General features: G+C 56.5%; 5 protein-coding genes across 7 annotated transcripts; 4 read left to right on the forward strand and 1 right to left on the reverse strand.

The window, feature by feature from the left end:
- The first annotated feature begins 10686 nt into the window (after positions 1-10686).
- Positions 10687-16866, forward strand: GSTK1 (glutathione S-transferase kappa 1). The gene is made up of 8 exons (XM_004608207.2): positions 10687-10919; positions 11568-11649; positions 11783-11911; positions 12362-12462; positions 12596-12631; positions 15656-15772; positions 16248-16341; positions 16558-16866. The coding sequence occupies exons 1-8, from the start codon at positions 10848-10850 to the stop codon at positions 16605-16607; spliced, it is 681 nt and encodes a 226-aa protein (XP_004608264.2). The 5' UTR covers positions 10687-10847; the 3' UTR covers positions 16608-16866.
- A 22487-nt stretch (positions 16867-39353) lies between these two features.
- Positions 39354-40189, forward strand: TMEM139 (transmembrane protein 139). The gene is made up of 2 exons (XM_004608206.2): positions 39354-39587; positions 39793-40189. The coding sequence occupies exons 1-2, from the start codon at positions 39355-39357 to the stop codon at positions 40187-40189; spliced, it is 630 nt and encodes a 209-aa protein (XP_004608263.1). The 5' UTR covers position 39354.
- A 1737-nt stretch (positions 40190-41926) lies between these two features.
- CASP2 (caspase 2) lies at positions 41927-58046 on the forward strand. 3 transcript variants are annotated; one of them, XM_055121339.1, is made up of 11 exons: positions 41927-42082; positions 45240-45390; positions 45577-45762; positions 45864-45945; positions 47108-47202; positions 47376-47552; positions 51682-51810; positions 51898-51988; positions 55818-55967; positions 56068-56177; positions 56271-58046. In XM_055121339.1, the coding sequence occupies exons 1-11, from the start codon at positions 42009-42011 to the stop codon at positions 56400-56402; spliced, it is 1377 nt and encodes a 458-aa protein (XP_054977314.1). In that variant the 5' UTR covers positions 41927-42008; the 3' UTR covers positions 56403-58046. The 3 variants fall into 3 exon arrangements, with proteins under 3 accessions (XP_054977314.1, XP_054977321.1, XP_054977323.1); XM_055121348.1 differs by having other exon boundaries at positions 41944-42082; positions 45158-45390; XM_055121346.1 differs by lacking the exons at positions 55818-55967; positions 56068-56177; positions 56271-58046 and adding an exon at positions 52069-52133.
- Positions 58047-63097: 5051 nt separating this feature from the next.
- CLCN1 (chloride voltage-gated channel 1) lies at positions 63098-102849 on the forward strand. Its single transcript, XM_055146498.1, has 23 exons — positions 63098-63277; positions 65244-65367; positions 67130-67261; positions 67742-67870; positions 69037-69170; positions 70603-70680; positions 72067-72145; positions 79743-79868; positions 80178-80262; positions 80472-80573; positions 80846-80930; positions 81181-81330; positions 89520-89589; positions 89790-89900; positions 92378-92591; positions 92838-92971; positions 95535-95761; positions 96283-96394; positions 96680-96759; positions 97262-97300; positions 101532-101636; positions 101719-101805; positions 102204-102849. The coding sequence occupies exons 1-23, from the start codon at positions 63098-63100 to the stop codon at positions 102570-102572; spliced, it is 2952 nt and encodes a 983-aa protein (XP_055002473.1). The 3' UTR covers positions 102573-102849.
- Positions 102850-103817: 968 nt separating this feature from the next.
- On the reverse strand, positions 103818-112839 carry FAM131B (family with sequence similarity 131 member B). Its single transcript, XM_055141816.1, has 7 exons — positions 112659-112839; positions 109930-110039; positions 109602-109637; positions 109193-109286; positions 108682-108879; positions 106624-106767; positions 103818-106431 (listed from the first exon to the last, which is right to left on the reverse strand). The coding sequence occupies exons 1-7, from the start codon at positions 112807-112809 to the stop codon at positions 105959-105961; spliced, it is 1206 nt and encodes a 401-aa protein (XP_054997791.1). The 5' UTR covers positions 112810-112839; the 3' UTR covers positions 103818-105958.
- Between the last annotated feature and the right edge of the window lie 4272 nt (positions 112840-117111).

The following is a 117111-nucleotide window of genomic DNA, read 5'->3' on the forward strand; positions in this document are numbered from 1 at the left end:
GGGGACAATGGTGGAGGGAAGGGGACAGAGGTGGGGGGATTGGAGTTAGAATGCCAAATGCCTGTGACAAATCATCATGAACAACTTTGAAGCCACAGTGCTCGAATCAAGTCAAAAAGGGGGTGCGGGGGGCTGTGCTGGCCTCTGAAACCAGGAGGAAGCAGCCAGACTGAGGCCACGGCCTTTGGACCAGCTCACCCAAGAGCCTGCAAATGGACCCACCCAAGACGCGCAGCCACCCACAGCTCCCTGGGGGAGGGGGGCATGGGACCGGGCCACCAGCCCTCCCGCAGACACGGCAGCCAGAGGCAACTGTGCTGAGAGGGTGGCACTTGGCCCAGGGGACAAGTCACTGGAGAGTCAACACACCCCGGTTGCGAAATGCTGGCTAGAGAGTATTTTTGTTCGTTTTTCTCACGGAAGGAACATGGAATAAAAAACACTAGAGTGGGCTGAAGGCCGCTCCAAGAAGGCCAGACGGGAAAGGACGGATTCCCTCAGGCCCAGTTCCCAGGGACGGGGGTGGTGCCCACAGCCCCCAGCACTTTCCGAACCCAAACTCAGGTAAAGGGAAGCAGAGCAAGTTTGTTCTTTGAAACAGAGCAACTATTTCCAACCCAGAAAAACCAAGTAGGGGGCTGGAGAGATAGAACAGCGGGTAGGGGGCACTTGCCTTGCACGCTGAGTTCAGGTGGCACTCCCTGTGGTCCCCCAAGCCTGCCGGAAGTGATCCCTGAGCACAGAGCCAGGAGTAAGCCCTGAGCATCACCGGGTGTGGCCTACAAATAAGATAAAAGGAAGATGAGAGGTCAGTGTGCGTGACCTGGGCTTGATGCTCACCGTCGATGCTAAAGAGTCTCTGAGCTAGAACGGAAGATCCAAAACCCTCTGCGTCGGTCCCCTGCCCTCCCCAAGACTGTCCCCATGAAGTGAGGACTCTGGTGATAACAGCCCGAGTCGCCACTGTGGAGATGCTTGTCAGCTCCTGACAGAAGTCTAACCTAAGCTGTCAATTGGATCCAGTAATTCCCTGCCCACGTGTCTGCCCGGGAGAAATAAAAGCATTTGTCTCTACCACAGCTTGAAGGTAACTGGTCACGGCAGCTTTGCTCGTAATAGCCAACAACTGAAATAACCCAAAACACCACCTGTGAAGTAATCCAGATAATTCAAATGTCAAGTGGGGGACACGAGGCTGCTGGCCGGGGAAGGCTTCGGCATGAAGAGCGCCGACACACCAAGGGACAGAAGCCAGGTGCGAAGAACAGCAAACCCTCTCTAGGAGCCGGGGCTATTTACAGGAGGTTTCCAGAAACGGCGCGTGAGAGAGACAGAAAGCAGCTCTGGAGAGTCCCAGGACAGCAGTGGACAGAAGGGTAGACGACAAGCTGCCCTGAGGGACGTTTCTGAGATGACAGAAATGTGCTCTGAGACCAATTGGTGGCAACAGTTGTAGCACTGCGCTGTTGCACTGTCGTCCCGTTGTTCATCGATTTGCTTGAGCGGGCACCAGTCACGTCCTCCATTATTGAGACTTGTTGCTACTGCTTTTGGCATATCGAATACCCCACGGGGAGCTTGCCAGGCTCTGCCATGTGGGCGGGATACTCTCAGTAGCTTGCCAGGCTCTCCGAGAGGGATGAAGGAATCGAACCCGGGTCGACCACGTGCAAGGCAAACGCCCTACCCGCTGTGCTATCGCTCCAGTCCAGTAGCTTGTACAAAGTCTATAAACATAATGACACTCATTTAATGGTGTACTCACAAGAAGTGGGCTTCATACACATAAATTATACCTCAATAAGACTGCAAAAACCAAAAATCACCACCTTTTTGGAGATGCTAGAGTGATTAAGTGAATTGATATTTATAAAGCACTTGGAAGAATGTCTGACGTGTGGCCAATTCAATGTGCATTTCCTTCTAGCGAAAATGCCTACGTAGGGCTTAGTGAGCTAGCGCATGAGGAAACTGCTAACAGCCCTCTCATGCTTCCCTCAACCACCAGAGAATGCCCGAGTGTTCAGAGAGTGGGAGTGTTTCTCTTCTGTAAAAATGTTTTTCAACGCATCTGAAGCATGAGGTCAGGGGGAGATGCTGGAACTTATCCAAGGGTCTGGCCTCTACCTTTCCCCTTCCAAATCTCCCGGCCCCAGAGAAGCTCCCAGTCCTCCATGCTTCAGACAGGAGCATCTGGGCGCATGGGCTGGTTCTGGGTGCAAATCCCCCTGCTCTCCCCTCCAGGGTCCAACTCCTCCTAGCCTGCAAGTTCTTGTTCAGTCAGAAGATGGTTCTGCATCTTTTATTTCTCACTGCTCCAAATGTTCATCCATGAGCCTCCCAGTTCTCTCTCTCTCTCTCTCTCTCTCTCTCACACACACACACACACACACACACACACACAGAGAGAGAGGAGAGAGAGAGAGAGAGAGAGAGAGAGAGAGAGTTAATAAACCAGCATTTTCCAGATTTCCCTGTGATGCGTCTCCAAGTATTCAGATTTGGACATGGGACATGACGGGCTCTCCAGAGACATGGCTCACTCACTGGTCCTCACCGTGGGAAATTCTGGGTGAATCTTTCTGTGTGTGTGTGTGTGTGTGTGTGTGTGTGTGTGTGTCTCCCTCCATCTCCCTCTCTCTTTGTCTCTCTGTCTCTATCTGTCTCTCTCTCCCTCTCCCTCTCTCTCTGTCTCTCTGTCTCTGTCTCTCTGTCTCTCTCTGTCTTTACTGCCGATTTTCCATTGACCCCCAATACTGGAGGCCGAGAAACCCCAAGCTCATCCAATGACCGTGTGAATCACTGAACAAATGACTGATTTTTTTAGTCCTAAATTTCAAGAATATTCCGGTAGCTCCTCCTTTTCCACGATTTGAACTTGCCTTCCGTGATGATAGGATATTCCAAAACTGCCTGGGATGGAAGGAATGCCAGAATCCCTCTCTGGGACACTGTCACCCGGCCCCAGGGCCTGTCACCTCCTTCAGCGGAGCATGCTGATCTGTGGCAGCCACCCGCTCCATGTCCTCAGGGCAACTCTGCCGCAGCCTGACCAGAACTCCTCCTCGGGTGCTCAAGGTCACCTTCTCCCATGTCCCCTCTGTTTCTTTCCTCATCCTTTATATAATCAGGGCCCCCAGAAGAGCCTCTTCCCGCATCTCCCAGCTGGGACCCCACCAAACTCAGGCTCTGGTTTCTAACCTTTATTTCGGGACACAGAGATGGTTAGTGGCCTAAGCAAGTCTGAGAGGACTCGTGCCTAGCGCCGGGAAGCAGACCGGTGGTTGCTTGGGGAGAGAGGGCAGCGGGGGTGGAAGGAGACCTCGCCACGGTGCAGAGGGAACACTCAGGGATGATGGATAGATATGTTCTCCATCTTGAGTGTGGCTCCAACAGGGTTCACGAGACAAAACACATTGAAAATGTACCGCTCAATAAAGTCATTTTCTAGTAAAAATAAGGGAGACGTAGTTGGAAGCCTGCCTCGTGGGCTAGGGGAGAAGGCAGCGGGGATAGAGAAGGGATCACCAAGTCAATGATGGTCGGAGGGATCGCTCGGGATGGGAGGTGTGTGCTGAAAGTAGATGAAGGACCAAACGTGATGACCTCTCAGTATCTGTATTGCAAACCATAATGCACAAAAGTAGAGAGAGAGTATGGGGGAAATTGTCTGCCACAGAGGCAGGGGGAGGGTGGTCCAGGGGGGGTTATACTGGGGACATTGATGGTGGGGAATGTGCACTGGTGCGGGATGGGTGTTTGATCATTGTGTGATTGTAACTCAAACATGAAAGCTTGTAACTGTATCTCACAGTGATTCTGTAAAAAAAAAACAAACAAACCAAATAAACAACAACAAAACGAGAGAGACATTATCAGGGCCAAGAGAAAAAAATAGCTCAGGTGATAGAGCACATGCCCAGCAGGTGTGGGGACCCGAGTTAGGTGCCGGGTGCCACAAGCTGATGCTGTCCTGGTAGCCCCCTGCCCCAGCAGGCTCACTCATCACACTACCAGGAATGGCCCCAGACATCCCCCTCGCCCCCCGGAAGATGGCTGGGTTGGGCCCCTATAGGAAAAGAAAAAGAAAAGAAAAGAAAAACACCAAAGCTTTAAAGCGTCGGGGCTGGAGAGATAGCACAGCGGGTAGGGCGTTTGCCTTGCACGCGGCCGACCCGGGTTCAAATCCCAGCATCCCATAGGGTCCCCTGAGCACGGCCAGGGGTAATTCCTGAGTGCAGAGCCAGGAGTAACCCCTGTGCATCGCCAGGTGTGACCCAAAAAGAAAAAAAAAAAAGCTTTAAAGAGTCTGGAAAAAAAGTATTTTCACTTGTTCATAACCCCAATACAGCCCGTTGTGTTTCTAACGCCTTTGGTTGGGGTCCCCGCGTGGGCATCACGTATAAGGCCTAGGAGCGGCAGGCACCCAAGGCCTTTGCTCTCCGTGTCGTCCCCTCGGTGTGGGACAAAGGGAGCCGGTCCCACCAGGCGGGCTCCGAGCCCCGTCTCCAGTAGTTCAGCGAGCGGCGCTGGATCTCTGGCAACAGCAGAGCCACCAAGAGCCGACGCGGACTAACACGAGGCGCGTCGGGTTGCGCAGCGCAAACGCCGATGCGCGGAACTGTAACGCCGCTCTGGGTAAACCTGTGGAAAGAAGGTCAGGCGCGGAGAAGCTGCGTCGGAAATGCTAAGTTATATCTCGGCAAACACTGATCTGCAAGCTGCAGCCTCCAGAGTTGGCATTTCCCTGAAGTCAAAGTCAAATATACAAATGGTAATAAATCATCCACTGTCTCCTGTGACCCCCACCCCCCTCGGCCAGGCCCAGCTCCCAGGGGCACTCTTTCCTCTTGGTACATTTTCGTCCCCCCTCCTCCCACCCCACCCTGTCTGCCTGTCTATCTTTCTGGGCAGGTTATACAACGCTCGTGAGTCAAAATTAAACTGTAGGCCTGGGGATAAGGTTCACATACAGAGCACTGCCTTTATAGGCAAGGAGCCATGAGTTCAGCCCTAGAGACCAACCCCCTGGGTTCAATACTGCCATTAAGATCCCGACACCCACCCACCATGTGCCTCGTGCCATCTTAGCGCACCAACAGCTCTGGTCCAGAGACACCCAGTGAGATCCCAAAATGGATTAGTGCCTTACAGAAATGTCTCTGGAACCCAAGCATCCGCAATCTAGAATGCCAGAAGCGTGTGGCCACGACACCCATGATATTCAAAATCAGCCAGGGACAATAAATGATCTAGCATCTGCCCCTGGCAGGCAGGCTTAAATGGTGGTTGGAAAATTCTAGCAAAACATAATGCCCCAAAGTAGTGAGAGAGTACTGGGGGAAATTTTCTGCCATGGAGGCAGGGTGAGGATTAGGAATGGGGGGGGGGGGGGTTGTGATATACTGGGGACACTGGTGGTGGAAAGTGTGCACTGGTGGAGGGATGGGTGTTTGATCATTGCATGGCTGAATCTCGAACATGAAGCTTTGTAACTGCATCTCAAGGTGATTCATTTAAAAAAAAAAGTAATGCGGAGTTCATGTCCAATTCAATCAGCTTAATCAATGGCTGAATAAATAGCAGTACTCCAGTAGCACTGCGGCAGTACTTAAAAAAAAAAAATCCCCGAGGGCATCACAATCAGATTGCAAACCCCAGTCATCACAACAAAAGAATGGAAGGGAAGGTTGGTTTTTTTTTTTTTTTAATGAAATGTTATAAACAACACAAATTGTCCCTCCTAAATTCCTTTCATTCATCTAGTCTCCCTCCTCAAAACTTACCAACTTTATGCATTTTTGTCTTTCTATCCAACAATATCTTGAGGGGAGAGGTGCCAGCACTCATACTTGTAGAGAGTGTTTCTACACTAAGAAAAGCTGCAAGAGGGGCTGGAGTGATAGCACAGGCAAACGCCCTTTTTTTTTTTTTTTTGCCAAAAGGGAAAAGAAGAAGAAAGAAAGAAAGAAAGAAAGAAAGAAAGAAAGAAAGAAAGAAAGAAAGAAAGAAAGAAAGAAAGAAAGAAAAAAAAGAAAGAAAGAGAAGGAAGAAAGAAAGAAAGAAAGAAAGAAAGAAGAAAGAAAGAAAGAAAGAAAGAAAGAAAGAAAGAAAGAAAGAAAGAAAGAAAGAAAGAAAGGGGGAAGGAAGGAAGAGAGAAAGAAAGAAAGAGAGAGAGAGAAAGAAAGAAAGAAAGAAAGAAAGGAAAGAAGGAAGGAAGGAAAGAAAGAAAGAAAGAAAGAAAGAAAGAAAGAAAGAAAAGAAAGAAAGAAAGAAAGAAAGAAAGAAAGAAAGAAAGAAAGAAAGAAAGAAAGAAAGAAAGAAAGAAGAAAGAAAAAGAAAAATTGCAAGAACTGAAGAGATAATACAGCAGGTGGTGCATTTGCCTTGGCTGCCGATGACCCAGGTTCAATCCCCAACACCACTTGTGGGCCCCCAAGTCTTGCCAAGAGTGATCCCTGAGTACAGAGCCAGGAGAAAGCCCTGGGCACAGCCACGTGTGCCCCCTACCCCCACCCTCCCCCAAACAGCAAACACCATGCCTGTTCTACACCTTGTCTTTCACTTTCTAACACAGAGGATGGGGCCTAGTATTAGTACCACTAGCGCTTTCCGAGTCTTCAAGGCTTCGTACAGAGCGCTGCACGGACTCAGTCCCACACGGGTGCCTGCTCCTTGGCCGGTGCAGACGCTGGAATCAACACCCTCTCATCACAACCGAGTGCAGGCGAGCCAGCGAGCAAGGGCACGGGCCAACCTCGCCAACCTCGTAAAAGTGGAACTGCTACTAGGCCAAAGGGCAGATGGTATCCAGACCAGGGTAACGTTTCTGCGGTGCCCTCTTTGGAGGTCCTTCCGGCCCGCACGCCCGTCCCTTACGTAAGACAAAGACTTCCCAAGAATCCCCGCCAAAGCTCTGAGTCATTCAAGTTCCTGATCTTGCCAAAAGGGCAGAGGAAACCATGTAGTGGGTTTCAGCCTGCAATTTGTGCAATTAAGAACACGCAGGGATTATTTTTTTGCCTGGGGGGTCTCCATGTCCACGTCTGTCAGTCTTCTGCCCTGCTCCTCCGTCTGTGTGTCCGTTCAGCTCACATGACGGAGCCTCTCTGCTTTTAGCTCAGGGCTGGCTCCTGAGTCGGACGTATGTGAAAAGAGATCACTGTGTTTCCCAGTTATTTCCTGACTTCCTAAACTTTGCCAAAAGATTGAAATGTTCGTGTTCTGAATCAGTCCTCGCTGTGGGTCCTTCTGCATTTGGTATTCCAGTCAGCAAGGCTGCTTCTCCTGTCGTACTTTACAAACAATTTTTTCCCCTCAAGCTCCTGAGGCACCTTCTTTTTATGTGTGTTTGTTTGTTTTAAGATTTGTTTTATATTGAATCCCTATGAGAGAGAGGACCCTTCCAAAGCTGTTCATGAGTAGGTTTTAGCCGCACAGTGTTCCAACACCCACCTTTCACCGCTGTATGTTTCCCTGCACAAGTGTCCCCACTCCCAGTCTGCTTCTATGGTAGGCATTTCTCTCTCTCTCTCTCTCTCTCTCTCTCTCTCTCTCTCTCTCTCTCTCTCTCTCTCTCTCTCTCTCTCTCTTTCTCTTCCTCTTCCTCTTCCTCCCTCTCCTCTTCTCTCTCCCTCTCCCTCCCCTCCCTCTCTCTCCCTCCCTCTCTTCTTCCCTCTCCCTCTCCTCTCCTCTCCTCTCCTCTCCTCTCCTCTCCTCTCCTCTCCTCTCTTTCTCTCTCTCCCCTCTCTCCTCTCTCTTCCTCTTCCTCCTTTTCCTCTTCTCTCTCCCTCTCCCTCCCCTCCCCTCCCCCTCCCCCTCCCCTCCCTTCTCCCCTCCCCTCCCCTCCCCTCCCCTCCCTTCTCCTCTCCTCTCCTCTCCTCTCCTCTCCTCTCCTCTCCTCTCCTCTCCTCTCCTCTCCTCTCCTCTCCTCTCCTCTCCTCTCCTCTCCTCTCTCTCTTCCTCTCTTTCTTTCTCTCTCTCCCTCTCTCTCTCCTCTCTCTTCCTCTTCCTCCCTCTCCTCTTCTCTCTCCCTCTCCCTCTCCTCTCTCCTCCCATCCCTCCCCTCCTCTCTTCTCCCTCTCTCCCTCTCTCCCTTTCCCTTTGGACACTGTGGTTTGTGATACAGATACTGAAAGTTTATCAGGAATATCCCTTTACCTAGGCACCTTCTTAACCTCTTTAACTTTCCACTATTGCTGTTTTGTTTTGTTTTGGGGCCGCACCTGGTTGTTCTCTCTGGGTTGGACCTACGCCAAGAGCACCTTATCTGGGTAGGCCAGATACATCTTCGGGGAGATGTTCTGAAGTGACACATCACCCGTTCCCCCCACACCATCACTCAGAGAGGCCAGCCCAGCCGTGGCTCTGAGTAGAGCTGCTGTAACTGTGGTACTGGAGAAGTTTCTCCTCCATGATGGACTGGAATTCTTCTCAAAGAGTTATCTCTTTTATAGGGGGTTAGGAGGGGTCTGGAGCGATGGTGTTGCAGGAAGGGTGTTTGCTCTGCACGTGGCTGAGCCGGGTTCAATCTTCAGCATCCCATAGGGGCCCCTGAGCACAGCCAGGAGCCACCCCTGATCATCATCCAGAGTGACCTAAAAAAGTGAAAACATATTTTTCTAAATTTAATTTTACTAAGTCTGGAGCGATAGCACGGTGGTAGGGCGTTTGCCTTGTACGTGGCCAACCCTGGTTCGATTCCTCCGTCCCTCTAGGAGAGCCCGGCAAGCTACCGAGAGTATCCCACCCTCATGGCTGAGCCTGGCAAGCTCCCTGTGGCATATTCGAGATGCCAAAAACAGTAACAAGTCTCACAATGGAGACATTACTGGCGCCCCGCTCGAGCAAAAGGATGAACAATGGGACGACAGTGCTACAGAGCTACTCATCGTCATATCAGTAGGAATTCAAGTGCATTTATTTCAAAGACCATAGAAGGGTTAAACAATGATCTAAGCCTCCACACCCTTCCTCAAGGCACCGTTATTACTATTAATGTTTGTCAATCACTTTAATGAATTATTATATACAACATATTATTAGAATCTACCATAATATATAATTATATCATTGCCTTCAGATTCCTGGAGGGCTGTCGAGGTATTAATCAGAGTGGTTGGAGCAGGGGGAAAAAAAAGCAATACTTGGGGCCGGAGCGATAGCACAGCGTGTAGGGCATTTGCCTTGCACGTGGCCGACCCAGGTTCGATCCCCGGCATCCCATATGGTCCCCCAAGCACCGCCAGGAGTGATTCCTGAATGCAAAGCCAGGAGTAACCCCTGAGCATCGCTGGGTGTGACCCAAAAAGCCACACAAAAAAAGCAATACTTAAAATGTGAATATTTCAAATGGCAGCAGGAACCCACGGAGAAGCTGAACTGGCTGGAAGTATCGGACCCTGGACGAAGGAGAGAGAGCCAATCCCGGTCTCTCACAGGTGAGCCCGTGATATTGGAGACATTCCAGTCAGCATTGCGGGTAGGGCTGACATCGCTGGGAGTGCAAAGCCAGATCTAGGGTGAGCAGGAAGACCACCAGGCCAGTTGCACGGGAACTTCCTGGGGTCCGGGTGCAAGTTCCCCCAATCCCCGTGTGTTTCTCAGAGCTTGGCACCGTGCCTGGCACCCGCTGAGTGTGGAGGCGCCTCAGCAGGAACTGCAGGGGCGTCCTGGCACTCAGGATGGTCGTCTGGCTGCAGGCGGGGATTTTGCTCGCTGCAGCGGAATAGCGTGGCTGCTGCTGTCTCGTGGCTGAGACCTTTTCATTGACATGATTCTTCCGGTTCTTGCCACACAGCCCGCGGTGCTCAGGGGTCACGCCTAGCGGTGGTGAGTGACCCCACCATGACCGAAACCTCAGTAGGGCTCTACATGTGCTGCTTATAATAAAATATTTGAAATCAGAAGCACTTTAAATAAGTTTCTTGGGGAGAGGCGCGGGGTGGGGAGGCGGGGGGAGTTTGCTTTGCAGGCAGCCCACCTGGGTTTGATGCCAATATCCCAAAAGGACCCCCCGAGCACCGCCAGGAGTGATTCCTGAGTGTCCAGCTAGGAATAACTCCCGAGTATCACCGAGTATGACCCCCCAAAACCAATAATAAATAAGTTGTTTTTTCAAACCAGCCATAGAGAATTTTTCATTCAACAGTATTGGGACAACCGGGAGGTTTAGACGGAGGCTTTTATTTATTTATTTACTTATTTATTTATTTATTTTGCTTTTTGGGTCACACCCGGCGATACACAAGGGTTACTCCTGGCTCATGCACTCAGGAATCACTCCTGGCGGTGCTTGGGGAACCCTATGGGATGCTGGGAATCAAACCCGGGTCGACCGCGCGCAAGGCAAACGCCCTGCCCGCTGTGCTATCGCGCCAGCCCCAGGACGAATGCTTTTAGATTCATACTTTATACAAGGAATTTTTCTAGATAGATCAAAACATTTAGCTGATAAAGAAGGAGCAGGTGACCTTCCTGCAGAAGCTGGGTCTGGATTCTCCCACCAACTCCCACCGATTTCAGGAAGGACGAGGAGGAAACTGAGGCTCGGAGAGGCTGGTCTCTCCGACGCCGGGCAAGGGAGAGGCGCGGCCAGCAAGCACCGCCCCGGCCCGGGCCCAACCCCCGCAGCCCCCGCCCCCGGCCCGGCCCCTGCAGCCCCCGCCCCCGGCCCGGCCCGGCCCCTGCAGCCCCCGCCCCCGGCGCGGGTCCTAGTCCGGGTTCCGACCCGGCCCCAGCCCCGGTCTCCGGGCCCGCGGAGGCGGAGCTCCGGGGCAGGCCGGGAACGGGGCGGCGTCGCCGGCTGCAGAAAAGGAAACGCGCCGCCGCTCTTCCGGAGCCCCAGCATGGGACCCCTGCCGCGGACCCTGGAGCTCTTCTACGACGTGCTGTCCCCCTACTCCTGGCTGGGCTTCGAGGTGACGCGGGGGGCCGCGGGCGAGCCCGGGCGCGCGGGGGACAGGGGGGTGCCGCGGGCAAGTGTCTCCAGACCTCCGGGGTGAAGGTCACTGCGCGTCGCTCCCGTATGTTAGGGGAAAGGTTAGCCCCGGGGCGCTTGGCGAGAAGAGAGACACACACACCCCCACACACATACACACCCCCATTCGGAGACCCCAGGGGACCCACCCCGGGTAGGGCGCCTGCTGGGCACGCAGCGCACCCACGTTCGATCCCCGACCCTGAATGTGGTCCCCACGCCTCGCCCGGAGTGATCCCGGGGCGCAGAGCCAGGGGTAAGCCCCGAGCACCCCGGGGCACCGCGGGGTGTGTCCCCCCAAATGATAAAAACGAATTCAGAAGAAACCCTTGGCCCCTTGGCACCTCGCCGTTGGCCGTCGGTTTGCAGAGGGCTGGAGTCGAGACCGATGGAAAGCGTTTCCAGAGCAAAGGCCCTGGGGTGTGGGCAGGGACCCTGGGTGAGCGTCCAAGAGTGCAGAATTCCCGAGGAGACCCGCGGTGGCCCTGCCGGCTCGCCTGTCACCCAGACGCGCACGCAGCCCTGCGTTTCTGCGGTCCCCCTCTCTCACTGCTGCCCTGCCCGGGGGCGCCCCCTCTGCTCCCGCTAGATCCTGTGTCGCTATAAGAACATCTGGAATGTCAACCTGCAGCTGCGCCCCACGCTCATCGCGGGCGTCATGAAGGACAGCGGTACGTGGGCTTCGGGGGAGAAGGGGAGCTGCCCACCACGGCGGGGCTTCTTGAGGGCAGCCCTGTCTGGGGAAGGGGGGCAGAGGGACGGTCCTCTCACCAGTGTGCCACCCCCCCCCCTTTTCTCTCGCAGGGAACAAGCCACCTGCCATGCTCCCCCGCAGAGGGAAATACTTGCTCAACGACGTGAGGCTCCAGAGCCAGCATTTCCAAGTGCCCCTCAATGTCCCCAAGGATTTCATGTCCGTGATGATAGTTAAGGGTAAGGAGAGCTTGGGGGGCTGAAGCGGTAGCACAGGGGGGGGGGGGGGGGGAGGGCATCTGCCTTGCACGCGGCCGACCCAGGTTCGATTCCCAGCATCCCATAGGGTCCCCCGAGCACCGCCAGGAATAATTCCTGAGTGCAGAGCCAGGAGTGACCCCTGTGCATCGCCAGGTGTGATTTAAAAAAAAAAAAAAAAAGAAAAAAAGGGTAAAGAGGGCTATATGGGGGCGTTTGAAGGCTGGAGCGGGGGAAACTGAGACGGAAACAGGCCTGGGGCACGGGGGACCACAGCTGAGCAGGACGCTGGGACACAGGGGAGAAGGCGCCTGGCGAGTCAGCAGGGAGGAAGGGGGGGAGGCAGAGGGTCCCTGGGGCGCGGGGGGTAGGGGGGAGCAGCGAGACCAGGGCAGCGAGGTCAAGGGCCCCTCTGAGCACTCTCGTCCGCAGGAAGCCTGTCCGCCATGCGCTTCCTCACGGCCGTGAACATGACGCACCCCGAGATGCTGGAGAAAGTGTCCAGGGAGCTCTGGATGCGCGTCTGGTCCCGGGTGAGGCGCTGGGACCCCGCCTGGGGGGGTGTCTGGGGGGTGTCGGGTGACTCTGCGGCCCTGCCCTTCCTCCCCTCCCCCCCCCCGTACCCTCCCCCGGGCACCCTGCCTGCTGAGACTGCTTCCTCCCCAGGATGAAGACATCACGGAGCCCCAGAGCATCACGGCCGTGAGTGTCCCCCGCGCCACCCCGCTCTGTGGAGGGACCCCTTGGCTTTGGGGGACGAAGGGGACAGAGCTCTCTGACTGGGCGGGTGGGAGGCGGGTTATTTGGGGGAAAGGATGTCTGTGTCAAAGGCAGCTTACCGAAAAATAAGAATTTGGAGGGGACTTGTGGGAGATGTAGAAGTCGAAAGGGGACATGCAGAGTCCCCCTGGGGAGAATGTGTATGAGGGGCGCTGCGAGTAGCCCCCCTGGTGGTAGGAGAGAGCGTCATCCTAAGCCCCGGCCCAGAGACTCCTGCACACGCCCCACCGGCACATCCTCCAGTGCCGGGAAGGAGGTCAGGAGACAAGAAGAGTTAACTGCCCGCCTCCAGGGTGGGTCCACGGGCTGGCGGGAGAGGAATGGAAAGAACCGGAAACACTGAGAGATGGGCATAGGAAAGGTCAGTCTGTCCTTAGGGGTAAATCCTAAATAAACCTCACAGCAGTACTGCCCCTTTGTTTCACAAACCTCGTTGAGACCTGTTCAGAAATACAAGTGGGCAACTCAGAAACGTCCAGTGTCAAAGGAGGGCTGGAGCCATAGCACAGCGGGGAGGGCGTCCGCCTTGCATGCGCCCGAACCCGGGTTCGATTCCCAGCATCCCATATGGTCCCCCGAGCACCGCCAGGAGTAATTCCTGAGTGCAAAAGCCAGGAATAAGGGGTGGAGTGATAGCACAGAGGGTAGGGTGTTTGCCTTGCACGCGGCCGACCTGGGTTCGATTCCCAGCATCCCATATGGTCCCCTGAGCACTGCCAGGAGTAACCCCTGTGCAACGCCGGGTGTGACCCAAAAAAGCAAAAAAAAAAAAAAGCCAGGAATAAGGCCTGTGCATTGCCAGGTGTGACCCAAAAAAGAAAAAAAAAATAGTAAAAGGAATGGCTGAGGCACCCTTCAGCGTTCTTACCCTGCAGCTTAGATACTGATGCCTGCATTTGGGGTTTCACAGGCTGGGTGCTGGGAGCCAGTAAAACAGTGCTCGAGGGGCTGGAGCGATAGCACAGCGGGGAGGGCGTTTGCCTTGCACACAGCCGACCCGGGTTCGATTCCCAGCATCCCATATGGCCCCCCTGAGCACTGCCGGGAGTAATTCTTGAGTTCAGAGCCAGGAGTAACCCCTGAGCATCTCCGGATGTGACCCAAAAAAGGAAAGAAAAAAAAAGTTGCTGGACCCTGAGCCTCATGCCCGCCTTGTAAGTGCCTTTTTAATCACGTTCGGTGCCGTCCAGGACTCTCTGGAAGCAGTATTCTTAGTGTCTCCACCGCCTTCCACCAGCAGTCCTGGTTCTGTTGGCTTGCCCGGCCCCCACTGATCGGGAATGCCAGTTCCTCCCCAAGCGAAGTCAAAGACAGCGTCTCTCCCAAAGGCACTGCCTGACTTGTTGCTTCCCCGATGGATGAGGTCCGGGTACCCGGGCCACGTATCAGAATAGTCACCAGGAGCATCGAGGCACCAGCCCTCATTCATTGTCTGGTGCAGCGTTAACTTTTGCCCGCCTGTGGGCCGGCGCCCACCCTGCACACTGGTCCACAGACCAGCAGTTCTAACGAGGGGGAAGACCCGCACTCACCACCCTCCTACCCTGGGGACCAGCGCAGGCTACCAAGAGTGCTTGCAGCACCCTGTCCCAAGGCGTGGCCTTGCTAGTGGGTTTGTTTTTTTGTTTTTTCCTAAGTTCCCCAGATAGCAAACAGGGGCCAGGAGGTCTGGTCAAGGTTAGATGTTATCCTACAGTTGGAAGCTTGCCACAAAAATGTCTGGGTGGGGGTGAGGGGGAAGGACAGGATAGAGAAGGGACCGGGGTATGACGATAATAAATGGAAAGGGGGGGCCGGAGCGATAGGACAGAGGGTAGGGCGTTTGCCTTGCACGCGGCCAACCTGGGTTCGATTCCCGGCATCCCATAGGGTCCCCCAAGCACTGCCAGGAGCAATTCCTGAGTGCAAAAGCCAGGAGTAACCCCTGAGCATCGCTGGGTGTGACCCAAAAAGCCAAAAATAAAATAAAATAAAATAAAAAAATAAATGGAAAGGGTCAGGATCATGATGGACAGGAACTGAGTGTTGAAGGTAGTTAAAGAGATAAACCTGATAACCTTTCGGTATCTGTCTTGCAAACCATAAGACCCAAAAGAAGAGAGAGAGAGAGAGAGAGAGAGAGAGAGAGAGAGAGAGAGAGAGAGAGAGAGAGGGAGGGAGGGAGGGAGGGAGGGAGGGAGGGAGGGGAAGAAGAGGAAGAGAGTGTCTGCCATAGAGGCAGGCGAGGGGCAGGGGCAGGAGGGAGATGGGTACCTTGGTGGTAGGAATGTACACCGGTGAAGGGACGGTGTTGGAACATGGTATAACTGAAACCCTAATCATGAACAGCTTTGTAACTGTATCTCACAGTCATTCAATTAAAGGGGGGAAAATGTTCCCCAGATACATTTGAACCGAGCAGGCCAAGTCGAGAGCCTCTGATCCCAAAGCACACCAACATCCAACCCCTAAACTAGCCCGTGTCACCCCTGGAAACCAGGAAGGTACCTGGTTTCGGTCCTCTGCCCTGTCAGAACCCCCTAGGAACTTCCAGGCGGATTCAGAACTCAGCCCCGGGTCCAAGGGAGCACAAGAGACTGGCAGATGCTGAGGAGTCGGAAGACATGAGCGCTTAAGTCTGAGGACAGAGCCTCTCGCCTCGACCCACTAGCTCTTAGCTACTGACCAGGCCTGGGCCGCCCCTGGCCTTGGGGTCCCTCGCAAGGAAGGCGCCAGGGAAGCCCCTCTCCGCTCTTCCTGTGGACGTTCATGTCTGTGCCTGTCACCCGCTCTCCGCCTGCTCTTCCCATCAGATCTCAAGGTTCTGAAGGAACACTGCCCCTCTCTGGCTGGTGGGGCGTGGGGGTTAGGCCTGGCCAGGAAACCCTGGGGTCAGGACACAGGAAGGAAGGCCCGGGTGGTGGCCGGCTGGGACAGACACAGAGGGGTCCCGCCCCCGCCCCCCAGGCTGCAGAGAAGGCCGGCATGTCTGCAGAACAGGCCCAGAAGCTGCTCGATATGATCACCACCGCGGAGGTGAGGAACAAGCTGCAGGAGACCACCAAGAAAGCCTGTGATTACGGGGTGAGTGACTCCCGCCCTTGGGCCCCCAACACGTGCTGACGGGGGTCTCCTGTCCAAATGCTGCTCCCCACCAGTGCTCCCCGTGTTCTGAGAAAGCTGAGCCCAAGGAAAGGGGCCAGGGTGAGGCTGAGGGTGGGGCTAGTGGGAACAGAGACCCTTCCTTAGAAACCTGGGCCTCGGGGCTGGAGCCATAGCACAGCGGGGAGGGCATTTGCCTTGCACGCGGCTGACCCGGGTTCGATCCCCAGCATCCTGTATGGTCCCCTGAGCATCACCAGGAGTGATTCCTGAGTGCAGAGCCAGGAGTAACCCCAGTACATTGCCGGGTGTGACCCAAAAAGAAAAAAAAACAAAAGAAACCCGGGCCTCAGTACCATCCGTTTGCCCTGCCTTACATCTGTGCCCTCACCCCAATCTAATAAACACCACCCCTCCCCGCCTCCCCGCCCCTGAACCAACCGACCACCGTCCCCAGGCCTTCGGGCTGCCCGTCACCGTGGCCCACGTGGATGGCAAGACCCACATGCTGTTTGGCTCGGACCGCATGGAGCTGCTGGCGTTCCTGCTGGGTGAGTCCCAGGGTCACCCTGCGCTGCCCTTGCCCCGTGCCCCACTCCATCAGGGAACCAGAAACCGATTCAGAGCAGAGTCGTGTTGTGGACCCTCCCTGCCGGGAAGCCACGCCCGGTCCCAGCCGTGCCGGGCCAAGTGGGGCACCCGGCTCTCTCCCCAGCACCCCGGGGACTCGAAGGCCAGGCTGTGACTTGGGCACCGTCTGTACCCAGGAGAGAAGTGGATGGGTCCCGTGCCTCAAGCCGTGAATGCCAGACTTTAAGGAAGCCCCGGAGCAAAGGAAGGACTGGGATGCGGAGCTGACATCTGTTTGTCCCTTCACCACCAGGGGACGCCGGGATGCTAGTCCCCCCCCCAACTCGGCCGTGCCATCCCCGGCGTGCTCAGGGAGGGGCTTGTGCGGGGCAGCATCATCCCCTGACTCACGGATGCTTCGGTTCCGTGCCTCTCCTCTCAAGGGCCTCAGAAGTGACGTTCCCACCAAATAAACCTCATGCCGTTCTTCGGCGTTACATGCCAGAGTCTGTGTCTTCCCTGGTCTGTGTTCCTGTATCCCGCGTCACATCTGTCCCGTCCGCTCGAGGGTGGGACCACGGCGGCCCTGGCCACTCTGAGCTGTGCCAGGAGCAGGAAGCAGCAAGACTCTGTCTCCTGCTGACGCTCCCAAGGTCTCTGCGAGGGAGGGGAAATGAAGCCAGGCAGATTTTGCAACTAACCGGTATGGCACTTCCTTGCCATGTCCTCTGTCGCAGGCAGGGGCCGGAGGCCAGGGCAGTGAGGGCTGGAGGGAGGCAGAGCATGACTAAACATGTGCCCAGTTAAACCAGGACCAGCGACACTGACCCACTGAGCTGGAGTCCAGGAGCACGGGAGACAACAGGAGTGGCCGTGACCTAGGAAACTGCTGTCACTCCGTCTCTTCTCTCCTCTGCAGGGCAGGCCCTCAGAGAACCCGCACGCCCCTCTTGCTGCCTCCCCCCACCCCCCAGCCCTGCCCCTTCCTACACAAACCTGTGACTTCTCCCTTGGGCCCGTTATTTATCCTGAGCCACTGTGTGCAGTAAGCATCTGTGTGCAGTAAGTGATCACCTGAACACCTTGTTGAAGTGGTTCCCGGCCCAGTTTTAGCCTACGTGGGTAGTGACTTCCCCACCACGGTCACTGTCATCCCATTGTTCATCGATTTGCTCAAGCGGGCACCAGTAACATCTCCATTGTGAGACTTGTTGTTCCTGTTTTTGGCATATTGAATACACCACGGGTAGCTTGCCAGGCTCTGCCATGGGGGCGGGATACTCTCGGTAGCTTGCCGGGCTCTCCGAGAGGGGCGGAGGAATCGAACAGGTAATTCCCAGAGCCCTGCAGAGGGCCCAGTAACTCAGCTCAGTGCTGTCCACCCAGGAGAAGCAGCTCCCCGGACGGCCGCCCCCTCCGGATGCGGGTGGCCAGCCCACAGCCCCTGTCCTGAGACTGAAAGTCAGTCACAGCCCCGGTTATTATCCGTGCTTCTCACCAGCAGGGTCAAAATCCGAGGTGCCCATAAGCCCCTCCTCAGGTTCAACAGAGCAAACCACAGAACTCAGAAAGTCTGTTTACGTGCCAGATTTTTTGCTTTTTGGGTCACAGCCAGGGATGCTCAGGGGTTACTCTTGGCTCTGCACTCAGGAATTACCCTGGCGGTGTTCAGGGGACCCTGTGGGATGCTGGGAATCGAACCCAGGTCAGCCGCATGCAAGGCAAATGCCCTACCTGCTGAAATATCACTCCAGCCCCTTAACATTTTTTTATTGAATCACCGTGAGTTAGTTACAAAGCTTTTATGATTGACTTTCAGTCATACAATGATCGAACACCCATCCCTCCACCAGTGCACATTTTCCATCACCAGTGTCCCTAGTATCCCTCCCGCCACCCCCACCCCATCCCATCCCCTGCCTCTGTGATAGGTGCCTTCCTTCTTACTCTCTCTCTACTTTTGGACAAGCCAGATTATTGACATACGACGAAAGGATGGAATTTGGGAGCAGTCCAGTGAGAGAGATGGACAGGGCAGGGATGAGAAGGGCACCGAGCTTCCATGCTGTTCCAGATGAGCTCTTCTCCCCAAGCCACTTGGATTTTATTTTTTTTTTTTTTTGGTCACACCTGGCAATGCACAGGGGTTACTCCTGGCTCTGCACTCAGGAATCACTCCTGGTGGTGCTCAGGGGACCATATGGGATGCGGGGAATCGAGCCCAGGTCAGCCGCGTGCAAGGCAAATGCCCTCCCCACTGTGCTATCACTCCAGCCCCAACTTGGATATTTATGGAGGCTTCATCAATAAATAGGCATCATCAATCACTGGCAAGTGACCTCTCAGAGGTCTGGGATGGACCAGACGGTCGAGCCTTTAATCACTGGGATGGTTTCCAGGCAACCAGCCCCTTCCTTAGGAGTTTCCAAACGTCACCTCATTCACCTAAGACACCCCTGTCACTCTTAACCTTGGGAAAGTAGATGCCCTGTGACCTAGGATCTCTGGATGAAGAAGAAACGCGTATGAGAACTACATCTTGGTCATCTAAATGACAAAATGATATTTTTCTTATCAATCACAGTATTGCATTTGGACTTTTTTTTTTCTTTTTGGGTCACACCCAGCGATGCTCAGGGGTTACTCCTGGCTCTGCACTCAGGAATCACTCCTGGTGGTGCTCTGGGGACCATATTGGGATGCTGGGATCGGACCCGGGTCGGCCGAGTGCAATGCAAACGCCCTCCCCGCTGTGCTATCGCTCCAGCCCCTGCATTTGGACTTCTTTGAGAAAACTCTTTATTTGGAAGCTGAGAGCACATGTGGACGCTGGTTGGGCACCAAGTATGGAGCCCCCAGTGGTGGCACAGGGCCCTTAGGAGAAGAGTGAGAATCTCATGGTCCTTCAAACTGGCTTCCTCCTCCCACAGCCCACCGTTTTCTGTCTTCCTCCTCGCTCCTCTTTTCCATCATCCCAACAAACTCCAGGGTTTCAGACGGCAGTGTCGCAAGGATGTCTCCAGGTGAGCACCGCCTCATTCGAAGAAGACGGCTGACACATGGCTAATCGCTGTCAGCCTGTTGCTCATCGATTTGCTGGAGCGGGCACCAGTAACGTCTCCATTGTGAGACTTGTTGCCATGGGTAGCTTGCCAGGCTCTGCCATGCGGGCAGGATACTCTGGGTGGCTTGCCAGGCTCTCCGAGAGGGACAGAGGAATCCAACCCAGATTAGCCGTGTGCAAGGCAAATGCCCTACCCGCTGTGCTGTCACTCTAGCCCCAACACATAGGCTGATACAGAATAAAAGTAAGAAATGGTGCAGTGGATCGAGCACATGCTTCCGGTCTCGGAGGTTATGTTTGAGCCCCAGGGCCCCGTAAGGTCCCCTTGGCACCACCAAGAGCAAATCCTGAGCCAGGAGAAGCACCTGAGCACTGCCGGGTACATCCCGCCTCCCTGGCTGCCCCCCCCTCCATACACACACACACACACACACACACACACACACACACACACACACACGCACACACGCACGGCAAAATGTCCAGTCTGAAGAACAATAAGAGCAAATTAAAATACACTGTACCCTGAATATAATGCAGTTAAATTCTGCATATGAATACATTCAAGATCTTGGATCTTGAGGGCATGGTGAGTGGAAACAACTTTGATGAGAAAACCATCTTTATTTAAAGATGTGATTTTTGTGTGTGTGATATCACACAATTCAAATAACAGTTGGATGATGCTTGCATAGATTATGCTATATCCTGGATGTAATGTTTCAGAATTTAAAAGAAACTGTATGGAGAATTTTTTTTAAAAAACTAAAAAATGTTGGCTTTTCCACTCTGTAGAAGCCCACGTACTCGCTTGAATATGTATCTTTCTCTCCCCTCACACTTCTCCAAATGAATTTCTTTCAGTGAAACTATTCTGCTTCACTGAAACAAATAAAAACTGGAAAGTTTGAGCATCTAATACTGACTGGAAGCAAAGATGAAATTGTGCCATATTACCTTCATAAGTCTTTCTTAGGGGAGAAGGTCTGGTCCTTTGGAGCTACCCTTGGCGTGGTGTCTGGTGCCCAAGGCCTCATGCAGTCCTGAGCTCAAACCCGGACTCCCTCTATGCAAAGCTTGTGATCTCACCCTCTGGGTTGTCTCTCCAGCTCCGCCATCACGTCTCAATATACAAAAACATATTGCAGGGGCTGGAGCAATAGCACAGCGGGTAAGGCATTTGCCTTGCACACGGCCGACCCAGGTTCGATCCCCGGCATCCCATAGGGTCCCCCAAGCACCGCCAGAAGTAATTCCTGAGTGCAAAGCCAGGAGTAACCCCTGAGCATCGCTGGGTGTGACCCAAAAAGCGGGAAAAAAAAACATATTGCAGAGGATATCTATGTACTAAGCCTGGGACACAGTATACCAAAACTATTTCTATTTTATTGTATAATTCCATTGTTTTGAGCAACACTCAGCAGTGCTCAGGGTTTTCTCCTGGCTCTTTGCTCAGGATCATTCCTGGCTGGGCTCGGGTGACCATATGGGATACTGGGGAGCAAATCCACATTGACCACAGGCAAGGCAAGTGTCCTAACTGTTGTACTATTGCTTCAGCCACTGTTTCTCTCATTATTAAATGATCGTTGGTGCTGGAAAATAAGTGGATATATTTATATACAATAAATTCAAGAATCTGTAGATTCCCATGAGGTACCATTGCATAGCCTTCCCAGAGTTTACTAAGTATATCATCTGTTGAAATTAATCCCAAGCCTCACCCAGCAAATGTGGGATAATCTCTTAGTGTAGAGACACATTTCCCAGTCTGCCAAGTCTTCTTCAGAGACTCCGGGATCCTATTATCCTAATCCACTGGCAGGATTTAATCTTCTCTAGAGGAATAAGGCAACACTTATACTCTTCCTTGCAGACATGATCTAGAGCATCATTTCCCAACCCCTTCTGACAACAGAATCCAGCTCCAGTGTATTAGTCAGGTTGTTTGTTTGTTTGTTTGTTTTTAATTTTATTGAATCACTGTGAGATAGTTACAAGCTTTCATGTTTGGGTTACAATCTCACAATGATCAAACACCCATCCCTCCACCAGTGCACATTCTCCACCATCAATATCCCGGATATATCCCCCCTTTCCCACCCTCCTCCTGCCTCCATGGCAGACAATATTCCCCATACTCTCTCTCTACTTTTGGGCATTATGGCTTGCAACACAGACACTGAGAGGTCATCATGTTTGGTCCATTATCTACTTTTGGCGCGCATCTCCCATCCCAACTGGTTCCTCCAGCCATCATTTTCTTAGTGATCCTTTCTCTATTCCATCTGCCTTCTCCCCTCCACTCATGAAGCAGTCTTCATTAGTCAGGGTTTAAGCAGCAGAAGAACCCACAGGACGCCCCTATGTACCCAGGAGGAACTCTCCTGTCAGGAATTGGCTCACATGATCGTGGACAGAGGCTGAGGAGCCCCACAACCTGCCATGTGGAAACGGGAGTGGAGAATTGTCCTTTCAACTCAAAGAGTGTCTGTGTGTGAGGTCAGGAGAACATGGATGGCAGTTTGGGCAGAGAGAGCAAAGTCCCTCTTCCCTGCCTTTTTGTTCTACTGAAACCCTCAGTAGCTTCAGGGATGCCCACCTTCCTGGCTAAGGACCATCATCCTTACTTAGTCCACCAAACCAAATTTAAGCTCTCCTGGAAACACACACATTCCCAGAAGTAATATTTCATCAGCTACCTGATAAATACCTTAACTCAGTGTTTCTCAATCATTTCCCGCCTCTGGCCCCCTTCCAACCTTTGTTCCTTCCTATCTATCCACTACCTAATCTCATGGCAGGGCCCTCCTTTTCAGCGATTTTCACTCCTGACATCTTTGGAATATCCTGGGGGTCCACAGGGGACCATATGGCCCCCAGATGAGTACTGATAAGCCCAGGATTCTGGGTTCCCAAGTGCCAAGAAAGACAGAGATATGAACACTATAATACAAAAAAAGTAGGAGTTTTATTCCAGTATAGCACTGTCATCCCGTTGTTCATCGATTTGCTCAAGCGGGCACCAGTAACGTCTCCATTGTGAGACTTCTTATTACTGTTTTTGGCATATTGAATATGCCATGGGTAGCTTGCTAGACTCTGCTATGCGGGCAGGATACTCTTGGTAGCTTGCTGAGCTCTCCGAGAGGAACGGAGGAATCAAACCTGGGTCGGCCGCATGCAAGGCAAATGCCCTCTATGCTATAGCTCCGCCAGTATTATTCCAGTATACTGGAGTCAACTATCTCACCTACAGAGTGGTCTCTTGACAGCGACCCCTACTTTAGGCAGCAAGCAGTTTATATAGGATTTGATTACATAAGCAGTACCTGCCTTATTGTTTCAAAAAGAATCTTAGTTACCAGACAGAGGCTTTTTGGCAAGTGTCTAGGGTAACCGTGGTTAGACAACAATTAAACAGCAATTTCCAGTATCAGTATACCAGTATATCGAAGACCTCCGGAGCCTAGCCACAGCCATGCTGAAGGGCCCTCTCCACACATTTGGACCAGCCTCACGCATGAAGGTACCGGTAGAGGAACCCAGGTATGCAGGACCCGGGGCTGAGACCTCCAAGCCTGCTCAGATCAGGACTGAGCCTCTTCCGCCCAGATTTCCCATTTTCCAGTAGCTAGGCGGTCACACCCAGGGACTGCCCCCGGCGCCATGTAATCCCACGAATGGCCAACATCCAGAGAATTAAAACCAAGCTCCCCAAAGCCACTCCCTCTGGGAGAATGTGGCAAGCTGCCGAGAGTTTCCTGCCCGAGTGGGAGAGCCTCGCAAACTCCCCATGGTGTATTCATATGCCAAAGCCAGTAACAATGCGGGGTCTCTGTCCCCTGACCCTGACGGAGCCTCCAATGCAGCATCGTTGGGAAGGACGAGTAAAGAGAGGCTTCTAGAACCTCAGGGCTTGGACGAATGGAGAGGTTACTGAGACCGCTCGAGAAATTTGACGATCAGCGGGATGATGATGATGATGATGATGATGATGATGATGATGATGATGATGATGATGATGATGATGATGATGATGATCAGTATACCAATTTCATGATTACATAGACTTCTCGTTCTTTTAGGGCTAACAAAAGGCAACTTCTGGGGCATTGTGAGAATTGACTGGTTGAGCCACTTGCTGGGCCCAGGAGCTTTCCCAGGTGGGTTCAGGTTGGCTGGTTACACATTGTTTTACTGCTGGGAAACTGAATCTGTTTCAGTTCCAGGAACTGCACCTGAGGCCTACCTGATTTTTCTCATTTCTGCCGCCTGTCATGGCATCAGTTTTGCTCTCACATTCCCCCCTTTTCTTTTGCCTCCAAGAGTAATCATACTCTCTTTTTTTAATTTTATAAATATCATTAAGATCCAACTTTGTTTAAATGAATTAATTGCATTCTTTAAAATTGTGACATTATTTTGCTTTGGCCGGTGAGATATGGGTACATTCTATTTTATACTTTATATGTATTTTATTTTAAACTTTTTATATTTTTAAACACAAGTATATATTATCACCACATATAAAATATTTTCAAATTAACACTATGCCATTTTGTAACTGCCCAAACCTGTGCTTTTAATTAGAGAATAATCTCACAAACAACAGAGCTGTTGGTTCATTGTAGTGGATTCCATCAGAAATTCGTCTGGACGAGTAATCATACTCTTGCTCTTGCATGCTTAACTGTTCTATGGACTGTGGATTTCTGGCCAACCCAGTGTATTGCTGCCTTAAGATGACCAGCTGTATTGTATTTATTCTGCCCTTCACAAAAAGCCACGAGCTAATTCAGGGTGCAGGGGCCCATGGGTGGCAGAATCTCGCAGGGCAGAGCCTGGTAAGCCACCCGTGGTGTATTTGGTATGCCAAAAACAGTAACAATAATGGGCCTCATTCCCCTGACCCTGAATGTGACAGGGACGAATGAGACGTTACTCGTGCCCACTCGAGCTAATCAATGAACAACAGGACAACAGTGATACAGAGGCCCATGGCAGCAAAAAAAATTGCAGCTGTATTTTTTCTAAATAGAGGAACACTCTTTTCTTCAGATCTAAAGAAAGTTTCATGGTTATTCTTCATTCTTCATTTCTCCTCTCCATTTCTGATCAATAGTTGTAGCATAATATAAAACTTGAAATTATAGTACTAGAAGACAGGACTAAACCACTTTTTAAAATTCCAAGATTGGGGGCCGGAGCGACAGCACAGCGGATAGGGTGTTTGCCTTGCACTCGGCCGACCCGGGTTCAATCCCCGGCATCCCATATGGTCCCCTGAGCACCGCCAGGAGTAATTCCTGAATGCAAAGCCAGGAGTAACCCCTGAGCATTGCTGGGTGTGACCCAAAAAGCAAAATAAATAAATAAATAAATAAATAAAATTCCAAGATTATCAAATAACACTGTGCTTCCAAAATACAGCCTCCTTAGGTAAAATTCCCTTAGAGCCAAAAATATGAGAAAATTAAAAACAACAAAGTATTTTACGCATGTGGTAAAAGAAAATGAAACAATAACCAAAAGCCAACAAGGTATCAAGTCAAAAAATAACCCAAACATGTGGCAAAAAGAGACCCTTTTCTGGGATGGGGTTAGTGGACTGCCCATTCAACTATCTTTTTGGTCTACTTCCAGAAATGGGCATGATTTAAACACACAGATGTTAGGCATAATATAAAATTTTTCACCATCTATTTTTCACCAGTTTCCTCAATGGTAAGATCCTCTATAACTGTGCTACAGTAGCACTGTAGCACTGTCGTCCCATTGTTCATCGATTTGCTTGAGCGGGCACCAGTAACGTCTCCATTGTGAGACTTGTTAATGTTTTTGGCATATCGAGTATGCCACAGGCAGCTTGCCAGGCTCTGTCATGCGGGTGGGATGCTCTCGGTAGCTTGCTGGGCTCTCCGAGAGGGATGGAGGAATCAAACCCGGGTCAGCCGCGTGTAAGGCAAACGCTCTACCTGCTGTGCTATCGCTTCAAACTGTTGGGATGATTATTTAGAGATCTCCATATCAGTTTTAATAATAGATTTTAAGGGGCTGGAGCGATAGCACAGTGGGTAGGGCGTTTGCCTTGCACGCGGCCGACCCGGGTTCGATTCCCAGCATCCCATATGGTCCCCTGAGCACCGCCAGGGGTGATTCCTGAGTGCAGAGCCAGGAGTGGCCCCTGTGCATTGCCAGGTGTGACCCAAAAAAGCCAAAAAAATAATAATAATAGATTTTAAAAGAAAGTACAAACTATAAGAACATACCAATTCAATTAGTTAAAATAGCAGGGACTTGGGATTCGGTGATGATAAGGAATAAATGCTGATGTAAAAGTGATGAAGGCAGGGTTACAATGTACAGAAGAAAAATACATTATCAATTGAAACTACATTCTGAAATTTTTGCATGGTTGATTTGCTGGGGGGGCGGGGCGGGGAACATACCCAGCAGTGCTCAGGGCTGAGTCCTGGCTTTGTGCTCAGAGATCACTCCGGGAAGGCTCAACGACCATTTGGGGTGCCAGGGATTGAACCCTAGTTGGCCATGTGCAAGGCAAATACCCTTCCTGCTGTACTATCTCTCCAACCCTACATTCTGGAATATTTAGGGTAGAAGCAGTCTTTAAAAAGGCAGGTGAGGTGGAAGGAACAAATGAAATAAGAGCTGTAAAATTGTGATCACTAAGGATGGGGTGTAGTTTCTCGGCAGAGACCCACTCCACACATACAAGGTGCTGGGCTTAGTCCCCTGTTTTAAATAAATAAACACCAATGGCATGCTGTGAAGCCGGAGAGAGAGTCCGGGGGTTATGCTACATGTCCTGTGTGTGGCCCACCCCAGTTCGATCCCTGACACCCCATGGTACCCCTGAGAATAGTGGGTGCAGCCTCAGAGGCCCCCAAGCACCTCCAGGGTGGTCCAGTTAACTGAGACACTGCACAATGTAAGCTTCACTGTGACCTTGGGTTCTGGCCCGGAGCCACTGGCCAGGAGGGGCTGAACATTGTCACTGAGGCACACGAGCCTCCTCAGAACCAGTTGGGAGACCCCAAAATAAAAATTAAATTAATGTTTTAAAAATAGGGCCAGACTGGGGCTGGAGCGATAGCAAAGCAGGTAAGGTGTTTGCCGGGTTCGAATCCCAGCATCCCATATGGTCCCCTGAGCACCGCCAGGGGTAATTCCTGAGTACATGAGCCAGGAGTGACCCCTGTGCATTGTCGGGTGTGACCCAAAAAGAAAAAAAAATAGGGCCAGACTCATGGTGGCAACAGAGATGGGCCGTCCCTCCCTGTCTCCCCACCCGCTTGGGGTCCTGGCTGTCACACCCAGGATCTGCATCTCAGCGCATCAACGGCCTTGATCCAGAGACTCCCAAATGAATCTCAGAATGGATTAGCTCCCTCCAGAGACGTCTCTGGACCCCAACCATTTACAATTTTAGAATTCCAGAAGCGCACGGCTGCTTTCGCCACCATGCGACCTCTCATAATATTCATAATAAGCCACAGAAACTAAATTATCTAGCATCTGCCCCTGGCAGGCAGGCTTGAATGGTGGTGGGAAAATTCGAGCAAACCATAATGCCCAAAAGGAGAGAGAGAGAGAGAGAGAGAGAGAGAGAGAGAGAGAGAGAGAGAGAGAGAGAGAGAGAGAGAGAGAGAGAGAGAGAGAGAGAGAGAGTGTATGGGGGAAATTGTCTGCCACAGAGGCAGGGGGAGGGGTGGGATGAGGGAGGGGGGTACTGGGGACATTATCACTATCACTGTCATCCCGTTGATCGTCGATTTGCTAGGGCAGGCCCAGTAACGTCTCCATTCGTCCTAGCCCTGAGATTTTAGCAGCCCCTCTTTACTCGTCTTTCCCAACAGTGCCACATTAGAGGCTCTTTCAGGGTCAGGAGAATGAGACCCATCACTGTTACTGTGTTTGGCATATGAATACGCCACAGGGAGCTTGCCAGGCTCTCCCATGCGTGCGGGCAGGAAGCTCCGGGTAGCTTGCCAGGTTCTCCGAGAGGGAGAACTAGGCTATAAGAAATCGCTTCCGGGAGCTTGGTTTTATAGTCTCTGGATGTTGGCCGTTGATGGGATTACACGGCGCCGGGGGCAGTTTGTGGGTGTGACTGCCTAGCTACTGGAAAATGGGGACACTGGTGGTGGAAAATGGGCATTGGCGGGGGGGATGGGTGATCGATTATTGTATGCCTGAAACTCAAACAGGAAAGCTTTGTAACTGTATTTCACAGTGATTCAATAAGTAAATAAATAAATAATGAAAGAGGGCCAGAGAGTTAGTACAAGCACTTAGGCACCTGGACTCTAATGTCCGGCACCAGCTGTGGTCACCAAGCACCACTAGGGGTCACTCTTGAGCACCAAATCCGGAACAGTCCCTTGAGCAAAACTCCCCCACGCCAATGCACAGAGATGTTGATGATGATCAGAGCTGAACACTGGGCCCAGGGCGAGTTCACTGCTCTTGCCCTTCTTTCCTCTTTCCGGTGAGCTGGGGCGTTTCCGTAACAGCAGAGAACTCTCCACACCAAAAAGAAAATGTGGTGGGCCTAAGTCTGTGATCTGAGGTTCTGCCTTGTGCCCAGGGGCTGTGCCCTTCCTTCACCTGCAGGTCACATTGGGCTCCTGTAAACTGTGTACTCGGATGGATGCAGCCTCGCTTTCTGCTAGCACTGTCTTGAAATTCTTCACTTTGAACCGGGCCCCCCTGCATTTTTATTGTGCTCTGGCCCTGGGGCTGACCCCCCCTCCCCCTGTAAGCACAGGATAGCGTGCTGAGCGAATGCTTATCAAGTAACCAGGACAGAGGAAAGAGAGTGAGTGAGAGAAGAAGAGAGAATGATGGTAGCAGAGAGGGGACGGAGATAAGAGGGTCAAAGGCGGGAGGATAAAAAAATTACAAAACAGAACAGCCAAGCTCAGATGCAGGAGACAGAGATGGGGGCCAGCTGGTCAACAAGCCCAAGGCCGCTCGCCTGTCCCACGCCCGTCATCCCAGCTGTAGAAGCCTTTCACCATCCCTTCAGGGGGCTGGACCCAGACCACCTTTCCCGCCAGACTCAAAGACAAAGGAGAGCGTGGGGGGATGAGGGTCGGCTCCGAGGGGCGTGCAGAGAGCCCAAGACGACATCCTTCAGTAAGTCTGCCTTCCCTGGTTGCCAGTAAGTGATCAAAACGAGAACTTACCGGCCACTCCACACCTCCCCGTGAGGTGGACGGAGCAGGAGCCAAAACAAAGCCCAAGCGCCCCATGATGCAATCCCAGGACCCACCCTTCTGGGCTCAGTCTCAGCCCGGAACTCCACCTGTAGCTCAGAGTTGACGCATGGCCTTTGTCTCTGTGCTCTGACTCACGGCAAGGTGTTCTTGTGCCTCTTGCCTCTTCCTGACCGACCGCCAGCTCGGAGAACAGTGAAATTCTGGTGAGTGCTTCTGTGCGTCCCTCCGAGTGTCCTGCGGTGCTTAGAAACACACTGACTCTAAGGCTGACGGCTCACTGCCACTCAAGGGTAAAGAAGCAGGTAGGGGCTGGAGCGATAGCACAGCGGGTAGGGCGTTTGCCTTGCACGCGGCCGACCCGGGTTCAAATCCCAGCATCCCATATGGTCCCCTGAGCACCACCAGGGGTAATTCCTGAGTGCAGAGCCAGGAGTAACCCCTGTGCATCGCCAGGTGTGACCCCCCCCCAAAAAAAAAGAAGCAGGTAGACCTGCATGGGGAAGGGGGGGGGGTGGAGGGTTGTGGGCAGGGAGACGCCTAATGGCACTTGGAGCTACTTCCTGTTTGGAGCACAAGGTGTTTGGGCTCAAACCCGGGCTTCCTCATGTGAAGCAAACACTTGGGCTCTCTGAGTCATCTCTCAGTCCCCTGGGATGGGGAAGCTTTTTACATCGCTGGAGGGATAGCACAGCAGGTAGGGCGTTTGCCTTGCATGCGGCTGACCCGGGTTCAATTCCTCCATCCCTCTCAGAGAGCCTGGCAAGCTACCGAGAGTATCCCGTCTACATGGCAGAGCCTGGCAAGCTACCCGTGGCTTATTTGATATGTCAAAAACAGTAACAACAATTGGTGAATCAATAAAAGAATAATAAATAAATAAAATAAACACTAAAAAAAAACAGTAACAACAAGTCTCACAATGGAGACGTTACTGGTGCCCGCCCAAGCAAATCAATGAACAATGGGAGGACAGTGCTACAGCGCGTTGAAAAACAATTGGGCAATATGGGTCACAAACTTCTCTTGTGGGAGTTTTTCTGACTTACACATGCAAGCCAAGTCATACACAGACACTGTCCCTTCCAAAGCCCTGGAAAGCATTTAAATAATTTCCCATTGGAAGCCATTGAACAATTGATGCTCCCTCAAAGAAGCCCTTTTATTTATGTGTTTTAGAAAGAATATAATAAACGCAAAGGAATCTAGCTAATAGTTGCCTATGGGCTTGACGGGGAAGGATGTAATGCAGTCTTCTAGGTGACCCAATTGATTGGGACTTGGGTTACACAGATAAACATCTTTATCAAAACTCCTGAAATGGGGCTGGAGCAATAGCACAGAGAGTCAAGCCTTTGCCTTGCATGCGGCCGACCTGGGTTCGATTCCCAGCATTGCCAGGGGTGATTCCTGAGTGCAGAGCCACGAGTAACCCCTGTGCATTGCCAGGTATGACCCAAAAAGAAAAAGAAGAAAACAACTCCTGAAATGGCTCGCTTAAAAACTCCAGTTCATGATAAGGGGGCTGGAGCGATAGCACAGCGGTCGGGTGTTTGCCTTTCACGTGGCCAACCCATGTTCGATTCTTCCGCCCCTCTCGGAGAGCCTGGCAAGCTACTGAGAGTATCGCACCCGCATGGCAGAGCCTGGCAAGCTACCTGTGGTGTATTCGATATGCCAAAAATAGTAACAATTGGGGCCGGAGCGATAGCACAGTGGGTGGGGCATTTGCCTTGCACACAGCAGACCCGGGTTCAATCCCCGGCATCCCATATGGTCCCCCAAGCACTGCCAGGAGTAATTCCTGAGTGCAAAGCCAGGAGTAACCCCTGAGCATCGCTGGGTGTGACCCAAAAAGCAAAAAAAAAAACAAAAAACAAAAAACCAGTAACAATAAGTCTCACAATGAGAGACGTTACTGGTGCCCGCTCGAGCAGATCGATGAACAACGGGATGACAGTGACATGATAAGTCTATTTTACTTTTAAGACGAGTGGGGGCAGGCGCCAGAGAGACAGTGCAGCAGGTAGGGTATTTGCCTTCCACCCGGCTGACCTGGATTCGATCCCCACCTCCCCAAGCCCCGCCAGGAGGGATGCCCGAGCACAGAGCACAGAGTGCGTCCTCAGCATTGCCAGGTGTGGCCCAAAAACAAAACCAGATTTTAAAAAGTGGGGCTGGAAAAATGGGGAGGCAGGTAAGATGCTTGCCTTGCACGGAGCTGAGTCCGAGCCTAGGATCACGAAAGGTCCCTTTAGCAGCGCCAGGAGTGATCCCGGGGCAGAGTCAGCAGGAAACCCCGAGCACTGCTGGCCGTGGCTCCAGAAGCAGCCAAAAATAAAGTCAACACAAACATATTAGCATCAGCGCTCTCTCGCTCTTCTCTCTCTCTCCCTCTCTCTCTCCCTCTCTCACTCTCCTCTCTCTCGCTCTCACTCTCTCCTCTCTGTCCTCTCTCCTCTCTCTCCTCTCTCTCTCCCTCTCTCTCCCTCTCTCACTCTCCTCTCTCTCGCTCTCACTCTCTCCTCTCTCTCCTCTCTCCCTCTCTCCCTTTCTCACTCTCCTCTCTCTCGCTCTCACTCTCTCCTCTCTCTCTCCTCTCTCTCCCTCTCTCTCTCTCCTCTCTCTCTCCCTCTCTCTCCTCTCTCTCTGTCCTCTCTCTCCTCTCTCTCCTCTCTCTCTCCTCTCTCTCTCTTGTCTCTCTCCTCTCTCTTCTCTCTCCTCTCTCTCCTCTCTCTCTCTCTCTCTCTCTCTCTCTCTCTCTCCCCCTTCTTTCCCTCCCTCCCCCATCTGAATCTCCTCCCATTCTTTTCTAAAGAAAAAAACCTATTCACCTCAAAAATAAATAAAGCAAAAGTTTCTCTTAAAAGTTTGAGGTCGGGCAACATAGAAAGAAAACTCTTCTTTTACTCTAATTCTTTTGATGATTAAACTTACATAGATTTATTTTTAACTTAGAAAATTATCTTTAACATCTATTGTTTAATTTTAGTCTTCAATTTGTAATGCCCAATACAACACTCTCTCTACCCTGTCTTTAATCATTACTTCATTCACATCTCAGAAAATTTATAAAATTTGGTTTGGGGCTGGAGAAATCACACAGCAGGTAAGGTACTTGGCCTTGCTTGCAGCTGCCCTGGGTTCAATGCCCAGCACCACACGTGGTCTCCTGAGCACTGCCAGTAAGCCCCGAGCAGAGTCAATGTGGCCCAAACATCCCCCCCAAGTGAAAGGTCATTTTATCTCATTATTGGGCCCTTCCTAAGGTCAAAAAAAAAATCCTGTAGACTGAACCCCAGAGCGTTACGTTGCTAGGTGGGTGGCCTCAGCAGGAAGGTACCTGCGCTGAGCTAGGCAGCATCTAAATCTCAACCCCCCACAGTGAAATCAAGTCCCAGAAGACGGTCCCCATCATACTCAGGCCTGCAGTCTGCCTTTGCCTGAAGCTTGTGCGAAGGGCGCGGGGGAGGGAAGCTTGGACTTCTCTTGCCAATTTGCGAATTCTGACACACAGGAAGGTTAAATAATTTGCCCAAGGTTACAGCGCTGGTAAGCGGCCGCGCCGACATCTGAAACCTGGTTTGGCCATTTCCGAAAGTCTGTTTACCCGCAGCCTCTGCGGCTCCCTGTTTTCTCCTATTCAGGGACCTGTCTCCACTATCTGGGGACATTTCTAAATAAACACAATGCTGTTTTGTCACTAGGCAACACCATGCTCAATTTCTCAAATTCCATGAATAGCTTTGTCGTGGCTCGGAGCCAACTATCTGATCCCGAGTGTCAGCCCGAATCTCTGTTCCCTCCGACCATTCCCGGTGAACTTTGGACGATATTAAAACTAGTGGATGAGGGTGATAGCACGTATTTATCTTTATGTACTTAAGGATTTATGATTCTTCGGAGGCATTTTCATCACATAAAATCGATGTTAATGACCCACTTAGTGTTAAATCATTCATCCAGCTCCCTACACATTTGGAGCTGTGACACAGAGGAGAGCATTCCCAACTGAGTCAAAAGGTCGAGTTGGCGTTGGAAACCTAACTAGCCGAATCGTGTACTTGCCCTGAGCTGGCCTCGTCCTCGAAGACAATGAAAATCAGACTCATGCTATATGACTGCTATAATTGAGAGAATAAAAATGGACCAGATTCTGGGCTGGAGAGATAGTATAACTGGTAGGGTGCCTGACCTGGGTTCGATCCCCGACATCCCATATGGTCCCCTGAGCACCACCAGGAACAATCCCTGAGTGCAGAGCCAGGAGTAGCCCCTGAACATTGCCAGGTGTGGCCCAAAAAGCAAACCAAAACAAAAGGACCCTATTGAATACACACACACACACACACACACACACACACACACATATACACACACACACACACACTTTCTAGAGCCTTAAAAAAAAAAAACAGTAGCTGTTATAATTAGTCTCAATTACTCAATTAGCTCATTAAAAAAACAAACAAAAGCATCCTGGTTTAGAACCTGAAATCGTGATTTCCCCATCAATCTTTTTTGAGTCACACCTGGCAATGCTCAGGGGTTACTCCTGGCTCATGCACTCAGGAATTACACCTGGCAGTGCTCAGGGGACCATATGGGATGCTGGGAATCGAACCCGGGTTGGCAGCGTGCAAGGCAAAAGCCCTACCCACTGTGCTATCACTCCAGCCCCTCCCCATCAATCTTATCTAATAGGTTGATTACCTTATTTATCTTCTGATACTCTCTTTTGCTGTCTTTGTTATCTGAAGATGAGCTTTTTTATTTAGGCACCGAACAACATGGAAAATAGCATCTAACACTCCTCTGGGGAGGGCCACATCAGGGCTTCAGAGTGTCCAGGCACTTTCTTACATTACTATCAGGGTGTCCAGAATGAGTGTTTTGACTCGAAAGACCTTGCGGTTGGGAACCAGGATTCGGAACTGGAAGGGCGGATTCAGCTCTTGGCCCCATGGTGGATTCGCTATATTATATATTTCCCTCGAGCATCCGACCTCATCTTCAAAATGAACATAATGATGGTAACTACTACTTATATTTTATTTTAAATTACTTAATTCGTGTAAAGCATTTAGCACAGCAAGCAGCATATACAAAACACCCACACAAGTTGGCTCCAAGTATAAAAATGACTCGATATCAGAAACACAAAATCACAGATATACAGAGGCTCAAGGAAGCATCCCATGAGGGAGAAGCAAGACCCTTCCCCTCTCTTCCTCCCCCTCTGCTCTCCCACTTTTGCCCACTGTCAGCCCCCAGAGGAGGTGGGGAAAGCGGGCACAAAGGGGTGATCCCACCTCCAGCAAGGAGCTTGAGAAAGGCAGGCAAAGAGAAAGTGGAGGGACATCTGAGTTAGACTGTCATTCATAGCACCGTAGCACTATCATCCTGTTGTTCATCGGTTTGCTCGAGTGAGCACCAGTAACGTCTCCATTGTGAGACTTGTTGTATTGTCATTCATATTTTGCTAAAACTATTAAGCTGATGAAGGAAGCAGAAAAGTTTGGGAAGCATTTTGGCCACCTATACTCAAGTTAATAAAAGCTTCCACATTGCTGTCTTGGTAATAATGCCATTTACACTTTGATGGTGGTGAATATGTCATAAATTTTGTCCATCAAAAGCAAAAACACTGAACTTTGTAATACTACTACAGTACACCAATAACAATGAGATTACAGTAGTGTTACCTCGATAACAATACAAATATTTTTTAAACAATCAACTTTTTGTTTTATTGGAAAAATAATATTATTTTTTATAATCCAATTGGAGAAAATAACCAAAATAACAAAGAAAACTGTGTATAAGATGTTCATTGTCATGAACATTTTGCAAGTTTCATGGAAGTATAATCCACCCTCTTAATGTTCAACCGAGTGGGGTGTTTTTAACTATATTTTTCCAAAGTTGCATAACTATCACTACTGCCTAGTTTTTAAGGGTTCAGTACTTCAAAAGGGAAATTTACTTGCCGATACTACCTACTCTCCCATTCCCTTAGAAACCAGCAACCTACTTTCTCTTTCTTAAGCATTATTTTTCATGGTCAATTTTTTTTTTCTTTTTGGGTCACACCTGGTGATGCACAAGGGTTACTCCTGGCTCTGCACTCAGAAATTACTCCTGGCAGTGCTCAGGGGACCATATGGGATGCTTGGAATCGAACTTGGGTCGGCCGCGTGCAACGCAAACGCCCTACCCGCTATGCTATTGCTCCAGCCCCATCATGGTCAATTTTTTAAATACTCAATGATATTGAATAACTAATATAAAAGAATGCTAATCAGATGATGGTATTGCAATCAGTGAATTATTATAGGTCTCATCAAAATTACAATAAAATTCTATGTCAACAGGTAAACTAGGTTAGATATTATGTTTTAAAATTTTTAGAGCTATATAGTGCTGGGCTAGAGCAATAATTCAGTGGCCAGAGAGTTTGCCTTGCACATAGCCACCCCTGGTTCAATCCCCGGTACCCCATATAGTTCCCTGAGCACTGTCAAGAATGTGATACCCAAGCCAGGAATAAACCCTGAGCATAGTCAGTTGTGGCCCCAAGCCCAAAGAACAACAACAACAACAAAAAGATACAAAATGTGTGAACCCAGCCGAGAGTCTCTTCTGGCTTCTTTGGAGCAAACTAAAGAAGTGTGTAGATAAAGGAATACTATGCAGCTGTTAGAAAAAATGAAGTCATGACCTTTGCATATAAGTGGATCAACATGGAAAATATCATGTTAAGTGAAATGAGTCAGAAAGAGAGAGACAGACATAGAAAGATTGCACTCATCTGTGGAATATAAAATAAGAGAGTGGGAGACTAACACCCAAGAGTAGTCGAGATAAGGACCAGAGGTCTGCCCCACAGCTTGGAAACTGGCCTCACATGCTGGGGGAAAAGGCAGCTCAGATAGAGAAGGGAATACCAAGTAGAGGATGTCGGGAAGACCCACTTGGGTTGGAAGATGTGAACTGAAAGTAGACTATAGACCGAACATGAAGGTCACTCAATACCTCTATATCTTCCAAATTCCAAGTCTAATACTTCCAAATCCCTGGTCTAGGGGAGTAGGACAATTAGAGAATTCCTGTAAGTACCTGAAGCTCTAAAATCAGCCCTTTCAGCTCAAATTGAGAAGGGAACACCAAGTAGAGGATGTTGGGAGAACCCATTCGGGTTGGAAGATGCAAACTGAAAGTAGACTATAGACCGAACATGAAGGCCACTCAATACCTCTATTGCAAACTACAACACCCAAAAGGAGAGAGAACAAAAGGGAATGCCCTGCCCCAGAGGCAGGGTCGGGTGGTGGGGGATGGGTTGGGGGTGGTGAGAGGGATACTGGGATCATTGGTGGAGGAGAATGGGCACTGGTGGAGGGATGGGTAAACGATCACTGTGTGAGTGAAATGCAAACACAAAAGTTCATAAGTCTGTAACTGTACATCACAGTGATTCTCTAATAAAAAATTAAAAAAAAAAACAAGAAATGTGTAGAAAGTTGAAACGGTCATGTTAAGATGTTGAGACTCTGTGTTTTTGTTGTTGTTGTTGTGTTCAGCTTCTAAATATTTTGTGACATTTCACCCTAAGAGATGGAATTTTTAGAAAATAAGTTTAAGGGATTGGAGCAATAGCACAGCAAGTAGAGCGTTTGCCTTTCACGTGGTTGACCCGGGTTCGATTCCCAACATCCCATATGTTTCCCCAAGCACCACCAGGAGTAATTCTTGAGTGTAGAGCGAGGAGTAACCTTTGTGCATTGCCAGGTGTGACACCCCCCCCCCAAAAAAAAAGAAAAGAAGTTTAAGAGGATCAGAGTAGAGAATGTATGGGAGGGCCCAGCCCCTTAGCAGTCTGGTTCTGGTTCTGATGTCAACACTCACACCTGTCTACAGTGACCCAAGCTACAGGGCCTAACACTCCAGGGGCCCTGCCTCTTCCAGAAGCTGGAGCTTTCTACACGGTGCACAGGAAGGACCCCTTCCTCAGCCTAACCCCAACCTCACGCCCACCACCTACGATCCACTTCTTTGAAATAGAAACCCCCGGCTCCTGCCTCGCACACCGACTCTCGGCCAGTTTCCTTCTCCCAGGACACTGACTGCGGAGAGAAACCCTCAGGCTCCCAGCCAGCCTTTCCCCGAGACAGGAGCCAGCGATTCCCAACTGCCGGGTGTGTCCATCCACAGAGATTTCCTGTCGGCCTGCCAAAAAGATACTAGTCCCGAACACCTGGTCCACCGGGGTCACTTAGTTAGAGTACTGAACAATTCCTATCAGGGTGGGGTTTTTAAGTTTCTGTCATCATGGTCTGCAAACCATTTCTCCTAATTCCTCAGAGAGTACAGAAGCATACCACACTCCTCTTCCTCTCTCTCTCTCTCTCTCTCTCTCTCCCCCTCCCTTCTTCCTCACTCTCTCCCTCCCTTTTTCTCTCCCATTCCCTTCTTCCCTCTCTCCCTTTTCCCTCACTCTCCCTCCCCCCCTCTCTCTCCTACACACACACACACACACACACACACACACACGCACACACAAGCTACAGCAGCAAACCCAGCGGTGCCCCCAGCTGTCCCCGGGTGTGACCCCACCCTCTGCTCTTCCTGAATCTGGTCCCCGTGCAGCTCTGAAGGGAGCAGCCCCCTCCAAGCGCGGCTCCAGCCATCGCGGATGCCCAGCTCTGCGCCGTCCACACTGGCTGCCTGACGCAGCCCCAAAGACCACGTCCTGCCTCTGTGGTGTGTGTGTGTGTGTGTGTGTGTGTGTGTGTGTGTGTGTGTGTGTGGTGAGCTGTGGCGAAAAGCTGTGGCTTTTGAATAAGAGCATGTCGCTGTGCTTGGTGAGCACTGTGAGAGTCCCAGGAATCCAGAGCCGACCCAGGAGAGCCGCCGCCGAGGTCTGTACACAGAAGAGCACGGTGGGAGGCAGCCGGGACGCACTGACTCCGAAGCGGCATCGCCTCCAAGAGGCCTGTAGAAGAATCGAGAGTCAACGTCTCCAAGCAGCCTCGTGCACCACCTGCCCGGCCCACCAGAAACCCCCAGTTCCCAGGGACAATACTTGGCAGGCCCCAAGCAGACCCGCCCGCCGTGCCCAGGGAGCAGGCCAGCGTGGGCCACGCACAGGTGTGACCTGCAGAAGCGAAATAAACCCAGGCGTCGGCTGCCACCACCCAGACTCCGGAAACCTGGGAGAGCTGCTCAGGAGACAAGACCGTGGGCGGGAGGAGGAAGGGAAGGAGGTTGAACTCGGGGCCGAAGAACAGAGATCATGGGGCTGGCCGCGCTCCTGAAGGCTGGGGGTAGGGGAGAGTGCAGCGAGCCGAAGCCAGAAAAATCAAGGTGGGACAGGCAGTGGACAGCCTGGAGGGGTGGGGGGAGGAGGAAGTCTGGGCAAGAGGGGAGGAGGGATTGGGGCAGAAGGGAGGTGGGGCCAGTGGACTCCACCTCTTCCCCCTCCCGGTCCCCTCAGGCTTCTCCCAGGGGACTCTGCCTGGACACCGGCGAGGGAGGGACGGCCTGGACAGGGCCGGGAGGATCACGGGATCAGAGGTGGGGTGCGAGGCTGCTGCGTCTGACCCCGCCCTGCAAAGCAGAACTCAAGGGACACCTGCCAGGCCGCTTGGGGGGGAGGGGAGGGGAGGGGAGGGGGGGGTGGTCCATACTGCTTGAGTGATGTCACTGAGTCGCAGAGGCAAGAAAAGGCTCCCCCCCCCCCCGCCGGCCTTCCAGGCGGCCCCTCCGTGCAGGAAACACGGAATGTGAGTTGGAGTCAGGGCCCAGGGAGGGCCGCGCCCGAGAGGGGTGGAGGGGAGTCAGGAGTTATCTCGCCTCTGTGGACTGCCCAGGCCTCTGTGACCTTCCCTTGCAGGTGCGTTTCTGGGACTTGGGTGAGCACAGGCTTTTTCTTTTTTTGTGGGGGGCCACACCCGGCTCTGCTCAGGGCTTATTTCTGGCCCTGGACTCAGGGCTCATTCCTGGCAGGGCTCGGGGTGCCAGGGATTGAACCCTGGACGGCCACAGGCAAGGCAAGTGCCCTCCCAGTGTAGTTCCCAGGCCCAATGGACATACATGGTCTTCCTCCAACTCTAATCTGGGCTCCTTGGAGAAAACGGGAGTCCAGGGGTGCGAGAGGGGGCGGGGGGTGCTTTCTCCCCGCTTTTCTCTCCCAACAGGGTCAGACGGAGGCCCCGTCTCTGGCTGGAGAGGTAGGGATGGAAAGCCAGAGGCAGCCATGTTAGAGAGAGAGCAGGGGATGTCCCCGCACCTGGATTCCAGAGAGGCAGGTGAGCGGAGGAGACAGGGCCGGGCCAGGACTGGGCCCCGGCAGGTGCAGAAACAGGGCTGGAAGGGAAGTAAATTCCAGGGAAGAGGGAAGCAGGCGGGCAGGCAGCGCCACACCCCGCGAGAGTCAGCAGCTTTCCCCGGCTCTTCTACCCTGACCCCAGCGAGGCCGCTGGGGACCCTGCCAGTAAAGTGTCCCTTTATTTGAGACGCCCGGGGACCCTGCCAGCAATGTGTCCCTTTATTTGAGACCGAAGAACCTGAAACCCCAACAAAGGAGCCTGGCGAGGTTCCTCTGCAATCTGACCCAGTTGGGATGCCGAATGCTAACTTGGGCACGAGAGCTGTAGGTCTTTTTTGCAGGCGCCCGGGGAGGGGCCATGGTGCCCAGCCAGTGGTGGGGGCGACTGCGGAAGCCGCTTCTGTACCTGAGCTGCGCCGCCTTCTCTCTGGGGCTGGCTGTGCTGGGCATCCGGCCTGACATGGCCCACACTGCCCACTTCTTTCTCGCCCTGGGCGGCTGCTTCATGTTGGCCGGCCTCCTGGCTTACTTCCTGGAACGGGGGCTCCGATCAACGCAGACCGAGAGTCCAGAGGACTCGGGCACTGCACGGTGAGTGAAGGGACGGCCAGGACGCAAGGGACAGACCAGGGACCCTCCAATCCCAGGAAGACGGTCTCAACTTTCCCGTCCGCAGGGTGTCCCTGGGAGAGGAGGGGAAGGGCCAGGGACCCCTGGAGGGGGCTTTTGCAGTAGAGAGGAACGAGGAAAAGGTTCTTCCAAGACACCCACCATCACCCGATTTCTCCTTCCGCAGGGACAACGAAGTCTTTGAGGTGCCGAGCTACGTGGAGGCCTCGGTGCTGGAATCTCAAACCCAGCCCCAGCGATTAGATCCACCACCCCCCTACTGCAGCGTTATTATCCCCCCGGCACCTGAGGAGGGAGGATCCCGCCCTCCAGAGGGCCCGAGGAGAGCCAGGCTGCCAAGGCAAGTGATGTCTGAGGGGTCTCTCACCCTGAAAGGGAGCACCCGGCAAGCTCTGGCCAGCGTCAGGCTCCGGGGACCGCGTGCTCTGTCCACGGCTTCGGACATGCAGAACTTGGGGGCAATTCCCAGAGTGGAGCCCCTGACCCCGCCTCCTGCCTACGATGTCAGCTTCGGGCACTCTGATGATGATGTTTTCTATGAAAACAACTGGACGCCCCCTTAAATGACTTCCCGGGACGTCATCTCTCCGCACCAGACCACTTGTCCATTTGGGCAACATTTCTCAGGACCGCCTATGTGTCAGGAAACACTTCGACCGGGATATAGCGAGAGATCGATTTCCAGAACTGTAATCTTAAAAAAAGGACACCCTCTCCGCAATAAACACTTCCCAGGAGGGCTGTGAATGGCAAAATTTTGAATGGACGGCGACATTCGGTGACCTGCCCCATATCTTGATATTTCCAGGATTAGATTGAAGAAGATGAGGTGGTACAGAGAAGCTGGACAAGAATAAAAAGAAATGATGCCCGAGGAACAGCTATGTTGCTTCTGTTCCAGGTACTCTGCCCCTTTGTACACCCAGCCTTGTGGGTACTATTAACCTCATTTCAAAGATGAGAAGTCGGTGACGTTTGATAGTCTGCAGAGGGCTACCCTGCTAATGAGCATGAAAAGGACTTGGACACAACTGTTCCGATTCTAAAACCCTTTAGTTTACAATGTCATGAGGAGCCAGGCTATCCACACATCTCTCAACACCTGTCTTGGTACATGTGATGTGCAGGTGGAAGATTTAGTGTAGACAGTGGTCTCAACCACAAGCCCACCTACCTGTCAGCAGGTTGATGGAGGGCTGGAAACCATAGGATTACTGCCTTGGTTATTATTGATGGCCCCTGAACCAGCGTATACACCCTCTGCAATAAACACTTTTTATTTTTAAAACCAGCCAGGACGGGTGCTGGTCCGTAAGGTGTGAAATGGTTGAAGATCGCTGGTGTGATGAAATGGGAGACCAGTAGGTCTGCAAATAGGGTGGTCAGAGGGTAGGAGAGGGGGGATGGGGGCACAGCCACTAGCAGGAGCAATGCTGAGTTGACCCTGCTGCATGTCAGGCAGTGCCCATGAGAGCAGTCCTCAGCCCCACACCCTCCATTTACTGGGACGCAGTGGAGGAAACTGCCCACAGGAAGGACTTCCAACTTTGTGAATAAAACGTGAGCTTCTGGGGGCTGGAGCAATAGCACAGCGGGTAGGGCGTTTGCCTTGCACGCGGCCGACCCGGGTTCAATTCCCAGCATCCCATATGGTCCCCTGAGCACCGCCAGGGGTGATTCCTGAGTGCAGAGCCAGGAGTAACCCCCGAGTATCGCCGGGTGTGACCCCAAAAGAAACAAAAACAAAACGTGAGCTTCTTAGCTTGGGGCAGTGGAGTATCCAGAAGACCGTCTACAATCCGTCTATTACAGAGAACCGGAGCCACTTGCACGCTCTCTATTCGCTCCAGGCCCACTCTGGGGGTCCATTCCTGGTCCCACTTCCCCAGACGCTGCTGCGTTTCAGCCACTGGGTGCTGGGGGGTGCGCGTCCCACTGCGGAGCCGCTCTCCTTCTAGCATTGCACGCCCCCTTCCCCTCCCCGGGTGCTCCGGTTCCACGTCAATAACACACAAACGCGCGGCCACGCCCTCCCGGGTCAAGCTCTTCCCATAGGCAGAGGCGGGGGCGAGTGGGTGGCGCCGGGCTTTCCGCGGGAAGCGACGACCAATCGAATTCCTCCGTCGGCGGGACCAATCGGATTTCTCCGTAGGTTCCCCCCCCGCGCCCCCCTCCTCGGCTCTCACCCCGCCTCTTCCCTTTCCGCTCCGCACGCTCTCTCACCCCATTGGACGGCGCGGCCGCCCGCGAGGGCTCTGCGCCTGCGCGCGCCCGGCGGGGGCGGGGCCGGCCTGCGCGGAGGCGGGGCGCAGGCGCGCTGAGCGCCGCGCTGGGTTGGGTGGGCCGGTGGGCGGTGCGCGCCGAGCCCGGGAAAAGCGGGCCATGGCGTCGCGGCGCGCGGCCTCCCGGCCCGCCCTCTCGCCCCAGGGGCTGGTGGCTGCTGACAGGGGGCGCAGGTGAGTGCGGGAGGGCCCCCGGGGGGGTGTGTCTGCAACCTCCCCGCGCCCCGGAAGCCCCCCGGGGCCCCTGCGGCGCGCGGCCCGCGGCGGGCCCCTCCTCGCCTTCCCTTTTCCGGGGCTCCCCGCCCCCGCCCCGAGCGTCGCCGAGCCCCGCGGACCTGGCGCTTCCGGCCGGCGTGCACGGGGGGCCGGTGGGAGTCCGCCGGTCGGGCCCGCGTGGCGGCGTCCGTGCGGGACGTGCGCGCGTTCCAAGCGATCGACGCTGCTGCTTTGGCGGGTCCCGGGGTGGGGGTAGGGGTGGGGGGGCTCCCCGGACTCCCCGCGTTGCCCACAGCCGCCCCCTCCCATTGCACCGCCCCGCAGAGCATTGGCCAGACCCCAGGGCCGGATGGAAGGTTCAGAGGCAGGGGCACGCCCCGACCCCTCCCAAGAACGCCCTCTGCGACTTTCCCTGCGCCCCCCGCGCCCCTTCCCGACCCGGCCCTGCGGGTCCGGGTGATGCTGGGGGCACCGAGGAGGGATGGCTTTGCGGGAGGTGCGCGCGCGAGCCTCGGTGCAGGCGTGTCGGGAGCGTGGGTGACGCTTTTTCGGCCGATGCGCACCTGGAGTGCGTTTCCCAAGCCGGGCGTCGGCGTGTGGCCGGGGGAGGGGGGGAGTGTGGAGGAGAGGGAGGCAGGGGCGAGGCTCTTTGGGAAGGGACTGGATGGAAGGACATCCTCGCCCCGGGCGGCCCAGAGACCGGGAGGAAGCCGCCGCGCGGCCGGCCGGCTGCTCTGCAGCCCGCGGGCGTCATGGCAACCGAGGGAGGAGAAAGTTTTAAGGAGAAACTCGGCCCGAAACCGGAGTAGACCTGCCCCGTCCTTGGCCCGGATCCTGCCACCGGGCATTGTGCTGGGTGTTGCCTCCCTTCCCGCCGCGCCTGTTGAGCCGAGGCCCTGCCGGGTGGGACCTGCCCACCCGCTCTGCAGGGGGAAACCACCAGCCCCCCTCGCGACCCCCGCCCCCCACTTTAGAAGAATTCCAAGTGGACACCCCGATGGGGGCTGCGTTTCTCTAGGTTTCTGTCCTGGCCCTTCTTGACCGGTTTGGGGTGAGGGGGCTGGAGCGATAGCACAGCGGGTAGGGCGCTTGCCTTGCATGCAGCCAACCCGGGTTCGATTCCCAGCATCCCATATGGTCCCCTGAGCACTTGCCAGGAGTCATTCCTGAGTGCATGAGCCAGGAGTAACCCCTGTGCATCGCCAGGTGTGTCCCAAAAAGGGAAAAAAAAAAGATTTAAAGTAGAACAGAAGCAAGAAGGTGGAATGGGATTTCTGTCTCTTAGACCCGAACCCCACGTCTAACCAGAGCTGGCTGCTGTCCTGCTGGGGGATGTTCTGCCGACCGCTGGCTCTGGCTTAAGTGTCCCTGTGTTTGTGTTTTCTCCTGAGCTCTTACAGGATCTTGCCTTTGCCGCTTTTCTGGGTTGTGGGGGCCACACCTAGGGAGACTTGGGGCTTACTCCGGCTCTGTGTTCAGGGATCCCTCCTTGCCAGGCTGAGGGGGCCAAGTGGGGTGCTGGGTACTGCACCTGAGTGAACCACGTGCCGGCTGTACTTTTCCCACCTACTGCAAATCTCTAACCTGCAGTTGAGCTGGCACATTTCTATAAATGTGGTATTTTGCCAAGTCTGATCCCTGCATGTGTCACTGATCTTTGAAATCAGGATGTGATTTTAAATATGCCCAACTAAAATTGACTTTCAGGGGCTGGAGTGATAGCACAGAGGGTAGGACATTTGCCTTGCACGCGGCCGACCCGGGTTCTATTCCCAGCAACCCATATGGTCCCCTGAGCACTGCCAGGAGTAATTCCTGAGTGCAGAGCCAGGAGGAACCCCTGTGCATCACTGGGTGTGACCCGAAAAGCAAAAAAGAGAATAAGATAAAATAAAATTGACTTTCAGATTATAAGCTGAAGCGGTTACCCCTCTCTGACTGCCATTATGACCTCAGTGTTGTCGGGTGTTAAGTGGGATGGGAATTCTGGATTCTTATAAACACAGACGATATGTATTAGGACTAGGATTCTTTCCCTTCATAAAAGTTGATCTCTGCCCGACTCATTGCAAAACTAAGGAATCCTTGAAATAAAGATTTCCCTCGTAAACTGAAATTTCAAGTTATTTTATGTTCATCACTGATAGTCATTTCCTGTGACATCCTGTCTTAGTACTGAGGTCTCATCAGTTTCTGGTGTCACAAGAACTTAAAATTTTTGAGCCACAGTTGTAGCACTGTAGCACTGTTGTCCCATTGTTCATCGATTTGCTCGAGCAGGCACCAGTAACGTCTCCATTGTGAGACTTATTGTTACTGTTTTTGGCATATTGAATACGCCCTTGGGAAGCTTGCCAGGCTCTGCCGTGCGGGCGAGATACTCTCAGCAGCTTCCCAGGCTCTCAGAGGGATGGAGGAATCAAACCCAGGTGCAAGGCAAACGCCCTACCCGCTGTGTTATCGTTCCAGTCCAGCCACAGTTAAAATTCACAAAAGATTAGGACGTTTCTATTTCATTTATTTCCTACTTAATCTGCCAGTTGACTTAAGTTTATACCATTTTTTAATTCTTATCCCTTACATGGGATTATTTTAAGTTTAGTGCATGTATAGCTGGGACTCTGTCCCGAGACCTCACACACAGGCGCTTTCGTGCTGAGCCCAGCGTCGTGCTGCTTTCAAAGCCTAGGTAAAGAGTGTGGGATGTTTTCTGGAATAATTCTTCACTACGGTAGGTTTGCCAGAGGACAGTTTCTAAACATGCAGCGACTTCTGTGTCTTAGAAGATAGTCTCAGTCCAACGTTCTTCCCAAAGAAGCATGTGTGATGGAGTGATCATCACCATGTAGGGTGATGGAGCGCACACAGGAAGCCCAGGCTCAGTCCCCAGCACCCCACAGTCACCCGGACACCAAACCCAGAGTGGCCACCGAGCACCACCGGGGGTTGGTCCCAAAACGGCAGCCACAGAAGTGACCCGTCATTCCCGCCCGCTCCGTGTGGCGCTGATGGGCACTCACTTGGTGTTTCCAGGAGTCGGTGCCGTCGGCCCGACCTTGGCTCTTTGGGCCGCCTCCCCTGCCACTCCCCATGACGGCCTTCCCCCCGCCCCCAGGACGCCGCGGCCCTGCGGCATGCACCCCGACCACCAGGAGGCCCTCAGGAAGAACCGCGTGGTGCTGGCCAAGCAGCTGCTGCTGAGCGAGCTGCTCGAGCACCTCCTGGAGAAGGACGTCGTCACCCTGGAGATGCGGGAGCTCATCCAGGTACCCGCGGGCGTCGCGGGTGATGAGGCGCGGCCGGGAGAACGGGCCCTGGCTGGAGACCTGGGAGGCCCCTCTCCCTGCCCGTGTTTTGCAGAGGAGAGACGCGTCTCGTTTCCCCGTCAGAGGCGGCCGGTGGCCGGGAGCGGCCGCGTGACCAGGGGCTCACACGCTCTTCTCGTCCCCCAGGCCAAAGCGGGCAGCTTCAGCCAGAACGTGGAGCTGCTCAACCTGCTGCCCAAGAGGGGGCCCCAGGCCTTCGAGGCCTTCCTCGGGGCCCTGCGGGAGACGAAGCAGAGCCACCTGGAGGAGCTGCTGCTCGCCACCCTGGCCGACCTGCCGCGCCTGCTGCCCCCGGTGCCCAGCCCCAGAAATGTACGTGGCGCGGGGTCGCGGTGGGGACCGCTCCGTTCCCCTTTCCTCGGGCCCGGGCCGCCTCCGGGAAGGCCGGCCTCATGGGTCCCTGTTCCTTGCAGCTAAGCTGTGACTACGACCAGAACTTCCCCTTCCCCGTGTGCGAGTCCTGCTCCCCTCACAAACAGCTCCGCCTCTCCCCAGGTGAGAAGGGGTGGGCTGGCCTCCTGCACGCTGAGTCCCTCCCTCCCTCCCCCCTCCCTTCCTCCCTCCCTTCCTTCCTACCTTCTTTCCTCTCTCCCTCCCTCCCTCCCTCCCTTCCTTCCTGTCATATAATCATCCCTCCACCAGTGCACATTCTCCACCACCAATGTCCCCAGTATCCCCCCACACACACATCCCACCCCTCCCCCTGCCTCTATGGCAGACAGTTTCCCCCATACTCTCTACTTCTGGGCATTATGGTTTGCAACATAGATACTGAGATTGCAAACTGCAAAAAAGATACTGAGTTTGGTCCTTTATCTACTTTCAACACACATCGCCCATCCCGAACGATCCCTCCAGCCATCACTGACTTAGTGATCCCTTCTCTCTCCCAGCCGCCTTCTCCCCCAGCTCATGAGGCAGGCTTCCAACTATGGGGCAATCTTCCTGGCCCTGGTGTCTACTGTCCTTGTGTGTCAGTCTCGTATTATTTTATATTCTACAAATGAGTGCAGTCCTATGTCTGTCTCTTTCTCTTTGACTTATTTCACTTAGCCTGATACTCTCCATGACCATCCGCTTATAAGCAAATTTCTGACTTAATCTCTCTTCATAGCTGCATAGTATTCCATTGTGTAGATGTACCGAAGTTTCTTTAACCAGACTGACTCCTTTCCAGGACTTGGTCCTAGAGCGAAGCCTAACAACTTCAGAAACATTTCCCTTGCCGCGTTAGGCAGGAGGCCGCACACTAGGTCGCTGGCATGTTAGTCGGGCCTGTTGACTGGCCTGATGGCAGTTAGACCTCGGAGCAACTTGCGCTCCCAGGCAATTCCTGCACGCCATTGGCCTGTCTCCTCTATGAATGAGGAAAGGCCGCGTTTGACTACCCGCCTGTGGCTTGATTCGCCTGGCGAGTGGATTAACGGGCCTTTAGTCAGTTGAGCGTCTGGGTTTTCCGTGCAGCTAAGTGCAGGGCATCCGTGGTCAGCAAGAACACAGAGGTCCTCTTCTCTCGTGGGCTGCTCGGGTCACGGGAGTTGGGAAGGCGAGTGTCCGTGAGAACCCCTGTGGCCCGCCAGCTCCCTTCGGGTCCCGTGCCTGGAGCGGCGGCGGCGTGACGCGGGCTGGTACTAGCGGTGGGCTCTCTGTGCCGCAGACGCCGTGGAGCACTCCCTGGACGACGGGGACGGCCCTCCCAGCCTGCGGGTGAGGCCTTGCACTCCCGAGTTCTACCAGACGCACTGCCAGCTGGTGAGTCGCGGCCGGGAATGAGACCGGCCCGTGTGCGGCTGCGTCCTCCTTGCCGCCCGGTTCCTCGGGACGTCCCGGCTGGCGGGCTGAAGCGTGCGATGTGTGTCCCGTGTCGGGGGGGGGGGGGGGGCGTGTGTCTCCGCCTCCGGCCCTGACCGGCCCCTCTCCCCCAGGCCTACAGGCTGCAGTCTCGGCCCCGGGGCCTGGCGCTGGTGCTGAGCAACGTGCACTTCACGGGGGAGAAAGATCTGGAATTCCGCTCCGGAGGGGACGTGGACCACAGCACCCTCGTCGCCCTCTTCAAGCTCTTGGGCTACAGTGTCCACGTGCTGCTCGACCAGACTGCACAGGTACCGAGGCGGGCGCCACCCTCTGCTCAGCCTCCTGGGCTCCTCCTGCCTCTCACCTTGTGGCCCGGGGCAGAAAACTAGGTCCAGTTCCTTGGCTCGGTCACTGATTCCTTAGGGTAGCCGCGTTTTCCCCGAGTACTGGTACTCCAGGGTTGAGTTCTCACATTTGCACGCTCCGAGACTTGGTGCTCATCACTCAGGGTGTGAGCTTGAGATGGAGCCAGAAGATGAAGGTGGGCAGGCCTCGTAAGGCGCTGCCTTGTCGGCGGGCACCGAGGGGCAGTTAGGGTTCTAAAGGTGACTTCGGCAGGCGAGATCCTAGAAGTGGGCTGGGTGCACCCAGTGCACTCTTCAGACCTGGGTTCAAACCCCTGTACGGCACTGCCCCTGAGCTCTGCCCCAGTGGCCCCCGGCACCACAGAGCCCAAGCACCTAGTGGCGTCCCCCGCCCTGGCGTTGAGCAACCCACCTAGTTGGCTGATTGTCACCGGGAGTGGTCCCCAGGCTCCCCTGAGCACTGGGAGCGCCCCTACCCTTCCCCCCAAAAAATATATCTGAAGTAAAGCTTTGCAGGAACTGTACATACCGGGGCTGGAGGGTAGCACAGCGGGTAGTGGGTTTACCTTGCACACAGCTGACCTGGGTTCGATTCCCAGCATCCCATATGGTCCCCTGGGCACGTCTGAATTCCTGAATGGATGAGCCAGGAGTGACTGGCTGTAGCCTGTGCATCACCGGGTGTGACCCAAAAACCTAAAAAAAAAAAAAAAAATTGTGCAAACATTTTGTGCCAGTTTAAGGAATCAGCATGTGGGAAAGTGGCTCGTTACTAACCGAGGAGACCGCGTGAGCTCTCTCCATGACGGGCTTTTCCTCATCAGCCGCAGCTACTCAGTTGCACTTGGCGTCACACTTGGGGTTTTGGTTGTTGTTTCTACTGGGGGGCCACACCCAGGGCTGTTGTCAGGGATCCCTCCTGCGGGGGAGCTGGGGCCCGGGCCGGGCTGGCTGCGGGCCAGGCAGTGCCTTCCCTGCTGCACCGTCTGCAGGCCGGCACTTGAGCGTCTCTGATAAGGAATTGATAACCGCCTGCTGGGAAATTCATCCTGACGCGGAGTTGCGATTCCAGAACGATAACTTAGCTTTCTTACACTTGCCTTTGGGGCTGGAGGTAAAACCAAGGTTCTAGGAGACAGACCTTGCTCTGTTGACATAGGGACTTGCTTTGTTCTGTCTCTGTTCTTCGCGTCTGCTTCCTGGTTGAGCTCCTAATTGCAACAGGAATTGGCACTGTCACTGTCCCTGTCACTGTTGTCCTGTTCATAGATTTGCTCGAGCCGGCACCAGTAACGTCTCCATTGTGAGACTTGTTGTTACTGCTTTTGTCATACCGAATACACCACGGGGAGCTTGCCAGGCTCTGGCCCACTGGTAAGGCCAGTTTCCTCAGTGTTTTCCTTCTCGGGCTTTTATTTATTTATTTATTGCCAGCTTCACGTGAGGAGAGCCCATGAGAAGAGATAAACATACCGTGCTTCAAAGTCGTGCTAAAGGAAAGGCAAATCCCATTTCCTCCGTTTTCAAACAAGACTCCCGCTAGGACTTCCCTGCTGAGGAAAGTGTATCCAGATGATATGTTCACTTCTTGGTTGACATTGCCGTGCAGTTCGCACTCCGGAGATGACTCCTGGGGTGCATAGAGCACAGGCCTCCAGACTTGAGTCCAAACCCCTGTCTCACTCTGCGCCGCCCCTGAGCACTGCTGGAGGTGACCCTAGTGGCCCCTGGCGCTGACACCTATGTAGAGAATACATTCTCCTCAGCGGGTGATTCCCACAGAGGGCGTCCGCCTTGCAAGCTCGGGGGGTGGGACTGGTCTCCTTCAGTTCTGGCCTCCTCCTTCTGATGAGGCGTTCGTCCCCGTCACGGTCGTGCCGTGAGTAGGCGAGGAGCCTGGTGGTTAAAGCTCAACCCAGCATCACCGGCTCAGCCCTACCCCACCGTGTCACAGGGCGCGGGCCGACGGGCGGGGCTGCATGCGCTTCCCCTGCACGCCGTGTTGACGCTGAACTCGCTGCGGGTTCAGAGCCTGTCGGCGTCTCACGTCTCACGCTTTGTTGCTCTGCGTTTGTCATCGCTGTAGTTTGATCCTGAGCGCCTGATAGTGAGGGAAGGGCGGGTGGCCTCTCCCTTAGCGGTCAGCCGGTGTGTCGAGCGTCCTCCCTCGAGCTCCGGGGCCTCACCTAGACGAGGGAGTCTTGGCCTCTGCCCAGAGAGGGAAGCTGCTCCTGGTCCCCTAAGGCCCACGCACAGTTGGAGACGGGCTTCCACGGTAGCTCAGAGACAGACGTCACCTGGGCGGGTGTGCGCAGGAGGGTCCCGGCGGCTGTGAACTGGAGCTGGCCCCCGAAAGGGTCACAGCCACTGAGGCGGAGGATCTACCTGCCCCCCGGGACCCCAAACAGGTCCCACGCTGGTGGTGCTCACTGTGTGGTGTTCACTATGTGGTGCTCACTGTGTGGTGTTCACTGTGTGATGTTCGGGATGCAGTGGACCGAGAGCTCCAGGAGTCGGGGACCCTGGTGTGGGGCAGGGACACGCGTAGTGGCCTGCTGGGGGCCTCGTCGCCCCGTGTGCGCCCACCTAGAGCAGGGCACGGGGTCATCACCACCAGGGGTTCTGGGCACAAAGGTCGCCCTGGGTGCCTGGGAATGATAGGATGTTGGTGTCTCGGGCGGGACACAGGCCAGTGCAGGGGGGAAGAGGAGGGGTGCGGGCCACGTGGAGAGAGCCTGACAGGCGGGTGGCCTCCGTGGAAACAGTACAACGGGCAGCCGGTGCCCCGAGCTGGCTGAGGCGGGGACGGCGGGAAGAGGAGGCTAGCACACCGCCGAGGGAGTCTGTCTCACGGGCGTGCGTTTATCTGCAGTGAGGACAGGACACCCCCGAGGAAGGGACGAGAGTCGGGAGAAGCCCATGGCTGAGCCTTGGGCTGTGGCCGTCCGGGGTGAGGTGCGAGGACCCTCGCCCTGCCCCGGTTCGGAGTGAGGAGTCGAGGGACAGCGGCCAGTTGGACTCCGGTCACGACTCCGTCCAGCTCAGCCTGGCGGCAGTGGGCCGTGGCGTGTGGGCGTCTCCAAGGACGCCGTCCTCCCGCTGGGCGCCCGGAGCCTCCACACCTCTGTCGTGGAATGATCTGGCCAGTAAAGAGACAGCTGGGAAAGGATGGACCTCCTCTCCACTCCCCACATGCCCCCGCCTTGGAATTTAAGAGATGATTTTGGGGCTGGAGCGATAGCACAGCGGGGAGGGCGTTTGCCTTGCACGCGGCCGACCCGGGTTTGATTTCCAGCATCCCATAGGGTCCCCTGAGCACCGCCAGGGGTGATTCCTGAGTGCAGAGCCGGGAGTAACCCCTGTGCATCGCCGGGTGTGACCCAAAAAGCAAAAAAAAAAAAAAAAGAAATGATTTAAACGTCCCAAATGTTGGCATCTCGGCTAATCCTGCCCCCCTTGAGAGTGCTGAGGGGAGAGGCACAGTCCTCTCCCTGGGCGTCTCGGCTTTGGTTTCTCTTTGTCCTCAAAGCCGTTTCACATCACATCACCATGAGGTGACTAGTTCTGGAGTGGCGGTTTGTCAAGTTATAAGAACTGAGATACGTTGTTTTTTGTTTTTATGGTTTTTTTTTTTGCTTTTTGGGTCACACCCGGCGATGCTCAGGGGTTACTCCTGGCTCTGCACTCAGGAATTACCCCTGGCGGTGCTCAGGAGACCATATGGGATGCCGGGGATTGAACCCGGGTCGGCCGCATGCAAGGCAAACACCCTCCCCGCTGTGCTATCGCTCCCGCCCCTGAGATATGTTTCTAACTGGCATATCGTCTTTTGTCCTGTGGCCCTGGTCTTTGGGTCACAGACGGCTCTGAGCCCAGAGGGGTCCCAGCGCAGGTCACCCCTGGCAAGTAACACAGCCTCTTGTTTCGGGGGACTCCCGGGTTACCCAGCAGCTCCCGCCCAGAGGCTGGGAACTAGCCGTGATCTCTCACCGCCCCCCCCCTTTCCCCTTCTCGTGGCGCTGGGGGTCTCGCGCGGGCCGACCGCAGCGCGCTGAGGGCGTCTCTCTCGCAGGAGATGCAGGAGAAGCTGCAGGACTTCGCCCAGCTGCCCGCTCACCGCGTCACCGACTCCTGCATCGTGGCCCTCCTGTCCCACGGCGTGGAGGGCGGCGTCTACGGTGTGGACGGCAAGCTGCTGCAGGTGCGTGGGTGGGGGGCGGGCGGGGCAGGGGGGGGGGCGGCGGCTCCCGTCCCCCGCCTGCTGACCGCCCTCGGCCCCTCCCGGCAGCTGCACGAGGTGTTCCGGCTCTTCGACAACGCCAACTGCCCGAGCCTCCAGAACAAGCCGAAGATGTTCTTCGTGCAGGCCTGCCGTGGAGGTGAGTGTCCGGCCCGGGCCCGGGGGGCGGCTCCCGGGCGGCCCCCCGCCAGCTCTCACTGTCCTGTTTGCTCCTCTCAGGTGCTATCGGACCCCTCGGGCACCTCCTTCTGTTCACTGCCGCCACCGCCTCTCTTGCTCTGTAAGTGTCTCCCGGTGCGTGGGGGGTGCTGGGCCCCGGCAGCCTCGGCCCTCAGGGGGACCGGCTCTGCGGCTCTGCCTGGCCCGTGCTCCTCGCCCCGTGCTCCCCGCCCCGTCTGCGTCTCCGCCTTCTCTCCCCAGCGCTCTGGCTGCCGTGAAGGATTTTTCTCGCCGGCTCCGCGTGCCCTGCCCGCGCCCCTTCCCCCCTCGCTTTCTCCGTGTCGTGTCTCTGCTCCGCTTCCTCCTCTGGCTTCTCTTTCCGCCTGGCGGCCGCTCCTGACCTCCTCTCTTCTCTCCCCGCCAGCCTGGACACCCGGGCCGGCCCCAGACTCTCTCTCCCGAGCTGCTGCTGCTGTCCGGCCTCTTGAGTGCACTGAGGGTCCCTTTAAGAGCCAGCCCCCCCCCATGCCTCGGCCCAGACACGCCCCCAGCTCCCCACCCTGGAGGAAGGCGAGAGGAGTTAGGGCTGCGCCCGCCCGGGAGACCATCGGGTGCCTTGCCCTGACGCGCTGGTGTCTGTCCCCCGGGCCTTCCTTGATAGGAACTTGGAGAAAACGGTCAAGCCTGTGTTCAGGCGGTGGCGATGACCACAGGCGTGCAGGGTGCTCGGTTCGTAGTCCAGCGAGGAACACGCCCGCGGGTCAGGGCCCCGGGGCGCGGGCCCCGGCCTTAACACCACTCTGGAGACGTGCAGGCACGTGTATTTCTGTTTGCAGCACGTTCGGCGGATGTGAGTGGCGAACGTTGCCTGTTACCCCCTTGCCGCCACCAGCCCTGATTTCTTAGGGCCTTTCCCGTAGCCCTTTTGCTGTCGCAGGAGCACAGATGTTCCGTCTCGAAGCAGCCCCGCGGGGCCGCTCAGAGCCCTGAAGCAGGCACGAGGGGTTAGGGGCCGCAGAAAGGGACGCGGAGAAGAGTGTCTGTGTGCGCCAGAGCATCCAAGCGCTCTGTAGTTGCAGTGAACGGTCTCCGGACAGTTTGGGCTGGGGGCTTTCTGAGGGTCGGTTAGCTGTAGCTGAGGTTGAGGCTGGGCCAGAGCGCCGAGAGGCCCAAAGGCATGTCGAGGGGGCAGGAGGAGGAGGCCAGGAACTGCACACCTTGGGGCCGGAGGGACAGGACAGAGGCGAAGGCGCCTGCCTGCCTTGCAGGTGGCCCTCCTGGGGTCAGTTCCCCCAGGAGTGATCCCTGAGCGCCACCAGGTGTGGCCCAGAAACAGGCTGACCCAGAGAAGCTGGACGCCTGTGAGTGAGAGGTGACTGCCCCCGGGAGGGGAGGCCATGGGTGATAAACCTGGGACCACGGCTGAGATTTCAGACTCCAGGAGACAGTAGCCCAGAGCTGTGGGCACCCTAGGAAAGAAGCGGGGGGTTTGTCGTTGCCAGAACCGTTGCTGTGACAGGAAGTCCAGTTTGAGCGGGAACTGCCCTCGTCCCCGGGCCCAGAGCACTGCCTGATACAAGGCGGCGCTTAATAAATAGTGGATGATGAGATTAATCGGCTTAAGCCACGGTGCAGGGCTTAAGACTATTGTGAGCAGGACCAGTTACATTTATTGATTTACGGATTTGAGGCTTAAATGCAAGAGCCAATCTGGCCTTCAGCCTCGCCCGTTTCCTTTAGCACGGGGCTCCCCTGGTTTTCCTTAGCTCTCTCTCTCTCTCCTGGAGGGGGGGATTGGAGCCTCCGCCCCAGTTGCTCCCGAGGCTATCTTCAGCCCTCTGGGTCATTCAAGCCCACCCTCTCCCTGCTGGCATGGGACCCCCACTCCGCAAATGCTGCTCTAGAACAGGCGGGCAAGCGTGAGGTCAGTGAAAGATCCTCGGTGACCTTTCTGTCTTCCCGGGGTCATAGGTTCATGCCATGTCTGGTCTAGGTGGAGAAGGCCCTTTTCTTATTATTTTTTTTTTTTTTTTTGCTTTTTGGGTCACACCCAGCAATGCACAGGGGTTACTCCTGGCTCTGCACTCAGGAATCACCCCTGGCGGTGCTCAGGGGACCATATGGGATGCTGGGATTTGAACCCGGGTCGGCCGCGTGCAAGGCAAACGCCCTACCCGCTGTGCTATCGCTCCAGCCCCGAAGGCCCTTTTCTTGAGTTACTGACTCTCGTTCTGGCCCTCCCGGTCCTTCGAGGGGTAACCCCTGGTCCATGCGAGCACGTTTATCTCAGTTGCCGTGAATGAAGACCCACTGGGTTGGCTGCCAGCCTGCAGTGAGCCCAGGGGGGTGAGACCTCGCCCTGTGGCTGGCGTGGTGCGGCCACGTGTGGCCCCGGCAGTCCGCGCGTGACAGGCGCTCGGGAATTTCACTGGCCTGGTGACTCCAGCTGTTTCCCCCCATGCTTCTGAAAGCTTTGCTTTCCTCTTTGGCCCTCTCGAACATGGCCTGGAGCATGGAACACTGTAGAAGAGTCCTGTGGTCCGGAACTCCTCCCTCCCAAACGGTAAATTAAAATACACCGTGGAGTAAGGGCTGAAGCCGCTGGCGGTAGTGAGTCCTAGTGTTCTCCAGTGTAGCCCAATCTTGAGTGCGCTGCTTTTAAGCTGCTCATAAACCTGGATTGTCTGCCGTGATGAGATCAGGAGTATGTTATTTAGGAATATAGAAACACTGTGGAAACAGTTGCTCTTGCTGCCTCCTTCTTCTTTTTTTTTTTTAATTTTATTAAATCACCGTGTGGAAGATTACAATGCTTTCGGGCTAAGGTCTCAGTTATACAATGCTGAAACAACCATTCCTTCACCAGTGCCCATATACCACCACCAAAAAAAAAAAAAAAACCCACACAGTACACCTCCCATCCCGCCCCCCACCCCCTACCTTGTAACTGATAAGTTTCATTTTACATTCTGTTTACTTTGGTTACATTCAATATTTCAACACAAACCTCACTATTGTTGTTAGGAGTACCCCACTAGATTCAGACCTACTGTGAAGACAAATAAGGTCGCGCGGTTTTGAATTTCTGTACTTTAACAAGAAGTCCAGGGAGATTTCTTCCAGATATTAGATAATTGCAGGCTTGAAAACCCAATCTGTGGTCGTCTTAATATGGCGGCCACCACGCCCTTCATCCCCGGAGAGAAAGAGGCGAGAGAGAGAAAGACCTTTCCCCTCCTGGGCGGGCACGGGGCCGAGGCTTAGTTCTCAGGCTGGAGACATTCTGCGAGGAGTTGCCCACGCCGAAAGAGGTTTTGCTGGGTCTGGATTCACGCTTGTGCAGCTGCGGAGAGGCCGCATGTGCGCCCCCGGGATCACATCTCAGCTGCGGGAGGGGCCGGTGCCTCCCACCTTCCCAAGAGCCTGCCTCCTTTTTCTTAATGCGTTTGGAGTTTGGGTTTTGTAGAGCGTGCCTGTAACACTCACAATCAGTTTCTTTCCCTTTTCGGACTAAAACTAACGCATCCGGAGTTGATGCTGCCTTGCAGTTAAAACACTGACTTCCAGGTGACCTGCTCACTGCACAGGGGAATCCCGGACCTCGGCGCTGCGTGGTTCTGTTGGAGCCTCTCTAATTCCCGCCTTTCCCGCCTTTCCAGCACGGACACAGCAGCCTTCGCGGTGGAGCCCGAGCCTCGGCCGCGCCGGGGCAGGAACGACCTTTGCTTCCCGCCGGCGGCCGTGGGCTGGCGGCCCCGCGGGGACGCGAGGGAGTGACGGCCCTGCCCCCTCTGTCCGCCCTTCCGCAGATGAGACCGACCGCGGGGTGGACCAGCAGGACGGGAGGAGCCGCGCGGCGGCGCCCGGGTGCGAGGACGGCGAGGCGGGCAAGGAGGGCATGCTGAAGGTGCGCCTGCCCACGCGCTCCGACATGATCTGCGGCTACGCCTGCCTCAGAGGTACGGGGGGCGGGGGCCGGGGGGGGTGGGGTAGGGAGGGGTGTGTCCCGCCGGGGCACGTGACCGGGGCAGCTGACCGCGGCCCGCCCCCCCCCCTCAGGGACCGCGGCCATGCGGAACACCAAGCGCGGCTCCTGGTACGTGGAGGCCCTGCAGCAGGTGTTCTCGGAGCGCGCCTGCGACATGCACGTGGCCGACATGCTGGTCCAGGTGAGCCCCCGCCCCGTCCCCGCACGCGGCCCCCACGCTCCCGTCCGCCCGCCCCCCTGACCCGTGCGCGTGGTGTCTCCCCCACCCCACCAGGTGAACGCGCTGATCAAGGAGCGCGAGGGCTACGCCCCGGGCACGGAGTTCCACCGGTGCAAGGAGATGTCCGAGTACTGCAGCACCCTGTGCCGCCACCTCTACCTGTTCCCGGGCCACCCCCCGACGTGAGGCGCCGCCCACGCCGCCCCGGCGCCCCCGGGAAAGAGCCTTTCTCTGGGCGCTGCTGGTTCCGGAACGTTCTTCCCCGCACAGGGACAGGGATGCGCGTGCGCGGGGGACGGAGGGCCCTTCCCGCGGGTGCGCTGGCGGGGACTCGCCCCCCGCCCCGCCCACCGTGCTGGGGTCGCCAGGGCAGGAGCCTGGCGGGCGTCTGGCTCTTTCTGCCCGTGACTCGGTGGTTGCTGTGACGCGCTGGGTCCCGGGGCTCATCTTCACTGGGCAGGTGGCCCGGTTATCCCGGGCTGCCGCACTCCAGCCCCTCTGCAGGGCAGAGGGTTTGCGTGTCCAGCTCTGCCCCGTCCGCTCCCCAAGGCCTGCCACGGGCGCTGCGGTGACCCTTGCACAGGGTGTGGGCGGGGCCAGATAAGAGCCACTTTCCCACGTGAATCAGCCCCTTCCCCCGTCCTTCCTGAAGGAACTCTCTCTCTCTCTCTCTCTCTCTCTCTCTCTCTCTCTCTCTCTCCCTCTCTCCCTCTCTCTCCCCCTCTCTCTCTCTCTCTCTCTCTTTCTCCCTCCCTCCCCCCTTCCTCGGGGTCTGTCACCTCCCTCTTCCTGTCTCCCTGTCCTCCCTCCTGCCATCCCCTTCACTGCCACCAGAGCTGCTGGAACGCTCCCGTGGGCTCGTGTCACTGCGCCGAGGCGCTGTGTCGGGGTCTCCCACCGCTTCCCGCTTCCTCGGTGCCTGGCGTGCCCCCCGCCCCCCACTCCCCGGCTCCTGTGCTCGCTCAGTGTCTGGGGCACGTTGCCGTGTACGTGGCTCCTTCTGCCTGGGCCGCCTGCTCGTCTTCTGCACGGCTTGACACCTGCTGTTCTCCGAGACCTCTTTTTTGTTGTTGTTTTAACAAAACTCCATTCTCGTCCCCTCCCGCCAGCGGGTTTGGGCGTGGGGATTTTTTAAACAGAATCCTGGGCTTTGGCACCTTCTTAGCGTCTCTGGGTCCCTGCTTCCACCCCTCCTTGGCCGCGAGGCCCACGAAAAGTGCTCATGACCCCCAGGAAACTCCCGGCGGGTTCTGGATGGTCTGAGTTGTGTCCTGTCCTGCCCGCCCTCAGCCTGCACGCCACCGGTGTCGCCCGAGTCACGTGCAAAGGTCCCCTCACGACCGCTTTTCCAGGCCGCTCGAGGAGGCTGTCTTCCGTGTCTCTGTATTACCGTGGCCGGTTCATCGTCCCTTTGCGTTCACCACGGCTCAGGTGCCGCCTCTCCCCTCCTACGCCCGTCACCCCACGGGGGCCAGAATCCCCCGCCCACCAGCACGCCCTGGTGCCCGGCACACAGTGGGGCTTCCGTCCATGCCTTTGGCCCGGGCGCGAGTCGTCCCGGCGAAACTCCCCTGCTTCGTCCGTCCTTGTGCTGAGTGTCGCTCCGTGCTGTGCTTGACCCGAGGGCAGCCTGAGCCCCTGGAGACGCGTCACGGGTGACAAGGCTCCCGCAGCGCCTGGCCCGGCGCCTGGTCACTGCCGGGCCTGTGAGCCGAGGGGGGGGTGTTGGGACAGGCGTTTCCAAGTGCCACCCCCGGGTCAGTATCAGATTTGGGTGGTAAAGCCTTTCCACTTCCCACTGCCAGGAGGTGCCCAATAAACGCTCCTGTGAACTGCTGCTGTGTCGGGGTCTCTGGGTCCCTTCTCGCCGCCCCGCAGGCAGCCCTGGGCCCTCTCGTCTGGGAGGGGACGGGCGGCAGAGCCAGCAGGCTTGGTTCCGGAGATGAAGACCCGGCTGCGGGTCTTGAGTTCCGAGCACGGCCCGGCAGGGGTGCAGGAGTGGGGGGTGGGGCGAGAGCCGCACACGCAGGTTCCTGTCCAGAGGGCCAGGCGCTCCCCGGGGAAGGTCGCTGGGCGGAGGAGGGGAGCGGGCTGAGAGCCGGGGGCTCTGGGCTCTGTGCCCTGTGGGGTCCCAGGTGTCCGAGAGCCGGGGCCACGTCCTGCCACCCCGCCCTTGAGTCCGGTGTCAGGTTGGCTGGTAGCGCTCCCCACCCCCTGCCTCCCGCTGCCAGAGGATTCTCTTCTAAAATTATCCCCCTCCCTGCGCTGGGGGTGCCCTCCCCCTTCCTGTTCCTCTGGCGGGGAAGAGGAAAACAGGAAGGAATGGAAGCCCCCCCTTCACCCCCCCCAGGGCCAGCAGAGCTCAGGGCAGGTGGCCACGGCTACTGCTGCCCAAGCATCTGGCTGGCCCAGGGGCCGTGCTGCGACCTTACGCTGGCCTCCTCGCCCGGCCGGCCCCGGCAACACCCGCCTTTCTTTCTAGAAGAGGAAAAGACTGAGACTTGTGGTCTAACAGAAAACACAATTTTCATTTTAAGGAAGGAATGTCCATTTTAAGGGCATGGACTGGACAGTTGGATTTTGAACGGGGGACGCAGCCTCTTCCCCGTGGCGAGGCCGCCCTGCCGGGTCTGCCCTCCCCCCCCCCCCCCCCGCTCCCCTGGAAGGTCCCCAGCAGGCCTCAGTTCGGGAGCGAGCCCGTTAGAACGGCCCGGCGGTCACTAGCGGTCTCCCTGTGGGGTGTTCGGCTTTGGTTTGGGGGTCACACCTGTGGGCTGCCTCCCCGCTCTGCCTTCAGGGGACACTCTCGGTGCGGCTCAGGGGACCAGAGGTGGTGCCCAGAGGGAACCCGAGCCAACTGCACCCAAGGCCAGAGCCCTGACCGCTGGACCCTGCAGCCCCGTGATGTTCCCTTCCGCGGCTGCAAGTTCAAGTTCAGGTGAAAGTTCTGGGCCGACACCCTGGGACTTCCAGGCAGCCGCTTCCGCTCCCACCTGTATGAGGAAACGCAGGCCGAGGGCCCTGCCACACCCCAGCTTGAGGGTGTGTACTTTCCGCTCTCCTCAGCCGTCCCAGGACACAGGCCTGCCCTACCCGGCGCTCCTGGCCCCCGGCCCGCTGTGTCTCGGTGGGGGTCTACTCCAGGAGGCAGACAGGAGACCACGTGCCGGGGTCCCAGGATGGAGCTCAGAGCTCCAGCCTTCAGAGCAGGTCCACCAGACCTTGGAGCCCCGGGAGCCTGGGCCATTTGGGGTTGCTCTTCCCACAGTGCTCCTGCTCTTCCAAACACTTGATTCCAGCTTTGTGAAGTCAGCCTGACGGGGAAATGACCACGTTTGAAAAGCCTGAAAAAGAAGGAAAAGACCTGTCAGGGGCCATGGGAGGGACCTGGGGCCCCTGAAGGATCCGGGGGGCGAGGCCCAGCAGACCCCCGAGGAGAGGCATCTCCTGGAAGGACTGCTGCAAGGGCGGGGAGGCTTCTTCCCGACAAGCCGCAGCTGTCGTGCTGACACTCGGAAAGGAGACCGTGGGACCAGGCCCGGCGGGCAGCGATGTGAGCGGAGTCAACGGTGGATGTCCTGCCAGGGGGGTCTCTCTGGAAGCAGGGGGAGCCTGAAAACACAGGTGCAGGCCAGGGAGGTGTTTGTCCTTCCGTTGATGCGGGAAGGGGCCCAGGAGACGGCGTGGTGGCAGACAGCACCGGTCATGCGTGGAAACTGGTGGAGGAAGCTCAGGGTCAGGCACCGTCAGCCCGCCCGTTCCCGCCGGAGCCCTGTCCGCCCGCAGAGGGTCGGGGTCTTACCCTCCCGGCACCATCGTCCCCCAGAGGATGCGTTCGAACCCCTCACGCTCATCCTGGCATCTGGCACGGATCTGACGGGCTGCATGCAGGTTTATGACCCTGTTTTCGCAGTTAGGGCCGACCCAGCGGAGCTCCCCAGAAACCCGACTGCTCTTCCCGCATCACCTCCCGTCAGAGGGGCTGCCAGAGGGGCGGGTACACGCGACGCTTGCCTGCTCTCTTGCAGGCAAGATAACCCAGATTTCAACTTTTCCTTGTCTCTGACACATTGGGGACAGTGACTCAAGTCCTCCCCCTCCGCCCTACGCTAGCAGCCACGGCTTCCTTTGAGTCTCCTTATTTTAGGATCTGGCTGGGGAGGGTTCGAGCTATTCCGGGGGACTTAGAGTGTGAGGGATTTCCCCCTGCCTCTGTTGGCCGGCTCCCTCCGTAACCGGAGGGGTGGGGGGGAAGGAGGAGGGTGTTCCAGTCTTGGGATTGTGAACTCCCTGCAGACAATGACTACCTGGGGGGAACTAGATTCCACCCGCAGGTAAAGATCTCTTCTGTCTCTGAATCCCTGCAAAGAGCTTCCCCTTGGCACTGTTTTCTCAAGAAAGGAAACATTCCTTTCATCACACCCACGCCCTTGGATCTCCTGGTTCCCCCTGCACAGAAGCGGGGGATCGCATAACCTTCAGTCCTCAAGGCATCACCCTCGTCATCTCTGTGGGTGCAGGACGGTCCTCCGGGGCTGGGAGGTTGAGGCTCGGAAACCTGCTCCTGCCTTGGGCTGTTACCATTCAGTTAGGTCAAATGTCAGTTCTCGCTTCAGCCCATACCCAAAGTGGGAATGATGCAGAGGCGATGGACCTGCACGGTCCTAAGCAAGACTGAGGGGATCATTCGGAAGCTTACACACACACACACACACACACACACACACACACACACACACAGACACACACAAGATCCCTGAGCAAGGCTGCTGCACTCATTCAAAAGTATTCCATATTTCTATCACCAGTTCAACACACACACACACCACATGCGCACGCGCACACACACACAATCCCTGAGCAAGGCTGCTGCACTCTTTCAGAAGTATCCCATATTTCTATCACCAGTTCAACACACACACACACACACACACACACACCACATGTTCATACACACACACACACAAGATCCCTCAGCAAGGCTTCTGCACTCATTCAGAAGTATCCCATATTTCTATCACCAGTTCAACACACACACACACACACACACACGATCCCTGAGCAAGGCTGCTGCACTCATTCAGAAGTATTCCATATTTCTATCACCAATTCAATACACACACGCACACATACATGCTCACACATGCACATCCACACACAGTCCCACAGACACACACCTGCCTTTCCTTCACGTTCTTTGCAGCCCATTCTCAGTGTCCAGGCCCCGGAAGCAGCCTCAGCGTCAGTGGGCAGAGGCGTGTGTGAAGGAGTGTGGTATGGACTTGAAGTGGAGTGTCACTCGACTCTAGGGAGCGCGGAAGTCTGGTCACATCCGCAGCATGGGTGGACCAGGAGACAGAGGATTAGGCCTCAACAATACACTCTGTGATTTCACTCGCATGTGGGAAATAAATAAACAAAAATCTTGCCAGGAGAACAACATGTGACCCGTGGGCAGAGAGGATCCACTGAACTGTCGGCTACAAACTGGTCTTCTGCGGGCGATCACGATACCGCCAGTCGAATTTCAGTGCTGGACACGTGAAACGTAATGTTTCCAACCAAGCTTCCTTGTGCAAAAAGGCTTGCGACCCCGAACTACTCTCAGAGGCTCCGAGCCGCTACCCGCAGTGCTGCTCCCTGTGCCAGGTGCTCTAGGCCAGTGGGTGGTTCTGACCAGCCCAAATGGGCCTCCTGCAGGGCGGTACTGAGCAGCCCCAAGGCACCTCAAGCGTTCTACTCCCTTTCAGCTACTCCCCTGCCCTCCCTCATTCTTTCCTTTCAAGTTGAAACGCTGGAGCAGATGTTCGGTGTCCATACTGGGAGCTTGGGCCACGCCGGGACAGACGCCAGCCGTCGGTGACGGGTCCCACACCCTCACCCTGACACCTGTGTGGTCCCCTGCAGGGAGAGCTGAGAGCAGAAGGAAAGTCCTAAGGTTCATTGGTTCACAGGACAAGCGATGCCAGTGAGAATTCTCCGACCTTGGCCGTCAGGGGTTTATTGGCCTGAAAAGGGAAGGGCGGCAGAGAGGACTTCCCCATCACCCTCCACAGTGGTCGCAGTCACAGGGGCACTAGCCCTGTCCTCTCCGCAGGCCGCCGCCCACTTCCCCTTCTGCCCCCAGGGTCCGTGGGAATGGCCGTGCTGGCCCCCCGCCGAGTTCGGCCACACCAATCTGGGTGGGAGGGGAAAGGCTCCCCGCCAGGCTTCCCACCAGCGCTCACGCCCCGTGGGTGATAAAGGTGGCACCCAGGGGTGTCACGGAGCACCATTGGCCGCCAGCGCAGCAGGAGGGCTGGGTGGGGGGGGAGCGTCGCAGGGATGAGGACGGGACGGATGAGGACAGTGCCGCGGGCGGATCCGGAGTCGGGAACCCGGGAACCGGAAGATGCGGCCGAGAGCCACCAGCTGCTGTGCCAGGTGAGACCCTGGGTTCCCAGGCCTCACGGTCACCCCGTCCGGCAGCTCAGCCCTCACCGCCCCGCGCCTCGGAGGGGGGCAGCAGGGGCACGGCCGGACTGGCCCGGGCACTGTCGCGGGCTGAGAGGCCTCTGCCCTCCCGGTGGGGCAGTATTTATAGAGGCACAGGTGGCCCGGTGCAGGGGTCAGGAAGTCCCTGGGCGGCCAGAGAGGGGCCAGAGCCGCCGGCCCCACTGAGGGAACCCCCGGGTCTGCCCCCAGGTTCTCCCCCCCAACCCCCCCCCTGCGCCACCCTCACACCTGCTTCGACCCCAAGCAGATCAGATGTGCCCGGGGGGTCATGTGACGGACAGATGGCTATAAATAGCCGGGGGTGGGCATGCTGCCCCAGACGCCTTGGGGACGGGCCGCAGGAGAGGCTTAAGGAGCCGCCGCGGGGGCCGGCCGGGGGAGGGGGCATGGCAGGGCCTGGGTCCCAGCTGCGCGGGGACGAGCAGAGCTGGTGGGGGGGCGTCCCCCAGTACCAGTACTTGCCCTTCGAGCACTGCACCAGCTACGGACTGCCCTCGGAGAACGGAGGCCCCGAGCACAGGCCCCGGAGGGGGGCCGGCCCCCGCCCCAACTCGGTCCCCACACAGGTACCGTCCTCGGCAGGAGAGGTGGGCGGTGAGACGGAGGGTCCCGGGGTGGGGGGGACGACTCAGGGCCAGGCACGGCCGGGGGCAGCGGGGTCTTCCTTCCCTGCCAGTACGTGGGCACGAACGGGTGCCAGGGGGACAGTCGGCCAAGGCCAAGCCTGCACCCAGCCGCACTCCGAGAGACGCTTCCTGGGCTTTGCATGTGCAACCTTGACTTCCGGACCCCCCAAGTGCTCTTTAGGGGGGGTGGCCGGGCCACCAGGCACGCCAGCTCGGGCTTACATAAGCCGGTCGCTGTGCCCGTGTAGGAACCCGAGCCTCTGTGGGTAGGGGGCTCAGACGCGCACCCACACCCAGAGCTCCCCCGTCGCAGCCGAGACCCCAGAGCAGAGCCACGGGGACGTGGGCAGAAGAAAGGGATACGCTGCAGGGGAGGGAGCACGGCTTAGGTGTCCAGCCAGAGGCCAAGGAGGTCGAGGTGACAGGGTTCGGCCCGGGCCAGGACTGGGGCCGGGCGCGTCTCGGGAAGGGGAGGTGGGAGGCATTCGCTGGCCGGCGCGTGGCTCTGGTGGGGCAGACGAGCGACCGTCACTCGGGGCTGGGACTCTCCCCGGTAGCTGAGGAACACCTGCTGCTCCTCTGAGACTATAGACGGGGCTGGACGCTTCAGGGTGGCCGGGAGGGTCACCCAGCCACGGCCGGGGCCAAGGAGGCAGATACTCAGAGGATTCCTGTCCCAGTCCTGTGTCCCCACGGGTGGCTGGAAGGGTGGCCTGGGGGGAGAACGGGGTGGGGGGTGCGGGGTGGTCAGAGTGAGTCCAAGAGGGCTTCCTGGAGCAGGGGGCCTGGGCTGCCTTAGAGCGCAATGGGACACTCACTGGGCAGAAAGATGCCCTCGGGGCCCAGCGTCCACTGCAGCCAGGGGTCACGGCCATATCGGGGCCGGATACAAGTTGGGGGAAAGGATGGTGCGGTCCCTCTGTGCCCGCCCGTGCAGCCGACTCGTCCTGTAGCAAAGGGCTGGGGGAGGTGCTGGGGCCGGTGCTGGTGGCAAAAAGAGTTTGGGCTTCAGCTTGGCCGTCAGGATGGAGATTAGTCTGTGGCTCCCCGGCCCCGACGCACACCCGAGACCCCCAGCCACCAGCCTGTCCCCTCACCACCCCGCACCCCACCCCTCCTTGACCCCCAATGCTGCGGGCCAGAACGCAGGGCCGGGCTCTCCGCCTCCTGCCCTCGCCCTTGTGCCCCACCCCTTCCCGAAGGGCTTCCGTGGGGGGTGGCCCCTTCCTCTCCTCCACCCACTGGGACCCCCAAAGGGACTCGTAAGGGGTGTCCTCTGCCTGGAGATCCCCTCCCCCCCAGCCTTCATCCCTCACCTCGTGGCCACCGGCTGGTCCAGGCAGGCTAGGGCGGAAACTCCCCTGCCAGGGGTGACAATAGTGAAATCACACCTGCCCTGCCCAGGCACACACAACCCCCGTCCCGCGCCCACCTCCTGGAGCCAGAGCAGGGGGCGGGCGTGGGGCTCCCCCAGCTCCCCAGACACGCGTGCAGGGCGCCTGCTGTTCTGCGTCCTCTCTGGAGCCCGCGTGCAGCGAGCACGCTCTGGGCAAGACTGGGAGGCGCTCCCCACAGCGGCGCGGGGGCGGGGCCGTGGGCGGGGCCGTGGGCGGGGCCGTGGGGCATGTCTGAGGACCCCCACCCTGGGTGGGCTGGGCACGTGCCCAGGATCAATGTGAGAAGTAGGACCCCGCGCAGGGGTGCGAGGGAAGTGCTGCGTTCAGCACGGCCAAACGCCCCGCGGGTGCCCGGCCCTGGCACCGAGCGTCCGGCTAACTCGGTGGGCAGCAGAGGGGCCGCCCCGGGGGGGTGGCATTCGCGCCCAGGGCTCCTGGTTCCTGTGCTCGGGGGCTCTGCCGGCTCCTTTGAGCTCCTCCACGCCCCCGCTTTTGCTCCCTGTGTGCAGATTTACGGCCACCCCCGCAAAGAGCAGTTTCCCGGCAAGGAGCAGCCCCCCGAGGGGCCCACCAAGGCGGGCTCCAGCTCCTCTGAGGACGGCCGGGAGGAGGAGCGCTACTCCAAGTGTCAAGGTGAGGGCTGCAGGGTCGGGGCGGGGGGGCGGGGGCCCAGGGCCTGTCGCAGTCACTGCAGAGCTCCCTCCAGTGCTCAGACAGGGCCGCCCCCCGCCCCCCTCCACCCTCAGTAACGGGGGGGCGGGGGGAGAGAAACCAGGGTTTTTTGAAGGAAGTTCAAGGTTCCAGCAGGGAGCAGTATTGGGGGCTTCTGAACGGGATGGAGAGTCAGTGCACGAGACAAGCCCCTGTATTATACCGCTGGTGTCCAAACCTTTTTTGGGGAGGGGGCTCACTGTTGGGTGCTCATCCTGTCATGCTTCGGGCTTACTCTTGCTCTGTGCTCAGAGGGTCGCTCCCAGCCGAGCCAGAAGACCACAGGTGGTGCCGGATTCTAACTAGAATCAGCCACATGCAAAGGAAGACCCTTTACCCGCTGTGCCTATTCTGTCCTATGGTTTTAACCTTTTTACACCCTTGGTGCAGTGAAAATTGGAGACGTGTTGCACAGACCGCTAAGACAGGGACTGCAAAGAAATTATAATCTTATTTTTTCATATTTGGTTTTTAAGTCTGCTATTATCAGAGAGCCCAGCAAGCTACCAAAAGTATCTCGCAGGGCAGAGCCTGGCAAGCTCCTCGTGGAGTATTAGATATGTAACAGTAACAGTAACAGAAACAGTAACAAGTCTCACAATGGAGACGTTACTGGTGCCTGCTCCAGCAAATCGATGAGCAACCAGATAACAGTGACAGTGGTTCCATTATGCAGTAAAAAAAAAAAAATCCCATAGCTATTTAAATTTTAAATAACCAGAAACTGAGTGGTAAACAAAAATACTAACTGCAGGACGTCTGGGACCGTTGAGAAAGCAACATTCTATTTTTTGTTTGTTTGCTTGTTTTTTTTTTGGAGGGGCCACACCTAGCGATGCTCAGGGGCTACTCCTGGCTCTGCACTCAGGAATCACTCCTGGTGGTGCCAGGGGGACCATTTGGGACGCGGTGGATACAACGGGGCTGGCCACGTGCCAGGCAAATGCCCTTCCCGCTGTGCTAGCCCCTCCAGCCCATCAAACACTCTCTTTTCTGTATGATTATTCCTTAGCTTTAGGCACCGGTCCAGAAGACCGTTAATAATGGGGTTCCAGCACTGCACCTTCCGCCAGATACCACCTCCCCGCCCCTCCTGACCCAGTGCCACCCTCTGTCCCACGCCCCTCCCCCTCCCCTGCAGTGAGCTTCCTACTGCCGTTCAGTTCTCCGTTTCTTTTTTTTTGGGGGGGGGTCACACCCGACAATGCACAGGGGTCATTCCTGGCTCATGCACTCGGGAATTACCCCTGGCGGTGCTCAGGGGACCATATGGGATGCTGGGATTCGAACCCGGGTCGGCCGCGTGCAAGGCAAACACCCTACCCGCTGTGCTATCACTCCAGCCCCAGTTCTCCATTTCTGACGGGAAAAGCCATCTGTAAGGTCAGGGGCACTGGCGTGAAGCCCGCCCCTGCGGGAGCTGCAGCGCTGTGTCCGAGAAGACGCTATGCTGACACCCCCACGGCAGGTGTCGGCTGCTGCGACTTTCCCCCAGACCGTCGGGGGGAAAACCAAAAACCAGAAACCCCCAAACCCCAAACCCAGCATCTGCAGAGCAGCACCGGGCCTCGGCCCAGAGTTTGCAGACCACTGCTCTGCAGACGGTCAGGGAACTCGGCCCGGGCCAGCGCGGGCAGCAGTGACTCTGCCTTCCCCCGTCCCGCTCACGCCCACCCCCTCCTAGACTGCCTCCGCCGCCTGGGCCGCGCGGTGAGGAGACAGCTGGGGGAAGACTGGATCTTCCTGGTGCTGCTGGGCCTGCTCATGGCGCTGGTCAGCTGGTGCATGGACTACATCAGCGCCAAAGCCCTGCAGGGTAGGTGCAAAGGGCCGGTGGCCCCCGCCAGGCCCTGTCTGGGGAAAACTGGGTGTGCTTGAGGAGCGGGGGGCGGGGGGCCCACAGCCCACATCCGTGCCCATCCCTTCCTCCTGCCCCTCCAACTGCGACCAGCCGAGCTCGGGTGCCACCTCATCCTGTCTTGCTTTGCCCAGCGTGGGCTGTGAGCGTCCCCAGTCCTGGGAACCCTCAGTTCTGAGCCCACGGGGCGGCTGTTGCACTCTGGGGTCCCAGCCCACCCGGCCCCCACCTCCCCCACCACCGTGCGGGTGGGCCCTGGTGTGTCCCCCCCTCCACAGGTACGGGGGAATGGAGACTCGGAGCCCGCCCCCGGGCCGCCACCCACCCTCCCCCCGTGAGAACTGCTCCTTGCATGCGCCCGTCACCCCGCACCCCAGCCCCGTGGAGCTGAGTCCCCGCCCCCCCCCCCCCCCCGGCACCCGCCCGTTGTCTCTGCAGCCTACAAGTGGACCTACTATCGCATGCAGCCCAACCTGGGGCTGCAGTTCCTGGCCTGGGTCACCTTCCCGCTGGTCCTCATCCTCTTCAGCGCCCTCTTCTGCCAGCTCATCTCCCCGCAAGCCGTCGGTGAGAAACACACCCGCCCGCCCCACCCCTGCCCTGCCAGGCCTGGCCTGCAGCCGCCCCTCGCCCCCTCACACACACACACACACACACTCACACGCGTGCCTCACCCAGCCCTGCCACACCTCCGGCTGCTTTCCTCACCCCCTCCCCCCGTGTCCTCATCTCCCTTCTCTTTATTTATTTTATTATTAAAAAAATAAATAAATAGCACAGTGGGTAGGGCGTTCGCCTTTCACGCGGCCGACCCGAGTTCGATTCCTCCGCCCTCTCGGAGAGCCTGGCAAGCTACCGAGAGTATCACGCCCACACGGCAGAGCCTGGCAAGCTACCCGTGGCGTATTGGATATGCCAGAACAGTAACAATAAGTCTCACAGTGAGAGACGTTACTGGTGCCCGCTCAAAGAAATCGATGAGCAACGGGATGACAGTGACAGTGACAGTGATTATTTTTTTTTAATTTCAAGTTTCACTTGGTTCATCTATACGGGCACCGTTGTCACTCTCCCTCCCCTGTCAAACTATGATCGCTCTCTGCCGTGGGCTATCAAGAGACACCAGCAGCCAGAGACATGCAAACGGGAGAGTTTCTAGAAGCTTCTAGAGCTTCCCCTGAACGTATCTGGGGAGGGGGTCAAGGGGTAGCAGGCGTGCTTAGAGCAGCGGTGGAAGGACAGGAAGACTCAGCGGAGTGGGGTGGTGTAGGAATGCTGTCTGCATAAGACTAGCGTGAGCGGTATTAGGAACCCCAGGAACTCAGTCACTGTATCACTGTATCACTGTCATCCCGTTGTTCATCAATTTATTGGAGCAGGCGCCAGTAGCGTCTCCATTCATCCCAGCCCTGAGATTTTAGCAGCCTCTCCTTACTCGTCTTTCCCAACGATTGGAGGCTCTTTTCAGGGTCAGGGGAATGAGACCTGTTGTTACTGTTTTTGACATATCGAATATGCCACAGGGAGCTTGCCAGGTTCTGCCGTGCAGGCGGGATCCTCTCGGTAGCTTGCCGGGAACTCAATACAGATGGAAGAGAAAGGAAAAGGAAGTGCCCTCTGTCCGGGGAGCTGAGGACTCAGCCTTTCACTTCTCTCGCTGTCAGCTTGCTTCAAGTTTTGATGGCTTTATCAGCGCGAACTCACCTCCCTTCTCGCCTCCGCCGCCCTCCCAGGCTCGGGCATCCCGGAGATGAAGACCATCCTGCGCGGGGTGGTCCTGAAGGAGTACCTCACGCTCAAGGCCTTCGTGGCCAAGGTGGTGGCGCTGACGGCCGGGCTGGGCAGCGGCATCCCGGTGGGCAAGGAGGTGGGTCCGAGGGGTGGGGAGCATGGGGACACCGGGGCCCAGAGCTCTGGCCACGAGGTCCAGGAGCCCTCGGGGATGGAGGGTGGGGGTCGGAGAGCAGAATGAGCAGAGCCCAGAGCAGACCGCGCCCAGCCGGGGCCTGTCGGCACTCGGGGCTGCTGGGGACAGGACCCCCCGCGCCCGACCTGATGCCCGCCAGCAGCTCTGGCCTCTGTCCAGGGGGTGCCAGCAGCGGCCCCGGCTGGGACGAGCGGAAAGTCTCCAGACTAAGAGGAATGTCCTCTGGGCGGCCCGGTGTCCCCCAGGACGGCGGGGAGATGGTGCCGGAGCACGGCCAGACCGTTTCCTCCCTTGGCACGGATAAGCCGGGCTTTCCCAGGGCTGCACCCGACAGTGTGGCCTTCTGCTGGTTCGGGTGGGGGCGGCTCGTGGGGGGTCACTCCCGCGAGTGCTCCCGGATCCTGGGCTTGGGATGATCAAAAAGCCCGCACCCCGGCCTTCAGAGCATCTCCCGCCCCACCCCTGCCTTTTGTGGTGTGTTAGTTTCCCGTCACACCGGCCGTGTGCAGGGCTTCCTCCTGCCTCCACACTTGGGGCTCAGGGACCAGACGTCGTGGTGCTGGGGATTGACTGAACCCAGCTCGGCCGTCCTAGCGCTCTGGGCCCCTCACACACACACACACACACACACACACACACACACACACACACACACACAGACACACACACACACACACACACACACAGACACACACACACACAGACACGCACACAGACACACACACAGACACACACACAGACACAGACACACACAGACACAGACACACACAGACACACACACACACACCCCGTTGCCTTTTCTAAATGGGATCAGGAAGGCCTGGCTTCTGCTCCAGAAGTTGGAGTCAAATCCAAACTGCACCTGAGGGCCTCCCCGGAGGCCAGACCCCCCCAGCCCGGGAGCCATCCGGGCAAGCTGCCTCTCACGGGTGGGGTTGGCATCAGCTCCCGCCCTCCCCGCCCCCCCGGCCCCCAGCCGTGCTTGGCCCCTCTCCAGGCTCCTGCATTTGCTTCTGCTTCCCCTGACATGCACACCCGTGTCTTGCTCTCCGCGCGGACCTGCTGGCCGGCCCCTTCCCTGACCGCACCCCCACCCCTCTGGTTTGCTCCAAAGCCCTCAGCACCCAAGTGACATAGAAGGGACATGTGGCGGGGGTCTCTGCTCCCCTGGTCTCTGGGGTGGGGAATGAATGGCGGCGGGGTGAGTGAGGGCGGGGGGGGGAGGAGTAGAAACTACAGGGGCGCCCTCTTATTTCCTGCTGCATCCCAGCACCCAGTCCCCAGCCCGGAGCCCCTGACTGTTAGTCCAGACCCCCCTGCAGTCTTCCCCAGGCCTCACCCACCTCCTCCCTCCCTCCCGCCCGCCCGCCAGGGCCCCTTCGTCCACATCGCCAGCATCTGTGCGGCTGTGCTCAGCAAGTTCATGTCGGTGTTCTGCGGCGTCTATGAGGTAGGGAGGGTCACACTGGCTGGCGGGGGGGCGGGGAGGTGGGAGGGGGGGCGGGCGGGGCTGCCTGTGCTCTGGGCTGGCCGCAATGCTGGCATGGGCACCGTGCTGAGCCCCGCTCCCCCCGCCACACACGCTCCCCGCCGGTCCCGGCCATTGCGCGCCCCCTGCCCCTCATCCCTGCCGCCCGCCACCCCCCACCCCCACGCGCCTGCTGGCCCCCACCCCCGTGTCCTGCCCGGCCCTCCCGTGGTCCCCGCGCTTCTCTGTTGCAGACTGTGCCCGGCCAGCTTGACCTCCTGGTGCCGGCCTGCGCCGTGGGCGTGGGGTGCTGCTTTGCGGCCCCCATCGGAGGCAAGTCCCCTCCTCCCAGCGGGGTGCTGAGCCTGCCGGGGACAGGGGTGCGGGGGGGGGGGGAGTGGTGTCGCTGTCCGCTTTGAGGGGGAGGGCGGCGCTGCAGGCGGGCTGGTGGGCGGGCATTCAGGGAGTGACCCCAGCATCTGACACCCCCAAGAGGGATCCCGCGTCTCCAGCCCGTCCCACCCCCCTCCTGCTAAGTGACACCCCCCGCCCGCCCTGAGTGAGCCTACTTCCGGCCTCTCGGGGGTGGCCGTTTCTTGGCTCACTGGCCTGCCACGCGCTGGCCCGACGTTTCTTTCCTTTCCCGAGTCCGGCCCTGCACAGGGATGCCCAGGGAGGTCACTTCCTGTTTGCCGCTCACCGGGAGCTGTGCTGGGCAGGGGGGAATCTCGGCAGGACTGGACGGGGGCCCGTGTGCCGGGCCTGTGACTTACGCCTCCCCTGCCTGACTCCCCACCCCTGCTCGCTCCTCTCTCTCTCTCTGTCTCTCTCTGTCTCTGTCTCTGTTTCTGTCTCTATCTCTGTTTCTGTCTCTGTCTCTCTCCCTCTCTCTCCTTCTCTCTGTCTCTCTCCGTCTCTCTCCTTCTCTCTGTCTCTCTCTCTCCTTCTCTCTCTCCTTCTCTCTGTCTCTCTCCTTCTCTCTCTCCTTCTCTCTGTCTCTCTCCTGTCTCTCTCCTTCTCTCTGTCTCTCTCCTTCTCTCCCTCTCTCTCCTTCTCTCTCTCCTTCTCTGTCTCTCTCCTTCTCTCCCTCTCTCTCTCTCCTTCTCTCCTCTCTCTCTCCCTCTCTCCTCTCTTTCTCTCTCTCCTCCTCTCTCTCTCCTTCTCTCTCCCTCTCTCTCCTCCTCTCTCTCCCTCTTTCTCTCTCCTTCTCTCTCCCTCTCTCCTCCTCCTCTCTCTCTCCCTCTCTCCTTTTCTCTCCTTTTCTCTCTCTCCTCCTCTCCCTCTCTCTCATTCTCTCTCTCCCTCTCTCCTTCTCTCTCTCTCCCTCCCTCCCTCCCTCTCTCCCCCTGTCCATCTCTCCCCCAGTAGCAGCCCTACTACTACACCGACACCCTGACGGTGGGCTGTGCGGTGGGCGTCGGCTGTTGTTTTGGGACACCGCTCGGAGGCAAGTGCAACCCCCCCGCCCGCAGGGCTCGCCTGGCCGTGCTCCGGCTCTGGCCCGCCTGCCTGAGCCGCCAGTCTTACAGGTTCAAACAGGAGTCAGCCGCGCAGCCGCCTCCCGAGCGGGCCGTGCGTGCAGGCAGAGCTGGGCGAGGCGCAGGGTGGAGAGGCGGGCGCTGCGTCACGCGGAGGTCTCAGGGGGGCAGAGAGAGGGTGCGGCCCACGTGCAGGGCACGTACGCTTGGGCCGCCCACCCTGCCCTCCCCGTCTGCTTAGATTGAGGGGAGCGGGGGGCAGCGCCCAAGCGTGCGCAGGTGCCACTCCGGGGGCTCTGTGGCCTGGGGACCGTCTGGTACAGGGACCGAGCCCCGGCCAGCCGCGTGCCAGGCAAGCAGCCAACTCACTAGACTCCGTCTCCGGCCTCTGCGTGTGCTTTCCGGCCCGGTAGTGTCCGTGGAAGGCAGATGAACAGGAGCAGGGGTTATTTTATTTTATTTTTGCCTTTTGGGTCACACCCAGCGATGCTCAGGAGTTACTCCTGGCTCTGCACTCAGGAATTACTCCTGGCGGTGCTTGGGGGACCCTATGGGATGCCGGGGATCGAACCCGGGTCGGCCGCGTGCAAGACAAACGCCCTCCCCGCTGTGCTATCTAGGAGCAGGGGTTATTAGGGGCCACTGATCGGATGGGCTGATGATAAAAACGCACCAGCTGTCCGTACCTGGTGAAGCCCAAGGCTGGGGAGACGCTGTTTCCTGAGTGCACCCCTGGGGAAGGTGCGTTTCCAGGTGCGTTTCCTCCTGTGGGGGATGCGTGGGCCCAGGGGTGCCTCGAGGCTCGGCCTGCGGAGTTCATGAGATGGGCTGGACTCACTGGCGCGCGCTCCAGATTGGGAGCTGGTTCGTCTCCGGTTCCCTCTGTTCCCCCCCCGCCCCGTCAACTCCAGTCCCGGGAGTGGGGGTCTTACCAGTGAGGTGGCATTTCCCGGGGTGCTGCACGCATGCGAGTTTGCGCCCCGTGGCCCACGCTTGCTCTGCTGGCTCTTTGGTCTGGCAAATCCGGAAGCTCCAGAAAATGTTTTTAAGACAGGTCGACACTGAGACTCCCCCGCCCCCACTCCGTCGGGTTCTTTGGAAGGGAAGAGACTTAGTTTACTAAGCGAACGCGTGTTCGGCATGAAGCTGTCGTTCCCGAGAGACCTGCGGACGGTTCTCGGTCCAAGGCAGAGTGCCGGGTGGGTGGAGCCCGGAGGAAGAGGCAGAGGGAGCACTGCTCTTGGCACGACCAGAGGGTCAGCGTGGGAAAGCTGGGGGGCTCCCAGGGTGCTCAGGTTCCGTGGCGAATAAGGGACACACTGGCCGGGGTTACGCGCGGCTTCCCAGGGAAAGGAAAACAAGTCGTCTTTTGATCACTGGTTCCCTCTAATTTAGTTTTCTCTCTGGTCTCTGGGTGATGCTTGTGGGGGGCTTCTGCCCTCCAGGGTGCTCTCGGGAAGGCTGGGGGTCCCGGCAGACCCGGGCGCCGAAGCCTGAGCTCCCGTAGGCAAAGGCTTCGCTCCCAAACTCGACCGTCTCCAGCCCCTCTCCTGACAAGGCTTTTCTGGTGTTGTTTAGTTGGGGCCTTGCCCGGCAGGGCGCAGGTTCCTGGCCCAGTGCTCAGGGATTACTCTTGGCTCAGTGCTCAGGGATCACTCCTGGCTCAGTGCTCAGGGATCGTTCCTGCTGCATGCAAGACAAGCACCCGACTCCCTCTACTGTCTTGTAAATTCTCTTTTTTATATATATTTTTTATTTTTGGGTCACACCCGGCGATGCACAGGGGTTACTCCTGGCTTTGCACTCAGGAATTACCCTGGCGGTGCTCAGGGGACCATATGGGATGCTGGGAATCGAACCCGGGTCGGCTGCGTGGAAGGCAAATGCCCTCCCCGCTGTGCTATTGCTCCAGCCCCCTGTCTAGTAAATTCTTAATTCCATCTACGATGCACTTCCGCAGACTACCAAAAAGACAATTTGGGGGCAGTGCGTTGTGTTCATTTGTTCTGGGTGACCGGCTGGAGTTTCCCTGGAAGGTGTAAACAGGCAGGCGCAGAGCGAGGCTACACCATGTCTCAGTGCCCTGGGGAATAGGCGGAGGGAACTTCCCCCGGAGTCCCTGGGGATGAGCAGGCTAAGTTTCTCCCCACACATACACACAAAGATACAGTATATGAGCAGAGATTCGACTAGTCAGTGAGAACCTGCAGGGGGAAGAGGGAAGGCTAACCGTTCTAAACAGACAGACGAAGCTTCGAGGCGATCAGAACCTGGGGAGTGAGTTTTGCAAGGGAGAGACTTTGCCGAAGGATTGAAAGGAATAAAGGAAATGGGTCTGGACAGGGGTTGAAATCACCAGGGACTGAGAAACCACACACACACACACACACACATGGATTCTTTATGCTACAGTTTTCCCCAGGGTACCCGAAAGAGCTCTTCTTTATGGCTTTATAGCTGCAAGAAGAAGGAGAGAAGCGTCACCACTGGAAGGGAGCTGAATGAGGGTTTTGAAGAAGCCAGCAGACGTGGCCAGCTTGGCCTGTTCTTTGAACCCCGAAGCAGATGCAGGCAGGATTAGACTAGCCCCTTGATGAACGAGATTAATCCAAGATGAACAAAAACACTGTTGTCAGTATCCTGATACTGTTTAGGAGGGGGAGAGAGAGAGAGAGAGAGAGAGAGAGAGAGAGAGAGAGAGAAAGAGAGAGAGAGAGAGAGAGAGAGGATTGAGACATGTAGGCCATATAAAAGTCATAGAAAGTAAAACTGGGTGTCAGAGCGATAGGGTGTGGCGTTTGCCTCGCATTCGACCAACCTGGGTTCAATCCCTCCATCCCCGGATGGTTTGCCAGAGCCCACCAGGAGTGATCCCTGAGTACAGAGCCAGGAGTAAGTCCTGAGCACTGCCAGGTGTGGCCCCAAAATAAAAGGAGGAAAAAAAAGAAGAAAGCAAAACGCATAGGGAACACAGGTTTGGGAGATTGATCAAGCTTAGTTTTAATGTTGAGGTTCTTTAGTTTTAATGTTGAGGATAAACAGGATACCGCATCTAAAGTGTAGGGAGGTGCCAGGGGAAAAAAAAACTTGGCAAGGGGCCAGAAAGATAGGACAGTGGTAATGCCATAAGACGTTCGAACTGGGTTCCAACCCTGGCTCCGCAGCTGGTACCCCAAGGCAGCCCGGAGTACGCCCAGAGCACTGCTGGGTGTGACTCAAAAACAAAACCAACAAAAACCTTGGCTAGCCAGACGCCTATAAGAGGCAGTTAAAGATGGGCCATAAACGAGGCTGACGGAAGGTTCTGGGTGGGACGGAGGATCAGGAGCTGCAGGAGAGGACAGAGGGGGACCCCTGCCACCCGGGAGCAAGACTCCCCAAGCCTGTCTTGCACTCGGCGCTTTGTTTCCTAATTTTAGCAGCACATTCTGTCCTGGGTGCAGGATCCTATTCAAATGGGTTCTCATTCCTGAGGATACAGTGACCGGCTGCCGGAGCAATGTCACCCGGCACTGTTGTGACAAAGGAAATCTTGCCCGGAGCTCAAAACTCGGTTATACACGACTCTGAGTTGGGTGGCTCACACCCAGACAAACCGGCGTGGTCTTTGGTTTCCTCAGGTACTGCAGGGGGAGACTCGCTGTTCTACTGAGTTTAGGAAGCCCGAACCCCACCTTTCACTGGGCCAAAGCCTCCTTTTGGGTCAATGGAGGCCGCTGCCTCCCCGGATGCGATTTCAGGATCTGGGGTGCAGAGGGGCTTGGCAAGGCTCCGTGTGCCCCAGATTGCCGATTCCTCACTGCGCTCTCTGAAATTCCACCCATTCTGTTCTCTTCTGTTCCTTCTCTCGGCTCCTCTGTCCTCTCTCCCTACTCTCCCCTTCCTCCGGTTTCGTCTCCTCAACTCCTTTCTCCTCTCCTTCCCTTTCTTTCTCTTCTTCCCTCTGTCCTCCCTCCTTTTTTTCCCTACTCTCTCCTTCCTTCTCCCCTCCCTCGTCTCTAACCATCCTTCCCTCCCTCCCCTGCCCTCCCCTCCCGCCTTCTCTTTCCCTCTCCCTCTCTTCCCTTCTCCTCCCCTCCCTTCTCCAGATCCCCCATTGAAGAGCCGTTGAGCCTAGATTCTGTGCCGGGTACTGACTTAGGTGTTGGGTTCAAGGGAACTTTCGATGCTAGCGGGGACAGAGGTGTCAACCCAGGATCACATCTGACTGTGTGTGGCCAGAGCTCTGCAGAGATCCTGGAGGGGCAGGGACTCTGCAGGGCGGGGGACCCGCCTTGGCGAGAATGACCTCGTCCCCCGGAGTCAGGAACTGAAAGGTGGCATGTGGGCCGACGCTGGCGTCGTTCAGGTGCTCTGAGAGGGGTGCAGGGTAGGACGTGGGCTGCCCTAGCACTTGTCTCACGGTGAAGCCTGACCGTCACCCATGGGATGGGGGGTGCCCCTGGATTCAGAAATGGACTTTGGCTGTGGCCCAGGGCACAGAAGGGGGGCGCTGCGGCTCTGACTGGAGGAGAGGGAGCGGAAACTCAGAGCAGCTCCATAGAGGGGGGAGGTGTGTGGGGCACAGACTCCCCTGGGTCTCCCTCTGCCCGTCCCTCTCATTCTGAGCTGCATCCCCTGGGCTCCTCACTGTTCCTAGCGTGGAAGCCTGCCAGGGTCTTAGGGACTGTTTCTTACTAATCAGTGGGGCGCTGGGGAGATAGTACAGTGGGAGGGCACTTGCCTCGCATGCAGCTGAATCAGGTTCGATCCCCGGCATCCCATAACATCCTCTGAGCACGACCAGCAGTGATCCCTGAGCACTGCCAGGTACAGCCCGGTTGTGTGTGTATATATATATATACATATATATACATATACATATATATGTGTATATATATTTATATATAGTTATGTGGGCTGGAGTGATAGCACAGCTGGTAGGGCGTTTGCCTTGCACGTGGCCGACCTGGGTTCAATTCCTCCGCCCCTCTCAGCCCGACAAGCTACCGAGAGTATCCCACCCACATGGTAGAGCCTGGCAAGCTACCTGTGGCATATTTCATATGCCAAAAACAGTAACAAGTCTTACAAGGGAGACGTTACTAGTGCCCGCTTGAGCAAATTGATGAGTAATGGGATAACAGTGATACAGTGATATATAATTATGTATAAATATAAAAATATATATATAAATATCTATATTGTAGCACTGTCTGTCTATAGCGCTATCTTCCCATTGTTCATCAATTTGCTCCAGCGGGCACCAGTAACATCTCTATCGTGAGACTTGTTACTGTTTTTGGCATATTGAATACGCCACGGGTAGCTTGCCAGGCTCTGCCATGCGGGCGGAATACTCTCAGTAGCTGGCTGGGCACTCTGAGAGGGACGGAGGAATTGAACCCAGGTCGGCCGCATGCAAGGCAAACACCCTACCCGCTCTGCTATCGCTCCACCCCATATTGTACATATTATAAATATATTTAAATTATGTATAAAATTTTTGCACCGCATGTATAAAATCTTAGGAGTCGTTTACATTACAGTTAATGATAGAATTTCGTGCTGAATGTCTTCTAGTACAGAGCATCAGCTTCCCTCCACCATCATCATCCCAGTGTCCCTCCCACCCCACCCCCCTGCCCCTTCTCCTCACAACCCCCTTCACCGCCACGGTAAGCTTCCTTCTGTGGAACTTCCTTCAGTCCTCAGATTCCACCACCCACACAGGTCATGTTTGCCCTCAGTCTTGACTTTGCATGTAATCAAAGCCTGTTCCCTTATTCCGAACCCAGGAGTGCCCCTTAGTCTGGGGGCTGAGACCCACCCACTGGGTGGCTGCAACTCTGGATAGCGGCCAACCTTCCCTGCAGTGTTTCCTCCTAGAGATGGGACGTGTAGCTCTGATCCGGGATAGAGGATTTATAAGTTAAGCCCAGGAAGAGATGGACAACTGCCAAAATAGAACCAGTATCACTGTAGCACTGTCGTCCCCCTGTTCATCGATTTGCTCGAGCGGGTACCAGTAACGTCTCCATTGTGAGACTTGTTGTTACTGTTTTTGGCATATTGAGTACATCACAAGGAGTTTGCCAGGCTCTGCCGTGGGGGCGGGATACTCTCGGTAGCTTGCCGGGCTCTCCGAGAGGGGCGGAGAATCAAACCCGTGTCAGCCACGTGCAAGGCAAATGCCCTACCCGCTGTGCTATCACTCTAGTCCAGAACCAGTATCAAAGGCTGTAATTCAGGTCATGGAAAAGTGTTCTCTGTCCCCAGGTATCCACTTAGACATACTATGCTGGACCTCAGTGACCCCATAACGCTTGGGAAGTGAAACCACAGGCAGGAGAGATTCTGCCTGGTCCAGGGTTTCCTTCCCATCTCCTGGGTGTGGCTTCATGCCCTGTGTCCCCACACTCCTCCTCACTTTCCGCTCTCGCCTCTGCCCTCAGAAAGAAGCCGACTCAAGCCTGAGCTTGTCTTCCCCTCTCTGCCCACCTTCCCACCCATCCTTGTTTTGAACCCCTAAAGGGGGGCCTTGTCTTCCTCCTTTGGAAAGTCAGCTTTTTCCCACGTGAATGTTGTTGCTGTTGTTGTTCTTGCTTGTTTGGTTTGTTTTGGGGGTCACACAGGGCAGGACTCAGGACTTAACCGTGACTCTGTGCTCAGTGGTCACTCCTGGCAGGCTCAGGGGACCCTATGGGATGCCAGGAATCAAACCCGGGTCCGCAGCATTCAAGGCCAACGCCCTCCCTGCTGTGCTCTCACTCCGGCCCCCACTGTGAAAATTGTAAAGCCAATCCCACGACATCCCCGCCCCCATGTCATTATTTGGGATATGAGCGTTTAATATGCCAAAAACAGTAACAACAAGTCTCACAGTGGAGACGTTGCTGGTGCCCGCTGGAGCAACTCGATGAGCAACGGGATGACAGTGCGACAGTGATGAGCACTGTAGATCCCTCCAGACTCCTCACCTGTCTGTTCTTCGGGTGCCCTTTTTGATGATGATGCCTTGGGGTACCAGGGACGTGGGAGGAGGGGGCGCGGATGAGGTGGGGGGGCTGCTAGGGAGACTCTCGGTCTGAGCCCGCTCAGCCGCTCTACCCCACCTGCTCTGGACGCCTCCTCGCTGGTCATTTTCATAACTGTTCAGGCCCCGGTGCCTCCCTCGCCCACCTGCTCCCTAAAGGATGGGAAATGGGCCGGACCATCTGGTCCGTGGACTTGGTGGGCATCAAGGCGTCCTGTTTCCCATCCTGCTCCAGATCTTGCATCCGCCAGCCCCAGCAGCCAAGCTAGAGGCGTGTCACTGCCAGTTCAGAGCCCAGAGCCCAGAGCCGTGCCGTCTGCAGGCCAGGCCAGGCCAGGCGGGCAGGGGAAGCAGTGGGCCGGGGGGGCGGGGGCTCCCCCAAGGCACCTTCGCTTCTCTCTGTGGCCCCCCAGTGGGGCTCCGGTACAGCAGGGTCTCCCCTTGCTCTTGCTGCCCTTGACCCCCCCTCCCCAGGTGTCTGTCCGCCCATGTCCCCCTCCCCCACCCCCGCCACCCCTGACCCCCGCTCTGCACCCCTCCCCCGCCCCCAGGAGTGCTCTTCAGCATCGAGGTCACCTCCACCTACTTTGCGGTGCGCAATTACTGGCGTGGCTTCTTCGCGGCCACCTTCAGCGCCTTTGTTTTCCGGGTGCTGGCTGTGTGGAACAAGGATGCTGGTAAGAACGGGGAGACCCCCCCCAGGGGACTGGGGGGGCTGGGGGGGACTGGAGGGAAGGAGGGAGGCTGGCTCAGGGTGGGAGAGGGGAAGGCCTTCGGAAGGACAGAAGCAGGTGGCGTCATTGGGGTCACGGAGCCAGGCCAACCTGGTTGGCTGGGGGCGGGGGGCAGGCAGTGGTCCCCACCCCCAACCCCAGACACAAAGAAGCTGAAGGAAAGACCCAGGACTGGGAGCCAAGGAGGACCGAGCCCTCAGGCTGACCTCTGGTGGCCGTCGCACCTCGCCCCATGGCCTTTCCCTCCCCTAGTCACCATCACCGCCCTCTTCAGAACCAACTTCCGGATGGACTTCACCTTTGACCTGAAGGAGCTGCCAGCCTTCGCCTTCATCGGGTCAGGGGGGTCAACTGCCCTGGGAGTGGTGAGGCGGGGAGAGGAGGCGGCCGTGGACTCGGGGGAGAGGTCCCAGGCAGGGGAGGGCGGTGTGGGTGTCGGCGGGGGTCGCGTCAGGGGTGGTGGTGGGGGAGGGGAGGGGAGGGGAGGGGAGGGCTGGTCACCCGCTGTCCGTCCGTCTCTCACTGCTGCGTGCCTTGCGTCCTCAGGATCTGCTGCGGGCTGCTGGGAGCCGTGTTCGTGTACCTGCACCGCCAGGTCACGCTGGGCGTCCGCAAACACAAGGCCCTCAGCCAGTTCCTGGCGAAGCAGTGAGTCACGGCGCTCCGGCCCTGCCCGCCCGCTTGCTGCTCCCCGCCTCGGAACCCTCTGGAAGGCCGTCGGGCCTCAGGCCGCTAGGCAGCCTGTGATAAGCGCAGAGGAGGTCCCGATGGTCTGTGGCAAGGCGACGGGTCGGGGGTGGGCCAGCTGCCCGCCAGGGCTTACAGAGTGGAGCCCACAGCGGCTTGCAGGCACCTGGGGCTCGTGCCCGCTGCGCTTGACTCACTCGAGGGGGAGAGGATTCACGCGGGTTCTTTTTCAGTCGCCTGCTGTACCCCGCAGTCATCACCTTGGTCATCGCCTCCTTCACCTTCCCGCCGGGAGTGGGCCAGTTCATGGCCGGAGAGGTCAGTGGGCAGGGAAGCCGGGGGTGGGGGGTGAGGGGTGAGGGGTGAGGGAGGGTGGTCCTGGAGCACAGGGTCAGCGCCAGGAAACGGGGACACAGCACAGCTGTCCCTAGCTGCACCCGCAGTCGACCCTCCCCAGAAACGAGGCCGACCCTTGACTCGTGAGACCAAGGGGTCAGTTCTCAAGGAAAAGAGGAGGCGCCGGGGGGTCCCTGCCGCGCGTGCCCACGGCGCGGTCTGTCCTCCACAGCTGATGCCTCGGGAAGCCATCAGCACTCTGTTTGACAACAACACCTGGGTGCGACATATAGGCGACCCGGAGAGCCTGGGCCGGTCAGCTGTGTGGCTCCACCCACAGGTCAACGTGGTCATCATCATCTTCCTCTTCTTCATCATGAAGGTACCGCTCCCCTCCCCGCAGCCTCTTGAAGCTCCCAGCTGCTTTGAACTTGGCCCCAGGGCGGGCATCGGGGAGGAAGCTGGTCCTCCGTGGTCCATGACCGCTGCTCCTGTCCAGCCCCCAGAGCTAGGGAGCTGTGTGTTCATCGGTCAGAGCAGCCCTGTATCTGGGTCAGTTGTTCCTTTCATGCTAACTGAGTGATGTTGCCATTGTTATTCTAACCAATAAGCCAGTGGCTCCGCTGGATAAATTATTAAGACACCCCAGCAGCCGAGTAAACAAGACCGAGTTCCTCAACCCAGATAACATGGAAGAATCTCAGATAAGTGAGCCAAACCCCCCACCTTGAGAGAGAATTACTTCATTCTCCGTGTATCTGATTATCCATTTTTAGATGATGTGCAGATCCGTTTTTCCCAACCGCCTAGTAGGGAATCTCTTCTAGAACTGCAGAAGAGATGAAATATTTAAATCAATTTTATTGGTAATTATAAATAATTTTCATAAATGTTATTCTCTGTTTCCCCCACACTTAGGGGTAAAAATAAGATAGTGAGGTAGGGAGGATCTTGGCATTCTGAAGTCCGTTTTTCTTCCAACTTTAATTAGGAAACAAAAGCTCATCTCCACAACTGTTTCTCTTACCTGCCCATCAAGGCTCTTATATTTATAGACTTCTCAAATGCTGCCTTATACAAAGATATTTTTATTTCCACACCTACTTGTGACATCTCTTACCATAGCTGATGGCCTTATATATTTTTCCTTTTTTTGATGCTTGCCTTATGAACGGTGTAAAAGTAGACCAATAGTTTGATACACCTGAATAATCCAGCACTGTCCCTTGTATATTAGCACTTTCAAAGTCTGTCCATACTGGCCTTTCATGCTTTCGAATCCCTTGCTATGAACTTATTCATGACACTTCTCATGAATCTATATTTCCCCAGGATATGAGTCACTAAGTTATATTTGTCTTGTAACAGCTATAGTGAGTTCATTTATTTAATAAATGCTCTTGCGTACTTGCCAGATGCCAAACACAGAACACCTGATTGTTGATCTTTGGCAGCTCTGACACTTATCATTGAAAATTAATTTTCAAGGCCCCTTTTTATCACAATGATGGAATGTATTTACCTATGAAGGAACTCGGCACCTCAGGTTCAATGCTGCATTTTACCTTACCAGATTTGCTGTGGGTTCTGGAAACTATGTTTGTGTAATCTCTATTCCACTCCCTTCTGGAAGAGCTCCATGGGTCAAAAGCTTCCTTGTTTTGTACCCACCCTTGGGAGTCATTGTTTAAATCTTCAAAGTATTTGATATTGGCTGGCCTCATTGGCACAAGGGTAGCGCTTCTGACTTCAAAGTATTTGATATTTTGTCACAATGAAATGCTAAGAATTTGATTTTGGGGACATTCAATATAGAGTTCATTGCCTCTATTCCACAAATCCAACCTCTTATAATTTCACAAATCCAGCTTCATAAATCCAATCTTGACAACTTCTGCAGCAAACCCACCTGCGGAAACCAAGTCTGACTTCTGCTGGCATTTCAGAATGTCATGTTCAATAATAATAATGGTATTGTTTTAAGATACCATTAGAAATATTCTAATATTTCTAAATATTAGAATATTTTAGTTACTAAAATATTTGGTAGCTTTCCAAAAGCTTTAACATTTTTAGAAAAAAATAAAATATTTTTATTCTGTATATTTTTCAACATTTTTCCATCTCATACCTTAACTCCCTCATGTCCCCAAGTGTATATCTGCATTCCACTTGATGCATAAACCTTATCCTAAGAAATTTGTTGGGATTATACACAAAGATTCAACTATATGTCACTGTCATTAATCTCTCACTAAATTATATCCTCGGTGGCATTTAAATCAGAAGTGTCTTAGGAACAGATGCTAACGCTCTGTCTTAGAGTTTGCCCAAGACTCTAAGCCCAAGAGTTTGCGACACTCTAGAAGAGGTTATGGGTTTATGTCATAAAACCATTCAGTGTTGTGCTAACTCCATAATCTGACCTGCGTTATCACAGCCTCCAGCCTTTCACTATCACTGGACTTGTAACCATACCCTTATTTTTCCCCCTCAGTGTGGGTGATAGGTTACACAGCTTAACCTGTGAAAGTGAGACTGCAGGTGTAACTGAGTGGTGGAGCACCTACCTTGGGTGTGTGGCCTCTGGGTTGAATCCATAGGCGCCACAAAAAAAGAACAAGTGAAAGTTGCTGGCGCTCTTCCCCCCCCCCCACCCTCCACCCCTGTTCCCCACCCACAGTTTGATTTGCCGTCTAGCCAATGTATCAATAGTAATGGGGGCAGAGAACATTTTCAGTTCAGGGGCTAGAGAGACAGTCCAGAGCTTAAAGCTCTTGCCTCTCATGTGGCCCATCCTGGTTTGGTGCCCTGAGCACAGAGCCAGAAACTCTGAGTAAAACTAGGTAGAGCCCCAGCTGCCCCCACCCCGCCTCCAAAATAAGTGATGAACCGGTTCAGCTCCCACAATATCGACAAAGGATGCTTCCAATACGCTCAGCTTGGAACGTGCAAAAGATGAGCCCTTTGTCAATCAGGAACTTGGAAAATAAATTTACTTCCACTATTCGGTCGCCCTAAAAAACAAAACAAAACACCATTTTTTCAAAAATAAAAAATTCCGGGGCTGGAGCAATAGCACAGCGGGTAGGGCGTTTGTCTTGCACGCGGCTGACCCAGGTTCGATTCCCAGCATCCCATATGGTCCCCTGAGCACCACCAGGGGTGGTTCCTGAGTGCAGAGCCAGGAGTAATCCCTGTGCATCACCAGGTGTGACCCAAAAAGCAAAAAAAAAAAAAAAATTAAATTAAATTTAAAATTTCCCCTTCCATCCCCTTTATTACTGAGACAACTGGGGGGTTGCTCCATTCCTAGCTGTGTTGTGTGGCAGTGCACATACACCTGGCCAGGGTGCCCGCCGAGGTCGGCACCCCCTTCGTTGTGGTTCTTGGGGCACACAGGTCTGATGTCGCCGCCCTGCTCACACACCTGCTCGCCAGAGGTTGTATTTCCTGACGGTGGTGCTGGCCCATCTTTTCAGTGGAGATGCTCACTTGGGGTCCACCCAGGCAATGTTTAGACTCAGCTGGCTCTGCTGCCACCGGATACTGATGTTTGGTGTCAGGCTCACGGACAGCAGAGCCCAAGCCCGAGGGCTGTGAGAGTCACACGCGACACATCTGGAACACCAGGGACTTGGCAGAGCAGGCGAAGGCCTGGTACTAGTCCTCCGGGCCCTCATCTCCCTTGAAGTAAGTCAAACATTATTTTTTTTTATTTGCTTTTTGGGCCACACCCGGCGATGCACAGGGGTTACTCCTGGCTCTTCACTGACGGTGCTCAGGGGACCATATGGGATGCTGGGATTTGAACCCGGGTCGGCCGCGTGCAAGGCAAATGCCCTACCCGCTGTGCGATTGCTCCAGCCCCAAGTCAAACATTATTGACTAAGATCTTTGCCGCATGGCTGGAGGCTCCGTCAGATTCTTTTTGCATGATCTTGCTGCTCCTTTGAGTGAGGTAGAGCTGGCGACAAAGGGTCCCTGCTTTCCCAAGTTCCCTGACTCTGGGTGTTAAGAATCTTTGCAACCACTTCCTTTGCTTCCAGATCTCTCCTCTCAAGCACTCATAGCTCAGAAAATTGTGGGTCTCCTCTGTCATCCATCGTGCTAAAGGGATAGAAAACTTCAGCTCCCTCGAATCCTAATACTGCTCTTGTCTTGGGTGATACCCTAAAGTGCATCCTTGGAGAAAATGGCTCTCCGGGCCAACCATTACCTGCACTGTCTGTGCTTTTAGATGAAGCTAAACCCCCAGAACTTCTGGATTTGGTGCACTGATGCCGAAGATACGGCACCCCACAGCTCAGTGCATCTCAAACTAGGACATGACCGAATTGTTTCAGAAACGTGAAGTAGGCCTAGAGGAATAGCTCAGTGGCTTGGAATGCTTGTGTCGCAAGCAGTGGGTCGTGAGTTCAGTCCCTGGTGCAGTCACATGCGCTGAGCATGACCCTGGTACATCCACTCTTTATGGTCTCCACCACCGCAAGTGACTTTCAGCTGCACCAGGTATGTCGCAAGAAATCCTCCACCCGCCCCCCACCACCCGTTAGGCATCACTACTTACAGACAGTGCCAGTGGAAGGAAGCACAGCCCCTGGCAAAGCTCTCAAACCAGAATGTGGGGTCCTCCACTGGAGTTCCCCCGTCTGGGTGCAAGCAGCACCACTCAAGCGAGTGCAAACCTCAGCAAACACTCCGCTAACTCTGAGGGGAGCACTGGAAGCCAACTTGCAAGCCCCCGCACGCACCACAGCTAAAATGTGGCAACACTGCACAGGCTGTGTGCAACCCCAGTCATTGCCATACATCAGCAACGACCGAGGGAAAGAGGAGGAGGAGGAGGAGGAGGAGGAGGAGGAGGAGGGAGGAGGAGGAGGAGGAGGAGGAGGAGGAGGAGGAGGAAGAGGAGGAGGAGGAGGAAGAGGAGGAGGAGGAGGAAGAGGAGGAGGAGGAGGAAGAGGAAGAGGAGGAGGAGGAGGAAGAGGACGAGGAGGAGGAGGAGGAAGAGGACGAGGAGGAGGAGGAAGAGGAGGAGGGGGAGGAGGAGGGGGAGGAGGAGGAAGGGGAAGTCCAAGGGCCACAAACACCAACTATTCAGCCAGAAGTGATCGCCTCCAGAGGTGACTTAAACAGTGGTCCAGGAGAGTGTTACTCTTTGGCATGTAGCAGAAAATAGTGCTGAGAAGTGTTTGTTCTGTGTTACACGTGGTCGGGGGTCCTGGACCCAATTCCACTGGCCACACAAACAAGCACTCTCCAGAACCCTGCCAGGTGGCCAGCACTTCAGCTGACACCGTCCACCTGTTAGGAGCATCCGGTTGCACGGGTTAAAGACTCAACCTCCCCAGACAAACATCCGCTCCGGGTGCTGGTGGCCAGTCCAGGCTGTGACCTGGGACCCTTGACCTGTGACCCATGCTGTAGACGGGAGATTCTGAGCTTGTGCCTCAGAGACTTCAGCCACTAGTCACCCGCCCAGACGGTTTGCTGACTCTCGCCAGCTGGCCCCAAACCAGCTCGTAGTAAATCCTTCTGAGTTGTTTTTTACGCAGTGTGTGTGTGTGTGTGTGGGGGGGGTCCTCCCAAGCCCTGCTCAGGGGCTCCAGGGGTCCCAAGAGTGGTTCTTTTTTTTTTTGCTTTTTGGGTCACACCCGGCAATGCTCAGGGGTCATTCCTGGCTCTGCACTCAGGAATTACCCCTGGCAGTGCTCAGGGGGGGCATATGGGATGCTGGGAATCGAACCAGGGTCGGCCGTTGCCCGCTGTGCTCTCGCTCCAGCCCCCCAAGAGTGGTTCTTGATCACCCAGGCCAGGGGATCCGCGTCAGGGCCTGAGGATGTGGTGCCGCTTAAGCCCTTCAGTGTTGGGCCTACTCGGGCCACCCCACAGTGCTGGGGGTCTCCAGGGCTGCACCTAGCAATTCTCAGGGGACCCTGTGGTGGGAATCAAACCCCTGCCAGGGACATGCTAAGCGCATTTTTCTAACCACTGGGCTACTTCCCATCCGCTGCTGTGTTTTCTCCCAGCCCCTCTCAGCTTTTTTTTAAAAACGATTTATCCCGCCACCCCCCTTCTGGGCGTCGTGATGGCGGGCGTCACGCACGCTGGGTTGTGGAGCCTGCAGTTCCTGGCTCGCCAGACATCCCAAATGCCAGTGCTGCCAGAGGCCCCACCCGGAAAGTGGGCAGGTGTGAACAGCCTCACTCTGGCAAGGCAGGTGGTGGGCCAGCCCGGGCACCCCCTGCCCCTCAGCCACTGCTGGGCGCCCCACTCCACTTCCCTTGCCAGATCTGATTCATTTGCCAGCACAGCTCATGGAACTCGAGAAAAGCGTTTCCTCACAGGATGACCAGTGTATTGGCTGTGTGTGTTACACGGGCAGGGGAGGAGATGCCGAGGGCAAGGGGTGGAGATGGCACAGGGACCGAATGCCCTCTCCAGGGACAACGCCGGCCCCGAATCTCTACATCCTCACCAATACAGAAGGTCTCCTCAGACCATCCTTGAGTTTTCCTAGAACCTTCGTTAATGAGGCACGACTGAGTAACTTGTTGGCATTCAACCCCCAGCCCCTCTCCCCTCCCTAGAGGTCTGGGGCTTGGGCTTAACGTTCCAACACTCTAGTCAATGCTTTAGGACCGATTCTCAAGGAGGGAGGCCCCCATCCTGAGGTGTTGCCCAAAACCCATCCACCAAATCCAGTCACCAAGGAACCCCTCTATCACTCTCAAAACTAAGGAAAAGCTATGGTTTGGGGGAGCCAAGAATTGTGATTAAAGACCAAATAAGTATAAAAAGCATATTTAGTTCCTTGGAAGAGGATTCCTAGGTTATAAATGTCAGTGTTATAGAATGAATACTCCTTAATCAATCTCTCTTCTTTCTTTCCTCCTCCCCTCCTTTCCTTCTCTCTTTCCTTTATCCATTCCTTCTGTCATTCTTTCTTCCTTTCCTTCCTCCCTGCCATCTGCATTGACTGAGCACTGTTATCAATGCAGAGAGGAGGTAGAGATAACAAGACACACTCTTGTGATATACTGAGATAATTTTCACTTTCATCAGATCCTTTTCTACATTTACCTCTGCGTATCTCAGTGGTTTTAAACATCATATTCTGGTGTGAAAAGTTTTGCCTCATCTCAGAGCTGGAATGAGACTTTTTCAGGGCTGTTGTCACTGTGTGCTTGTGATCAGGTCAGGCTTGAGGAAATTATCTTGATGGTTCAGGAAATTGAGAAATTTGATGCAAGAGCTGTGGTTTTTCAATTGTAACTATTTGACCCTAGCAATCTATTCTGATTTTCATTTATGACCATCTTTCACCAAATTAGGTCATGATCCCTTCCTAAGATACACTGACTTATTTTGGAAATGATATGAAAACTGCTTGATTTATAAACTATGTCTCATTTTCTGGTTTCTTTTTACAGATATTTCAAAAATTCTACCATTACTCCTTCTCCCACTCTATTTCTCAATATTGGGTTATTCTTTGCCACAGAATATATACATTGCTTTTGCTAAAATGTTCCCAATTTCTGTTGGAAACTGACCAATAAAATGGGCCTTGAACATCTTTTTAATCATGTTGGTGAATTCTCTGATTTTCTCTATGTGCCCTCCAGTATGACCAGAACAGATAGGATTTTTTTTTTGGATCCTTTATTTAAGGCGAGTTGACGTCAAAGGCAGTCTCTCGGGCAGGACAACCTGCACTCGGGGCTCCTGGTGAGATTCTCTCTCTAAGTAGCTTTGTAAATGATCGTATTAGTCACACAGCAAGCCAGTCACCAGAACTATAAAGTGTCTGCCACTTAGAAGTGGGGTCCTTTTTCAGAAATATAATCTGACCAGGAAAATGTATTCTTCAGCCTAGAGAGTTTCAGGCTGTTCAAGATGGACCTTTTTCTTTTTTCTTTTTTGGGTCACACCCGGCGAAGCACAGGGGTTACTCCTGGCTCTGTGCTCAGGAATTACTCCTGGGAGTGCTTGGGGGACCATATGGGATGCTGGGAATCGAACCCGGGTCAGCCGCGTGCAAGGCAAATGCTCTACCCACTGTGCTATTGCTCTGGCCCACGTGATGCACTTTTGGAGCTCAGAGAGACCGTCCTGATGTCAAGCCCTCTCAGAAGAGTGACATGGGTCCTCTGGGCCATCAGTTTTTGCTTTTTGGGTCACACCCAGTGATGCTCAGGGGTTACTCCTGGCTTTGCACTCAGGAATTACTCCTGGCAGTGCTTGGGGGACCATATGGGATGCCGGGCATTGAACCCGGGTCGGCCGCATGGGCCATCAGTTTTTGTTCTAGATTTTTCACTAGTGAATAGAGCCCCCAAGTAAGTGGCTTTATGGTTGTCCTCTTTGGTGATCTCTTCATTGAGACCCCCGAGTCTTTGGGATATGGGGCCGGGGTGACAGCAATGTGGCTTCCGGAAGGATTAGAGATCCCGGGTTCCTGGGACTCTCGAAGGATAAAGGAGAAGTATTGTGGGAAGGAGTATGATGTGTTTGTGTGCGTTGGGCGGAGCCAAGAGGGTGTGCTGACTCCTCTTTCTACCCCAGTTCTGGATGTCCATCGTGGCCACCACTATGCCCATCCCCTGCGGGGGCTTCATGCCTGTGTTTGTGTTAGGTAAGTCCCCACGTTTGGGTGGGAAGTCCAGGATCTCAGGGCCAGTTGCCACCGGGGGTTCTGGGGAAGGAAGGAAAGGCCTGCCCTATTGGGGGGAGCTTGACCCTGACCTTCGCCGCCCAGGAGCGCTTGACTCTGCTAACACGAAGGATAAAGATCTTCGATCTCACACCATCTGCCCTTTCTGTTCCTTGCTCTAGGAGCTGCTTTTGGGAGGCTGGTGGGAGAGATCATGGCCATGATATTCCCTGACGGTATCTTATTCGACGGCATCCTCTACAAGATCCTCCCGGGGGGCTATGCAGTCATTGGTGAGCCACGACCTCCTTCCTGTGATCCAACAGAGGGTACCTCAGAGCCCCCCGCTCACATACTTCCACAGCACCTTCATTTCAGACACCCTTTAAATTTAATCCCGTTTAATTCAACTCTCATTCAAGTAGCCAACCCATGGCTCTGCCTCTCATTCAATGCTCCTAAATTTCTTCAGCCTGAGCCTCTTCATGCAGTGAAGGAATTATAGGGATTAAATGAGATAATCAGGATAAAAACTTCCAGAATTGTGTCTGCATCGTTGGTCGGGGTTTTTTGCTTGCTTCCAAAGAACCGTGGAAGCAACAGTGCAAGTGATTGGTTTGGGTGTTCCCAACCTCAGCTCACTACTCTCACTGGGGACGTTAGAGCACATGACTAAGCTAAAACAAACAAAAAGTCATAATTGAGAACTTCCTTTGCCACATTTCACCTGAATGATCCTGAGCAAGCAGTTGCCTTCCTTCTGAGTCTTTGTTCCCTTATTCTAGGATGACTTCTGAGATATCTAACAGTTCTAACATTTCAGAGGAAGTCTATAATGATCTTTTTTTTTTTTCATTAAACCTCCGATCCCATTCAAACAGAATCATGTCTAACAGTGACCAATGCAATGCCCCAAACTGTTATGCCTCCTCTCTTCCTCCCTTCTCCATGGAAACCCTGGAACATGGAAAGCCATGCTTCCCCTAGGTACACACGCACTGGCCAGCACTAGAGAGCATGCAGTGACCATCCTCCCCTTGCACAGTTCTCTCTAAAAGACTCTTTCACCAGGAAGAACCGTCTGCTCTTCTTTCCCATCCTTGTGCTTCTCAGGTTTATGCCCTCAGCCTCCCTAAGGGGTACTTCCCAGTCTACCTCTCTCCCATGAGAATCTGTGTTCTAAAACATACCAGGAGCACCAGGCTAGTTCCGCACCCCCCAAATTTCCTTTTGGTGACTTCCTTGCTCCATATTTAGTTACTTGCTTTTGGGGACACACTTGACGATGCTCAGGGATTACTCCTGGCTCTGCACTCAGGAATTACTCCTGGCGGTGCTTGGGGGACTGTATGGGATGCTGGAGATCAAACACAGGTCGGCTTCATGCAAGGCAAGTGCCCTACACGCTATACTGTCGCTCTGGCCCCTACTTGTTTCATTTTCAAGAGTGCCTCCTTCAGTACTATTTCTCATTGGATAATTCCCTCCATAGTTAAATAAGATAAGTACTAATGTATAATGCATTCTTTGGGCTACTGGGACATGAAAAACAAAAATAAGTTAGAAGGATTCCATTTTCCAAGAATATATAGGATCAAGTGTTTTTAAATCTGTAAGAAACTTATATCTGATTGACCTTTTTTTACCTTACACATGCATGGCATTCGAGAATAATTAAGTTTCACTCAGACAGTCGAGAAATAGTGGAACTGGGACCACACGCATGAAGCTCATGGCTTTTAGTGCTCACTGGGATTCTTGGATATTCACTTATAAATTATTGGCGTAAAAACCTGGGGTCCAAAGTAAAATCCCAGGACTTGGTTTTAGCATGCTCAATTTGAGCCAGAATTTCAAAAGTAAAAAATAAATAAGACATGACTATAAAATAAGGTTATTTTATAAATTAAAATATTGGCATACTCCAAGATCTGCGGCTTAATGAAGGTTATCCAATAATGTCAAACGATGATTTTCTTTTATTAATTTTTTAAATTGGAATCACTGTGAGATGCATGTTACAAAGTTGTTCATGATTGGGTTTCAGTCATACAATACTCCAACACCTGTCTCTTCACCAGTGGACATTTCCCATCATCAATGTCTTCAGTTTCCCTCCCGTCAACCCCCTCTCCCTCAACCTGCCTCTATGGCAAGCACTTTTCTTTTGTCTGTCTGTCTTTCTCTGTCTCTTTTCTGTCTCTGTCTGTCTCTGTCTCTCTCTGTCTCTCTCTCAGCCTCTCTCTCTGTGTCTCTATGTTTCTGTGTCTGTGTTTGTGTCTGTCTGTCTGTCTGTCTGTCTATCTATCTGTCTCTCTCTCTCTCTCTCCTTCCTTATGGGCATTATGGTTTGCAATGCAGGTACTCAAAGGTTATCATGTATATCCCTTTACATAGTTTCAGCACTCAGTTCTTATCCAGAATGATAATTTCTAACTATCATTGCCGTAGTGGTCCCTGCCCTATCTTAACTGCACACCCTCTGACCCACTTGTGGCCAGCTTCTAACAGTGACCAGTCCTTCCAGCCCTTGTTTCTACTGTCCTTGAATATTAGCCTCCTAGTATGTATTTTTACATCCCACAAGTGAGTGCAATCATTCTATGCCAAACACTACTTTCTAAGAGTCCGATATTCTAGCCTCCACTCTTACATAAACAATGGCGGGTTGGCACTGGTCAGTTGGGTGCCCTATGTGTCATCATCCTGGGCCGGTCTCTGTGCCAAGGGTTGACCTAATGCACAGCTTCCTTCCTGTGTCTCATTCCAGGAGCAGCCGCGCTCACGGGTGCCGTGTCCCACACTGTGTCCACGGCCGTGATTTGCTTCGAGTTAACGGGTCAGATTGCGCACATCCTGCCCATGATGGTGGCTGTTATCTTGGCCAACATGGTGGCTCAGAGCCTGCAGCCCTCCCTCTATGACAGTATCATCCAGGTCAAGAAGCTACCCTACTTGCCTGACCTTGGTTGGAACCAGCTCAGGTCAGGGGCACCAGCTGGAATTAGTTCAGATTGGATGGGGCGGGGGTGAGAGGGAGATGGAGGTTAGGGTCCAGGTTAGGAGCTAAGGCCGCTGACTGATGGCTGCACTCCCCCGTGTGCTTCATGAATCCTTGCGTGATCAGATGCCTGGCACACTTCATGGGGAGCAATGGGCAGGAGGGCGAAAGGACTGGGCTCATGGTGGAGGCTAACCCCCTCTCCCCACCCTGCTTTCTTCCTCCATAGCAAATTCACAATCTTTGTTGAAGACATCATGGTTCGTGATGTGAAGTTTGTTTCGGCTACTTGCACATATGGAGAGTTGAAAGCTCTGCTCCAGACCACCACAGTCAAGACGTTACCCCTGGTTGATTCCAAAGGTCAGTGGGATGAAGTCAACTCCCGGGCCAGCATTCCATGCAAGTCGAGGAAGCCCTGAGGGGTGGGCTTATCTCTTGGGGCGCACTGTCAGTAACAAGAGGCTGAGCTCGTGGTCCTTGGGGGGCATGTTCCTCCTCCAGGAAGGGAACATACAACCACGACATAAGCACATGAAGACGGTTGGGAACGCAAGTCAGGATACTACCACTACTCATTAATCCTTAGAGCTGTGCTTTGTAGAATCACTGGAACACTGAATTTAGGCTATTTTGGCCTGAGGGAAAATGCTGGATGAGGTATCTGCAAGCTCCTGGTCACAATAATTTATTCAACCAATCAATACTTATTCCTGATTCATGTGGTTTTTCTTGAAAGGCCCATTATTTAATATGCACTGTTGAGTCATCAACATTGAACTTGCTGGTGCCTGAGTGAAACGTGCCCGTTTCCTCACCTCATGGCGTCTTGGACTCGGAAATATCAGATAGAATTTCAGCACTTCACTTGCGGGCAGTTACAGACAGTAAAATCACCAATGTGAATCAACACATCCCCCTCTCCCCCCAAAAAAAGGTGGGAACCAGAGAGACAGTTCAAAAAGGACTGAGCTGGCTTTGCACACAGGAGGCCCTTGTTTCAGTCCCTGGCACCTTGGGCTTTGCCAGGCACCTCCAGAAGCAATCCCCAAGAACAGAAGCAGAAGCAACCGCCCAGGCATGGCTGGATATGGTTCAGCCCCACCTAAACTCCATAACAAACAAGAGATGGTGCCAAGTAGACCAGGAGAAGAGCGTCTGTTGACTGTGAGAGCAAACACTAGGTGGCAAAGTCCCTTGGTTCAACCTCAGTTACATGGAGCCATTCAAGGGCCTCGAGGCTTGGTCCAGACTCAGCCCTCGAGAGCACCTCCTTAAGTTCAGGGGACACACAAGTTTCTAGTCAGGAGACAGAGTCACAAATAATCTGTGAAAAAAGGAGGTGTGGCTGTCAATCTTTTTGTTTAATTTTGGATCATACCTGGCAATGTCTATGGGTTACTCCTGGCTCTGCACTCAGGAATTACTTCTGGCAGTGCTCAGTTGGGGCTGGGGATGCCAGGGATCGAACCCGGGTTGACCAAATGCAAGGTAAATTCCCTACTAGCTGTACTATGGCTCTGGACCCAATGTTGCTATCAATCTTACCCGTTTCTGCTATGCCAAATCACACCTGTTCTGGGCGCAACCGGAGGAGATGAAACTGTCCCACAAGGGGGGCCAGGCTCAGTACAATGGTCCATCCAGCATCTTTCTGCTATCAGCCTTTCTCCTCGGTCCTTAGGGAGAAGAATCCTCCTTCTTACTTGCCAGCCTTACCTCTACTCCATCTTAGTGCTTCTTAGGGGTTTTCTGTGTCCATTCTGACAAAGTTGGAGGCATTCCTTGAGGATAGAGATCATAACTTTTCTCTGACTTCCTCCCGATAGGTAATAACTAGGTTAAATAAATCTTTGCATCATGCTTCAATCAGAGTCATAAAGAAAACCAGACAGGGTCCTTTGAAGCTGTAAAGTGATTCATTCTGATCTCAGATCATTGGAGTATCCACATCGCTCAAGCTACATTGGTTCTTATATTTTCTCCGCTCCTCCCCAATGCCTTTAAGTAACCTAAAGGTCCCCTCCTTGGAACAGCTACAGACAATGACATACAGGGTTTTTACAATCATGACAAATTCTGAAGGGCAAGAATATCTAGAGTTTTATGGCCTTTGAGCTTAATTTAAATGTTCATGACAGAGCAGTATTGCAATAAACACGTGAAAGACCTTCCTGAGAAAAGTAGAGATTTTATCCTAGACACGAGAACCCAGTGATGTCTCCATTGTGAGATGAGCAACGGGATGACAGTGACAGTGACAGTGACGAGGACCTAGTTGCCTCGAGTGATTCCACACGAGACATCTGGTAGACCTCTTTTGACAAGCGTTCGCCGCTCAGCAGTGTGACGACCTCTTCAGGATACTCTTTGGGGACTGGGTTGATGAGCCCATGTTAATACCAAGTTCACCTCTTTGCAAACAGGCTATATTAGGATACATCCAAAGAAGTGCCAATTAGCACCAATTAGTGTCATATCACTCCGGTCTCTTAAGTGCTAAGCGAGTGAAATGAAAGGGATTGAGTGAGTGAGGTTGAGAGAAAGAGAGAGAGGAGAGAGAGAGAGGAAAGAGGAGAAAGAGAGGAAAAAGAGAGAGGAGAGAGAGAGGAAAGAGAGAGAGGAGAGAGAGAGGAAAGAAAGAGGAGAGAGAGGAAAGAAAGAGGAGAGAGAGGAAAGAGAGAGAGGAGAGAGAGAGAAAAGAGAGGAGAGAGAGGAGAGAGAGAGGGGAAAGAGAGAGAGGAGAGAGATGGGAGAGAGGGAAGAGATAGAGATAGAGGGAGAGGATTTTAGCATGAAGAGGGGAGGACAAAAAATAGGGGATGGAGTGGGTGGGAGGAGACCCCTGGCTGAGTGTAGCAACCAGACGGCCGTGGAGGGCAGCACCCAGGTCCGATCCTCAGGCCAGAGCCCTGCTCGCCCCCAGATTCCATGATCCTGCTGGGCTCGGTGGAGCGCTCGGAGCTGCAGGCCCTGCTGCAGCGGCACCTGGCCCCGGAGCGGAGGCTGCGAGCGGCCCAGGACCTGGCCCGGAAGCTGTCCCAGCTGCCTTACGACGGGAAGGCGCCCCCCGGCCTCTGGCCCCTGGGCCGCCCCGAGTCCTTCGCCTTTGTGGATGAGGATGAAGAGGAGGACCTCTCCGGAAAGCCACAGGTGACTGAGCTGAGGAGGGCCCCCCCCCCCCCCGGGGGAGCAGCGCAGATGAGAGGCGAAGGGAAAGTGGGAAGAAAGTGGGAGGGGCTGGGTTGGAGCGATAGCACAGCGGGGAGGGCGTTTGCCTTGCATGCAGCGGCCGACCCGGGTTCGATTCCTAGCATCCCATATGGCCCTCTGAGCATCGCCAGGAGTCATTCCTGAGTGCAGGGCCAGGAGAAACCCCTGTGCATCACCCGGTGTGACCCAAAAATAAGAAGAAAAAAAAAGAAAGTGGGATGGGGGTGCCTATTGTCTCGAAAGCCGGAGAAGCACGGGGTCTCCAGTAGCTCCGGGTCTCCAGTGCCCAGGAGGCCCGTGCCCAGGGTCGAGGACGGGGGCGGGGAGGGGGGCTGTCCTCCCCACGGGGGCTGAAAGGGCAGGTGAGCAGTGTGGGGAGAGCGGGGTGGGAGGGACTATAAAGAGGGGGGCGGCCTCTCCCGCAGGACTGAGTCTGCTCCTCCCGTCTCTCCTCCCTACAGACGCCTCCTCTCTCCCCTCCTCACCCCTGTCCTCCTGCTCCACCAGCCCCGGAAGAGCCCAACGGGCCGCTCCCTGGCCCCAAACAGCAGCCAGAGGCACCGGAGCCTGCAGGTGAAGACTGCCCCCCCACACCCCAACTTACCCTGGGGCTTTTCTCCAATCTGTCCCCCTCTGCCACCACCACCTAAGGGGACCCCTGGGAGGAGGGTGGGACCAGGGGCCTCGGGAGGCTCTTCTTGTTCCTGGAGGTGCTACTGTTCTCCAAACTGGGGCAGGGGCTGAGTTAGGAGGTAGGGCACCCGGGAAGGCTCGGGACCCCCGGTGGGCGCGTTTCTGCCCACCCCCCACCATGGGCAGGGCTGGCTCTCCATTTCCGCCTGCTCACCGTCCTCCCAGGCCAAAGGCACTCCGTCTTCCGGACTCTGCTGCGTTGTTTGCTGGGAAGGACCCCTCCCTCAAAGAAGAAAACAACTCAGGTGAGAGAGATGTTGGAGAATGTGTCTTTTTTTGGGGGGGGGCTTTTTGGGTCACACCCAGCGATGCTCAGGGGTTACTCCTGGCTTTGCACTCAGGAATTACTCCTGGGAGTGCTTGGGGGACCATATGGGATGCTGGGGATCGAACCCAGGTCGGCCGCGTGCAAGGCAAACGCCCTACCTGCTGTGCTATCGCTCCAACCCCTGGAGAATGTGTCTTTAACACACTAATTCCTTCCGGATCCACCGGGATTTGCACTTGGCTGTGACCGAATACAAACGGCAGACCCGATGCCTGCATATTAAGGCGTGAGAAAGCCTCGTTCCCCCCATTCCCAAGTCCTGAGATCGGAGGGCAGAGCGCCTGCCCAGAGGAATTTTGCTAGTGGAAAGGGATGATGAGTTGAGCTCATGGAGGCACTGCCAAGGGGGTGGTGGCTCATAGATGCCCGCAAGAAAAGGAGAAAAGGAAAAAACTCACACCCGTGTCTCTCTTCTCTAGGACTCCCCCAACTTAGTGGACACCATGTCCCCCGAGGAGGTAAGAGAAAGAAACGGCTCTTGGGTGGATGGTTCTGCCCAGTCCACCTTCTTTATTGCGTTGTAAGAACAGGATCCTAGCCACTAGACCAGGCTGGAGCCATAGCCCAGTGGGTAGGGCGTCTCCTTGCATGTGACCGACCCGAGTTTGATTCCTCTGTCCCTCTCGGAGAGCCTGACAAACTACCGAGAGTATCCCTCCTGCACGGCATAGCCTGGGAAGCTACCCATGGTGTATTCGATATGCCAAAAACAGTAACAACAAGTCTCACCATGGGGACGTTACTGGTGCCCGCTCGAGCAAATCAATGAACAACGGGAGGACAGTGCTACAAGAACAGAATGAGTCTGGATGGGAGAGCCCTTGGAGAGGATGGGAATGAGGTCTGATTCTGGGGGCGAAGGCAGCCTGGTGGTGCTCTCAGAAGGGCCCTGTTCTTGAGGAGGATGTCACAGACCTGAGCCTTAGCCTTTAGATATTGGGAATGTCCCAGGCCAGGCCGAGGTTATGCAGAAAGTACATTACAGATAGGGGCTGGAACGATAGTCCAGCGGGTAGAGCACTTGCCTTGCCCGCAGCCGACCCGGCTTTGATTCCCAGCGTCCCGTATGGTCATCCTAAGCCCTCTAGGGGTGATTTCTGAGCGCAGAGTCAGGAGTGACCCCTGAGCATCCCAGGTGTGACTCCCTCCCAAAAATAATGCAAATAAAACACCCCTGAGTGGCCAGCAGCTATCCACCCCCACAGGGAAGAATGGCCTCACCTGGGAATGCAGGAAGTGAGACTAGGAAAACCCGAAAGCCCAAGGTCAATGGTGACCATGGTCCCTGTACAGGACACATGTCCCCCATTCTAGGAGAGATAGCTCTCGGGGCCAGGAGCGAAACACCCAGCTCACACAGTGACATGGCCCTGAGGAGCAAGAAGCCGGACGTGGGGCGTGATTAGGCGCAGGTGCACGCAACACTGATGGGAGCGTCCCCCAGGGGCCGTGAGGAACAGCAGCAGCCCGTTAGCCACCGTCCCACTGAGTCCTGCAGGAGCAGCCTGCCCGAGAAGGCAGGCGAGAGAGCTTTAATAGGGAGGCACCGGCCAAAGCCCCGAGCAGGCAGTATTTAAAAATAAGCATCTTTACTGGACACCCAGAATAGCCACATGCCAAAGATGCACGTTAAAGGGCCGCCAGGGGCACAGGAGGGGGTGTGAGGGACCAGAGAGAAAGATGTTCACATCCTCTGGACCTCCCCAGAGGATGCTGGGAAAAGTCACAGCAGATACAGATGAAAATGAAAAGCTTCCTGCTGCCCACAGGAACCAGGACCTGACTGTAGTTAGGGGGCTCTTGCTAAGATTCTAGATAAGACTTTCTTTTTATTTATTTTTTTTTTCTTTTTGGGTCACACCCGGCAATGCTCAGGGGTCACTCCTGGCTCTGCACTCAGGAATCACCCCGGCACTACTCAGGGGACCATATGGGATGCTGGGAATCGAACCCCGGTCGGCCACGTGCAAGGCAAACGCCCTACCTGCTTTGCTATTGCTCCAGCCCCAAGACTTCCTTTTTTTAAATTCATTGAAGCAAAACAAAAAAGGCCAGCTAGTTCATCAGGGGGGTTATTGAATGACGCGGGAAAGAAGGGCAACGCAGGATAAAAAGTTCATGCCTTTTTGTTTGTTTGTTTTTAGGGCCACACTCAGCAATGCTCAGGGGTTACTCTTGGCCCTGCACTCAGAAATTAGTCCTGGTATTGCTCCAGGGTTGCTATGCGCTGCCAGGGATCGAACCTGGGTGGGCCAGGTGCAAGGCAAACGCCCTCCTCGCTACACTACGGCTCCGGCACCAGCTCATGCATGCTTAGCTCACATCTTTTTTTTTTTGCTTTTTGGGTCACACCTGGTGATACACAGGGATAACTCCTGGCTCTGCACTCAGGAATTACCCCTGGCCGTGCTCAGGGGACCATATGGGATGCTGGGATTCGAACCCGGGTCGGCCGCGTGCAAGGCAAACGCCCTACCCGCTGTGCTATGGCTCCAGCCCCTTAGCTCACATCTTTCTTAATGAAGAATTTTGGAAGCCAGGAACCCCACTGAGCAGCCTGCAGAGATGTCTTGGGGGAAATGGTTGCAAAGGAGTCCCAGTGCAGGCTATTTCGAACATGGTTTTCTGGCTATACATGACGCCCTTGCCAGCAGCGAGCGGATTGCCTGCAAGGAGAAGGGACAGATCCCCGGGGCAGGCGGCAGGACGGTCCTGCTGGGCTGGGTTCTCGGGGGTTGTTACAGAGTAAAGCTCTGGGCTGGGACTGGGGCTGAGATTTTCGGGGACCGGAACACATCAGACCCGAGAGCGGCGGCCCTCCCGCACTGGGAGCAAAAGCTGGGGTGTCTGAAATCTCGGGCCTGGGGACAGAAGCTCAGCCCCGCCTCTGTGTAGCCTTCTGTGAAATGGAGATAATGTCTGGCTGTTGAGGAGGATTCAATGAACATGTGGAGCGATTAGCATCGTGCCTGGCCCCCAGCAACTACTCGTGTATCTGTGCTGGAAATGGGTTAGTGGTCGCCGCCCTCGCTCCTGAGGGGCCGCTGGGAATAATCACCGCAGGGTCCAGTAAGTCAGGAGCGTCCAGTCCGAGTTCCGCCTGCAACAAGGGACAAGGCATAAATCGTCTGAGCAAACGTACCTGCTAGGCGGGGGCTGGGACTGGCTCTCCTGTGTTGTGTGAGCGGTTCCGTTTTGTTCGGTTTTGTCTTTTTTAGGGAAGATGAGCTTGTTGGGGGGTGATTAGCAGCCCGAGAAACTGGGGATGGGTCGGCCGAGACTGAGCACTGCCGGAGCTTTAGAATAAGGGCGTGGTTTGGGGCCGGAGCGACACTACGGCTGGGAGGGCACCGGGTCTGATTCCCAGCGTCCCCTGTGCAGCCCCCCAGGAGTGATTCCTGCGTGCAGGGCCGGGAGTGGCAGCCAGGTGTGGCCCCCCCAAAAAACAAAACCCAAAAAGAATAAGGGCGCGGTTTGGGGGACAGCCCGAGTTGCTTTGCAGGGCGAAGGCTGTGGCAGGTGGAAAGGCAGCTGAGCGAGTGCAGCCTGAGAGGGCGCTGGCTGGGACGAGACCTCGGCACTCTGAGGATTTGTTCCCGGAAGCCAGGGCCACGCGGGGGGATTGGGAATCTTGGGGAACTTGGGCGATAGGAGCTAAGTCAAGAGGAGCCTTGGTCTGTGTGTCTTCATGAAACAAAACACACCAGAGACAAGAACAAATAACTTCCCTCACCTCAATCTCAGCTGACCTAGTGCAGCTCAGTCACTCCAGTACCCACCATCTCCCCCGCCCCCCGTGTGTGTCTCTCACTCTCTGTCTCTGTCTCTGTCTCTCTCTCCCCACACCTGGCCGTGCTCAGGGGCACACTCCTGGCTCTGCACTCAAACAGGCTTGGGGGACCATCTGTGATGCTGGGAATTGAACCCAGATTCACTGCATGCAAGACAAGCACCCTAACCGCTGTGCTATCTTTCTGGCCCCTACCCACTGTGCTGTCTCTCTAGACCTTACCCAATGTGCTATCTCTCTGGCCCTACCCACTGTGCTACCTATCTAACCCCTCCCCCACTGTGATCTCTCTCTGGCCCTACCCACTGTGCTACCTATCTAACCACCTCCCCCACTGTGAGCTCTCTCTGGCCCTACCCACTGTGCTACCTATCTAACCCCTCCCCCACTGTGAGCTCTCTCTGGCCCTGCCCACTGTGCTGTGTCTCCGGCCCCTACCCACTGTGAGCTCTCTCCAGCCCTGCCCAGGGTGCTGTCTCTCTGACCCCCACCCACAGTACTGTCTCTCTGCCTGGATGCAGTTCCTTCTCAAGGCACAGCCGCTGATGCTCAGTGACACGCCTCCAAGGGTCCGTGTCCAGTGCACTCATGCTGACCGTACAGTGACCGGGGGTCTCTCCACGGGGGCAGACAGGCCACACACCGCAATGAGAACGGAAAGAGGGCCAAGCACCCGCTCCTGGGAGCTCTGGGGTCCCGATGGGGCAGGTGGGAGGCGCTGGGAGATGCAAACCACCAAGGCAGGAGCTCTGAGAGGGCCCCAGGGCCTGTGAGCCGCAGGAGCCGCCCGAGGGGTGGGCTGACGGAGCCAGCCACGCGCGGGTGTGTCCAGTCCCGGAGCGAGGCGGGCCAGAGGATCCCGGGTCTGCGGCTGACCCTTCGGGGGGACCGTCCTGCAGATCGAGGCCTGGGAGCAGGAGCAGCTGCGCCAGCCCGTGTGTTTCGACTGCTGCTGCATCGACCAGTCGCCCTTCCAGCTGGTGGAGCAGACCTCCCTGCACAAGGTCAGCCCTGGAGTGGGCCGGGCCGGGGGCGGGCGGGGAGGCGGGGGCCGGCTCAGCGTTCACTCCCGCTCTCTCCCCCCAGACGCACACGCTCTTCTGTCTGCTGGGCCTCCACCTGGCCTACGTGACCAGCATGGGGAAGCTCAGGGGCGTGCTGGCCTTGGACGAGGTAATGCCCTGGGGCCGGGAGGAAGGGCTGGCTCTTTCTTACACAGAGACGAGGGCTGGGGTACAGGGGTCGGCGGGCTGTGGGAGCAGGAGGATGGCGATGTCTGCTCTGGACAGTTCTACCTAGGGACCACCCTGCTGGTGGCCCCCAGAGGGGACAGGGGCCAGGACCTGGGGCATGAGTCACTGAGTCACGGTTCCCCAGGGGGACCCTGCGGAGGTCTTGAGAAGAGGACAGACAGCACAGTGGGGCGGGGAACGGCACAGGGATGGGTTTGGGGGTGCCCTGGATCTTTGGTTCCCTACGCTGCCTTGCCTCTCCTCTGCCCGCTCCCGTCTTTGGCCTTTGCATCTGTCTTCATGTCTCCCCATCTCTCCCCCCACCTTCCCGTCCCCCAGCTCCAGAAGGCCATCGAGGGCCACACCAAGTCCGGGCTGCAGCTCCGCCCGCCGCTGGCCAGCTTCCGGAACACCACGACTCGGAGAAGCTCTAGGGGTCTCCCAGCAACTGGAGAGCCCTGGAGTCTGCCGGGGGACAGGGCGGGAGCAGACGAGGAGGCTCCTGCTGCCCCCGAGACAGAGACACCGGCCGCTGCCTCTCCCCCAGGGCCCCCTCTCTCCCGGGCCGCGGCAGGGGCCGAGCTGGAGGAGCTGGAGCTGGGCGGCGGGGGACCGGGATCTGCCCCTGAGGATGAGCTGGCTGACATCCTGCAGGGCCCCAGCCTGCGCTCCACGGACGAGGAGGACGAGGACGAGCTGATGCTCTGACAGCCGGAGCGGCGGCTCGGGGGCCCCCCGAGATTGAGGACACCAGGGACAAAGGAGTCACGTCCAGCCACACGGGGCTTCTGACCCCAGAGAAAGGCCCCCAGAGCGTCCACAGGCCCTCCTGAGCTTGGGGGTCACACTGGCTCCCCACCCTCCACTCCCCAGTTTCCGGTGATCCATGGCAGTGAGTAGAAGCCGCGCAAGGATTTCACCTGGGCAAGGAGTGGGTCCACCTCGAGCCTCCCTGGGGGATGCCCCGAGATAGCCCGTGCCCCTCCTCCCCACCTCCCCACTGCTCTGCACCCCTATTCCCAAATTCTGCCTCCAGGTTCCACCTGGCTCCCACTCTCTGTGCCCAGGGCGGCCAGCTGTCACTCATGCTTCATCCCGCACAGAGCTGGGCATGAGGAGAGACTCTGGGGCTACAGACCCCGGGTGGAAGGGGCGGGTGACCCCTCCTCCCGGGCTCTTCTGCCCTCCCTCCGGCTGCTGCTACTGAGAACCAGGCTCCCGGCAGGCGGGCTCCACACTCACTGAGTCCTGGCCTGAGTTTCCGGGGCATCTCTGCGGCTGGCGGGGGACTCCATGTCCAGCCTCCCCGCAGCCTCCCATACGGGGGCAAGTGAGTCCCAGCAGCACGAGGCCTGGCCTCTCGGGCCTTCTGAGAAGTAGCCTTTGCTCCCGCACCCCTGGCTCTGTCCCTCCCCACAGGCCTGGTCCACGTATGCCCACCCCCCCACCATGACAGCTGCCCCCTCCCCTGCACTCCATCCCCAAAGAAGACACTCATAGTCCAAAGATGCCACCACACGGTTTAGTGCCACTGATCATCTGTCCCCCTGTGGCAGCCCCCCCCCCCCGCTTCGGGCCTGGAGAGAGAGGCTGAGGCCTGGGGCGGGGGGGGCGGGGGTGAACGGGGCTGGCCTGGGCATGGGAGCCTGTGCCCATGTGTATATAATCTATAATATTTATATATTTGTATATAATTCTCTCTGTGATATATGTCATAGACTCTCTCTCGGGCCTGGGGCGGGAGTGCCACGTTAAGAAAGCATGCTGAGACAGGCCAGAAGTAGGGGTGCTCCCGGACCTGGGAGGGGGGCAGGTGGGGGGTGGGGAGGCCGAGGTGGGGGGGAGGGCAGGAGAAGGGAAGAAACTCCAGCATCCGGGAGCCCCTCCTGCACCCCTGGAGGACTGGGGAGGACTGGAAGGAAGCGGGGGAAGGGCAGTGGAGGGGGAGGAATGGCAGATTTGCATTTTCCTTTAATAAAGTGACTTGAAAATGAAAGCGCACCCCCCGCCCCGCCCGAAGGAGGTCGTGGGGGCGAGAGCATTTCCTTCACAGGGACAGAAAACCAGCGGAGCTCTGCGGCTGCTGTGAAAACATGCGGCACAGCCTGAGACCCCAAAGGAACAGTGACCCCCCACCCCCACTCCTTTCTGCACATGCCCCTCCCCCGGGAATAGGCTGTAGGCAAACCCCATGCAGCCGCCCCCACCCCAGCCTGCAGGAAGGTTCTAGGAGGGGCCCGGGTCAGACCCCACGGGCCCCAGCCCCCGCCGGGCCTCTGCTCTGAGCATCCTGGGCTCTGGATTCCTCCAAGCTGGCCGTTGTTGTCACTTCTGCAGGGCCCTGGGCTTCCTGGGGAGGGGGCTGGGTGGGGGAGGGGCGCACCAGAGCGGCAAAGGGCCCGGGAACCAGTGACCGTCCTCACAGGGCGCGTGGTGTGGGGTCCAGGGCACCGAGGGGCCGAGACTCAGGCGAAGGGGAGGCTCAGAGAGACCAGCGTCACCAGTCAGCAGGCACAGAGACGGGGAGACCCTGGGGGCAGAGAGAGCCTGTGGCCAGGCCAGACCCTTTCCCAGTGTCCCCACCCCTGAGGTCAGGCTCCGGGCGGCCCGGGGGCAGCTAAGGGACTCCAGCGCTGTGCTCCGAGCTCCCGCCCAGGAAAGAGCTGGCACCCGGGCTCGGGAGCGTTTCAGAGCGTGTGGGTAGGAAAGTGTGATCTAGAGTCTGTGTGTTTGTGTGTGCGCGCGCGCGCGTGCGTGTATGCATGTGCGTATGCATGTGTGTGTGCATGTGAATGCATGTGTGTGTGCATGTGCATACGTGTGTATGCATGTGTGTGCACGAGTATGTGCGTGTGTGCATGTGTGTGTGTGCATGTGTGGGGTGGGGGCAGGCATACAGAGAGACAGGACAGTTCTACTCCCTCAACCTCCTCAATCTATCAGTTCCAGTCCAGAGCCTGGGGCTGGTCTGTGCCCACCGTGTTGGGGGTCAGGGGACAGACAGCGCCTTCTTCTCTGCAGGGGATGGAGGCGGGGAGGGGCAGGGGGCCTCAGAGCCTTAATCAGGCTCAGGAAATTAGGGGGCCCGCAGGTGATCCCGTACAACTCTTGGCTTCTCTCTCCTGCGCCCTGCCAGGGGGAGGGGCAGAAGGGCAGAGTTCTGGCCAGCCGTGGCCATCACAGCCGGGTGGGTGGGGGACGGGGGGAGGGTGGAAGCTGAGGCCTCGTGCTGCAAGAATGGAGACCAGGTTGGGGGCCTGGGGTGGGCCACACGCGGCGGTAGGAGCTAGTGTTGTACAGGCCGGCCCTGGAAGGAAGCCCCCTCAGCTCCCCGGGAAGGTAGGTCTGGGCGGGTGCCTCCCGGGAGGAGCTGAAGAAGGACAAAGGGAGAGAGTGGTCGCGCCCCTCTGCAGACACCCACCCCGCCCAGGGCTGGCAGCACCCCCACTCCACCCTGAGTCCCCAAGAAGGTATAAAAATGTAGAAAAGGCAAAGAGAAAAGTGTAAACAGCTCCAGAGAGTCAGGGGGGGGGGCGAGGGTGTGGAGGGAGAGGCCGCCTTCATTCCCCCCTGCCTTCTGCATTCTCCCCCCCACCTCCCACCCCTGCCGCCCCCCAGGGCTGGGGCTCCAGAGCAGGGGAGGGAAGGAGGCAGGAAGACGAAGCGAGAGCTGCAGCTCCAGCCCCGGCTGGCCCGGGTCCCCGGATCCTCTGAGTGGCCGTGTTGGTTCCGGCTCTCAGTGGGGACACCGGTGTCTCGGGGCAGGCCCGCGCGGGCAGCATCCCTGCTCCACCGCCAGCGCAGGCGCCCCCTGCCCCCCAAGGCTCGTGGCCTCTCCAGATCCCCCCCTGGCCCAAGGTTCCTGCCAGTGGGAAGGAGCCACGGCGGGCCCCAGAGTCAGGCAAAGCGAGTGGCGCGGAGGAAGGAGGCGTTGCCAGGCTCCTGAAGACAGTCCCCGAGACGAGACGAGACGAGACGGGGGGCTGTGATCCACGCCGGAGCCCGCCCAGGCCTGCAGCCCAGCCAAGTTCACGGGCGGCCCCTCTGGGCCGGCTGGGGCTCGCTTCCCTCTGCGGGAAGAGGCCGGGGTGGCCTCAGTTGTTGCCCTCGCCCTCCTCCTCATCGAAGGACTGCACCCCTGAGGACGTGACGTCGGACACCTTCCGGCTGAGCGCCGTGGACACCTCCGGCTCTTCCCGGGGCGAGAGCGACTCCAGGTCCCGGCACCCCGCGTCCTCCTCCTCCTCGGGCGCCAGCGGCCTCTTCTCCTCCTCGTCCTGGCCCCTGGCCAGGTCCACTGCGCCCACCCCCGGTGCCCAGTCAGTGTCCCCCACCAGGAAAGGCGGGGGCTCCTGAGTCGAGTATCCCAGAGGCGGCTGGGAAGGCGCCATCTCGTGCAAGCTGGGCTGGGAGTCGCCGAAGGCGGGGCCAAGGTAGGACCCAGTGGCTGGAGAGGCAATGAGGGACTGGTCACTCGCTTCCCAGGCGTCCGACGACCCCAGGCAGTACATGCCCTGGGACACGTAGGAGTGCGGCCATCCGTCCAGGGGGCCTTGCGCCAGGGCCTCTGGGGGGAGAGAACCATGGGGGGGTCACAACTCAAAAGACGGGATGGAGGGGAGGAAAGGGTGGCAGGAGGGATGGTCTGGGGACACAGGTGGGTGGCAGGGAGTGGGGTCGGCAGGGAGTGGAGATGCAGGGGTGGGGGCAGGAGGACCTGAGGCTGCGGGGTTGGGTTCTGGATGGAACCAGCCCTCACCCTGACTCTCCATCAGCTCCTGGTAGTTGTCGCTGTAGTTGCAACCCAAAGGCTCCTGGGCGGAATTGACACTCAGGTCCTCACCGTCCATGGACGACCAAGCCATGAGGGTGGCCTCGGAGATGGCAAACTGCTCCATGACGCCTGGGAGAAGGAACGCACTCACGAGTAGGGACCTGGGCACCCCTCCCCCCCAAAAGCCACGCCCAGATGGGCCAAGGGAACCCAGCACAGACGGGACACCAGGGGGCAGGCCACAGGGCCACCTTCGAGGTGTGTGGAGCCGCATTAAAGAACACCCAAACCAGGGGGTGAATTTAGGGACACGCGGCCAGTAGATGAAGCAGAGAAGCACTCCAAGCCCTTTCAGCGTTCTTGGTTGGGGCCACTCCCAGCCGTGATCAGGGCTTACGCCTGGCCCTGCACTCAGGGATTACTCCTGGTGGGACTCGGGGCACCTTGCGGGATGCCGGGGATTGAATCTGGCTCGACCACGTGCCATCTCCCCACTGTGTGCTACCACTCCAGCCCCTTGGCGAGGCCCTTTCTATTCTTTCCCCCACATGGAAGTCTTTGCAACGGTATTTTACACTTACACGCACATCCATTCGGACAGGCCACACACTTGTCAAGTTCTAGGCAGCCCACAGAGAGCCGTCAGCTATTATGCTGGACTCCCCCCCACACACACACACCACTACACACACACACACACACACACACACACACACACACACACACACACACACACACTAGAAGCCCCCAAAGAAGGCAAAACCAGAGAGAGGCACTTCCCAGGAGATCAGAGAGAGTTCGGATTCCAAGGTGTCACGGTTGGGGGGAATCTTCTGGGGAAAGAGCCTATGTCATTCAAACTAGGGAGTCACCGAATTAGCTTTTAAACCGGCTTGGGCTTGACAGCGTTCCCTAGAAATCTAGATGGACTGAGAATTCCCAAAGAAGCACTGAGGGGCGTGGTTCGGGCTGGTTTGCCCAGAGTGGACGGGGAAGGCGAAAGGCCAGGGGAGGGAGGACAGCTGAGTCAGGCGGGGCGGGGGGGGGGGGAAACCTCCATTTCACTCTCCTCGGCACTGCAAGGAAGTGACTGTCGCCCTGGCAGCCCTGTGCCCCTCCGTCCCTTTACATGTCAGGCTCCTCCACCAGGGTTACTTTTTCCACGGCCCACCGGACCCTCGCACCACAGTCCCTCTCCCTTTCAGCTCTGTCATCCTTACCAGGGGTCCCATCTGGGTCACATGCTCTCCAGCACGCCACCCTCTCCACACCCCCATCCCTTCCTCTTCTGGGAGCCCGCCACTGCGGTGTGCCTGTGGGCAGGACGGAAGATGCCCAAGCCTTCCCTCTTTCTTCTCATGAGCACTAGAAGCCCTCTGCAGCCGCCCCTTAGCCTGTACACAGACAGCATGCGTGGACCTTCGTCCTCGGCCTGAGGGAGACAAAGCCTCGGGGACAGGGGGGCTCCACGGAACTCCACTCTGTATGGCTGGTCGGTGCGGGGACCACGCCTGGGAGTGCTCAGGGCTAGGGGTCACTCCCGGTGGTGCTCGGGGGACCAGGGGGCATCCCAGGAATCAAACCCGGGTCAGCTTGCAAGGCAAGCACCAGACCTGCCATGTACTGTCTCTCTCCCTCCTCTTTACTGTTTTTCTTTTTTTTTTTTTTTTGCTTTTCTTTGGGTCACACCCGGCGATGCACAGGGGTTCCCTCCTGGCTCTGCACTCAGGAATTAGCCCTGGCGGTGCTCAGGGGACCCTATGGGATGCTGGAATCAAACCTGGGTTGGCCGCATGCAAGGCAAACGCCCTCCCCGCTGTGCTATCGCTCCAGCCCCCTCTTTTCTGTTTTTTGAGATGGATTTTCTGTTTAAAGTCAGAGGACAATGACCAGAACAAACAAAGTCCCTGCCACCAGAGCCGCCTGGAGAAACTGCTGGTCACCTGCGTCACCCTCACGCAGCCCTGGGTTCCATCCGCGTCGGAGGTCCCATTTCTGGCCCGCCCATGCACGTGTCCCCTGCAGGGCCGGGGGCGCGAGTACCTGCGAGGAAGCGCGCCTCCTTCTCGCCGTCGCTGAGGTCGGAGTAGGCGTCGGTGTCCCGGCGCACGGCCTCGTGGCTGTGCTGAGGCTGGATGGCCGGAGCCTTGCCCCATCCTTGCCACTCTATCATGTGGGCCACCCGGCCCTGGCCCATCGCCGTGGGCTTGGTCACGTGGTCCTTCATGCTTCGTGAGATCCCTGAGGCGCCAGACAGGACCCACAGGCTCCAGAAGGCAGCAAAGCACAGGGCCCCCACCCCCCCATGCCCCATCCCACCCCCCCCACAGCTGGCCCTGGGCTTCCCTCACAGGACCTGGAACCCCACGGAGGAGAGGCCCAACCAGAGGGGCTGCCTGGAGGAGGAGAGAGGCTGGCAGAAAAGGCCAGAAGGGTGGGAGGAGGAGGTGCGGGTCTTCTCCAGGCCTTAAGGAGGAGGAGACTGAGCCCCCACCCCCCGCCCCAGAGACTTCTCGGATTCCCCCCTGCAGGGCCCCCTGGGCAGGGGTCTCACCTGAGAATGAAGACTTGGCCAGGGCCCCAATGCCGTAGGCATTTGAGTTGCGCTTGAGCTTCGGGAGAATGGAAGTGGTGTCCTCCATGGAGAGCTGGGCCGGGGGGGGGGGGTTGGAGGGGGTGCAGGGGGGAGAGTAAGAGGGTCACAGAGCGCTCTGTGTGGAGGAGGGTCCCAGTTCCGGGGGAAGAAGGGGGGACTCCGGCAGGTGAGAAGGAAGAGTGTGCTCCCCAGGAACCCAAACTCCTTGAAAGCTCCTGTAGGGGGTGGTGGGGGGAGTGTGGGGGCTCCCGGTGGGGGCTGACGCCAGGTCACAGCGTGCGTGCGAGGCGAGGCGGAGGGCCTGGGAAGGGTATGAGAGAGGGGACGCGGGCGGGGTTCTGCAGGGCTGGGGGGAAGCCACACTCACATTGATACCGTCCCAGGAGAAGTCGGTTCTGGTTTGCTGTGGAGAGAGAACAGAAGAGCTGAGTCCGGGGCACTCCCAGAAATACAGGTACCCCCCCCTCCCCCCTCCCCAACACACACACACACACACACACACACACACACACACACACACACATACCATTTCCTCCTCAGGCTTGCAGAGAGAGGCAAGGGCCGCCTTCTGAAGGCAGAGAAAGCTAGAGCCTAGGAAGGAGGGTCTAGGGGAAGCTCTTGGAATTTGGGGAGTTCCTCCAAGGCTCGGTTCAGGATGGCTCTGGGGGGGTGTCTGTTAGGGGGAGGGGTCTCACCTCGGTGGACGTCCGGTGCAGGCTGCTGCCGTGCAGGGAGCTGGTGCTGTCCATGTTGATCTGCTCCACATCCTTCAGGCCCTTCCAGTCCACCGCGATCACCTCGTTCCCTGAAGAGGCAGAGGGTGAGCAGGGCGGGGCCGGCACCCCCTGGTGCCCCTCTCCGAAAGCCCTGCCCTTGGGTCAGAGCGAAAGGGCAGCCGTTCTGGTGTTAGCCTGGCATGCCGCGGACCCCGGTTCCATCCCCAGCATCCCAAAGGGCCCCCCAAGCACAGCCAGGAGTAACTTCTGAGTACCGAGCCAGGAGCATCACCGGGTGTGTCCCCCAAATGGAAAAAAAAAAAAGCCCTGCCCTGGTGTCTTCACACAGAAGGCACAAGCAGGGTTCAGTTCTTCCAGAATCTTCCCTACCCTCCAGCGACCACTCCTCAGTGGACGGCCCAGTTCTGGTGAGCCCCCCCCCCCCCGAGCCCCAGTCTTCCGTAAGAGAAATAATAAGGCCGAGCCCAAAGCCTGCATGTCCGCTCAGCCCAGAGAGCACGTTCAGGAAAGTGCTAGAAGCCCTTCTTGCTTGCTTATACGCAGGGGCCCATGGTCGGTTTTTGCAGGCAAAGGGCTCTGAGGCCTGTGCTTCTGAGGCGCCTCCCAGGGCGTCCGTGCAGGGCTGTCCCTGGCCGCGCTTCTCCTCTCAGAGCTTCTAGGGTTGGGGCGAGGGGAGCCTTCTGGGGTGCTGGGGTGTCTGGGCGGTGGCAGCCGTGGAGTCTGCCCGGGGAGCCCTCAGGGAAGGTGGCCTGGAGGACCAGAGGCAGGGCTAGGGTCTGTTGCCCCTCGAGACAATGAGCACAGAGAAAGGAAGCAAAAGTGACTTGGAACCCTTCGGTGGTGTTCGGGAAATCAGTGCACGGTTCCAAAGCAGGGGGGAGGCAGAACCGGAGGGAGAGTCAGAGGGAGTTTGAAATCAGAAGGGAAGGAGGAAGAATTTAAGCCAAAGAGCAGACAAAAGACTAGAGGAGGAGGTGGGCAGAGTTTGGGGACTGACTCAACTGGAAACTGGGGCCCCAGAAGGCTGGCGACCATTTAGGGAGGGGGCTTAAGCGGAGGCTGCCCACGGGAAGACAGGGGGGGGGGGAGGGGACACAGGGGCGAGGGGGTGGAGAGAGCCATAGTACAAGTGACTAGGGGGTGCGCCTCACATGGGCGGACCTCAGACCCGGGTTCAATCCCCAGCAGCCTGTATGGCCCCCTGAACCCTGCCAGGAACATCCCTGAGCACCACTGGGTGTGGCTCCAAAACAAACAGACAAACAACAACAAAAACACCCCGGAAGGAAGACGTGAGTCAGGCCCAGCTGGGCGGTGCTGAGGGATCAAGCCCCGGACCATCGGGTCGAACTGCTCCTCTCTGCACAAGCTCTGGGTGTAGGGGCGCGCTGAGAGGGTCCCCGGCACCAAGAGAGGCTCTTGGCAGACAACTGGGCTGGAGCCCAGAGGGGGCGTGGATGGTGGATGAGGGTCAGAGGGAGGAGGTGGGAGTGCTCCAAGTTAGGCTGCAGACAGGTCTCGCCAGGAGCGGAAGGGCGGAGGTAAGAGGGTCCGAGCAGGGCCCTGGGAAGAAGGGAGGCCATGGTCATCCTGAGAGAGAGCCCAGAGCCCCGCACGGGGCAGGCCCAGAACAATCTGGGGGGTGGGGGGTGGGGAGGGCAGAGTGGGAGCGAGGGGATGGAGGGGGTGGCCTTTGTAAAAGAGGGAGAGCTGAGTCAGAGCCGTGGGGGGCAGGGAGGGGGAGGGAGAGAGAACCCTAAGAAAAGGGGAAGGCAGGGGAGGAGGGGGGTAGCCATGGAAATCCAGCGGGTCTCGGCGAAATCGGGCGACCGGGCGAGAGAGTTTGTTCGTAATCATAATACGACTTATGCTCTCAGCCCGAGGTCACTGGGGCGTGTGGGCGGGAGAAGTCGGGAGTTCCAGTGTGTGTGTGGGGGAAATAGAGGGTGGGAGGTGGGGTGAGGCAGGGCGAATAGGTGGGAGCGGGGAGCGGGTCCCCGGGGTGCCGGGCTGGTGGGGGCGGGGAAGGAGCGGTAGCCGGCTCAGGCTGCGGGCGGGGTGGGGGGGAAGCGAGTTCCGAGGAGTCCCGTCCCTCCCCCCATCCCAGGTAAATAAAGGGGCGGCCCCGCCCCGCGGCCCCCGCTGACAGGTGCGGCCAGGTCGGTCCCGGGCTCCGGGCGCCCGCTGGCCTCACCCTCACGCCTCGCGCGCCCCCCAGCCCGGCCTGACCCCGCTCCCCCCCCGGGCGTGCACCCCACTGCCTCCCCGCGGCCCCGGCGCAGCCCGCCCCCGCCCCGAAGGGGAAAATGCACGTGAACAAAGCGACCCGGGAGGGGGGGAGGCTGGAGCCACGGGAAACGGCCGCGGAGAGGCAAAGCGATGGGGCCGCGGCGGCCGCGGGCGAACGGGGGGTGATGGCACGAGAGACTCGGGGTTCTGGACAAGGGGTGGGGGAGCTGCCCCAGAAACGGACGGGTAGGGGGGGAAGGAGCAGAGCGGGGACCGGCCTGCAGGTGCGGGCGGCGGGAGGGAGGGCGGAGGATGGAGAAGGGACCGCGCCCCGGGAGGGCGAGCGGGCGGGGGGCGCCGGGGAGCCGGAGGGAGCAGCGGCGGGGAGCGGGGAGCAGCGGGGCGCGCGGGGTGGGGGAGGGGGCCGGCCGAGCCCCCCGCGCCGCCGCGGTACCCACCCACGGTCCGGGAGCCGATGCAGCCCATGGCTCCGGGGCCTCGCGGCCGGGCCCTCACCGGGTCGGGGCGGGCGCCGGGGGGAGCGCCGGGAGCCGCGCCGCCGCCCCAGCCGCTCTGCAGCGCCGCGGCCGTCTCCGCGCCGCTCCGCATCCCCCGCCCCGCTCCATCCCTCCCGCCGCCGCCGCCGCCGCCGCCGCCGCCGCCGCCCGGCTCCCCCGCCCGGGCTGGGCCCGCGACGGCGGGGAGGGGGCGGCCCCGGGATTGGCTGCGCGCGGCGCCTCCCCCCCCGCCACGGCCCCCCGAGCCCGCCGCGCGCGCCCCGTGCCCCGCGCGATGCTCCCCGGGGGGCCGGGCCGACGGCGGCGGGGCGGGGCGAGGCGGGACGGTGGGGGTTGGTGCTGGTCACCGCATCCCGCCGTCCACCCTGTAGCCGGGGGGTGGGCCCCGATCTAGCCCGTCGGGGTCCCTCCTGCGGCCCATTTGGGGGATGCTTTGGATGCGCGGGTGTGGGGGAGGAGAGTGGGGTGGGGGCGCGCGGGCGGCCCCGGGGGGCCGGCGCTTGTGTGTTCCCGGGACGCCCGCAGCGGGGACCGGTCCCCGGCGCGCGGTCGCTCGGGGTTTCGGGGCGCGCATCTGCTCCCCAACGGAGCGCCGAGTAGTGCGTGCGGGCGCGGAGCGGGGGTCCGCCGGCTGCCCCGCACCTGGCCGAGACCCTGGGACGCCAGCCGGCCCGGGCGGAGGGTCTAAGCTCCGAGCCCGCCGGCGGCGGCGGGGGGTGGGTACCAGGCGCGTCCCGGAGTCCCGGCCCCAGCTGTACCGACTGAGATGCGCGAACCCCGCGCTGGCTGGGAGACTTGAGTTTAGAATCCCGAGTTCACTTTTGTGCGCCTGGATGTCGCCGGGCCGGGAGGAGAGCCAGCGGGGAGGGGTCAGACTAGCTCTCCGCGAAATCTCAGGAGTAACCCTTCCATTTGTCCATTTCCAAGGTCTAAAAATACAGGAGGTTGGCAGAGTGCCCCAACACGGCGCTGGCACTTCCTAGCGCGTCCCCTTTGGGGACGCAAACCCAAGGTGAAATGACGTTTCTGTCCCCTCCGTGCTTCTCCGAGCATCTTGGCTCCATGCAAGGCAAGTCCAAGCTCCCGGGAGCACCTCGGGACTCGGGGACCATGGACAGAACCCAGACTCCCCGGGGGGCCCTCCCTGGAAGCCGGAACTTTCAGCCAGTGATCTCCCACTAAAATGTAACTGAGATCCCCGCATGTCCTGAAACGTTCCGAAATGTAATTGAAACACCCCCATCCGCAGGCACGTCAGCTCTGCCTGCAGAAAGCGGGTCTGGAATACTGGAGGTGATGTGCTGTGTCTTGATCACCCACCCAAATCACAGCTGTTCTAATCCTACCACCGTTGTTGCATATTTTTCAACAATCTCCTTTGTGCTCGTCCCTGCTGTGAAATTATAAGCGCATTGAACCTGCCTCTGCATTTTCTTCTTGCTTCCATCAAGCAGCAAAGCGATCACCGTGCCACATTTTCCCAATGACTGTATTTTGGTTTCCTTGGTAATTCTCTGTATTTTGCTGTATGCATTTAGTATTATTCTGAGAGAAACCAATGATTTTCCAGGTTGCCAGGGAGTCTAAATCGCGGATATGTCTAAGAGCCCCTGGTCCCTTCAGATTTGGTGGTGGTGGTAGTGGTGGTGGTGGCTATTCTACTCTTGCAGGAATAAAATTTTGTTCAATGCATCCATTGAGATGACCAAGCGAGGCACTCAACATTCCGCTTTGAAACCTGTGTTCCGGAGAACAAAGCTATGTCTGTGGTATCCACTGAGCTAGTAAGGCTGCAGGGAAGCTTCTGTCTGTCCCCGGCAGATGCTCTGAGGAAAACAGCAGCTCCATCCGGGGCTTCTTTGATTTTAAGGGTAGATCCCAGATCACCATGTTGGCCGCCAACTTGGGTGAGGAGAACAAAAGCGTGAGGGAGGAAGGCCAAGGATCCTGAGCATAAATTCCCCAGGCAACGTCAAGGGTAGTTGCCAAGTTCTGGGAGGGAGATTTGGTTCCCATGAAGGGAGGTAACAGAAAGAAAAAGGGAGCAGACGGCAGCTGGTGGTGGCACGCTCGGTGTCAAGAAGATGAGGGATTCCAGTCTGATGTGTCTCTTTCCTCGGAGAAGTGGGAGGCAAGATTATCTGCGGAGAGAGAGCTGAAATCGGCAGTTAACTACATCCCGACATCACTTTCCAGCGGATGAGAGCTCCCAACAGCCCCTGTGAGAAGAGGGAGACAAGCAGGGTTAGTGGCTGATTAACTGCCTCTTCTTCAAGGTTACCCTGTGGAAAATGAACAGATGGAGCCAGGGCCGAACCCTAGCCCCTCAGGTGCCAAGTGTATTTTGGATGCTTCCTTTAGGTGACCCCCCTCATTGTGTTTATAAATGAGGGGAGTCCCTTGGTTCAGGAAAGGGTATCACATGGTACCCTCATCGGACATTTTATGGACGTACCTTTCTCCATCTTGCCCTTCCTTTTCTTTACTTTTTCCTTCTTTTTGGTTTCTGGGCCACACCCAGCTGTGATCAGGGTTTATGCCTGGCTCTGTGCTCCTTGCCAGCTGTGTATCCTGGCTCCGGGTTCAGAGATCACTCCTGGCGGGGCTCAGGAACCCGTATGTAGTGCTGGGGATTGAACCCAGGCCGGCCCTTCCAAGTCAGTGATTTGGATCCAAACTTGCCTCCGGGAAACAGGGAGGCACTTCAGGGGTCCTCCCACTCACTCCACTCTGGGGCAGCTCCGAGTGGCTTCCAGGAAGGCCTCTTTGCTGAAGACACCCGAAGTGGCCCTGACGTTCCAGAAGAGCCCTGGGAAGGGGACTGGAGTGGACCGTTGGGTGCAGACAGCAGGGCATAGTGGGTGACCGTAGCCGCAGGGCATCTGAGATGGTCTGTGCTCTTTCAAACCACAGGGGGCAGGGCAGGAGAGATGACGCAGGGGGTCAGTAAGGCACCTGCCTAGCATATCATACAGCTGTGCGGGGTTTGATCCCTGACACTGCATGTAGTCCCCCAAACACTGCTGGGAGGGATCCCTGAGCTCGGAGCCAAGAGAAAGTCCTGAGCACCACCAGGTGTGCGCCCCCCCCAGCCCTGCCCCACCCAACGAACAAGTGAGCGATAATCATTTCTTCAGTGCTCTGTGAATGGGAAGACAGGGAGACTAGGGTGGGCTTAGATTACTGCCCCCCCCCTCCGAGGGACAGGCTGAGCACTCAATCGGTCCCAGGCTAGTTCTACTCAGGGGGTCTGCGGAGTTCTCTCCCCCAGCCTGAACCTTCAGGATTCCCAGTCATCCACACCGGAGGTTCTGTTGGGTTTGATGAACCTGGTGGGGCTAGCCTCACTACTCAGGACTGAGCCTACGCGGTGCCCAGAGGACTGTATGCCATGCTGGGAATTGAACCGAGGTCGGCTGCACGCAAGGCAAGGGCCTGACCCCTGGACCGTCTCTCCAGCCCAGCACATGCGGCTCCGGACAGGGCACTGAGGCAGAGCCAGGGTGCTGAGGAAGGAGGGATACCCACTGCAGCTGCATGTACAGGAGACCAAGGGCCTTTGCAGAAGCTGCTGGTCTCAGGGTTGGTGCTAGGGACAAAGGGCCTCATTGGAACAGTCTCGGGCCGGGGTGAGGAAGGCCCAGCCCACAGGACATACACGGCCTAAACAAATCATGTGGTCTGGCCCCGGTACATGACGGGACAGACACATGTCTTCACCAGCTGCCTGTGTCGCCTGTTTTATGAAGGATGTTACAAATACCCAAATGGCCGTTGGCAGAAAAAGGTCCCCTACCCCTGCCTAAGGAATTGGACACAGAAGAGATAAAGCTTCTACACTGAGATGGATCGTCGCCTATTTGGCTTCAGAGGAAGTTGGGAACCTTCACAAAATACCAAGGCCCAAAGGGGAGCTCATCCCAAAGTCCCACTGCGAGAACGGAAGCCTCCCTCCTACACAGGCAAGTCCACCTTGCCTTGCCGAGGCCACATTCCACACCGGCCAACGGGTCCCACCTGCAGGGGACAGCACCTCTCCCCTGCTGACCTCAGGAGTCCCCTGCTGACCTCAGAAGTCAGCCTTGAGGTTCTCCAGGGCCACTCACCCTGTCTTGGAGAAGCAGCCCCGTGGCAAGGCCTTAAAGAACCAACCCAGCTGCAGACTTGGGGGCTCCATCCAAACACTGATGAGAAAGGCCAGGCTCTGTCCTATGTGCCTCTCGGGGGGAGGGGAGGGTTTCTCATTGCTTTACCGCCTCTTCCAGATTCCGGTCCAAAGCGTAATAGGGTGCCAGGTCTGGGTCACTGCAGATCAGGCACGATGCCAGGGTGAAGGAGGTAGGCCCAGGACACTCAGGGCAACGTGAGTCAGAGGCCAAGTAAGCAATAAAAA

The sequence above is a fragment of the Sorex araneus genome, chromosome 1 (genome assembly GCF_027595985.1).
Source record: "Sorex araneus isolate mSorAra2 chromosome 1, mSorAra2.pri, whole genome shotgun sequence".
NCBI lineage: Eukaryota > Metazoa > Chordata > Mammalia > Eulipotyphla > Soricidae > Sorex > Sorex araneus.

Coding starts and splice junctions, on each gene's coding strand:
- GSTK1 (XM_004608207.2), top strand. CDS start 10,848: ATGGGACCCCTGCCGCGGACCCTGGAGCTCTTCTACGACGTGCTGTCC. Junction 10,920..11,567: donor ACTCCTGGCTGGGCTTCGAG/GTGACGCGGGGG, acceptor TGCTCCCGCTAG/ATCCTGTGTCGCTATAAGAA. Junction 16,342..16,557: donor GCTGCTGGCGTTCCTGCTGG/GTGAGTCCCAGG, acceptor GTCTGTACCCAG/GAGAGAAGTGGATGGGTCCC.
- TMEM139 (XM_004608206.2), top strand. CDS start 39,355: ATGGTGCCCAGCCAGTGGTGGGGGCGACTGCGGAAGCCGCTTCTGTAC. Junction 39,588..39,792: donor GAGGACTCGGGCACTGCACG/GTGAGTGAAGGG, acceptor CTCCTTCCGCAG/GGACAACGAAGTCTTTGAGG.
- CASP2 (XM_055121339.1), top strand. CDS start 42,009: ATGGCGTCGCGGCGCGCGGCCTCCCGGCCCGCCCTCTCGCCCCAGGGG. Junction 42,083..45,239: donor GCTGCTGACAGGGGGCGCAG/GTGAGTGCGGGA, acceptor CCCCGCCCCCAG/GACGCCGCGGCCCTGCGGCA. Junction 51,989..55,817: donor CGTGCAGGCCTGCCGTGGAG/GTGAGTGTCCGG, acceptor GCCCTTCCGCAG/ATGAGACCGACCGCGGGGTG.
- CLCN1 (XM_055146498.1), top strand. CDS start 63,098: ATGGCAGGGCCTGGGTCCCAGCTGCGCGGGGACGAGCAGAGCTGGTGG. Junction 89,590..89,789: donor CATGCCTGTGTTTGTGTTAG/GTAAGTCCCCAC, acceptor TCCTTGCTCTAG/GAGCTGCTTTTGGGAGGCTG. Junction 92,592..92,837: donor CTTGGTTGGAACCAGCTCAG/GTCAGGGGCACC, acceptor CTTCCTCCATAG/CAAATTCACAATCTTTGTTG.
- FAM131B (XM_055141816.1), bottom strand. CDS start 112,809: ATGCGGAGCGGCGCGGAGACGGCCGCGGCGCTGCAGAGCGGCTGGGGC. Junction 109,287..109,601: donor TCTCCTGGGACGGTATCAAT/GTGAGTGTGGCT, acceptor CCCCCGGCCCAG/CTCTCCATGGAGGACACCAC. Junction 106,768..108,681: donor GGAGGCGCGCTTCCTCGCAG/GTACTCGCGCCC, acceptor TCCTTCTCCCAG/GCGTCATGGAGCAGTTTGCC.